General features: G+C 50.0%; 6 protein-coding genes across 8 annotated transcripts in view; 2 read left to right on the forward strand and 4 right to left on the reverse strand.

Annotated features, from left to right (window-relative positions):
• Positions 1-2,182: 2,182 nt before the first annotated feature.
• On the reverse strand, positions 2,183-10,945 carry PHF5A (PHD finger protein 5A). The gene is made up of 5 exons (XM_068561789.1): positions 10,928-10,945; positions 10,557-10,800; positions 10,104-10,127; positions 9,437-9,603; positions 2,183-2,931 (listed from the first exon to the last, which is right to left on the reverse strand). Exons 2-5 carry the CDS (start codon positions 10,606-10,608, stop codon positions 2,842-2,844), a joined length of 333 nt encoding a protein of 110 aa, XP_068417890.1. The 5' UTR covers positions 10,609-10,800; positions 10,928-10,945; the 3' UTR covers positions 2,183-2,841.
• Positions 10,470-63,635, forward strand: ACO2 (aconitase 2). Its single transcript, XM_068561786.1, has 19 exons — positions 10,470-10,506; positions 10,970-11,175; positions 38,869-39,005; positions 43,164-43,422; positions 46,730-46,822; positions 50,679-50,837; positions 51,062-51,212; positions 52,549-52,653; positions 54,469-54,560; positions 55,605-55,710; positions 57,617-57,774; positions 57,997-58,070; positions 58,599-58,710; positions 59,736-59,858; positions 60,098-60,253; positions 61,167-61,358; positions 61,820-61,952; positions 62,454-62,575; positions 63,088-63,635. Exons 1-19 carry the CDS (start codon positions 10,485-10,487, stop codon positions 63,223-63,225), a joined length of 2,538 nt encoding a protein of 845 aa, XP_068417887.1. The 5' UTR covers positions 10,470-10,484; the 3' UTR covers positions 63,226-63,635.
• Positions 63,636-64,779: 1,144 nt separating this feature from the next.
• Positions 64,780-77,752, reverse strand: POLR3H (RNA polymerase III subunit H). Its single transcript, XM_068561788.1, has 7 exons — positions 77,670-77,752; positions 77,291-77,421; positions 74,721-74,817; positions 68,471-68,557; positions 67,937-68,000; positions 66,313-66,514; positions 64,780-65,031 (listed from the first exon to the last, which is right to left on the reverse strand). The coding sequence occupies exons 2-7, from the start codon at positions 77,399-77,401 to the stop codon at positions 64,978-64,980; spliced, it is 615 nt and encodes a 204-aa protein (XP_068417889.1). The 5' UTR covers positions 77,402-77,421; positions 77,670-77,752; the 3' UTR covers positions 64,780-64,977.
• Positions 77,753-86,048: 8,296 nt separating this feature from the next.
• CSDC2 (cold shock domain containing C2) lies at positions 86,049-99,439 on the forward strand. Of its 2 annotated transcripts, XM_068559845.1 has the most exons (4): positions 86,049-86,374; positions 95,361-95,659; positions 96,706-96,828; positions 97,417-99,439. In XM_068559845.1, the coding sequence occupies exons 2-4, from the start codon at positions 95,484-95,486 to the stop codon at positions 97,577-97,579; spliced, it is 462 nt and encodes a 153-aa protein (XP_068415946.1). In that variant the 5' UTR covers positions 86,049-86,374; positions 95,361-95,483; the 3' UTR covers positions 97,580-99,439. The 2 variants fall into 2 exon arrangements, with proteins under 2 accessions (XP_068415946.1, XP_068415947.1); XM_068559846.1 differs by lacking the exon at positions 86,049-86,374 and having other exon boundaries at positions 95,290-95,659.
• PMM1 (phosphomannomutase 1) lies at positions 90,872-107,857 on the reverse strand. Of its 2 annotated transcripts, none has more exons than XM_068559843.1 (8): positions 107,694-107,857; positions 105,466-105,583; positions 104,261-104,337; positions 104,038-104,129; positions 103,743-103,842; positions 101,523-101,598; positions 100,591-100,706; positions 90,872-91,102 (listed from the first exon to the last, which is right to left on the reverse strand). In XM_068559843.1, the coding sequence occupies exons 1-8, from the start codon at positions 107,778-107,780 to the stop codon at positions 91,001-91,003; spliced, it is 768 nt and encodes a 255-aa protein (XP_068415944.1). In that variant the 5' UTR covers positions 107,781-107,857; the 3' UTR covers positions 90,872-91,000. The 2 variants fall into 2 exon arrangements, with proteins under 2 accessions (XP_068415944.1, XP_068415943.1); XM_068559842.1 differs by lacking the exon at positions 90,872-91,102 and adding an exon at positions 99,673-100,207 and having other exon boundaries at positions 107,694-107,853.
• An 8,723-nt stretch (positions 107,858-116,580) lies between these two features.
• The window catches only part of DESI1 (desumoylating isopeptidase 1), a 23,508-nt gene continuing 809 nt past the window's right edge, over positions 116,581-139,279 (reverse strand). The window contains exons 2-6 of the mRNA XM_068561414.1: positions 126,375-126,396; positions 125,176-125,245; positions 121,709-121,818; positions 120,917-121,039; positions 116,581-119,153 (exon numbers count right to left, since the gene is read on the reverse strand). Coding sequence (XP_068417515.1) covers positions 119,060-119,153; positions 120,917-121,039; positions 121,709-121,818; positions 125,176-125,245; positions 126,375-126,396 — 419 coding nt within the window. The 3' untranslated portion in view covers positions 116,581-119,059. The remainder of the gene's footprint in view (positions 119,154-120,916; positions 121,040-121,708; positions 121,819-125,175; positions 125,246-126,374; positions 126,397-139,279) is intronic.

Genomic DNA, 139,279 nt, shown 5'->3' on the forward strand with positions numbered 1-139,279 from the left:
CTTATTTCAACAATGGAGAAAAGCAATAATTGTTAAGCCCATTCTGATTTTTTGTGGCCATACAGTTGGCTGAGATCATTATTCTAATTCTTTTCACAGAACTATATACTATTAGAGGTTAAAATTCAGCTTGTAAGCAATGTTTTCCCAATAGAGAATTTAGTATTATCATTATTCTAATTTTTAAAACTGAAAAGGACTTACTCTAAAGTCCAAGGTAGACGATAACTAAGGATTTGAACTTGAACGCTGTTTATCTAAGGCGTTTTTAACTTATTCATTGTATCATTCTCTTGGCCTCAGAGAGCAAACAAATGGAGAATGGGATTATAAAATTAGGTGACAGAGGAACAGAGTTCAGCAGAATTCACCGGACTGAGGTTGAACTTGTCCTGTTGCTTATCAGTGTGGAAATCCTACCGCACATTAAATTTTAAGCTCCCTTGCAAGAACTTTTGGAGGCATACACACTAAGACTCACAGAGCACAGTTAAGGTGGTGTTTTGCTGAAAGTAAGGAGTAGCTTTTCAAACATCTGGAGATGCAAGATGTTATGTGTACCAAGGTGGTTAATGAATGTTTTTTTTGGCGGGGGGACCATACCACGTGGCATGTGGGATCTTAGTTCTCCCACCAGGGATTGAACCTGTGCCCCCTGCATTGGAAGCACAGAGTCTGAACCACTGCCAGGGAAGTCCCAATAAACAAATTTTAGAAATTGATTTGTTTAGCAAAACAAAACATTTTGACTTATATTACACATTAAAACTAAAGTTACTATAGAATCAAATGATTCTAGTTATAATCTGAAAATTATCTGGTTTCTGCAACTCATTTGATACACCATAACCCTCACCTGATGCTTTAGAACAGCTCAGAGCTCCCCAAACACATCACCCCATTCAAACTGTTTCCCCCACACAAATATCTTTATCTGCAGACCCTACCCCCTTTGCCTGTAGGTTCCAACATGGCCTTCAAAGCCCAGTTTATTATCTGGTTTCTATGACTTCAGTTATTCATTCAATACTGAGCACCTGCTACCTGCTGGGCAGAACAGACTTGCTTCCTGCCATCATGGAACACAGCCTAGTAGATGACAGTCAGTATTACCAAATGCTATAAACAAAATGCTTATGGTGCTATGTGGGAGTATAACAAGAGGAACTTAGATTGGGGGTTGGATGAGGCATCTTTTAGGAAATACTTAGCTAAGGTCTGAAGGATGAGTAGGAGTTAGCTGAGCAGAAGGGAAGCACAGCTTTAGAGGTGAAAAACAGGTAAAAAGCACTGCAGCAGGAAGGAAAACGGCAGTTTGAGGAACTGAAAGGAGCCCTCATGGCAGCCCTATGGCTGTGGCCTTCCCCTAGCCTTCCCGAGGTACCCCATGCGAGGCCCAGAACCCTTCCTTTGTGCATCCCCTGTGTTACACTGAGCTATTTCTGGCAAGCTCAATTATTAAATTCCTTAAAGGCAGAGGTTATCTTAATTCTATTTTGGACACTCAATACATTACAAATAACCAAGTTTTATTGATCCAAGATAAAACACTGATAGGAAGTCAGAAAGCTCTCATCTCAACTTGGATCTGCCACTGAGTTGCAGTGTAACATTGGGCCAGGCCCCTGGCCCAATTCTGCAGGACTCACAACCTTTTTCAAATTCATGGTGTCAAAGACCTACTTGACTGGAAGTCTCCAATTATGAATGTGGCTCCTCAGGATAACTTGCTTATTGCCTCTAGCAGACAAAAAGTACAGGTAGTTGAGTTAGGGTAAAGGATGCGTCTGAATTTGAATTTACTTAAACAAACCTCCCGTATCCTTTTTTTTTTTTTCTGGTGGAGGGGTTGCACTGAGAGGCGTGTGGGATCTTAGTTCCCCGACCAGGGGCTGAACCCATGCCCCCTGCATTGGAAGTGCGTAGTCTCAACCACTGCACCACTGGGGAAATCCCTCCCCTCATATCCTTAATGTGAGTATATATGCTCTTTGTGAAACAAATCAACCAAGTTCAGCTCTCCTAACTCATTCGAGTACATTTTGTCTCATTCCCTTCACCATTACTGGAAGCCATCTCTTCAGTTCAAAATTCAAGTCGGACAGGAAGGGGAAACAGCAAAGTTTCTAAAAATAACTTTGGTTAATAATAATAGTAATAATAGTAATAAGAGAACAAGGTGCTTAATGAATCCCAATACCTTTATTCTGAATCACAAATTCCTGGGTGACTAAAATTCCTAGAGTTAAAATTAAATTGGGAAGGGGCTGACTACCAGAAAATAAACACCTACTTTATGAATACAACAGCAACAGAAAGGGTTTCCAATTTTTAGAAGAAAAATTACATGAAGCAGCACCACCTGGTGGGTGTTACAAGATGAAATGCCCACACTGACTGTTCTGAGAGCCCCCACCGCACTGCAGATGTTTCATCAAGGACAGCTGCCATCAGAGCTGCTGCAAGGCCATGCTTCTCACTGCAGCCAGCCTCACAGCCAGCTCCTCAAACAGAAGACTGAAATGATATATCATTCCTGTTTTAGAAGCTTTTGGTGTACAGAACTTCTTGATGTGGATTAACACAGACTTGCTTCTTGAATTTAAGGAATGCCATGAATCAATCTATTAATTTGTCTGTGGTACAGTCTGCCAGAGTGCTCTGCGAAGAATCTTTTTTTCCATTCCTACCATGGCTGGGTGAGAGGAGAGGAAAGGGTGGAAAGGTGCCAGTGTACTAATAGGCAATTCAGGTGATGCTGTGTGCTCCATTTCCTTTCTGTAGGCATTTCTCTTGGCAGCTGCAGCAGCTTGACGGGGGGAGGAAGAGGCAGCCCACCAATCACCTCTTCTTGAAGCCATATTTTTTGCGTTCATAAAAGAGATCTGTCTTAGAGCTCCCCAAATTGACAATCTTTGGGCAACCATCTCTCTGGAAAACAGAATAGATAAGTTGTTAAAAGTCTCTGAGCTTGAACTGAGAGGGATTTAAGATAAAAATAACTTTTGGATTAATGGTTTAGCCATTCATCTTACCAGTTCAATTGTCCTATTTGATCAATCAAGTATTTACTAAACACCTAGAATGTGCCCAGGGCCTGTCCACCGTTTATCCAGTGGCCTGCACTTATAATGCTGGATTCTTAGCCCACTTCTGTTACTAATATGATATAGTGGAGGTAGAATCTAAAACTCTCTAAGGTGTTCAAAGGATTTTCTCCAAGTGAGAGGTAAGAAATGGTAATAATCATCTACAGATCAAGCTTCCTAGCTCTCTTTCACTATCCCAAGAAAGGAGAAAATACCAAGGGAAAAAAATCTAAAGACTTGAGGAAATAGTACCTTACATTTTAAACATCATAAGAGAATACTGAGTTTGATGTGTCCGTATTAATTCACTTAACCGGACACATGGTCCTGGGGGAAGAGTGCTCCTGTGCCAGAGACAGCTGTTGACGGCTCATACTCTGATGTGTAGTGACACACTCCCCTGGCCGTTTTGTGAGCTTGAGTGGTTTCAGTGAAGCCCTTGGGAAGCTGTGTTTTGCAGGAATGATGACTCCATCAGTTGATGTGGGATGATGGGAGGAAAATTGGGGAATTGCTACTGGAATAAACCTTCTTAGATCTCAAGATTTTATTAAACACCCATGTCAAAGGTAGCTGTTTCCTGTGACACTGGGCTATAGAATGAATGAATGAATCAAGTCCTTAGGCATCTCATTTCTAATTCAGCTGATTTCTCTTTTTGGGGACTGATATCAACACTGTACAAGAATCTCTGAAACCACACAAAGCCAACACTAACATTTCATTATTTTCTAGAAAACACGTACCATGTATTACACTGAGAACTACCATCTGCGGAGTTTGGTGTGCTAAGCAAGCCAGGTTGTGGGCCCAGCCCCACCAATGGCTTGCTAGGTGAACTCAAGTAAGCCACATAATCTGTACTGAAAGTCCTGGTACAAATGTGGGAAGAGCTGCCTCTCCTGGCCTCAGGTAGCCTGCTATTAAACACAACAGTGCTTTAAGCCCTTTAGGGATGCTTTGAAATTTTATGGTATGATGATAGCCTGTTCAGGCTTACTCTGCCTCACTGACTTGTGTGACTGTGGGCAAACCTCTTCTGTCTGGATTTGTATCCAACTATAAAAGAAGATGACTGGATCAGGTCAATGTATATGAACTGTATTTATAGAGCCCTAGAGAGTCCTGAGAGGGGCCAGGTGACAGTAGGACTCATCCCCCAATCTGTGCAGCTGTGTTCTCACTCATATTAAGATTGTAGGGACTTCCCTGGTGGCGCAGTGGTTAAGAATCCACCTGCCAATGCAGGGGACATGGGTTCAAGCCCTGGTCCGGGAAGATCCCACATGCCTCAGTGCAACTAAGCCCGTGTGCCACAACTACTGAGCCCGCGCACCTAGAGCCTGTGCTCTGCAACGGGAAGCCACTGCGATGAGAAGCCTGCGCACTGCAGCGAAGAGTAGCCCCTGCTCGCCACAACTAGAGAAAAAAGGTTGTAGGCTCTGGAGATAGGTCACCTGAATTTTGAGAAGTTATTAACCTCCTTGTGTCTCTTTTTAGTTACATATTAAATTACTACAATGGTAGAACCGACCTTACAGAATTAAGAATCAATATACTTAGAACAATGCCTAGCATATAGCCAGCCCTAATAAATTATAAGAAATTGCCAAAAATAAATATCAGCAATTTCATGATGGTTCAACCTAACACACAGACACACACATACACACGTGGCTTCTGTGTAAGATACTTTTTGAAGATGGGACTCTACATGTTAAAAAGTTGAAAAAAAAATCGGAAAACCAACGCATTGGATTATTAGCTCTTTGGCTTTTATGGCATTTTCTCTCACTGACTTATAAGTTTCCTGCTTTCTTGCACTAAACTCCTGTTTTTTATTTTCTACACATCTCCCGTGGGCCTCGTGGTTGTTCCCAAATTCCACCAATGCTGTGAAGAGGTGAGGATGTGTGCACTGGAACTGGCTGGCTTTTGTGAATACACCTGTGAATGGAAAGCATGAAAAGGAAGATGGAAGGACTGTTAAGAAACCTCGAAGGGCAGTACAGAGAGTATTTGTGAGTTGAGCTAGGGAGTACATAAAAAACAACCTGCAAATGTCTGCCTGATGGTAGTAGCTCTTTTAGCAATTGTATGCCTGAATACAGATTTCATCCTTTCTCAGTCCTCCCAGAGTATGACAGATTTTCCCATTCTGAGCACAGGGAGCTTTTATTTTAGGCAGCTATGGCTTGAATTGAATGTCCATGTTTAATGGCCACTTCATTTCTAAAATTTCACAAAAAAAGTAGACACTAGACTGCTAAGTGCTTGTTTTCATTATACTAAACATGTCCATTAAAACATCCTCAGGAGAAGCCTAAGACAGGCTCCTGTAGCAACCACCAAGGAGAACTCAATGCCTATGGATTTCCTTTCTGAGGAGGGCTGTATGTCAAGTCTGTTTCTATGTCACAAAAGCAAGCTACAAAAATTATCCTGGATCTGGGCCTGGTGAAAATCCAGGACTTTCAAGTAATACTTAAAAACCAACGCTAGGGACTTCCCTGGTGGCACAGTGGCTAAGAATCCACCTACCAATGCAGGGGACACAGGTTCAAGCCTTGGTCCAGGAAGATCCCACATGCCGCGGAGCAACTATGTGGGATCTTCCCAGAGCAGGGCTTGAACCCGTGTCCCCTGCTTTGGCAGGCGGATTCTTAACCACTGCGCCACCAGGGAAGCCCAAAGCTTCACTTTAGATAGAACAAAGTATTTCTTTAAAAAAAAAAAAGGGACTTCCCTGGTGACGAAGTGGTTGGAAGTCCGCCTGCCAACGCAGGAGACACTGGTTCAAGCCCTGGTCTGGGGGGATCCTGAATGCTGCGGAGCAGCTAAGCCCGAGAGCCACAATTACTGAAGCCCACGGGCCTAGAGCCCGTGCTCCGCAGCAACAGAAGCCACCACAATGAGAGGCCTGCGCACCGCAACGAAGAGTAGCAGCCAAAAATAAATAAATAAATTTATTTTTAAAAAAAGCAAAGAAACAAATTTGTTCTCTGGCAGCAATGCCCACAGATATTGTCCCCAAATCCTGAGTATTCTTGAAGCTTTGAAAAACTATGGAGAACACCCAGCTTAGTTTATTGGTCTAATTTCCTTATAAATTATGGAAGTTGCAGGAAGAGAACAATAACAGGGGTTGCTTTGGTTGCAGGAAGATTTCTGCATAGGAAAGTCTTAGGCACTTAATCTACACGATGACCTGTAAGGCTGAGAGGCTGGATCATATCACTGGACTGTTTTGTGTTCCTTGGAAACTATTGCTGAGTAAATGTGAGCTAGATACCATCTCAAATATCCTCAGAACATTCCTGTACACGTGAAGTAGAGGAAGTGGTGACATCTAGAATAATTCTCAGGGGCAGAATGAGGCACAAGGATCCAGAGAGATCAGGTCACATTCCGCATGCAGAGGAATCAGACAGCAATTAACATTTATTAAGCACTCTCTGGTTGCCAAGCATATGCCAGATAAGAACTCTAGCTGCAAAAAAACAAAACAAAACCAAACCTCTAGCTACAACCATGGAAAAGTTCAAGAAAATGTTGTCCTTAATGGACTCTTTAGCTAGTTTTAGCTAGTTTAAGAATTGTTTGTACTTTCTCTTCACTGATATTGTCTCGCCGTGGTATACAGGCTATAAATAATTACCAAACACCTACTATATACCAGACACTCTGTAGGGGGAACCCTATGGATGATTTACAGAGGTAGCAACAAAAATGTGGACCATACTTACAGTACACGCCAGGGACTGTACCAAGAACTAGGAAAAGGGGAGACAAATACACAAACCAAGGTCCTTTCTATAAAGGGAGTGTCACCTAGCTGGTGGATCAGATCAAGCAGGGTATGATCTGACGGTTAAAGGTAAATGCCAATCAGAGTTTAGGACAAGAGGATGTTCAAATCACCAACTGAAATTATGTTTCTGGTACTTTATCTGTGACCTTTCTCATCTCCCTAAATAACAGAAGAATTAATGATGTTAAGAAAGTTTTATCTGGTCTGATATATCCCACTTATTAGAGGTAGACAGGATCCAAATGCAAAGATTGCTGAGGTGGCGGAACTGTTTCTCCTCAACACGGGCAGATCCCATTAAAAAGACTTATGAAAGGGGACCTCCCTGGTGGCGCAGTGGTTAAGAATCCACCTGCCAATGCAGGGGACACAGGTTCGAGCCCTGGTCCGGGAAGATCCTACATGCCGCGGAGCAACTAAGCCTGTGTGCCACAACCACTGAGCCTGCGCTCTAGAGCCCGCGAGCCACAACTACTGAGCCCACGTGCTGCAACTACTGAAGCCCGCGCGCCTAGAGCCCGTGCTCTGCAACAAGAGAAGCCACTGCAACGAGAAGCCCGCGCACTGCAATTAAGAGTAGCCCCTGCTTGCTGCAACTAGAGAAAGCCTGCACACAGCAACGAAGACCCAACAAAACCAAAAATAAATAAATAAATAATAAATTGGGTTAAAGAAAAAAAAAAAAGGACTTATGAAAGGACACTGCTAGGTTTAGTCAGACAGCTTGGACTTGCCACTTATTAGCTGGGTGAGGGGCTGTAAATGGAGATAATAATAATCCCTATTTAACAAAGCTATTGTGAAGAAAAAGAGAGATTGTGTGTGTGTGTGTGTGTGTATATATAAATACCTACTCTTTGCATAAGGAAATATTAAGAATTATTAATCTGGGAATTCCCTGGTGGTCCAGTGGTTAGGACTGTGTGCTTCCATTGTAGGGGGCCTGCGTTTCATCTCTGGTCTGGGAACTAAGATTCCACAGCCAGGCAATGCAGACCAAAAAAAAAAAAAAAATTATTTTTTTATTTTTAAAGATTTTATTTATTTACCTATCTATTTATTTATTTGGTTGCATTGGGTCTTAGTTGCCGCACGCAGGATCTTTGTTGCCATCTGCTGGATCTTCATTGGGGCGTGCAGCATCTTTTAGTTGCAGGCTCTTTTATTTTTTTATTTTTATTTTTTTTAGAACTTTTTTTTTTAAAAGGAATTCCTTTATTTTTATTATTTATTTATTTATTTATTTATTTATTTTTGGCTGTGTTGGGTCTTCGTTGCTGTGCAAGGGCTTTCTCTAGTTGCGGCAAGCGGGGGCCACTCTTCATCGCGGTGCACGGGCCTCTCACTATCGCGGCCTCTCTTGTTGCGGAGCACAAGCTCCAGACACGCAGGCTCAGTAGTTGTGGCTCACGGGCCCAGCTGCTCCGCAGCACGTGGGATCCTCCCAGACCAGGGCCCGAACCCGTGTCCCCTGCATTGACAGGCAGACTCCCAACCACTGCGCCACCAGGGAAGCCCTGCAGGCTCTTTTAATTGCAGCATGCAAACTCTTAGTTGCAGCATGTGGGATCTAGTGCCCTGAGCAGGGATCAAACCCGGGTCCCCTGCATTAGGAGTGCAGATTCTTAGCCACTGGACCACCAGGGAAGTCCCAAGAATTATTTATCTTTTGCCTTACGCCTTATCCTAGATTAGGTAACCAGATACCTTATACTAGCCTATTGGCAGTGGACCACACTTCCTTTTATTGTGTCATAAGAAGAATAAAAGCTGAATCATGGGTTTCCCACCCCTCTCCCCAAGAAGCCTACTTTTGGTATAGACCTACAGCCCTCTACCCTGGCATCTGGCTCAAGAAGTTGAATAACTACCCACTGCCACCACACAATGTCAAGGGGCAAAAATGTCATAAGAAGAATTGCAATCAATTCTGCAAAATCAAACCAAAAGCATTCTCTAGCCACTTAGAACTGAAATCAACTCGAATTGTCCCAAGTTCAGAAGTCACTACATCCACCCAAATAGTCCTTAATGATAGTTAAGAGAATTACTGAGTGGCTATTACATACCATGCACTGTGCTAGGACTTAAAAATGCAGGATATTGGGAATTCCCTGGTGGCCTAGTGGTTAGGATTCTGGGCTTTCACCGCCGTGGCCTGGGTTCAATCCCTGGTTGGGGAACTAAGATCCCACAAGCCATGGGGGGGGGCGTGGCCAAAAAGAAAAAAAAAAGGATATTATTTCTGAATAAAAATAATGAGAGAAAAAAAAATAATGAGAGAGAGAGAGACATCAAAGGAAGAGAGGGCTTTCCAAATTGCTAGTGTTGACAAACATTTGCTTCTCTTGCATTTTTGTCCTTGATGCAAAATAAGTGCGTTTTGTTGGACTACATCCAGTATGGCTCACAGACCTTGAAGAAATTATAACCTAGATGACTAGATGAACATAGTAATCTACAGACCAAAGGAGTGGATGGCAAAGTGTTACTAAATAAAAGGAAGGATCAGATGAAAAGCTTAGTATATACTCACATCTTTCTCCTGGATGGTGCACTCCTTACAATAATAGGCATCCGAAACCCCGGGGCCTCCACAGATCACACAGCGTCCCTGGTAAGAGCCGTAGTTACATTCATCACATATGCGCACCAGGGTGCAGGGACGCACATAGGAGTCACAGATCACACACTTGCCATCACCTGTGAGGAAAAGAGAATGGAGTTATGCCCACTTGCAAGTACTTCAAGTCCTTTGCCCTCCTCCTGCTAATGGGGAAATACACTGGTCTTCTGATGGTGACTTTAGGGCCTGCTTCTTTGGCATCACAAAACTGGGCTTACCTAGTGTCCAGCTCAATCTCCACAACACACAGGAAAAGTCAATCAACTAATGGGTAAAGAGCTTAGAATAGCACCTGGCAGATAAGTCTATATGATTAACTGGCAGAACGCTGTGTGTGTTGGGGACGGGGTCATGCTACTTCTGGTCCACAGCTAGAGATTTTTCTCAAATTAGTGTCTAAAATGTGCAAGTTGGAGTGGGGTGGTGGCCTTTAGTTGCAGCCTGGCATTGTGTTAACGTGCTTCCAGTCACATCTACTCAAAGCCCTCTTAGTGGCACCGCTGGAAATGCCCGTTGGCTGGCTCCACAGAAACTGAGTGGGACGGGTGGGCTGTCTGGGGAGACGTGTTCCACTCACATTTTTCACACAGTCTTCCAATGGCTGCAAGATGAAAGACGGTAAAGAGTACAATTAGGATTAAGGTTTTGACAAAAAGGGGACAAACATCCTCGAGCTTGAGGTGGGGACAGGAGCAGGGACTGCAGTGAGCCCTGAGGGAGTCTTTCCATCCTATCCTCATAAACTTCAATCCGAACCAAATCCACACCCTCCCGAAGCCCCTCCCAGGTCCTGGGCAAACTGAGAATTTCTCCGGACCCCATCCCGGCAGCCCGCCTCCGGCTCCTAGCACGCACGCCCCGCCCTCTTTTCATCAGAGACCACAAACCCACGCGCTCCTACACTACCGACCGTGAGGCGGGAAAAGTGGCGCCCCCGAGGCAAGACCCTAAGGAAGTGATGGGAACCCCGAACTCCTCAGGTTCTAATACCATCCCCACCGAGACAGTCAGGGGCAGGAGGCCGTCTCACCAACACCAGCCTGCTTGCGGCAAAAGATCAAGTCTGGGTGATGTTTAGCCATAGCTCCCTCTATGCCACCGGAAACTTAGGGAACTTCCGGCCGACCTTTAACCTCCATTGTTCCTGCCTCCTGATCGCCGTGATTGGTTCTCTAGGCTTCCATCAGCGTTTACAATCTTTGCACCAAGGCCCGGTCGTTCTCGCGCGATCACATTTCAAAGACAAGTTTCCGTCGTAACTGGGGAGTCAGGTCCTGGCAGGTGCATGAAAGTCATCAAAAAAAAAAAAAAAACCTTTAGAATCTGAATGGAAGATACAAATTGCAAAGTGCAAAGATGAAGCTTGCACTTCGATAAGACATCTTCGTTCCCGGTATTTACTTCCGCAAGTGTTTTTATGCAGCTTTGTCCTCTCCCCTCTAGGTTCCTCACACGGGAGCTCCGCCCAAGGCGCTCACACGACTCGGCGCCTCTGCGGAGGCCCAGCCTTCACGGTGTTGCGTTTCTCTTCAGGCCGCGCCCCCTACCCGAAGGCTTTAAGTGCGCCGTGTGCACGTCACTTTCAAGCGACCTCATCTTTGTCAGTGCACAAAATGGCGCCTTACAGCCTACTGGTGACCCGGCTGCAGGTGAGAGCGAACTGAGGACCCTCTGGGTTCACGGGGGCGGGGTGCCTCCTCCTGTGCTTGCGGCTGTGGGCGAGGCAAGGCGAGGCGGGCCCGACCTCCGGCCGGCTTTTCGTGTACCTGTCCCTGCCGCGGGCCCGGCGCCCGAGGTCAAGGCGTCCCCGGCTCAGTCAGCTCTCCCAGCCTTGTCTCCGCCCCGCTGCAAGCGTGGGTCTCAGAAGCGGCGGCCAGGTGAAGAGTGGAGGCACCTATTTTGAGGGCTGCACTTTCTCCCATGTAGGATTTTTTTCTTTTTCTTTTTCTTTTGCCGTTCCTCAAGGTGAGGACAAGGTGACTGGGGGCCGCGGTGGTTGTGGAGCCCGCTAGGTCCAGAGCCCGAAGGCCTCGCTTCTCACCTCTCAGCAGCAGACCTTTGCTAGCCAGGTGCATCCGTGGTTGCCAAACCTTAAGTTTGGAGGAAAAAAACTATTACCTATTCCATCTTGTGGGGATCCTGCGGAACATATAGCCAGGAGTTCGAGGGGGCCTTCCGTGCCCAGACGTAGTAATTAGTAACGATAACAGTAGTCTCTCACCTTTGCACAAGATTGCAAGACTTAATTCCTCATCATATCATTTGGTTCATATAATCATTTGGTGAGATGACTCTTCTCATTTGATAGATGATGAAACTGCTAGAAAGTAGGTGAAAGTTTCTGCTCTCTCTGAGTGTTACCGAAGTGCTGTGGCCTGAGCATCTGCCCTACTACCCCTCTGTTCTCTGTTCTTGTTCATGTCAGCCTGCCCTCAGAACTTTCTGAGCCCGAGTGTGGTCCTGGAGCTGACATTTGTATTTGTGAGAGTACCCAGAATGGAGTATTTTGAGCTCATAATTGGTTGCTTTTCAATTACTAGATGGGAGGGTAAAAGAGATTCAACAATTTGACCTTGACTGTCCTGTTATGAACCATCTAGAAAATTGACCGACTGCCAGATGTTTTTTCACTCCTAACTTGACAATCCTAGGAAGGTGTTATACTCAGATTCAATGTCAAGCATGTATTTCATTAATAAAAATAAAGTGAGCAAGCATTTATAGATATTTTCTGATAACCTTTTACATTTAACTTTGTGATTCTACCTTGGATCAAGTAGCACAACTCTGATTACAGAATTGAAAAAGAAGTTTTGTACTGTACTCTCAAGAAGTATTGTGTTACCAGAAGTTTGTTTTTTTAAGTCACATTGCTTAAATTTAAACCATATGGTTTAAAGCGAAATCATCATTTATTTTATGATCTGTAAATTCTGGGCAAAAAAAGGGATTTGCTAATTATCTCTTTAGATCTTTTGATTCTCCAGGTTAACAAAGTGGAAATAGTGTTTCTTTCTGATCCTCCTGACCCATGATGTAGTGAAGTTAGGCAAGATTATTTGATAAGATAAATTATTACAGATTTATTGAACTTGGACGAGAGGACTGATATCACAAAGGATCTTGGAATGCATGAGTGTTAGACCTGTGTAGGAAGAGATCTGGACTATAGTTCATATTCTACCCAGTGCAAGTGACCTTGAACTTGAGAACTGAATCCCAGTTTCCTCATCTGTCAGTTGGGGATTATGTTCATTGACAAACATTTATTGAGTTTTTGGTGGTCGGCTTCCATTCATATTGTTATGATGGTTGTTATAAAGTGATGAGAAAGTAGAATATATTTGTTTATGATTATCATGTTGTCCAACTTCCTCTTTTACAGATAGACAATCCAAGACCTTGAGAACCTGGGTCTCCTTGTTTGTTCATTTAGCTAAGATGAATGAACAGCATTATACCACACTGTCTCCTAATAGCCAGGCTGTCTTAAGTAACGGCCAGCTACCACTGTGCTCTGAAAACCTTGTAAATTTACCTCTTTTGTGTTTAGCTACATTTGAGAAGTGATGGTATTACTTTAGTTGTCGTGTCTACAGAACCCTGTCTGTGCATTCAAGTTATTACTACCTTATTCACCACATATTTACTGAGTACCCACTGCTTCCTCTGGATACAGTGAAGGAAAAAAAGCAGACAATTTTTGTTCTCGTGAAACTTCAGTATATTCTAATGTATTCTACTGTAGAGGACCTTGGCGATCTTTCTCAGCTAAAGTATTTTGGGCAGAAGACCAATGGTCTTGGTTGGACCTTGGCTGGACCAAAGGTGAAGGTAGATAGAATGATGGCAATTACTACTACCACTAAGAGTAGCTAACATTTACCTTAGTGTGCCGGTAGTCTCACATGATCCTGTGAGATACGGCAGATTTATTAGCCCTGTCTTACAGATGAAGAAACAGGATTAGAGCAGAAACATAGTGTAATGGCTAAGAGCATGGATTCTGGCATCACACTGTCTTATTTGAATGCTGACTCTAATACTCACTCGCTGTGACTTTGGGCAAGTTACTTCACCTCTCTATGCCTGTTTCTTCACCTGTAAGATACGGATAATAGTATATCTGACTTATCTAATAATCATAGTTGCAAAGTATTTAGAACCCTGCTGGCATCTAGTAAGTGCTATATAATTGTTTGTTAATTAAATTAAAGTAGACTTGTCTAGGGCCTTATCACTAGTTGTTAGCAGATGTGATTTGAATCTGCTCCTTTCTGACTCCCAAGGCTGAGGTCCCAGCACCTGCACTGCTTCCCTTTGGCATCAAGACTCAGCCTGTCAACCAGGGTACCATTAATGGTCCATAACCAGAAAACAGTGCTCTTTAAAGTGTTCTATTGTTTGATAGTACCTGCTACCAGGTAGGAAGATAGAAACAGAGTGAAGAAAATGGAGGTGAAATTTTTGAAAAGCCACATTTACTCTCTGGTTTTTTAAATTAACTTTTGTGTAAATGACCACGGATAGTAAATAAAAGTGGTTGGGCACTTCCAGATACATTTTAGATTTTGGTTTTGCCTTGAGGTACTGGGATGCTGAGTTCTCATCCTGTGACCTTAGGGAAGTCACGTAACTCCTTGCATGTAAATCTGAAACAGCAGTTAACTACAAAGAAGTCTGACGCATTTGCAGAAGTTATAAGTTCCTGTATAAAGTGCCATGTTTAAAAAAAAAATCTTGCTTTGAATTGGGAAACAGGTCATCCCTATTCACTGTGGTACCTTCTCAGGTGTCCTATAGTCAGCTGTTGATTTGAACTGAATGAATGAATGATTGAATGGATGAGTAAACAAACTTCCAATCTTAAATTTGGGCAGAGGAAGAGGGGAGCACACCATTGCCTTTTTAAAAAAAATTAATTAATTTATTTATTTTTGGCTGCGTTGGGTCTTCACTGCTGCGCGCAGGCTTTCTCTAGTTGCCGTGAGTGGGGGCTGCTCTTCGTTGTGGCGTGCGGGCTTCTCATTGCGGTGGCTTCTCTTGTTGTGGAGCACGGGCTCTAGGCGCACGGACTTCAGTAGTTGTGGCACGTGGGCTTAGTAATTGTGGCACACGGGTTCTAGAGCACAGGCTCAGTAGTTGTGGCGCATGGGCTTCGTTGGTCTGCGGCATGTGGGATCTTCCCGGACCAGGGATCGAACCCGTGTCCCTGCATTGGCAGGCGGATTCTTAACCACTGCGCCACCAGAGAAGTCCCACCATTGCCTTTTGAACCAACCGTTCCTAAAATGTTTATTGAAAGCTTGCTATGTGCCTAGCACTGTTCTACACACTGAGAGTGTAATAATGAACAGGAGTAGTGGAGCTTGTATTGTAGTTCTGGGGAGACAGAATAAACAAGTAGACAAGAAAATTGTAGCTATGAAGTGGGACAAGGAAGATAAAACAAGATAGTGTGGTAGAGAGAATAGGGGTGAGGGTGTGGCATGGCTTTAACTGGAGTGGTTGGGGAAGGCCTCTCAGAAGAGGTGACATTAAATGATAAGAAGGCGGCCCTTCAGCATTTTGGGAGGGGAGACTTGAAGTAGAAGGAGCAGGATGTGCAAAGCACCTGAGATAGGTCTGAGGGTAAGAAGTAAGGCAAGTGTGGCTGAGGTGATGAGAGGAAGGTCTGAGCAAGAGGTAGGAGCCAGGGTCATGTCGGCTCTGGTAAGGAAATAGGGTTTTACTCCAAGTGTAATGAAAATCCACTGGACGGTTTTAAACTGTGAAGTGACAGGATCTGATTTATGATTGAGAAGAATCATTCAGGCTGCTGCGTGGATGATGGACCACAGAGGGGCGAAAGAGGAGGCAGGGAGACCAATGGGGCCTGTTGGAATCATCCAAGGAGTGGTGCAGGTGTCTGGGACTAGGGTTTCTAGGGTTCTGGTAGTGAAGATATTTTGGAGGCAGGTGGGTTGGATGTGGAGTGTGAGGGACAGGGAACAGTTAAGGATGACTTTTAGGTTTGGGACCTGAGTGACCGAAGGATGGGTGAACTTGAATTCAGTAGTCATGTGTTCGCATAGTACTTGCAAAACTTAGTCAGGAGCCGAAGCTCCTTTATAAATTCAACAAGTATCTGTATTTCACAGGTGAGGAAGCTGGATGGGGTCAAGTGTCTTGCCGCAGGGTCCCTCACTTGAGTATGAGCTTCATGTCTGAAGTGAGCCCTGTTCATCTTGGGCATTATTCTGCTACCTGGTGTCTCCAAGAGGGTCATCTGGGAAGTATTTAGAATGAGGATTGGGGCTTGAGCCGTCTGTCTTCATTGGCTCAGTGTTCTTTGACACACCTTGTTTTCCCAGCAGGTGGTTTGGAAGGCAGTGGTAGGCTCTGGGCTTCTCAGCATAAAGGAGGGGAGGGACTGCAGGGGGGCTGCTTTGTGGGGTGGGGAGGACTTGGATGAAGTTTGTCAAAAAGTACAATCTTCTGGTTATAAGATAGTTAAGTACTAGGGATGTAGTGTACAACATGATAAATATAATTAACACTGCTTTATGTTATATATGAAAATTGTTAAGAGAGTAAATCCTAAGGGTTCTCATCACAAGGGAAAAAATATTTTTCTATTTATTTGATTTTGTATCTATATGAGATGATGGATGTTCACTAAACTTATTGTGGTAATTATTTCATGATGTAGGTGAAATCATTATGCTGTACACTTTAAAACTTACACAGCTATGTCAATTATATCTCAGTAAAACCGGAAGAAAAAAATTTTTTAATAAAAATAAACCAAAAAAAAAAAATAGGCAACACATAGAATATCAGGAACTTTGGGAGACTTCCTCTACCACATACTTACCATGTGGCTTCGAGCAAGGTCTCTACCCTCTGTGGCTCTCAGGTTACACTTCTGCAAAATGGGACAATTCATAGCTACCCTCCAATTAAGAAGGGTCCTGAAGGCCTAATAATATTTGGAAAGTTCTTTTTTTTTAATATTTATTTTATATTTTTATTTTGGCTGCCCCGGGTCTTAGTTGTGGCACGTGGGATCTTTAGTTGCGGCATGTGGGCTTCTTAGTTGCGGCATTTGGACTTCTTAGTTGCGCATGCATTCGGGATCTAGTTCCCCCACCAGGGATCGAACTCGGGCCCCCTGCATTGGGAGCGTGGAGTCTTACCCACTGGACCACCAGGGAAGTCCCTGGAAAGTTCTTTGAACTCTAATACACTATAAAAATTTGTGAATAGTTTCTAATGTTATTTTAGGAATAGGCCTTTTCTAATACTGAGACAAAGGACAGACTTTTTCCTTGGATTGTTCCAGAATGAACCTGTAGAAGCCCTTCTTTATTTAGGGGATCCTAAAAGGCATGGAGAATGATTTTCTTGGATTCATTCTGCAAAGCTTGGGCCAAAGGAAAGGGCACCAGCTTTGCTGTGTGGCCCTGGGCAAAATAGTTACGTTCCAGAGCCTCAGTATCCTCACCTGTAAAATGGACACAGTAGCTTCTGCCTCTGAGTATTAAATGGGACTGTGTATATAAAGTACTTGGGGGAAATCTGACACAGGGTATGGGCACTTGGTGAAAATATGGGCACTGTGTCTTCAGTCCTGGAGGTGGTCTACAGCCTCCCTTGCCACAGCATTTATCCTCAAGACTGGTTCTTGGGATTTCCCTGGCGGTCCAGTGGTTAAGACTCGGCGCTTTCACTGCTGTGGGCCCAGGTTCGATCCCTGGTCAGGGAACTAAGATCCCGCAGGCCGTGAAGTGCAGCCAAAAAATAAATAAATAAAAATAAATAAAAAATAAAAAAGACTGACTCTGGGGAAATTGCTTGCTCCTCCCGTGCTGTCCATGGATATCGGGTATGTAGTAGTTGTGCAGGAAAATCTTTTGGGTACTGTCTAAGAGAGCTGGGAGAAGAGGCACAAATGAATCCACTGGCTTCCTGTTTTCTAATTCTCTAAGTTGAAGGGCAGCATTGAGAAGATGCGCTCTAGAATTACATTTGCAGTATCACCATCATTAAATATGAAGCTCCTTGGGGAATTTAGGCCCAGTTAGGAGGATTTCTGCCTTCACCCTGCAGAGGGCAAGGCAGTTTCTGGGTGGGAGCTTCAATCCTGTGTGTGGCCAGTTGTGGGGGTCTGCAGAGAGGCCTCGGGGATTCCTGTAACTGCCACACTTCAGTGCTGCGTAGCTGGGCTCCTTCACCTTCGGCTGGACGTGTGTGTTGTTACTGTTTTGTTGTTGCTGCTCACGGCTTAGCAACTATAATACACTGGGCTGACGCCAGAAAAGGGGGGGGCGTGCTGGGTGGAGCTAAATTCAGGCCAGACCATCCAGGAACTTGCATGTGTGGTGGCATGTTTAGTCTGCCCCGCGGCACCGTTGGCATTAGAGATACCGATAATGAGCTGTCAGCCCCGCTGTGCCAGTCACTGAACTAGGTCTTGGACAAACACTGCTTCACTTGACCTTCACAACAACCCTAAGATGTGGGTGTCATTAGCCTGTTTTCACCATGATGAAATAGACCCCCATTGGTTAAACGGCTTGCCCGAGGTCACAACCAGCATGCAGCGGAGCCAGATTTTGAATGCAGGTTTGTTTGACTGCAGAACTCAGGCTTTTTACCACTCAAGCTGTTTCCCCAGAGAACTCCCCTGGGCATAGAGAGTAGAAACTAGATCTCTGCAGAGTAGGCTGGATAGAGGGGACACAGTTCGGTTGGCTCCGTGCCCTGTTTGCATATGGATCTATTTGAGGCCGTGATTGCCTCCTGCCCCAAATACCAGCAGAGCTTGAGAGGGAGAGGCCAGAGCTGTGGGTCAGCCTCACAGGCTGCCTATTGAGCTTACAGAGGATGCCCTTTGTAAGTATTCAAAGGGCTGCTGCCCCTGGGGGCCAGAGCAGGGTTTGGGATTTGTATGCGGTTCACGGTGTGCCTAGAGTCTCTGCTCCAGACAGCAGCAAAGGAGAATTAGGCAGATGAGTGAATCTATCAACTCATTTCTTAAAGGAACCCCCTACTGCCTTGGAGCCCATTTAGAGGCTGTGTCTTGGAGAGACATGGTTCCCTGCCCCCTTTCCAAGCCTTTGAAAAGGACTGTTCATGGCTCCGTGAACAGGCGCTAATGGCTCAGCACAGCCTCTGCCAGAGGCACTCACAACTTGAATTTGAAAGCAAGATGAAGAGACTAGTGTTCAAATCATGGTTCTTCCTTCAGTGTCCTAGGCTCTTGAGTATATAGTGGTGATCAGATTAGACAAGTTTTCTGCCTTCATAGAGCTTACATTTTAGTGCAATTATTTACCTTCTTATCTGTTTGAGTCTCCATTTTCTCATTAAAACAGAAGACAGAATGACCTATAACAATCCCACTTGGCACAGTTGTTGAGAAGATGACATAAGATAACCTTTGTGGGGCTTCCCTGGTGGCGCAGTGGTTGAGAATCTGCCTGCTAATGCAGGGGACACGGGTTCGAGCCCTGGTCTGGGAATATCCCACATGCCGCGGAGCAACTAGGCCCGTGAGCCACAACTACTGAGCCTGCGCGTCTGGAGCCTGTGCTCCGCAACAAGAGAGGCCGCGATAGTGAGAGGCCCGCGCACCGCGAGGAAGAGTGGCCCCCGCTTGCCGCAACTAGAGAAAGCCCTCGCACAGAAACAAAGACCCAACACAGCCAAAAACAATAAATAAATAAATTAAAAAAAGAAAAAACCTTTGTGATCTTGCTTGGCACAGTTTTGTTTGTTTCTTTTCATATTATTTCTTACCAGACTCCCTGGTGGGTCCACTTTGGTTGTATTCCCTCCTTCAGAGTTTGTTCTGTGTCAGTAAATGCAGGATCAGGAGAGCCTCCCTTACTCCTTGGGAGCCCTAGAGATTTGTATGCCATCCAGCAAGGGAGGGGGCACTATCGAACCAAGAAGCCGGATTCCACCAGAGGCGTTGAACAGTTGGGACTGAAGCCCCGTGGAGCACTGAGCCCACCTGGCTGCTGGGCCTGCGGAGGTTGGGAGACACTGTCTGTAGCATAGTGAGAAGGGCATGGGCTCAGCAGGTTCCCAGCTGTGTGACCTTGGGCAGGCCACTTCCTGTCTCTGAGCCTCTCCATCTTCAGGGCAGTTAGGGAGGCTGAGCTCTGTCCAGCAGGGTTTATAAGAGTGGCTGGCATGGAGCAGTGTGTTAGCTACTGTGATTTACTCCAAAACAGATCTGAGGGCACCTGGCTGCTGGTCACGCTGATGGGAGACTCCCACCCAAGTAGAGGGAGTTTTGTAGCGAGGAAGTACTATAGGAATGCTTAGAATGGAGAAGACACGATTATGGTTTTCGGTGATTTGAAGGGCTGAAGTGTGGAGGAGTGGTTAAGCTCATTTGATCTGGTTCCAGAGGACGCGGCTAGGAAGCGTGTCAGTGACTGGGCTGGGTACTTTCACGTAGGTACTCTGCTTTAATCCTCACTACAGCCTGTGAAGGTGTTATTCCCACTCACAGATGAAAAAAGCTGTGTTCAGAGGGCTTAAACAAAAACACACAAGTTTACACAGCTTGTTGCGGGTAGAGCTGGGATTTGAGCCCACGTTTCCATTGCTAGAATCTGTGCCTGATTTAATGGAGGTGTGTTTCAGTTCAGAAGCATTTGTTGTTGTTGTAAAGTATTAGAATTGTCTAGTAGTGGAACAGACTTTCTGGAAGAAAATGAGCTTCCTGGATTAATCATGTTGAATCAGGGGCTTGTAGGGCTTAGTGGAAGTATCTGTTCTAGATAAGGGCCTGGTATTTACTCATGAGAATTTCACAAGCCCCGAGACTTGGGCTCCAAGCATGGGGGAAAATTTTCCCATTTTCTAGTTGTTGTGACATCTGTGTGTATGGCCTATGGATGATCTCTGGAATGTCTCTGGGCCCTGGGGCCAGGTTGAACCAAACGTTGAGTATGTTTTACTTTGGGACTTAGGAAATAAAAACAAAACCCCAATAAGTTATTTTTTTAAAAATACCCCCAAGTCATCATTCTTCTTTAAATAATACTGATGTGGACTACTCATACTCCAACCACGGTGGTCAGATATTATAAGACTCAGTAATATCTATTTTTAAGGTAAAATTAATTTCTTACTTTTTTTCTTATTTGTAAAGGTACCCCTTGTAGGAAACTTGGAAAATATAGAAGTATAAAGAATACCATAAAAATTACCTATAATTATTTGTAATACCCAGAGATAACCCACCCCCACCCAGAGATAACTACCATTAACACTGTAGTATATTTCCATCTAGTATTTTTTAAATGTTACAATCCAAATTAAAAATATGTTTAATAATACATGTATTTATAATTTATATTTCTTTAAATTTTTTTCTGATTCTAAAAGTTCAAATTAAATACATATTAAAAGTAAAAAATTGTCCATAATTTCACCCTCCAGGGATAGCTACTGTTAACAGTTTGGCATCTATTCCATTTTGATTTTATCTGATTTCTTTAATTCATTTGTATCCAAATCAATACTTAGAATTGCCAGAGTTCACTTGGCGCTTGGAAGGCTCAGTGTTTAGGCTTAGAGCCAGGCTGTCTTTAAATGCTGGTGTATCTGTGAGACCTTGGGTGAGTTACTATGCTTCTCCTGCCCTCAATTTCCTCATCTGTTAAATGGAGCTCATATACAGTGGGGCTGTTCATCCATGTAAAGTGCTTATAACTTGGCACTCAATAGAAAGTATTAAGTATCACTATTACTACTACTACTAGTAATTATTATTATTATCATTGTCTTTGCTTAGAAACCTCAGCCCTACCACCTGTTCAGTTTGGGTTCAGTAGGTATCCTGGTGCCAGGGACTATGGGGAGGTGTAGATTCAGCACAGACTGGTGTTTAGTGCCTCTCTTGGAGTCACTGTTAAATACCACAGGGTACCTGGCATCAGGCCAGGGGGTCTGGTGGAGGCGTCTTAGGGTAAGTACTCCTGGATGGGCTCTGGGGAGTTGTAAAATTGTGTTGTTTTATGTGTTGTCTAAATTTTCGCCATGAAACCTGTCCTACTTCTTTAAATGGGAGGAAAAACCCTGGTAAAGGCTATTTAAAAAACAAAAAACAACCTGCTTTGTAGCATTTTACATAATAATTGCTATTATTTGGGAGCTCATTCACATAATTTCAGACCTCACATAATACTGTGGGTATTTATTCCCTTTTTCCAAGTGAAGAAACTGGGTTCATATATAAAATAGATAACTAATAAGGACCTACTGTATAGCACAGGGAAGTCTACTCAATACTCTCTAATGGCCTATGTGGGAAGAGAATCTAAAAAGAGTGGAGGTATGTATATGTATAACTGAGTCACTTTGCTGTACACCTGAAACTAACACAACATTGTAAATCAACTGTACTCCAATAAAAAAAAAAAAAAAAAAAAAAGAAACTGGGTTCAAAGGTGAAACCTGCTTGACACCACACAACTAATAAATGGTAGAGCTGGGCCTTTGAGCTATATCTAAGTTCTTTTCACTGTGTAAATAAACCACAGGTCATAATTCAGCCTCCTGAATCAAACCTGCTGGGTTTCTGGCCTGACCTTCCACCATTTCCTGCTTTGTCTATTACCTCGCACCATTTTGAGTGACTTGTAGCTCCTGCACACTTCGCTTGATGATTCTGTATCTTTTTATGTACTATCTGTCCTCTGAGTGCCTTGCAAACCCTTATTTATCCTCCACAGCCCTGGTCAGTGAAGTCTTCCCTGGGCATCCCAAGCAGAGCTAATTGTTCTCTCTCCTGTACTCCTGCCCCTTGTGTGTGTTTCTTTCCTCAAGCAGGTCACAGTGGGTTACATTTACTGCTGATTGTGGCCAGACTAAGGTATATAAGCGTAGGGACTGTCTTATTCTTCTTGGTATCTGTGTCCTATTGCTTGGCACAGAATAGGTGTTCAAGTGTTAAAATACAAATGTGCTTATAGGAAATAGGTTACATGATAAGCCACCCTCAGCCTATTCCATTGAATACTTTTACCCCTCTTGAATGCATTATCTACATGGCAGCCACAGTGACTTTTTTTTTTTTAATGCAGATATAATCCTGCTTCAGTGGCTTCCCATTGCTTTTATTTTTTAAAATTTTATTTATTTATTTATTTATTTTTGGCTGCATTGGGTCTTCGTTGCTGCACGCGGGCTTTCTCTAGTTGCGGCGAGCGGGGCTACTCTTCGTTGCGGTGTGCGGGCTTCTCATTGTGGTGGCTTCTCTTGTTGTGGAGCATGGGCTCTAGGCGCGTGGGCTTCAGTAGTTGTGGCACGTGGGCTCAGTAGTTGTGGCTCGTGGGCTCTAGAGCGCAGGCTCAGTAGTTGTGGCGCACGGGCTTAGTTGCTCCGTAGCATGTGGATCATGCCGGACCAGGGATTGAACCCATGTCCCTTGCACTGGCAGGAGGATTCTTAACCACTGTGCCACCAGTGAAGTCCTTCCCACTGCTTTTAGAATCAAGTTAAACATTTAACATGTCCTACTGTAAAGCTCATACTTATACGAAAAGATCAAAGCCTGACCAATTGATTGGTAAAGGTACAATGAACCACTTTCATATTCTGACAGTTCATTACTTATATACAGACTGAGAAGAGTAAGCCGAAGTTGCTAGCTCCTTGGGTCCTAGCTGCACACACCGAAAAGGGCGGCATCAAAACAAAAGGAGCTGATGACTGCACTGAAAGTTGTGGCAGCCCTGATGCCACTAAGTGGGTTTATATCCTGCAGCTCTAGTCTGAAGAGTCCAGGGCAGAAAGCTCCATACCTCATCAGATCCAGGGAGGCGAGGAGAAACTGTCTCATGACTGCCTCCCAGGGAGATAAGGAGCAAGTGGTAGATGGCCTCACAACTCCTTTAGAGGCCTACCGTCTGGTGTTCTGAGGTATTGTGCCAAGACTCAGATAAACTGTAGTTCAAGGTTGCTACAGTGCTTTTCTCATACACCTGCAAGGTCCATCACGATACCTGGCTCCATTTTACCTCTTAGCCTTATTTTCTGCTGTTTCCACTGCCCTTTGCTCACTTTGCTGTAGCCAAGCTGGCTTTCTCTTTCTTCTTTCAACTACAGGTGCTTCCCTGCCACAGGGCCTTTGCACATGCTGTTTTCTCCGCCTGCCAGGTTCCCTGGATTCCTTTTCCTAAACTGCACTTTCTTTGCCTGGCTAACTCCTAGTCAGGTTTCAGTTCTCAGATTAAATATCACTTTCTTGGAAAAGCCCTTCCCCTAGTCTAGATTAGGTTCTCCAGCTTTATACTGTTATAGCGTTATAGCTGCTTAACCTTTCTTTCATAGCACTTCTTATACCGTTGCTTCCATAGTCTCTTCAGTGATTACTTGATATCTGTCTTCTTCACCAGATTGTAAGTTCAGCAATGGGAGGAACTGTGTCCGTCTTGCTTATCTCACTAATTCAGGCACCACAGCACAAAGTCTGGGGCTGGATAAATATTTGTTTAATGAATCAGTACTACTTCAGTTTTTTTTTTTAAAAAGAGTAACTTTATTTATTTTTAATATTTATTTATTTATTTGGTTGCATGGGGTCTTAGTTGCAGCAGGCAGGCTCCTTAGTTGCGGCTCCAGGGCTCCTTAGTTGTGGCTCGCCAGCTCCTTAGTTGTGCCACACAGGCTCCTTAGTTGTGCATGTGAACTCTTAGCTGCAGCATGCCTGTGGGATCTACTTCCCTGACCAGGGATCGAATGAGGGCTGCCTACATTGGGAGCGTGGGGTTTTATCCACTGCGCCACCAGGAAAGTCCCTGCTTCAGTTTTAATTAGGGAAGTAGTGTGGTGGAAAAAGTGTTGACTTGAGAATTAAGTGACTTGAGTTCTGCTCCAAACTGCTGTTAACTAGGTATGTGACCTGGGGCACTCTTCATCTGTCACGTGAATAAAAGATATCTGGTGATCTGGGGTCACTTTGGGTTTTGATAATCTGTGATTCCAGATGAACCATTTAATTAGCCAAGTTCTAGAGGGATGGGACTTAGGATGAGACTCCAACTGCCTACTTGACATCTCCACTTGGGTGTCAGACAGAAAAACTCCCGATCTCACCCCCAAGCCTGCTCTTCCTGTTGCCTTCCCCATTTCTGTTTATAGCAACTCCATTCTTCCAGTTACTCAGGCCCAAAACCTCAGTGGTATCCTTGACTTTCCTCTCATGCCTCTTGGCCAGTTTGTTAGCAAATCCTATTGTTAGTAGTTTCAGAGTATATCCAGACTCCAACCCCTTCTCACCACCTCCACCATTACGACTCTGGTCCAAATCACCACCATCTTTGACTGGGGTATTGTGTTGGCCTCCTATCTGGCTTCCTGCTTCCTTCTATTCTATGTCCAGCAGCCAGAATGATCCTTGTAAATAAGTCGGACCATGTAATTCTTATTCAGAATTCTCTGTTAGCTTCTCTTCTCACTCAGAGTAAAGTCCAGAATCTTTACTGTATTCTACAAGGTCCTATGCAATCTTTTCTATTTTTAAAGATTTGTTTATTATTTATTTGTTTTATTTATTTTTGCCTGCGTCAGATCTTAGTTGTGGCATGTGGGTCTTCGCTGAGGCATGCAGGATCTTTCGTTGTGGCGCGTGGGCTTCTCTCTAGTTGTGGCGTGCAGGTTTTCTCTTCTCTCATTGTGGCATGTAAACTGGGCGGGTGGGCTCTGTAGTTTGCGGCACGCAGGCTCTGTAGTTGAGGTGCACGAGCTCAGTAGTTGTGGTGCGTGGGCTTAGTTGCCCCGCGGCATGTGGGATCTTAGTTCCCTGAGCAGGGATCGAACCCATGTCCTCTGCATTGCAAGGTGGATTCTTTGCCACTGGACCACCAGGGAAGTCCCTAGGTCCTGTGCAATCTTGGTCTTATCTCTTACTGTACTCCTCCTTGTTTATTCTGCTCTGACCATACTGGCTTCCTTGCTGTTCTTTCCGCCCCCCCCCCCATGTATTTTTTACTTTTAAAAATTTACCATTTTAAGAATTTTAAGTGTACAGTTCAGTAGCATCAAGTACATTCACATTGTTGCACAACTATCACCACCAGCCATCTCCAGAACTTTTTCATCTTCCCAAACTGAGACTGTACCCATTAGACACTAACTCCCCATTTCCCCCTCCCCGCAACCCCTGGCACCCGCTATTCTGCTTTCTGTCTCTATGAACTTATTAATTACTCCAGGTACCTCGTATAATCACACAGTATTTGTCCTTTTGTGACTGGCTTATTTCACTTAGCATAATGTCTTCAAGGTTTATCTGTGTTGTAGCATGTGTCAGATTATTTTTTAGGCTTTTACAAATCCTTTGTTAAGTCTAACTAATATTCCATTGTATGTACCACATTCTGTTTCTCCATCATCCATCAATGGACACTTGGGTGGGTTGCTTCCACTTTTTGGCTATTGCAAATAATGCTGCTATCAACGTGGGTATCCAGATATCTCTCTTTGTTGTTCTTTGAACACAACAGGCACTACCTCACTTTGGAGGATCCTTACACTTTCTGTCTAGAATACTCTTCCTTCAGATACCTGTAGGTTGACCTTTTGTCAGGTCGTTGTTCAATGTCACCTCCTCACTGAAGCCCTTCCCAACTATCCTACTTTAAATTGCACCTCCCCCTACTTCCCTGGCTCCCGCTTCATTCTCTCATGACACTTACCGACATCTGACTGAGGTTTTACTTGTTTCTCTGTCGCTACTTGTCTGTCCCCTCCCCGCCCTTAACCTCCCGGAATGTCAGTCCCAAGAGGGCAGGGAGTATTGGACCATTTTGTTCATTGCTGTATCCTCAGTGCCTCGAACAGTGTCTGGCACCCGTAGTCACTCAGTAACTAGTTGATAGATGGACAGACGAATGAGTAAACAAATGGGTAAGGTTTGGTGGTAGGAGGAAGGGGAGACAGAATGACAGTGAAGATAGATGTTTTTCACCAGTCAGCCCTGCTTATCATTTCTCATATTTCTGGCTGCTACTGAGATTGTAAAGGTAATATTAAAACCTAGCTTTTCCTTCATCCTTGTATCTTACTTCTCCAGTGACTGCTGCTGTCCCCCAAAGACAGTCTTGTTCTGGGAAAGTTGCATGATAGAGGGCACCAAAGTGTACACACAGAATTGAGAGGATCAGTGTGAGGTTGCAGGTTTTAAATTTTTTGAAGTAAGGACACCAGAACAACAACAACCAAAACCAAAACCAAAAAACCACTAAATCATTCTCTATTATCACCATTATTTCTTAAAAGGGCCTTTTTAACATCAAAAGTATAGGAATAGGAAGGAAAGACTCAGAACAAAGAACATTTTTTTTTTTTTTTCCTTTTAAATTTTATTTATTTATTTTTGGCTGTGTTGGGTCTTCGTTTCTGTGCGTAGGCTTCCTCTAGTTGCGGCAAGCGAGGGCCACTCTTCATCGCGGTGCGCGGGCCTCTCACTGTCGCGGCCTCTTGTTGCGGGGCACAGGCTCCAGACGCGCAGGCTCAGTAGTTGTGGCGCACGGGCCCAGTTGCTCCGCGGCATGTGGGATCTTCCCAGACCAGGGCTCGAACCCGTGTCCCCTGCATTGGCAGGCAGATTCTCAACCACTGCGCCACCAGGGAAGCCCAAGAACATGTTTTAAATGTAATAAATTTGACTTTTTAAAAAAACTTGCTACATTGTCTTTATTTTCCCCATTTTCCTCGTGGATAGTTGTGTGCAGGCAGGCATCAAGTGGGTGGGCTGAGGTTTGGGGGCCTCTGGTACAGTAGGTGGAATGCTGCAGAGAGCCTGGTGATGCTCTGCAAACGCCTCCGGTGACTGTCATTCGTTGTCGCTGTTTGCCTTTGATGTTTGTAAGTAATTTTTTTCAAATTGAGTTATAATTGACATACAACATTGTATTAGTGTCAGGTACACAGCATAATGATTATATATTTGTATGTATTGCAAAGTGATCACCACAATAAGACTAGTTAACGTCCATCACCATACGTTTTATGTAACTAATATTTTTAATTGGAAGTTCTCTAAGATAGTGTTTTCAGACTGCCTATGTTGACCTGTTATTGGATCATGAAATTAATGGGGTGCAAGTGGCCTTCAAAAAAAGATAATATAGAATGCTAAATGAAAAAAGCCAGACACAGAAGGCCACCTGTTGTATGATTGCATTTACATGAAACATCTAGAATAGACAAATCCATAGAAACAGAACGCAGATCAGTGATTGCCAGCAGCTGGGACAGGGAGGGTGAAAAGAAAAAGGAGCAGCTGCTCAGCGTGTCCGGGGCTTTCTTTGGGTGATGGAGAGGTTCTGGAACTAGATAGTGGTGATGGTTGCACAGCATTGTGAATGTACTGAATTGTACATTTAATAGTTACAATGGTAGATTTTACCTATGTGTATTTTACCACAATGAAAATAATAGTAGAGAATAAAAAGTATCAGTGTACATTGCACATGTCCGGTATTGTTTAGTGAAACTTCATGTGAATTACACACACTCTCAGTACCTGCTGCTGGGTCACAACATAAAATGTGTTTTGTGCCTGTGTGTTTTCAGTCAAAATGTGAAAGTCCTCTCTCAAAGGCTCCTTTTAGCTCAGAACATCCTGTGGCCAGTATATGGATGTTGCTAGGATACAATGGACTTTGAATGACTTCCTCCTTCCCTGATGACTCTCCTCAAACGCTATGTGATTTTGAGCGGATCACTCATTCTCTCTGGTTTTTGCATCTGTAGCCAATGTTTTTGATTTGAACCCAAACATGATCTTGTTTGAGCCCTGAGGAGGCCTTAGCCTCTTTTTCACTCGACCACTCATATTTCCCTGCCTTTACTGACCCCTGTACCTAATGCATACAATAGCCACTCTAACACACTACCACATCTTCTGTTTTCATGTTTGTCTTATCCCACCATACTGTGGTCTTGAGGGCAGGGAGAGTGTGGTGGTGGTCTAGAGTCTAGTGTGGTACAGCTAAGCTTTCCCCAGGTGCGCTGTAGCAAATAACATACAGGTGTGCAGAGATAATGACCCTCCCCCACCCCCATCCCCCAGCAACTAAGGCTGCTAGTTGCCTTCCAGCAGCAACCTGGTTTGTTTACCAAAAAGAATTATTTTGTTCGTGGGCCTTGACTTGAAAAACTTTGGGAGCCATGTGGAAACAATTTCTGGCATTATTTGTTAAATGACAGGGATTATTCTCCGTATCTTGTAAGTATTTTAAAATAGAGTAAACAGTTTGACCATGCAGGGAGCTAATAATAAATGGGTAGCGTTCTGAATCTGGTGTGCTTTCTGTGACACCACGCTGGGTTGCATTTGATGTGTGCATATATGCATACCTTTACATCCACATCTGTGTGTAAATGAAGGCGAAGGCGGTGGCTACTCCAGAAAGACCTGAGCTCTGGGGGTTTTCTTCCTTGGTACAGATTAATTTGTTCTGACATTGCTATGCTTTCCCCTAGGCCTTTCGGAATAAGTGGGTTTATCTGATGCCTGCTTACTGGGGAGGAATATTTATAGAATCTCTGAGCTGGAAGGAACTTTGGAGAACATCTGGTCTGGTGGTTCCCAGATATGGCTGTATCAGAGTAACCTGTAATCTTTATTGATGCTTAAGGCTCCACCTCAGGTGATTCTGATTGAGAGGTCTGGGAGCCCTTAGGGCCTAGAAGCTGTTTCAGTGAAACCTCCCAGGTGATTTTGATGCAGCCAGAAGGATCCGCTTCTCCCATTTTATAGAAATGGAGGGAATTCCCTGGTGATCCAGTGGCTAAGACTCCTCGCTGCCAATGTAGGGGGCCCAGGTTCGATCCCTGGTCAGGGAACTAGATCCCACATGCTGCGACTAAGAGTTTGCATGCCACAACTAAAGATCCCGCATGCTGCAACTAAAGATTCTGCACGTGGCAACGAAGATCCCACGAGCTGCAACTAAGACCTGGCACAGCCAAATAAATAAATAAATATTTTTTTAAAAAAAGAAAGAAATGAAAAAGAAGGCACAGAAAGGCTAGATTATTTGTACAAGGGTGCATTGTGACTGAACTCGGAGGCCAGATCTCTGGACTCCCAACCCCTGAATGTTCCTTCTTGGCCCCCACCACTTCCTGTCACAGGGGACTCTCACTGTCCACCATACTGCACCCAGGGAAATGACCCATGGCTGCGGGCACTCTGAGCTTGATACCTTCACCCGAATGTTGGATTTCAAAATTGGGGTTCAAGGAGAAACCTATAGTGATACTAGGGAACTTTGGTTCTCTCTACACCAGCTAAAAACAGCTTGCTGTCAGTCTCTTTCCATCCACACAGTATCACCTTAATACAGATTTGGGGAATTATAGGAGAAAATAATTTTCTGTCTTAACCCAAACCATATTTTATAATGTTCATTTCCTTTACATATTTAGAGTTATTTCTTGAAGATAGAGTCTCAGATATGGAATTACTGAGTTAAAAGTATGGATGTTCCTGTGGATGTCTCATTGACAAGCTGCTTTATGAAAAGATTGAATTATTTTGCTTCTAGTCCACAGCAAGCAGTCTGCAAGGATATTTATCTTTGGTTCCGAGCATTTAATTTTTAATTAAAAACTAATGTTGGTTACATTCTTTCTAATTATAAGAAGTATTATAATGATTCATTTGTAGAAAATTTGGAAAATTTAGAAAAAATCAAGAAGGAAATTTAAGCCATTATGTCTAGCGCATGGATTTAACCATACTTGATGCCTTACTTAAGAGATTTTTTGTCATTAATTTTTACACATAAGGAAAAGTAGAAAATAGTACAAAGAACACCCATATACCTACCATCTAGAGTCAACAGTTACCAACATTTTGCCTTATTTGCTTCATCTATATATATATATTTTTAAATTTTTATTGGAGTATAGTTGCTTTACAATATTGTGTTAGTTTCTACTGTAGAGCAAAGTGAATCAGCTTATACGTTTATATATATATATCTCTTTTTTGGATTTCCTTCCCATTTAGGTCCCCACAGAGCATTGAGTACAGTTCCCTGTGCTATACAATAGGTTCTTATTAGTTATCTATTTTATACATAGTATCGATAGTGTATGTGTGTCAATCCCAGTCTCACAATTCATCCCACCCCCCCATCTATATATTTTTTATTATTTTTTTTTCTGGACCATTTCAGAAGAAATTAAAGGCATTGTGACACCTCATTCCTAAAAGCTTCAACATTCATCTCTTAAAAATAAGTCAATTAGCTATATAACTACAGTATCATTTTCTTAACTTCCCCACTTCTCCCAAAAATGTCTTTGATAGCTATCTCTTTTCAAATCAAGACCTAATAAAAAATTTACATGCTGCATTGATTCTACTTTTTTAGTCTCTTAATCTAGAACAGCACCTCCCCACTCCCACCCCGTCACACACACACCGTTTTCCCCCATGACATTGACTTGGAAGGGACTAGGCCAGATTCTCATAGACTGTTCGCATTCTGGATGTAATTGATTATTCTTTTATTCCTTGCATTTCCCTTAAACTGGAAGTAAGGTCCCAAAGCTTTCTTAGATTCAGGTTAAACATTTTTTGAAAAGAATTCTTCATAGGTGACGCTGTCCCATCGGGAGGCACGAATGTAAGGTAGTCTTGCTGTTGGTGATGCTGTTTGATCTCTGGGTTGAGATGGTGGTAACCAGATTCCTCTAGTGCGAAGGTACATTTTTTCCTTTTACTTAGTCGTGATAAATTCCTGTAAATTAACTTGCTGAAACAAAGGGTTTGCACATTTTTAAAAACCAGAACACTTGATTATTGTCTAAGTGCTCCTGACTGATCCTGCTATGTACGCTACACTACAGTCAGCATGCTTTTCTGCACCAATTTGTCTTGTTCATTCTTTTTTTTTTCCCCTGATTACAAAAGAAACTCACATCTATCATGCAGCATTTAAAAGTTACAGAAATACTTAGCCTAGAACATAAAAGTGCCCATAATTCTAATCTCTAGAGATAATTACTGTGAACAGTTTAGGCATATCATTTCAATTTTTTTCTAAACATATTTACATTTGTTAATTACTGTTATTATACAGAAATGGGCCCATACCATGGCACTATTTTGCTATTTCTTATTTTCATTGAATGTGTCATGAAATTTTTTTCCTGCCAGTAAAGGTAGATCTACTTCTTTTTAAATTTTTTTTATTATTATTTTAGTTTTAAAATATTCTTTTTTAAAAAAAATATTTATGTATTTATTTGGTTGCACCGGGTCTTAGTTGTGGCAGGTGGGCTCCTTCGTTGCGGCATGCGAACTCTTAGTTGCGGCATGCATGTGGGATCTAGTTCCCTGACCAGGGATCGAACCAGGGCCCCCTGCATTGGGAGCTCAGAGTCTTATCCACTGCGCCACAAGGGAAGTCCCCTCTACTTCTTTTTTTAAATCATGGTAAAGTACATATAACATAAAGTTTGACATTTTAACCATTTTTAACTGTTCACTTCAGTGACGTTAACTACATTCACAATGTTGTTAGACCACCACCATCATCTTATTCTTGAATATTTAAACAGCTGTAGAATGGCATTCCTTCGTGGATGAACCAGAATTTATTCAATCAGTGCCCTATTTTTGGACAATTGTGTTCTTTTAAAAACAGTGATGGGGACTTTCCTGGTGGCACAGTAGTTAAGAATCCACCTGCCAGTGCGGGGACACGGGTTCGAACCCTGGTCTGGGAAGATCCCACATGCCGCGGAAATAAGCCCGTGCGCCGCAACTGCTGAGCCTGCCCTGTAGAGCCCGCGAGCCACAACTACTGAAGCCCGCGTGCCTAGAGCCCGTGCTCCGTAACAAGAGAAGCCACCGCAATGAGAAGCCCGTGCACCGCAACAAAGAGCAGCCCCGCTCGCCGCAACTAGAGAAAGCCCGCATGTGGCAACGAAGACCATCAATCCAAATGTGAAGCTAGGTAAAGAAAAGTTGTCTAAATAAATAAATAAATAAAAACAGTGATGTAGAGAGCATCTTTGCCAGTCTCTACGCTCATTTAAGTGAGTATTTTTATAAGATAGCTTCCTGGAAGAGGGAAAGCTAGTCAAAAGGTACAAACGTTTTACATTTTAATAGGTATTGCCTAATTGTCTTTCAAAAATGTTCAACCTGTTTACAGTCTAACCACAAGCATCTGAGCCTGGCAAATTATTGATTTGTCCTGTTAACTATTTGCTCTCACAAGGTTAACCAAACTTGCTCTGTATTTAACCTTGCTCAATAAGGAAGAACTGGTTGGTAAAGTAAAAGCAACATTCATTGGTTTAATTAACTGGTATTTATGTAGCACCTCCTGTGTATCAGACCTGGTGTTCAGGCATGGGGAATTTTATTATGAATGAACAGACACAATCCCTCCCTTAGTGGATCTTACAGACTAGTGGAGACAGATACCATCTCGCAAATGAACGTCAGGAAGTAGTAAATGGGCATAGATGATAGGAGGCTCTGCCTGGGCTGAGAGTTCAAGAAGTTTCCCTAAGAAAGTGAAATTAATTTGGAACTTGAAGGATCAATGGGAATTACCTACACAAAGGATAGATTGAGAAGGGGGTGGGCAGAGAACATTCTAAGCAGAAGAAACAGCATGTGCAAAGGCCCAGTGGCAGATCCCTTTAGACTTTGTACTGGCTACGGAAGTTCAGCATGTTTGGTGCCCTGGAGGAAAGCAAGTTTCTGAATTATTCAGAGACCAAATAAATGAAGTCTCACTTCCAGGATCCCATAAGCAGAAGGGGTTTCAGAGGGATGGGAGGTTTTCCAAGGCAAATTCTAACAAATTGCAAGTAGTCTGAAGGAGAGACAGAAGAGATGCCCCTACAGACCTCAGCTTAGATTTTTAGAATGTCTTAGCCAAAGTTGGAAGGAGGGCAAGTAACTAAGGAGAAACACTGTGGCAGCTGGAATACATCAGAAAGGGGTCAAGAATGTCAAAGGCCCAGATGAGCTAAGGCTTCTGAAAAATGCTGATCAGCCATAAGCTGTGTTTGCAGTAAGCAAAATAAGAGGCATACTCCTTCTGCCAGAATCCAGAAAAGGAGCACAACCTCATCACATCTAATTATGTGTCTGTCTCCTCCACGAAAATAATACAATATAACATACATTGAGGGCTTCCCTGGAGGCGCAGTGGTTAAGAATCCACCTGCCGATGCAGGGGACATGGGTTCGATCCCTGGCCCGGGAAGATCCCACATGCTGCGGAGCAACTAAGCCTGTGCGCCAGAACTACTGAAGCCCATGCACCTAGAGCCCGTGCTCCGCAACAAGAGAAGCCACGACAATGGGAAACCTGCACACCACAATGAAGAGTAGCCCCCGCTCGCCTCAACTAGAGAAAGCCTGTGCACAGCAGCGAAGACCCAACACAGCCAAAAGTAAAAACAAATAATTAAAAAAAAAAACATATGTTGAGCTCATATGAACCCGCTCTGTGCCAAGCACTTAAAGTAGACTATTTCATTTACTATTAACACTGACATTTATCTCCATTTTCTCTGTGGGGAAGCTAAGGCTTGGCGAGGCTAAATAACTTCTCTAGGGCCACAGCGGGTTAGTGATGCTGCTGGGTTGGGCAGTCTGACTACAGGTCTTCAATCTGAACCATCACACCATGCTACCTTCCAATGGGAAAGGATAGGCTATGTGGGGTTAGGGGGTAGCAGAATCCAGGGGAATTGGCTCATCCTAGAAAGAGACAGGTCTGCACTTGCATCCTGGATTCCCTGTTTGTCACATGTAAGACTTCTGACTTAACCTCTCTGATCTTCAGTTTCCAAATCTGTAAGATGGGAATAACAATTACCTTGTACCGCTATAGAATTCAAAATTAGCCACAGAAAATGCTTGGCATGGAGCAGGTACTTAATAAGTAAGGCTGTTTTTATTTTTATTCTAAGACTACCCATAGCCTAGTCTTCATTTTATATGTGAGATATATGTGGTCCTGAATGAATGATACATGGTATCCTTGCCCTTGAAGTCAGTCTTTGGGGTAAGCATATTAGTATGATCAGCCTCTTCAGAGTTATACATGACATTTCATACACTTTAAACCTCTCACAGTTCGGCTCTGAAGCAGGGAACAAGGCTGAGATTTCACCCTTTACAGGTGTGAAAAACTCAGGCCTGGAGGAACAAAGTGAATTACTTAAGGTCTCACAGCCAGGCTAACATCTTCTTACTTTTTTGTTGCGATTAGTAGATTAGTGAAACAGGGAGTGTGAGTGTTGATTTCTGTAGGGCAACTGACGGATCAGTCAGGCTGTCCCTAGTTGCGAAACAGAAGCGATGGCTTAGTGACGTTTCAGTCAGGTGGTTATTGTTGTGGGTTGAAGACCCAGACCTGGGGATTGTCACTAAATAGATCACTGTTGGCTTGACCAAACGTCCACCCTGGGGCCTGTAATGGGTCACATTTGTACTGAGACTTGGATGAGCAGCGTGAGAGTTGTGCTTACTGCGTGTGTGGCTGACACGCACTGGGAAGGCCAGCCTGTCAGGACCTGGGGCGACTGACCCGGACTCCTGTAGACCACAGAGGGCTGGAGGTAGACAGAAACTGGTGCTGAAATTAAACCAAGATTAAGGTAGAGCTCTGCACAGAAAACCAAGTCCGTAGTACAGTGTGGCTTGAGCGGTCAGTGAGGAAGGTGGCTATTGAGGTGTTAGGAGGAAGGGAGTGATGCGTGTGTCAGCAGTGAGGTGGACGGCCACAAGCTTAGCAAAGGAGGTGACTGTCCCTTTGCCCTCAGCACAGGGCATGGTTGGGCTATTGCAGAATTTAGAAACACGCCACGTAAAGGAAAAGTTGAAAATCTCAGGGCTACCCTTGGCCTAGAGAAGAGGGGGTTTAGAGAGGACGGTAAGTCCTGTCTTCAGATAGTGGAGGGACCCCCGCCCTCAGCTGAGTTGTTGACCTGGGTAAGGTTTAGGGTTATGTTGTTGTTTTGGGCCATATCTCGTGGCTTGCGGGACCTTAGTTCCCCGACCAGGGATTGAACCCAGGCCCATGCAGTGAAGGTGCTGAGTCCTAACCACTGGACCGCCAGGGAAGTCTCAGGATGGTGTATTTTTAACAGACTCAGGAGAGTCTGTTGCACCTCAGGTCTGGGAAGCAATATCCTGAGGAAGATGGTTGCGTTTATTTCATATCGTCCAGAGGGCAGACCCCACCCCCGCCACCTGAAAAAGCAGACTGTGCAAGGAAACAGAGGGAGGGAGAATATTTTGAAATTTTTCAGAAATGGATTGGTGGTCGTGTGGGATGATGAACTCCTGGCATGGGAAGGGGTCCAAATAGCTTTTTAGAAAAATTGACTTGATGAACATTCAGGTTGTTCAGGCTTCCTAAAAACTCTTTCCATCCTTATTAATGTATAAACCTGAGCCGTCCCATGTGGCAACTTAACTTTAATTAAAATTGAGTAACATTAAAAATTCCACTCCTCAGTCACCTCGGCACACTTCAGGTGCCCTGCAGCCACGCGTGGTGGGTGGCTACTGTATTGAACAGTGAGGATCTAGGACGTGTCCGTCATGGCAGGAAGTCCTCTTGGGCAGCGCTAGCTGTTGTGCACAGACGTTTGCACGTAGTTGGTAAGCAGAGCAGTATCATGGTTAAGGACTGAGCATGTAGCTGATTGACTTGTTATTAACACTACGGAGTTTATCTCCATTTTAGGGGCAAAGCTTCGGGTGAGGGCCTGGGGCAGTAGCAGAAAGTGGGCCAGTCAGGCTGGGTTGGGTCCTGACTGCTGCTCTGTGGCCTTGGTCACTCCGTGAGGGCCTCAGTTGCCTCACTTGGAAAACAGGCTAATCGTAGGCGCCGCTTCGCTGGGTGGCTGTGAGGATTAGATACTTAGCACGGTGCTCATCTCACACTAGGCACTAATAAATATTCTTTTTTTATCCCAAAGTTGTATTCTGTATGAACGTATTATTTTGTCCTTATTTTTCCAATCAGCGTTATTACTTAAATCTATTTTTAAGTATTGATATATACTATGTGTCCATAGATTGCTTAATCTATGTGTCCATAGATTGCTTAATTGTCCCCTTACTGTTAGGAATTTGCTACTTTACCTTTTCTCTACACTATACTTATGATTACAGTTATTTGTTTTGCTTACTGGGCCAGACACTAGGTATTGTTTTACTCGTTTTTATTTCTAAGGAAACTGAAGTTAAGGGCAGTTAATTTACAAAAAGAGAGTGATAGATCTGTGTATAAACTTTGGAAAGATTTCAAAGATAGGTTGATAAATGAAAAAAGCAAGTTGCAGAACAACTTGTATAGCTTCTCATTTGTGTGAAAAACACAGAGGAGGCTGAATGTATGCTTATAAATGCACAGAGGTAATAACAGAAACCGTGCCAAGTACTTTCTGTTATCTCCTAGCCCTCACAATAGCACTGTGTGGAAATGAGTACTTAGGGTAAATTGTCCTAGATGGCTCAGGTAGTAAATGGCGTGCCAGGTTGAAGTCCAGGTCCCCCCGACTGCTGCTGTGCACTGGGCCCCCCCACTGTCATGGCAGCGGCAGGCAGCAGCGGCCATACCTGCAGCTGCAGGGTCCCACATTCCTCCTCTGCCCAGGCTGTTGAAAGTTCTTTGGGACTTCCCTGGTGGTCCAGTGGTTAAGACTCCACGCTTCCACTGCAGGGGGCACGGGTTTGGTCCCTGGTCGGGGAACTAAGATCCCACATGCTGCGAGGCCAAAAAAAAAAAAGCAAAGTCCTTTGATTGGTGAGTTCTTCACCCCTACCCAGTAGGGCAGAGAGTGAGGGTCCCCTGGTGGATTTTGAGCTGGAGGGCAGGTGGATCTGCAGTCTGCATTGGGAGGCCACTCCTGCTGTGGCGGGTCGGGGGGTGGCGGATGGGGTGCTGTTTCCTGATGGGGTCTGCCCTCCTCGCTGGCCACCTGAACAGCGAGTGACAGCTGTGCATTTGTATTGGTTCAGATGCTGAGGTCGGCAGGGTTTGGATTTAAATGTCCTGGTGACATGTAGAAGGGAGCCTGGGGCAGTGGCTTGAGCTTTGCCTCTTTCCTTGCCCAAGGGTATGACCTCCTCGACGGGGAACACCACTGTTCTTTCCCTCTGTCGCTTCTTTGGGTTCATCTGTTCCTCCTTGGTCAAAATGGACCCTGTGAAGTTTGTCATCCACAGTTTAAAATGAACTAATACAGACCCCTTCATAACAGTTGCTTATCTGTTGCTGCATAACAAGTCGTTGCTCCCAAACTTAGAGGATTAAAACAACAATACACATTTCTCGCTCACAGTTCCTGTGGGCCCGGAATTTGGGAGCGTCTTGGCTGGTGGTTCTGGCTCAGAGTCGCTCAAGAGCTTGCAGTCCAGGTTGTCGGCCAGGGCCCTGGTGATCTGAGGGCTTAGGCTGCGGCTGGAGCACTGGCTTGCAAGATGGCGTGCGTACACGCCTAGCAAGGTGGTGCTGGTTTTTGGCAAGAGGCCTCAGTTCCTCTCTAGATGGGCCTCTCTCAGGACTGCTGAAATGTTTTAACAGCGGTGGTGACTGTCTTCCGCCAGAGCCATCAAAGAAAGAGAGAGCCAGGCAGAAGCGATCCTTTTTGTGACCTAGCCTCAGAGGTCCCCTAGTATCACTGTGCCACATTCTACCCAGTCAGTCGGTGAGTCTGCTGCACATTCCAGGGGAGCAGGATTAGGCACCACCTTTTCAAGGGATGAGGAAACATCCAAAGCTCATGCATAGGTTTTCCTCACTAATTTTTCCATCTATTCAACCATTAGTTATTAAATCTCTAATATGTGCCAGGTAGTCCAGATACAGATGAATAAGACAAACAAAACTTGATCCCAAGCCTCAAGGAACTTATAGGGCAGGCAGGATAGCAGCTACCATTTGGGTGGTGCTTTAGAGCTTAATGAGAACGTCCACATATTTTCTCCTTCAACCTTCCCAGTAACTATATGATCGCTACAGCTGGTTGTATCCCCATTGCCCAACTTTTCTGGCCCTCAGATGATGGAGGATTTTCTTAAGTGGACAGAATTTGACTTTGATCCAGAAATTCTGACTATAAATCCCTTGCACTTTCTGCTACCACAGGCTGTGTTCCTTGTGGCTACTGTCTCATCCCTGTGCCTCAGGTGAGGAAAGTGAGGCTGCAGTCACTGAATAGCTCTTGACACTTGAATTCTTTGCTTTTTTCACCATTCTGCGCTGTCTCTCAGGGGTGGACCGCCCTAAATACTCCACTGACAGTCGCTGCTGTCCTTCTTCTTGCAGAAAGCCCTGGGTGTGCGGCAGTACCATGTGGCGTCGGTCCTGTGCCAGCGGGCCGAGGTGGCCATGAGCCACTTTGAGCCCAGTGAGTACATCCGCTATGACCTGCTCGAGAAGAACATTAACGTCGTCCGCAAACGGTAAGGCTGCAGGGCGAGCTGCGGAGACTGCGAGAGGGTGTCGGTGCTTCTGGTGCCGCCTGCCCCTTTCGGGCAGCGCAGGAGGTGCTTGGTGAAGGATGGCTGGTCGTGGTGGTGGCAGGATCGAGGCGTTTAGAGTACAGCGGTCCCTGCTGAGGAAGGGTGTTCCAGATCAGTGGTGGACCTTCTGTCCTCTCTGCCAAGGAAAAGTCTGTTAGCAAGAAGCCTGGAGATGTGGGCCCTAGGGAGGGTCTCAGGCACTCTTCGGTGCTGTGGCCAGAACCTTCCACCCACCCTTTCCAGGACAGACCACTAGCCCTGGGCCATTTCTCTGGGATCTGCCGGGCCCAGTGACTTCAGAAATACATATATTTCCTCTTCAGTGCATAAGCCCAGGGGAGAGCTCAGCCTTGAGACTCAGAAGGAAGCTCAGGTGGGATCTTGAGCATATCTTTTTTCTGGACCTCTCTTTGCTCACTTGGTAAAATGGCAGCTGTCTTTGCACTGCTGTTCTGTGTGCCAGGTTCTGGGCTAGATGCTGGCACAGGAGGGATGACTAAGATACCACAAGAGGATGAGGAGTGGGGGCTGGTAGCGCCAACCAGCCCTGCTCCTGAAACTTGAATGACTGCAGACAGAGCTGCGCGCTTGCCTATCTGGTGACATGGCCCTGGGAGTACGAGAGAACCAGCATGAGTACACAGTGTCCCCATCCCCATTAACAGCTGACGAAGGGGTCAGGTGGACAAAGCCACACTGTGAGTGAGTGATGGGACCTGGTCTCCAGGCTCTCGTCCAGTGCTCTGGCCACTGTCCCACACTTGCTCTCTGTTGCCACTTTGCTTCCTCTTTACTGGTATCCTCACTTCAGTTTTACAGGTAAGGGACTATCTTAGTCTTTATCTCCAGTAGCTCGCAACATGGCATCACCTAATTATAGGAAAGACCTCTTAATGTACGTCACGGGTGTTCGTCTGATTCAGGTGGTGTGGGCCTTGCTACTCAAAACGTGGCCCGTGTGTCAGCAGCAGCGGCATCAACAAGCAGCACTGGGAGCTCGTTAGCAACGCAGAACCTCAGGCCTCACCCCAGACCCGCTGAGTCAGAATCTGCAGTTTTAACAGGAGCCCCAGGTGACTGGAGCGCACATCCAAATGTGAGAAGCGCTGGCCGGTTTCCCAGCCGGTTCTAATGTGTAGTCAGGGTTGAAACCACTGTCCTCATCCCTGTGTGACCTTATACAAATACTTTTTCCCCAGAAAACACTATTTATTCTTAGAGCTCTCAGATCACAGCTCAGTGGAAAAATAATAGATTTTGCTTTAGTCTGCAAAACACTTCCCCCCCTCCTCTTTGTCATGCTTAGAAGGAGAGTTAACAGAGAAGCTTGCTTTGAGATAACTTGACAAAAAAGTGTTCACCATTTTGTCTTTGCTTTAAAAAAATTAATCAAAAAACTGCCCTTTGGTTTTAATTTTTATCAGCAAAATTAACCCTCCCCCTAAAATTTTTCCTTTGCCTTCTTATTCCAACTCTGCGCTAACCAGAAAAGTCCAATCGATAACTTTTAGCATTTTCCAGATTAGTACAGGCAAGAGATGTTCCATTTTCATTGTTGCCATAGAAGAGTGGTTCTCGCTGGAGGTGGGGTGAGGGGTCGATTTTGTCCCCTAGGGGAATTTAGCAATGTCTAGAGACATTGTAGGTTGTCATAACGTGGGGTGGGGTGGGGTTTACTGTTACCTAGTGGGTAGAGGCCAAGAAAACTGTCACACATCCTACAGTGCAGAAGACAGCCTCCACGCTAAAGAATCATCTGGCCCAAACTGTCAGTCATGCCATAGTTGAGAAACCCTTCCATAGAGAAAGAAGGCAGAAGTGAGGCTGTTCTAAAAAGATGCTAGTGGATTAAAGTAGATGTAAGAGTGTTTTAGAGGGCCAGGGGATTTGCAGGGGGACGATTCCTCCACCCTGTGACGGAGGGGCCTGATTCTGTTCCTGGGAACTGGGTCTCTGTCATCCAGTGAAGTGGGGGGACAGACGGACATAGAGGACCCGTTTTGCCATCCTCAGTTAATCAGTCCTCAAGGAAATGTGATGATGAACTTGTCCTTAGGCTTTTGTCATTGTCAGGCTTTTTTATACAACTTCAGGCATTTGCTGTCAAGGTCTTTGGTTTTAAAGCTCACGTGCTACTTTTCACCTCCCCTGGACGCAGAAGCAGGGGCTGTGCAGTGAGTCACTGCCTGTACACCAGCCTTGGAGATGCTGCCACAAAAAGGGAGCAGGCTGTACTTCAGGCCAGTGCTGTTTTTATTCAAGGTTCTCATGACGGCAGAACCGAGAGATGTTTAGAACTGCCAGTTGCTCTGCTGTTGCCCACAGAGCCAGCACCCTGGGAAACTCTTGCTCTCAAAGGGTTAGGTAAACTTGGGAGTGAGGGGCTAGAACCCAGACTAGCAGAAGGACATTTCTCTGCTTTCCCAGCAGAGTCGTATTGGTAATAGCAGTAGCAATAATGATAGTAATTGAACACTTAACTACAGGCCGGGCCCTGTTCTGAGTTTCCAGATGTTATTGAGAGACAGTATAAAGCCACAGTGGCTCCTTGCATTCTAGCTCTTCCACTCACTGCCTAGCTCGTGACCAGGGAGGGTCAAGTTACTTCACCTCACTGTGCTTCAGTTTGCTCATCTGTGTTGTGAGGATAAAGTGAGTTATATACATCAGAGTGCTCTGGGCTAAAAGTAAGCGCTAAGATAAAACTATAATGACAGAAAGCAGATCAGTGGTTGCTTGGGGATGGGGGCAGGAGGGAGGGATTATAAAAGGGGACAAGGAGACTTTTGGGTGATGGATGTGTTCATTATCTTGACTGTGCTGATGATTTCACAGGTGTATTCATATGTCAAAACTTACCAGTTGTGTACTTTCAATATGTGCAGTTAATTACACACCAATTATAGCTCAATAAAGCTGTTTAAAAACAAGTATGTGCTATGTAAGTGCTATCTGTTCTCTCTTTCCAATACGAGCCCTGGACTTTAGAGACGGACTGGGAGCTCCCTGGGAGGGGCAGTGGCTTATCTGGTTACATGGTGGGTTTAGTACTAGGGTCAGGTCTAAACCCAGAGCCTCTGACTCCTCGTCCCATATATTTTTTTGTGTGGCTCGTTGGGTGTGAGTGGAACTGTGCCCCTCCCGAGGAGGCTTCAGGTTTGGCCTAAGCTTTGAGAACGGCGGAAGGCAGAGTGTGAGGTCCAGGCACATGGGGTGGCAGCTGTGCTGCAGCGGCGGGCGGCAGCAGGGAGCCTCAAGGTGCGGGGGGAGAGTTGGCCCGCGCCCAGCTCGGTCTGCGCGGGGCAGGCTGTGCCGAGGAGGCAGCTGAGTCCTGGCGGGGGGCGCACCTCCCCGGGGGCTCTGACGAGGAAACAGGGTCTAGGAAGAGGGGCTCGTGAGAGGCCAGAGGCAGCTTCTGTTCTTGAGAGCTGACAGCCACACCTGTCTTCGCGGGGTGAGAGCGAGTGGAACCAGCAGGAAAGGCTTTAGCGTAATAGGGTGACAAGGGCCTCGGCTTTAGCGTAATAGGGTGACAAGGCCTCCAGCACCTGAGGCGGAGGGTTGTGGGTGGAGTGTGAGGCAGGTTGGGTGAGGGGTGCTGGTGCGGAGTCTCTGTGTCTCAGTGGGGCTGAGTGCACGGGGGAGATGGCTGTGGACAGAGAGAAGTAGAGCATCCAAGGTGAGACTCTGGCTGTGAACTTGAGCTTCGAACATCACTCTGCTGGGTCTCTGTTACCTCTTGGTCGTTTTACTAAATGACAAGGATACAGTAAGGATTAAAAGATGAGACATACATGGAATAGGTGCCCGTCAGATAATAGCAATTAATATGCTGGAAAAGCAAATATACTTCAGGGAAAAAAAAAAACCCTGCCGCCTCTTGTGATGTTGTCATTCATCAAGTGGTTTTGGACCTAGTGAGTGCCAGGCGCTGTGCCGTGTGCTGGAGCTACCACAGTGAGCAGCACCGATTCGTCTCCACCCTCGTGGGGTGCAGGGTCCCCTCTCCCTGCCCGCCGTGTGTGCGGAGAGGGAATGGCTGTGGCGGACAGGGGATCGTGCAGCTGGTCCCAGGCCATCCCTCCCTTCTCCCGCCAGGTTGAACCGGCCTCTGACCCTCTCAGAGAAGATCGTGTATGGACACCTGGATGACCCAGCCCACCAGGAGATCGAGCGAGGCAAGACCTACCTGCGGCTGCGGCCTGACCGTGTGGCCATGCAGGATGCCACGGCCCAGATGGCCATGTTGCAATTCATCAGCAGTGGACTGCCCAAGGTGGCTGTGCCGTCCACCATCCACTGTGACCATCTGATCGAGGCCCAGCTCGGGGGTGAGAAAGACCTGCGTCGGGCCAAGGTGAGCTGAAGGTGGCGTGGGAGGGGCGTGGAGGGGGCCAGTGGGTGTGACATGGGATGAGAGACAAAACCCTTCAACTAGGGCGTTACCCCCAAATTCTAATGGACTCTTTGGTTTAGTCTTTTTTTTTTTTTAATTTATTTTTGCTCTCTTCTACTTTGAAAAATACCATTTGCCCTTTGTGAAGCTGTTAGAAAATACTGAGAAAACCTAAAGAAAACAAAAATCATCCTTAATCTTACCATACTAAAGGTATTCTTTTCAGGTCCTTTTTCTGTAATAAAATAGAAGACTTTGTAAGAAAAATGATTCAGATGTGGGGTTCTGATACCTATCGCCACTTGCTCTGGAGAAGGGACTTTGAAGTTCCCTTGCTGCCACCATCACATGTGATCACTCGTGCTCTCGCCTGGCCCCTGGGGACCTTGTCAGGGAGGTAGGCGAGTAGTGTCGCTGTTGGTAAATTTGAGGCGGCCAAGGCACGTGCATCAAGTCCCACAACTGCATGGGGGCGAGGTTAGGACCAGACCCTTATCCCATCTCCCACTCAGGGCCGTCTCTTACTGATCGACCCCCTTTGTGGGCTTTCTTCTGTGAGTTTCACTTAACAAGGTAGAAGGGGCTGGATGCCACACTGAAGAGTTTTCCCCTTGGATTCCTCTCACTCTTATGAAACCAAATTTGTGCTCCTTCCTCCAGGCTCTGCTGTGGTGCCTTTGTGTGTGGCTACTCTTGGCAGTAGCAGGTCTCTCCCAGCTCTGGGCCTCCACCCTCTCCACCCCCCTCTCTGCCCCTCGCAATGGAAGTGGGCACTGCTCTTGGGGGGCCATTGGCAGGAGCTGAATGCTGGCAGGGCTGCAGCCCGGCTGGGCACAGAGCAGAGCACGCAATTGAAAGTGCTTCGGCTCCCAGGGTCAGCACGGCTCAGAGAGCCTCTCAGACCCATGGGAAACGCTCAGGGCAGCTTTCCCATTCAAGCCCCTTCTTCCTACCTTGGCCTGCTCGTTTGTGTCCTGGTGGCACAGCGGCTCCACTCAGCTGAAAGAGCCCAGCCTTCTGGCTCGTGGTTTCCATGTTAGCAGCAGCGGTGGTGGTAACTGGTAACATTACAGGGGACCCTTCAGTGCTGGGAACTGGGTCCTCTTTAGCCCTAGGGGCGAATGACTGCCCACAGCAGGGCCACCATCTTCAGGGTCTGGCCCTTCCCTTACTTTATAGTTTTAAAATCTGCCTTCTGGAGATGAGATTCACAGAATCATAGGATTTCAGGACTCATTCCCTCATTTATTTAACAAATGTTCATTGAACATTAATTATGTGCCAGGCACTGTGCTAGGTGCTGGGACTCAGTGTGAACATGACAGACAGGGGCTCTGCCTTCTGCCCTCATGGATCTTAGAGTCCAGTAGGGAGACAGAAGCTAAACAATCACACAAATTGGTAACTGCCAATTTGGGGGAGTGTGGAACTCTGAAAGTATAAGAAAGATGTCTGATTTAGACTTTGGCGGGGAAAGGACAGCCTCTTTTGAGGATGTAACATGTAAGCTGAGACGTGAACGGATAAGCAAGAACGTTCTAGACAGAACAGACGACCTAAAGACCTTGAGGAGGAAGAAACCTGGTACTTTTGTGGAGTTGGAAGGGGGCCTGTGGGCCTGGAGCTCTGAGGTGGGTGGGGGCAGGTGCAGGCAGGGCCTTGAGGACTGTGGGCGCCCTCCTAGGAGTCGCTGAGGGGTTTACGCAGGAGAGGGATATGGTCAGATTTACATGTATTTGTAAAGGGTCCCTCTGGTTGGAGTTCAGAGAGGCAGAGTGACCTGTCCAGGGTCACACAGACCACCGGAGAAGTATCTAGGCTGAGTTCCGGTCGAGACTCTGCCACACCACTCTGGCCGCCCCGCTGCCTCTTCTCCCACACGCAGACACACGAGCAAATGCAGCCACACAACCAGCTGCCTCCTGCCCTTGGTACCGATTTTACAAGTGACTGATTTATAAACGAAAAACCCAATATATTAATTATTAATCAGAAAGAGACTGCTGTGGGGACCTAAGTTCTTTGTCTGCCATTCTTTCACTTGGGGGAACTACACGGGCCCTCAGAAGGATGCATGGTTGGTCTGGAGTTTAAATGAAGGGGGCTGCACGGTATTGAGAGTGTTTCATGGAGGGTCCAGCGGAGCCCACAGTGAGTCCCTCCTCTGCCTTGGAGCGTGGCTCTCCCACACCCAGAGGCTAGCAGGTCTCTATTCCTACTTCCTCCTTTGCAGCTCTGTGCTGTCCGCTATGGTCCCATCCCTTTAGTCCCTGGGGTCTCACCTATCCAGGGACGTGCCATGTCTTCCAGATAAAGTCTGGCCTCACATCCATGTGGTGGGAAGCCTTCCCTTCCCCCCGAGGAAGTTGTCTCTGAATTACAGGTATAGTGGGTACCATCCTGTTTTTTGTTTTGTTTGTTCAGAACATGGTCCATTTGACGGTCTTTCATTTGGGGCCCATCAAACATATTACTAAGTGTTGAGCGCCTACCACATGCCAGACAGTGGCCTAGGTGTTCTGAGACGTAGTCTCTGTAAGGGAGGTAGCCTTACTTCTATTACAACGTAGCGCTCAGCTCTGTGGTTGGACAGGCCTGGGTTCAAACACCGGCTCCTCTGTTTAACCCTGGGATCTCCAGCAAGTTATTTCACCTCTGAGTTTCTGTTTTTGCATCTGTAAAATGGGCTTGGTGACAATACTTCCCCTGGGTTGTGAGGATGTTTAGCGTGGTGCCATTTCCGTAGTGGGCATTCAGTAAATGTCAGCCAGGATTACAGATGAGGCATCCGAGGCTCCAGTGGAGAAACAACACCCAACATGAGGCGTGGTGGGACCGGGCTGTCCACTCTGTCCCACTGCTTCCCTTTGACAGTTCCTCTCCCCGATACCATGTCGCAGTTAGTCCTGTAGTCCCATGCTTCCCCCTCACTGCTGGCCTTGGCTGAGGACTTGAGTGCCAGAGGGACCCTTCTACAAATAAGGAAACTGAGACCCAGGGCAGGGAAGGGATTTGTTTTGGACCCACTCCCTGGCCAGGTGTCACAGAACTGGGCTTTGTCTCTGTTCCCTGGTCTCTCTCCTGGGCCTGCCAGCTGAGACTACGGGCCAGCATCCAAGCCCTTTTGGAATTATTTGTAGACGGCCTCCAGGAGAGGGCCTGTCTTCACAGTGCCAGCTTTTCAGAGTCAGAGGGGAGGGGAGGGGGAGGGGGGAAGGCATGAGCAAACTGTGTTACTAATGCCCTGGTTATTGATTTGTCTCAATAGGACATAAACCAGGAAGTGTATAATTTCCTGGCAACTGCAGGTGCCAAGTACGGCGTGGGCTTCTGGAGGCCTGGCTCTGGAATCATTCACCAGGTAAAGCAGGGCCTGGCCTGCGTTTGTGGGTGGGCAGGGGAGCGGGCTGCCCTTAGGGAACCAGGGAGCTGGTTCCCACAGGCCTGTGGGAGCCCGGGGCTCAGGCAGGCAATTGGATGACGTTTTCATCAGCCCTTAGACTCCTCTGCTTTCATTTTAAATTTAATTTTCTTTTTTCAGAATTAATTAATTAATTATTTTTTGGCCGAGTTGGGTCTTCATTGATGCGCACAGGCTTTCTCTAGTTGTGGTGAGCGGGGCTACTCTTCATTGCAGTGCGTGGGCTTCTCATTGCGGTGGCTTCTCTTGTTGCGGAGCACAGGCTCTAGGCATGCGGGCTTCAATAGTTGTGGCATGCGGGCTCAGTAGTTGTGGCTCGCAGGCTCTAGAGCGCAGGCTCAGTAGCTGTGGCACACAGGCTTAGTTGGTCCGCGGCATGTGGGATCTTCCCAGACCAGGGCTCGAACCCATGTCCCCTGCATTGGCAGGCGGATTCTTAACCACTGCGCCAACAGGGAAGTCCCTAAAATTAATTTTCACTGTGTCAAGTTATACATTCTCACTCTCCGTGTGAGAAATTAAAATAGTCCCTTCTGACCAGCCTTTTAAGGTTGACATGTTTTGTGCTACACCTTCTTCTAAGCATTACGGTATTGTATTATTTTTTGTTTTGCTTTTTTCCCACAAGCGTTATACCTTGTTGCGTGGATAGCTAACACTTGATGAGCACATTCCGTGTGCCAGGCACTCTGCAGATAGTAACTTACTCGGTGCTCGCCATGACCCTATGAGATTGGTGGTTTTATTGTCCACACCTTACAGATGAGGAAACTGAGGCACAGAGAAGTTAATCTCCTTGCCCAGGGGCACCCAGTTGGCCGATTGTGGAGCCAGGCTTTGCATCCAGGCAGCCTGGCCCTGGAGCCAGTGCTCCACACGGCTGTGCTGCTTTACGGTCTCCCATCACACCGGGAGCTCTTCCCCTCTCAGCGCACAGGGTGCTCCTCGGAGTCTTTTGGCCCGTTGCTGGTGTCCTGGAGGATGGAGGGACCAAAGGTCACATGGCCACATCAGTCAGGAGTTCTCCTTGGGTCTCCCCAAGGATGGATTTTCTCTTGATAGGCAGTTCTGTCTATCGTGTGTGTGTGTGTGTGTGTGTGTGTGTGTGTGTGTGTGTGTGTGTTTCTGGGGAGATAGGTGATTAGCTTTCATCAAAGGTGTCTTTTCAGGGCTTCTGACTGGTTTGTGGGGTGTGTGCTGGTTTGTGTCCATTTGCCATCCATCCTGTATGTGCAACCTGACTCTTTGTACCTTCTCAAGGTGACCTTTCTCCCCACCTCCATCCCAGGGCTCACTTCCAGGCCTTCCTTCAAGATGAGCTGAGTCAGGCTGTAATCCGACCCTGCATTGATTCCCAGCACTGCCCCACTCTGAAACCAGAGCCACAGATCACTGCTCTGCCCTTTCAAACCATTGCCCTTGCCAGGAAGGGGCTCCCCGGGTATGGCATGTCACATTGGTCTGCAGGGGCCAGAAAGCCTCTCTCAGCAGCAGGGCGAGGGAGTCAGGTGGACCCAACCTTGGCCTTTTGTCGTCAAGGGGACCCCAATCCAAGTGTCCTCCATTCCACCTTAGTACAAATGCCGAGGCCATTTTGGCAGCTTCTGGGCCAAAGTTTGGGGTCGTGAGTGATGGCAGCTTACACCTGCCACTGGCCACCAGCTAAGTGTACAGCCTGATATATCTCTTTAAAAAGAAAGTTCCCAGGAATCATGTGATCTCTGTGCAGCTTTTCTTTCCTCTCCCCCTTGACAGTAGGCAGCTTTAATCTGCCATGTCCAGATTAAACCTTAATCCCTTTCCCTCTGCCTTGAGTCCCCTGGCAGACCCTTCCTCCTCCACAGTTCTGCTTTCTGGTCACCTCTGTGAAGTCCTGGCCCTCCGGTGCCCAGCATTGGGGATCTTGTGATCCTGTGTGGGACCCTTCACATTATGGCCACAGTGTGTGCTGAGTGTGCCCTGTGGGGACAGGGTCTATGGCTTATTTATTCCTCTCTAGCTCTGGGCCTGGTGCCAGGTCAGTATAGAATAGGTCCTCAGTGTACATGTGTCATGCAGATAGATGGCTGAATTTCTAGTTTTATGTTCTAGATGTTAGTCCAGCCTAAAAATACACTTCTCCACCACACCCCCATCTGCCTAACCGTATGCAGCCGACCACTGAGGTCACTGTCACAACCAGCTTCTTTGTGATGCGTTCTGCAGTCCTCGGGTCTGCACTGACCACTCCCTTCTGGACGTGGACCACACTGACAGTCTATGTGGTGTGACCACACTGAATTCTGTGTGTCTGCTCTTCATGGATCAGACTTTTACAACCTTGAGGAGCTTTAGAGATTAACTAGTTTTAAATCTTTGTATGTGGCTGAGGAAAGGAGGGCTGGAGAAATGAAGCAGTTAAACGGCGTTCTCTCCAACAGTTGTTTTTTGTTAGGGATTTCTTTTGTGTTGGCCTCTTCTCCCAGCCAGCTGCCTCGTTTCTGGAGAAGGAACCAAGTCTTCTAACTTTCTGTGTTCCCAAGAGGCGAGACCCCTCGACCCTTGCTGAGTGTGCTGAGCAGATGCCTAGCCTGAGGCGGAGGCCCTGGGGTTTCTGTAATATTCTGGGGAGACTACCCACCATTCCGTCAGTCCTCACAGTTCATAGAGCTTTTCGCATCTCTGATCTCATTTATCCTCCCCAATATCCCTGTGTGTGTGTTGGGCCATAACTGCTTCTGACAGTGAGCAACAGAACCTCAGGTGAAGGATCTTGCTGCAAAATAATACATAAAAATAATGCCTCTCTCCGGCATTATTACAGCTTGACGGACATGTTCCTATCGGGTGCTCACAGTGACCCCGTGAGGGGGGCACTGTTATCAGCTACTCTTTACAGATGGGAAACTGAGGCTTAGAGGGGTGAAGTGACTACTGGGAGGTGGTGGGGCCAGACCGCAGACCCAGGCGTGGCCCTTTGGCCGCAGTTTCCCCAAGCAGCCCCGCTGCAGCCTCAGCGTGTCCAGCACCTCAGCTGTCAGGATGGTGGGCGGGGCTGCACTGGGGTAGCTGCCCCCGTAGCTCCTTTAAATATCCTGGGGGGAAACGCTCACCGCCAGCTCCTAGCTCCCAGCTAGGAGGAGTGCCTCGACGAAGGCAACACTGAACTCGGAGAGATAATGCGGCAGGTCATCCTCTTCCTTAAGCAAGTCACTGCTGCTCTCAGAGCCACCTCCAGGCCGCTGAGGCTAGGGAAGCGTTGTCTATACTTCTTTTTAGTTCAGTGGTGGAAAAACGCCTGGCCTGCGCTCCCGTAGGATGCCCGGTACTTCCTCGCGGGTGCTGGAGCCAGGCCATGAGATTGTCCGCCCTGTTGAGAAGCCAGATAAGCACGCTCCACGTGTCCACCACGTGAGGCAGGGGTGTTGTAGGGGAGCGCCTTTCAGGGCTCAGCACTTGTCCTCAGGCCTGTCACACGACACACTCTTGTACCCAGTTCATCTGGTTCTCGCCGCAATCCTGGGGTCAAGGTGGTGTGGCCGTTCTTAACAAATGAGGAAACTGAGGTGCAGAGAGGCACTGACAAGCCCAAGTCATACAGTCAGGAACTGTCAGAGCAGTTTGTGAGCCCAGGCCGCCGGTCTCCCAGGTCTCTGGCTCGTCCAGGCCACACTGGAGAGGCCCCATCCTGGAGGGGTGCCTGGGAATGGCCCAGTGGCCCAGTGTCGGTAGGGGGCAGTTTTGCAGACCCCTTTGGAGCCCTACCTCCATTCTCGCCTGAGGGCTTTTAAGCTTAAGATCTTGGATTCTTTTTCAGATCATTCTGGAAAACTATGCATACCCTGGGGTTCTTCTGATTGGCACTGATTCCCACACCCCCAATGGTGGTGGCCTGGGGGGCATCTGCATTGGAGTTGGGGGCGCTGATGCAGTGGACGTCATGGCTGGGATCCCCTGGGAGCTGAAGTGCCCCAAGGTGAGGGGTAGGGAAGGGCTCATCTCGGGGGGACAGCAGAGGGGTGGTTGGTGGGGGTGAATGGGAGATGTGGGACCCGAAAGGGATGAGAGAATAGGTCAGGCTCAGATCTCTTTGGGAAGGAGGCAGGGATAAATAAGCTGAATTCCAGCAGGTAGATTCCTGGTTGGAACATGGCACATGATACACAGGCCTGTAACTGCTTTCTTGCCCCACCTATTCAGGTGATTGGTGTGAAGCTGACAGGCTCGCTCTCCGGTTGGACCTCACCCAAAGATGTGATCCTAAAGGTGGCGGGTATCCTTACAGTAAAAGGTGGCACGGGTGCAATTGTGGAGTACCACGGGCCTGGTGTAGACTCCGTCTCCTGCACTGGTGAGGAAGGCGGCCACGTGACATGGCTCTCAGCCTGTGCTGGGCCCAGTGGGGCCTGTAGTTGAGCCGTAGAAGCAGTGAATGGCCTTCCCCTGGGGATCTGTCCAGTGAATTTGGGGACTTGGGATGGACACTTGGAGGTCGAGGGGAGACCTCATTGTCTAGTCCAGGTCCCTCATTAAACGGGAGACTGGGGCCCCTCAAGGACGGCAGGTAACTTCCCTGTGGCCACACAGAGTTAGGGGCTGAGCCAACTTGGCTGTGGCCCTGGGCTGCCTTGGGTGATCCAGAAGAACCTACAGAGGGTGGAGGTGGTGGTGGGAAGGGGAATCAGAGCCAGGGCTTCTGTCTCAAAGCAGCCGCATTCTCACATCTTCCCTTGGCTGGAGTTGGAACCTCACTCTCTTCCTTTGGATTAGAGACCGTCACCTGCTAGTCTCCAAGACCAGGTGGGAGCCAGCCCCTTCCTACTCATCACTCCTGGTGATCTGGCCCCAGTGGCTGGGCCCTCGGAAATCCAGGTAGACTTGGATGAACCTTAGAGATGGTTCAATCCAGACTTCCCTAGGGGCCTGCCTCAGCTCCACAGCAACCCCACAGAGCTACCGTTCAGCTGGCCCTTGTGTCCCTCCTGTGATGCGGGGCTCACTCTTCTAAGTAGCCCTTACTGCTGTTGGACAGCTCAGTGAGGAAGTTGGCAACAAGCCCAGACCCATGTCCCAGCAACCCCATGAGGCTGGAGTCCTGATAGCAGTCAGGGCATCTGTAGCCTCTCCAGTTCTGTGGGCGGTCTGTGGTCCAGGCAGTGGACGTCATTCCAGTCTTATTGCTGGAAAACCGCGGACCCAGAAACATTTCCACCGTGTTGTAGCTGAAAGAGTGCAGGCCTGCACACCGGGCAGTCAGACCGAGACCTGCAGGCCACGCCGCATTTGCTCTGTGGCATGACCTTGGGCCTCTCTGAGCCAGTTCACTCACCTGCAAATGGACACAACAACAACTGGGTGGTCTGGCCAGGTCAGCGTTCATTCCATGGGGGCTGTCTAGTCTGCTGAGCGGGACAGCCAGGCCTAGAGCTGGAGCTTGGCTTGTATGAGCTGAATCCTGTGTCCCCTTCACTCTACCCAGCCGCCACCCTGAGAGCCAGGACACTGAGCTCTGGCCCCGTGGCCTCTCTTCACTGGGCCTCATTTTAACCCTGGGCCACAGGGGCAGTGAGAGCGAGGGAAGAAATGATGCCAGCTCCCCAGTGTGAAGATGTGTGTGCACCTCTAGCAGGTGTGGGGGACCCTCGCCTAGCTGCACAGCCAGCCCCGCGGGCTCTGTTTCTCTACAGGCATGGCGACAATCTGCAACATGGGTGCAGAAATTGGGGCCACCACTTCGGTGTTTCCTTACAACCACAGGATGAAGAAGTACCTGAGCAAGACAGGCCGGGCAGGTGAGCCAGCGGGCATCCTAAGTCCTAAGCCTGGTGTCTCCGGACTGGCTTCAGAGGCTCTGAGAAGCCCCTGACGGTCTGTGAGAGGTTATGTGTGTTACTGTTCCTGAGTGGGGTGTCTGTAGCTCTCATCAGCTTCTCAGTAGGTCTGGCATCTAAGTGTGAGATATCCCTGCCTCAGGATTGGAATTTAGTTTCCCCTGAAAGGGAGTCTGAATTCCGGTTCTTCTTGGCCTGGTCCTTGGTGCCCTCTGTGGGAGGCTCTGGAAATGACATGGATCTGCTTCTGCTTGTAATTCCTGCCCTAGCAGGGGGAGGAGGAAAAACGTCTGGAACAAGAACCACTTTGTAGGCCTCCCTCAGCAACTTCCCTGAGGTTCTAGCTTGGCTTCTTTGAAACCCAGAGTTGGAAATGGGTCCTGGGGGAGGAATTGTTGGAGCCTCTGAAGGGAGGTGAGCAAGGGTGATTGGTGGAGCCAGAGGCCAGGGGCCTGGGGGGGAGTTTGTCACTTTGTTCCCAAGCTCTCCGCGCACAGAGTCCTACCTGAAAGGCCCTTCCCTCGCTTTTATTATCAAGTAACTTCTCCTTCTTAAAAAACTCAGTGCTTCTCATCTCCAGGAAGCCTTCCCTGCCTCTGAGCCTCAGTCACTACATCTCCCCTGTATCCCCGTGTTCCTGCGTGCCTCTGTTGTATTATGTTGTGACTTCCGGCTCACTGATAGCTCCTTCGCTAGACGTGAGCTCCTCAAGGGCAGGAACTGTGTCCTGTGCTGTTTGTTTTATTCCTTTGTTTGCCCAGTCAGTGTCCAGGGCCCGGTGTTTGACAGGTGCCTGGTAACTGTGGTTCGTACGGATGGATGGATGGATGTTTGACAGGTGCCTGGTAACTGTGGTTCATACGGATGGATGGATGGATGGATGTTTGACAGGTGCCTGGTAACTGTGGTTCATACGGATGGATGGATGGATGGATGGATGGATGGATGGATGGATGGATGGATGGATGTTTGACAGGTGCCTGGTAACTGTGGTTCATACGGATGGATGGATGGATGGATGGATGTTTGACAGGTGCCTGGTAACTGTGGTTCATACGGATGGATGGATGGATGGATGTTTGACGGGTGCCTGGTAACTGTGGTTCATACGGATGGATGGATGGATGTTTTACAGGTGCCTGGTAACTGTGGTTCATACGGATGGATGGATGGATGGATGGATGGATGTTTGACACAGGTGCCTCGTAACTGTGGTTCAGATGGATGGATGGATGGATGTTTGACACAGGTGCCTGGTAACTGTGGTTCATACGGATGGATGGATGGATGGATGGATGTTTGACAGGTGCCTGGTAACTGTGGTTCATACGGATGGATGGATGGATGGATGTTTGACGGGTGCCTGGTAACTGTGGTTCATACGGATGGATGGATGGATGTTTTACAGGTGCCTGGTAACTGTGGTTCATACGGATGGATGGATGGATGGATGGATGGATGGATGTTTGACACAGGTGCCTCGTAACTGTGGTTCAGATGGATGGATGGATGGATGTTTGACACAGGTGCCTGGTGACTGTGGTTCATACGGATGGATGGATGGATGGATGGATGGATGTTTGACACAGGTGCCTCGTAACTGTGGTTCAGATGGATGGATGGATGGATGTTTGACACAGGTGCCTGGTGACTGTGGTTCAGATGGATGGATGGATGCATGGATGGATGGATAGATGGGCAGGTGGATGGATGGATGGATGGAGTCTCATGGCCAATTTCTGTTTTACATGCTTCAGTCTCCCTCGTTGATTTCAGACATTGCCAACCTTGCTGATGAATTCAAGGATCACTTGGTACCTGACCCTGGCTGCCATTATGACCAACTGATTGAAATTAACCTCAGCGAGGTGAGGAAGGGAGTTGGTTCCAGGAGTTTCTGAGGGTGGGGGGTTCAGGCCCCATCTGGGGACTTCTGGTGGGCCCTGGGGAGAGCCAGAGCAGGTCCCTGGCTGCACACCCAGCAGGGCTCTTGGACTTTTGGTTCCCCAGTGTCCCTGCAAACTGCTGACTGAATCAGTGGGGTGGGAGGGGCAGCAGGAAGGCTGTATGGCCAAGGGGAGAGTGGAGGTGGCTATGGCTGGTGATTCAGAAACGTTCAGTTGGCCCCCACCTCAGCTTTAGGAGAAGCCAGGATTTTGCCCTAGAGTTGTGAGAGTTCAGAGGGCAAAGCCCAAGATTCCCAAGCCTGAGCCTGGCACCCTGAGACCTGCAGGCCAGGGTGGTGTTTGGAAGGCCAGAGAAAGGGCGGTCTAGAGGAGGAGAAGCAGCAGAGCACAGCGGCCGAGGGTTTAGGCCCTGAAGCCAACCTGCATGAGTTCACATCTTGACTCTGCCGCTTAAGCCTGTGACCTTGGGCAAGTTACTCAAGCACTGTGGGCCTCACTTCATGGTGTGTGAAACCCGAGGCAGTCATGGGAACTGAATGAGCTAATCCGTGTAATAACAGTTGCTGACATTTATTGAGTGCTTACTATGTGCCAGGCACTTCGTTAAGTGCTTCACGTTGATTGATAAGTATCGTCACATGTAAAGCATCTGGCCTTAAGATTCCAGAAGCACCGTAGTATGGGAGGTAATGGGCTTAGGAAGCTGGCAACCTTGATTCATCCCATGCCTCTGCTATCGCCGAGCTATGTGACCTTGGGCAAGGCAGGCGCTCTGCCGTCTGCAGGCTGGAGATGACGAGCCTTGCGGGCTTGGAGAGATCTCAGGAGCTGGGGCACATACAGTGCCTGTTGCTCGGGCGTTTCCTGGGTTGAGGTTTGAGCCGTGAGAACAGTAGTTGGCCTCCCAGGCCCACCGTGACTTGGTGAGCGGGAGCGAGGCCGCCTCTGAAGAAAGGCTGTCCACGCGCCAAGCTGGGTTCCCTCCCCGTGCCTTTTCTTCCTCAGCTGAAGCCGCACATCAATGGGCCCTTCACCCCCGACCTGGCTCACCCTGTGGCAGAAGTGGGCAGTGTGGCAGAGAAGGAGGGGTGGCCCCTGGACATCCGAGTAGGTGAGCCACCCCCGCCCCCCGCCTCAGGGCCAGCGGTCCACCCAGGGCTGTGGGCTGTTGCCTGTGCTTACCGCGGGGCCCTTCCTGAATGGACCAGGCACTTTCTGAAGTAGTTGTTTTTTTTCTTATGGCTTTTTAAAGAAATTACTTTTTCTTAGTATAAAAGAAATAGAGGGATTTCCTGGTGGTCCAGTGGTTAAGACTTCACCTTCCAGTGCAGAGGGTGCGGGTTCGATCCCTGGTTGGGGAGCTAAGATCCCACATGTCTCGCGGCCAAAAAAAACAAAACATAAAACAGAAGCAATATTGTAACAAATTCAGTAAAGACTTCAAAAATGGTCCACATGAAGAAAATCTTCATAGAGTCTGTCATACAGAGTGAAGTAAGTCAGAAAGAGAAAAACAAATACCGTATGCTAACACATATATATGGAACCTAAAAAAAAAAAAAAATTGAAAAAAAGAAAATCTTCAAAAAAAAAAAAGAAATATATATCAGTGTAGAGAATATTGACAAATAAGAATTTTAAAACACCCCTAATCTCCACCCTCAGCCAGAACCAGCTCTAGAAGCTCTTTGACAGGAATACTGTATTTCTGTGTACATGCATATACTGATGTGTGTAATTTTCTGTTTTACAAACACTTCCTCTTACCAACCATGACGACTGATTTTACTTTACATGCTTTACATATACGGACACACTGGCATGGTATCACTGTTGTCACAGTTTAGTGTGGCTGTGAAGCACGTGAACCCAGGTGGCCTGGGTATGAATCTGACTCTGCCACTTCACAGCTGTGTGACTGTGAGCAAGTCACTTCACCTCCTGTGCCTCGGTTCCCCAGGTGTAAAACGAGGGTGATACTGTACTTACCCGTTAAAATTGCTGGGAAGTGGGATGAGTTAATGTGTGGCAAGAGCTTTCGATGGTGCCTGGCATGAAGTGCTGTACAGTGTGTTCAGCCTTATGAGTTGAAGTAAATAAAAACAAGTCTTTGGTAGCTTAAAATTAGAAAATAAATTGCTGAGCTGGTGAGAGAGACTGTCTCTGTCTGTAGACAGTGTGATGTCATCCAGTCTTTACTGACTTTTTGAGTAACTGTGATAGACTTTCTTTTTTCTAATTTATTTAATTAATTTACTTATTTGGATGTGTTGGGTCTTTGTTGCTGCGTGCGGGCTTTCTCTAGTTGCGGCGAGCAGGGGCTACTCTTCGTTGCGGTGCGTGGGCTTCTCATTGCAGTGGCTTCTCTTATTGCGGAGCACGGGCTCTAGGCACGCAGGCCTTAGTAGTTGTGGCACGCGGGCTTAGTAGTTGTGGCTCGCGGGCTCTAGAGCGCAGGCTCAGTAGTTGTGGCGCACGGGCTTAGTTGCTTCGCGGCATATGGAATCTTCCCGGACCAGGGTTCGAACCCGTGTCCCCTGCATTGGCAGGCGGATTCTTAACCACTGTGCTACTAGGGAAGCCCACTATGATAGACTTTTTAAAAAGAATTCTTTTTCCCCTGATTATAAACCAACTAGAAAGCCAGAGAATACTACAAAGTGTAAGAGAAGAAAATTGGCCTATAGGCCTTCCCCCAGCAGCAGTCATGTAAGTGTTTCAGTGCGGGCCTGCTGACGTGCATACACGTGCAGACTGTATTACTGTAAGAGTGGATCGTACTGCTTCCACGCGTGTTCAGTGTCGTGTTCACTGGCCACATCTTCTTCCCTTAAATGGCTGGGTCAAGAGGAGCTTATCCTTTACTCTTAGACAGCTAGGTAGTTTGCTTCCAACATGTCTCTGTTGGAAGCAGAGTTGGTGAACTCTTGACCAGACCTGGATAGTTTGCGGTCAGGTGGAGAGCTCTGGTCACTCTCTCCTCCTGACTCCCGGCCTCACCACCCATGATGCACCAGGTCTGATCGGCAGCTGTACCAACTCCAGCTACGAGGACATGGGGCGCTCAGCTGCTGTGGCCAAGCAGGCGCTGGCTCATGGACTCAAGTGCAAGTCCCAGTTCACCATCACTCCAGGCTCTGAGCAGATCCGCGCCACCATTGAGCGGGATGGCTACGTGAGTGCCCACGCATCCCGCCCCTGGCTCCCCCACCCCACTGCTGAGTAATGTGGCTTCAGGGCAGAACAAACCGCAGCCTTGCAGGCAGGGGCTGGTACAGGTCCCAGGGTCTGCCCCAGGGTTCCCATCAGCTCTTCATCCCTCAGGCTGCTGAACTACCCTTTCCCATCAGCTGCCAGCCTGCCCCTGACAACTCCCTGTCCTCTGTCCCTGCTGCAGGCACAGATCCTGAGGGACGTGGGTGGCATCGTCCTGGCCAATGCCTGTGGCCCCTGCATTGGCCAGTGGGACAGGTGAGAAGCACGATTTTGATAGGATGGCCCTTTATGTCCTGGGGTACAGAGCCCCAGATGTTGAGGGGAGATGTCACTGAAGTGAAAACTCTTAGCCCAAGGCCTCTAGCTTTGGGGCTGTTGCACATTAGAAGACTTTTCCAGGAAGGACTGGAAAGTTGGGCTGGAAGTAAAGAGGAAGAGCCCCCAGCAGCACTGAGTGGCCACCTGGACGGGGCCTGGGGTGGCAGGAAGAAGCCAGGGGGGCCTCATCGTCATGCACACAGTGGTGACCTCTGATGCAGCCTCTTGAAAGGAAGCAGTGCCCGGGTCAGGAAACTCTGGCCTTGGTCTGGCCTCTGTCTTACGTGTGGTCTCAAGCAAACCTCAGTGATGCCTGAGGTTCCCTCTTGCTCTGTGTGTGTGAGTTCTGGGAGGAGGTGACCCTTTCAGGGTCTTTCCAGTTCCCCCTCCTCTGCCATGAGCTAGGCAGGATGGGCCAGGTGACAAGGCCAGACATCCCTAACTTTGTCCCCTCTGACCTGGCAGAAAGGACATCAAGAAGGGGGAGAAGAACACCATCGTCACCTCCTACAACAGGAACTTCACAGGCCGCAATGATGCGAACCCCGAGACCCATGCCTTCGTCACATCCCCTGAGGTGAGACTCTGCCAGGCCCGGCCCTAACCTGGGATGGCCTCTCGGGGCCCTGCTGCTGGCCGGTCAGGGGAGTAGGGGCACTGGGGAAGGCCGTCTGACCCCGCAGGGCTGCTGAGGGAGGCTTGGGATCGCAGGGCAAGGGACTGTCAGGGCAGAAACCAAGAGCCACAAACGTTGCCGGCCCCAGGCATCAAGCTCCCTTGCTGCCCCCTGCCTGGCTCCGCTCAGTCCCAGGAGTCTGAGGTCTCATGTAGCACAGTCGCGATCGCGAGCAGGAGCTTTAGAATCACCACCGGGGACAGAAGGCAGCCCTACCTCCACCCAGCCACATGGGCTTGACCTGTCACTCCCCTGCTCTGTGCCCCAGGGTCCTGTGGGCGGCCCCGGAGCCGCGCAGGAGGTGCTCGCACTGTCCCTGAGCCAGGAGGGAGGCCGCGCTGTCACGATGAACGGCCACTGAGCCGCGTGCTCCGGGCACTTAGTGGTTGTCCGCACTTGGCCAGTCTTTCGTAACTTGGTTTTTTTTTTTTTTTTTTTTTTTTTTTTTAAATGTGGGATCTTCCCGGACCAGGGCTCGAACCCGTGTCCCCTGCACTAGCAGGTGGATTCTTAACCACTGCGCCACCAGGGAAGCCCCGTAACTTGGTTTTTTAAATGAGTGTTCCAGAAATACTTTTGTGAAGAAATGGCCCTTTCCATGTTTTCAGTGCCCATTAAGGAACATTTTCATTGCAGCCGTATTTCCGGCCTCTCTGGGTCCAGCGCTGACCCTGGCCGAGGGGGCTCTGAGGTCAGGCCCCAGTGTGGGTGGTAGAGGCCAGATTACCCTTGGGTTCATGAGTCCCCTGCGGGCCCAACGGCCCTGGTCCCAGGGAGATTCCTGCAGCTTCTGCTTCTGAGGGGAAGAGTGGTCTGTGGAGAATCTGGAAATTTCCTGGGCTCCATCTCAGTTTTGGTCTCTGCTGAGGTGGAGGAACAGGAGTGGAATTTGGTGCTAACTGACAAACTGGCCGCCTCCATTTCAGATTGTCACAGCCCTGGCCATTGCTGGCACCCTCAAGTTCAACCCAGATACTGACTTCTTGACGGGCAAGGATGGCAAGAAGTTCAAGCTGGAGGCTCCAGACGCAGATGAGCTTCCCCGAGCGGTGAGCAGGCACCTCCACTGCCACCTGTCCTGCACGCCCGCCTCGGCCTGGGCCTCAGGGCCGCTGTGCGGCTGAGACACTTCCTGCCCAGGAGGGACGCTCACTGTTTGTGAGAGTGAAGCGGCCGTGTTCACTGGGAGAGAGCGGCTTGGCGCTCGGGGGAGCTTGCCTTCCGTGAGAGCCTTTCCGAACCGGGGGCTGAGGGGTTGGCACCTAACGTGCCCTGTCCCCTGCTGCAGGATTTCGATCCTGGACAGGACACCTACCAGCACCCCCCTAAGGACAGCAGCGGGCAGCGGGTGGACGTGAGTCCCACCAGCCAGCGTCTGCAGCTCCTGGAGCCTTTTGACAAGTGGGACGGCAAAGACCTGGAGGACCTGCAAATCCTCATCAAGGTCAGCGGCGTGGGGACAGGGAGGGCACCCTCCCTTGATTGGTAGGAAGGGCCGTGAAACCACGCATTCTCCCATGGACCCTGGTGGAGGACACGGTCAAGATTAGGGTGGGGGCAGGAAGGGAGGTTTGGCTGCAGAGGAGTGAGGGCATCTGTGGCCCCTCTTCCACTGCCCCGTGCCGGGCAGAACTGGGTCTGGCCAGCTGCTGTCTGAGGCCCTCAGCAATCCTGCTCCAGCTGGTGAGGGCCACCTCCAGTGGGTGTGGGTAGTGAATGCAGCACAGGGAGGGCAAGATGGGCACATGTGACCCTGCACAGCCAGGTCTCCACACGTCTGGCTTGACCAGACAAGCTCCGGAAGATGTCATTTCCTCTGTTCCCACAGTTGAGCATCGGGGGGTATGGCCTGTGTTTGGGAGCTGAGCAGACAAGCTCTTGTGGTACAGCCAGAGGCCTCAGACCCATGTCACACGTGCATTATGCTGTTAACTATGGGGTCTCCAGGCAGTGTCACAGCCAATATCAGGCCCATGTGGTAGATGAAACTGATCAGTCACTAGCCAGAACCCAGACACATCCCTAGGCTCCTCTCTGTGTCTGGCATGAGATCTGTAGCTGGTCTTCCAGCCTGGGCATCTCCTACCTGGGGGCCTAGGTCTAAAGGGCGAGTGAGCAGACATACGTGTCCTCCGTGTCCAGCCTCCTTCACCCCCTCTGAGGGGTGGGCGACAGCCTTGCCTGAGCCCTCTTGGCCAGAGTGGTGACGCCAAAACTGTAGACCCTGTGTCACAGCCTGACATCCTTCTCGTGTCCCCATCCCCGGGTCCCGCTGCCTGCCTCTAGAGGGCCTCTCCCTTCATCCGCCACTCAGAGGCCCTGCCACGACCTCTGTTCTCTCTGCTCACCCACCCCAGGTCAAAGGGAAGTGTACCACTGACCACATCTCGGCTGCCGGCCCCTGGCTCAAGTTCCGTGGGCACCTGGACAACATCTCCAATAATCTGCTCATCGGTGCCGTCAACATCGAAAATGGCAAGGCCAACTCCGTGCGCAATGCCGTCACCCAGGAGTTTGGTCCCGTCCCTGACACCGCCCGCTACTACAAGGTGGGTTGGTTGCGGGTAGGGATGGGGGTCCTCTGGCACCTGGTGGCTGCGTGGGGCGGATGGGTGGTTCAGGGACAGGGGGAGTCCATACCAGTAGCTCTGTAGTCGAATAGTGTCCCAGTGCCACGGAGGCAGTCCCATGTCTGTCACCCCCACTGCCCTGGGCTCTCCCCAACACTGTGCCCCCCACTCACGCCTGCCTCCAGGCTGAGCACTGATGGGGGGGGGGTCACACCTTCCCAGGCCCACCGTGGACAGCCAGGGCCCGTGTCTCATCACATGTCTTCCCAGGGCCTGGTTTGGGCTGGATTCACCTCTAACTTCACCTGTCCTTGGGGAGCAGGTGAGGAGGGGACTCTCTAGCTCCTTGACCTGTGAGCCTTAGGAAGCCCGATGACTGTGCAGGAGGTGGGCCAGTGCCCTCCTCTCCCTCATAAACTCGCTCCTCACTTTCCTGACAGGCACATGGCATCCGGTGGGTGGTGATCGGAGATGAGAACTACGGCGAGGGCTCGAGCCGGGAGCACGCGGCACTGGAGCCTCGCCACCTCGGGGGCCGGGCCATCATCACCAAGAGCTTCGCCAGGATCCACGGTGAGCTGGAGCCCCATCCCAGCCCCATCCACCTCCCCTCGCTGGCAGCCCAAGGTCACCCAACCTGCCAGTGGCCCAGTGGGGCCTGGAGCCACGTGCCTCGTTCCTAGGGCATGTCGGCAGCTCATTTTTCCACCATCACCAGCCTCCAGCCTCTGCCCCTTCAGATTTGTGTGGATTCTAACACCCACAGCTTCCCACCTCCAGCATGTACTGGTCTTGCTTCCAAACCTGTAGCAGTTGAAATCCAGGGCACGTGGTCAAAGGATTGTCTCTGATTGTCAGAGGCCTCAGGAAACACAGGCACCAAAGCACACTTGCATAGGGCCCCACGTCACTGGGAGTGCGGCCAACTTGGTCCTCGTAGTCGATGCCCCAGGTTTGTCCCCATGTGGCAGGACTAGGGGTGTCTCTCCCAGAGCCTTAACTAGACTTGGTTGGTGAGGTTCCTCACAAAAGGAACCTGCCGCGTATGGACTGAGTGTGCCCTCTGCCTTCTAGAAACCAACCTGAAGAAGCAGGGTCTGCTGCCCCTCACCTTCGCTGACCCAGCCGACTACAACAAGATTCACCCTGTGGACAAGCTGACCATCCAGGGCCTGAAGGACTTTGCCCCTGGCAAGGTAGGGGACCAGGGAAGGAGGTGGACCAGCCAGCGCGTTTCCCCCAGGGCCCTCCTAAGAGGGGAGGGGAATGGAGGGGGCAGCCACCTTGGTTCCCCTCCTTCTACACCTGGCCCCACCTGCACCTCCTCCCATGAACCTCTGTTCCAGCTTCTTAGAAGGGCCCCTAAATTATCCAGGTGACCCCCCCCTAGAGAGGGAAGGAAATGCCTTCCCAGAGATGAGGGTAGAGCCAGCTCAGGCCCTCCTACTGTCCACTCACTAGCCCAGGCTTGGCACTCAGAGGTCAACAGCCCACGCCCGGCAGGACCCTCTTGGCCCCGGGAGTTAAGCCATCTAGGTCTTACCATGGCCACCAAGGCCCAGACCTGGCGTAGGATTTAGTTCACCTTGCTGGCCCCAAGGCCCCAGAGCAGTGACCCACTCTCCTGACCCTCTACCAGAACCGAGGGCCGTGTTCCCAAGAGCCAGTCCACCCACACCTGCCTCCCTCCTCCTCCTCCTCCTCACAGCCCCTGAAATGCATCATCAAGCACCCCAATGGGACCCAGGAGACCATCCTCCTGAACCACACCTTCAACGAGACCCAGATCGAGTGGTTCCGCGCCGGCAGTGCTCTGAACAGAATGAAGGAGCTGCAGCAGAAGTAAGGCCCTGCTCTGCCACCAGCGCCCGCCCATCCTGCTCCTCGGACCCAGCTCCGGTGTCATGAGTGCAGTTTCGCGTCACCGGAACCGGATCTGATCCGATCCAGCTGTGGCTTCGCTCACCACCGAGATGGTGCAGCCAGGCCTCCTGCCCTCTCTTCCCTCCGCCCATGGAGTGACCCACAGGTGGGGGTGGGGAGGTTCTTAAAACAACGAACGTATCAACCCCCCACCTTCCTGTTTTTAGTTTGATTCACGTCTTGAGCAGCTTTGTGCAACTGTATTTATTTTTAATGACAGACTCCCATCTAAAGTTTTTCTCCTGCATGATCATTTCACTGGTGGCTGAAGGGTTTTGAAAGATCCTTTTGCTCTTCTAAGGAAAATAAGAATCCGGATTGAGTGAGTGTTCCTTTGTGAGTGGTGGTGTCTGTGCTGTTACCAACTCCAGCCTGTGGGGCGGGGGGGGGGGTCCTTCACAGCCAGAGTCAGTGGGCGCTGACAGCCACGCCACAGCCGGACCCGTCACTAGACTTCCCACTTTCCTTCCCGCCCCGCTTCTGCCTGCAGCCTCCCCTCCCCACGCCCACACATTCCCCAATGTAGTTTCCCCGATGGGCCGGGGCGGGGTGAGGTTGGCCCAAGATGCAGCCCCCACTTCCCCTGGGCATCAAGTTGCCTTTCAAATGCCCAGAGAGTGTCTGTTTTACAGACAGACCACCATGTCCAAGGTCACAGCTAGTCCATATGTGTACTGCTCCCTATTTTTTAGTACAGGGCGGCCGCAGGCACTGCTCTGCAACTGCTCCTCTCCCTGGAGCACCGTCCACTGGCACTACCCATACCTCCACGGCCCTGTGTCCACGTGAGCAGAAAGGCCAGGGCAGGAGGCAGGCTCCACGGAGATTCCTTCATCAGGACAAGACTTGCCTGACAGAAACATGGCGTCGGGTGGGTGCTACAAAACGATGTCCTGGTCCCGGCAAAAATTCCTGGCAGAAATGAGTGAAGGGACAGAAGGACTCTGGCAAAGCCATTCTGCTGAGTAAATGATGATGGGGTGCTTGCCCTGGTGCCAGGATCTCGCATCACAAGCAGACAGACCCACAGGGTGTTTGTTCCTGGCGTGGCCAAGGTTGGAAAGTGACCGCTGGCCTGAGGCTTCCTGCTGTGCTGCTGGTGGGGGAATAGCAACAGCAGGTCACCAGCTCTCACCCCTTTGGGCCAGCAAGATCCACAGCATCCACTTTGCTGACGGAGCTGGTCAGCTGAGTCCAGGCCGCCCCACCTTCCACATGTTGGTGGGAAGAAGATGGTTTTTCCCTTAAAGGTCAGACTCTGATCAGCAACTGGCAGCTGCCCCAGGCCAGCCTCTTGCTCTCTGTGTTACTTTATGGAGCCACCAAGCTCAGCTGGCCCAGAGCATAGCCTGAGGCAGCCTGGATCTCTCAGACCCCAAGTCCTGCCATTGGGTCATCTCCAGAAGTGATCTGGGGTGAGGAACTGTCCCAGCTGTGGCAACTCGGTAACCTTAGAACACTGAGACAAGGGTGGCTCTCGCAACCGATGCGGCCATCATTTATTAAATATCTTTGTTGTCACTGACAGGCCAAGTCCATGTGGACGGTGGGACTTAGCGGGGTAGGTCTGGGAGGAGGAGGGGAGGGGACAACCTGGCAGGGCACCGGCTGCTCCTCGGCGTCTGCAGAACCACCTTCCCGAGGGCTGGGCAGGGTCCAGCGTCCAGCCCCAGTGCTAGCTGCTGGTCCACCAGGAGAGAAGGCCCAGTCCCGGCTCACTGATGGAGCCCTGCCAGGGGTAGAGAGAGAACAGGCATGTTTCATCTACCTTTGGAGCTGGAGCCAACCTGGACAGGAGGCAAAGGGGGCCCTTCCTTTTAGGCGCCCAGCACAGGCCAAAGGGAGGGTGGGGCACACCCCAGCCAGGAGGCTCTGGGGACATCCAGGAGCTGCACCGGCACTCCCAGCTGGTCCAGACTCCCCTCTCCTGCCCCAGCCTCTCCTGAGGCGTGTAAGGAAAGTGCTGGTTTACCGAGGGTACAGCCCCTCACCCCTCGCCCCCAGGCCTGGCCCACACAGGCACCAGCAGACCAGTCCTGGGCCTGGCTTCGGAGCCACTCGTGGTCTAGTTCTGCCAGAAAGGCCTGGTAACCTTGAGCCCCAGCCTCCAAACACACGCAGAGGGGAAGCCTTGGGCCGCCCACAATCCTGACAAAGACGCAGCTGCCCTAAAAGTGAACAACCTGGGGCCCACGTTATACCAGAAAACCCTACCAGCAGGCCCCTGAAATCCCACTTTTGTCATGTGTCGCTCACTGTCTGGCTTCATGAGGGTAAAAGACAAAAGGGACCCAAGTCAGATCTGGCAGGTTGCAGCTTCCCTGTCACCTCAGGCCGTGTGGGTTTGTAGTGGGAGCAGCCCTGGGGGTCACCACCCCTCCCTTGGTTTCTTCCTCTCTCAGCCCCTTGACCCACAGCCTTGTTGTCCTGCTGGTGTCATCCCTCTTGTGGGCAGGGGTCTGACTCCCCTGCCCTCCCCAACAGCCATGGCAGCTTTACGACCTCGCTGCAAGAATTACTGCTGCCCTGGGCTTCCCTGGAGGCGCAGTGGTTAAGAATCCGCCTGCCAATGCAGGGAACACGGGTTCGAGCCCTGATCCGGGAAGATCCCACATGCCGCGGAGCAACTAAGCCCGGGCACCACAACTACTGAGCCTGCGCTCTAGAGCCCACAAGCCACAACTACTGAGCCCGCGTGCCACAACTACTGAAGCCCGCGTGCCTAGAGCCCATGCTCTGCAACAGGAGAAGCCACCGCACCACAACCAAGAGTAGCCCCCGCTCGCTGCAACTAGAGAAAGCCCGCGCACAGCAACAAAGACCCGACGCAGCCAATAAATAAACAAATAAATTTATAAGGAAAAAAAAAGAATTACCGCTGCCCTGGCCTGCAGAAATGGGGCTCCCCAGGGAGAAGGGACCGCCCAAGACCCCACAACAGGGACCTGCACCCTGACCTGCTGGGTCCTCCCGCCCCACGGTTCCCCGCAGTCTCATCAGGACAGCTCACCACAAGCGTGTACGGAGCCTCCTTCTTTGGCAGCTCCTCGCTGGAAGAGGCGGCATCGGCCGAGCTGGGCCCGGTGGGGGATGTGTCCACAAAGCTCTCGTCCACCACCCGGAAGCGGATCTCCTCGCCGGTGTCCATGTACAGGTCGTGCGCTCCTTCCTCGGTCTCGTACTCCCACACCCACACCTGCTCCGCCTCGTCGCTGGGCGGGGCGCAGGGTCAAGGCAAAAACCAGGCCACAGGGGAGTCCCGAGAGTTGGGGGGTCCTCCCACGGCACGCCCCAGGAAAATCCAATCCCAGGCTGAGATGCTTTGGGAAGTCACAGGAAAAGCAGGCCCAGCGCCGTGTGCGAGAGGCAAGGTCGGGCCGGCCCAGTGAGTGGCTGGATCTCCTGGGCACCAGGACCCAGGATGGGAACACGGACCCCGGGCAGGCACCATGGGACATCAGAGCAGGAAGGAGGCTCCAGAGCACAGCGCGAGCTCCGCCTCAACATGGAATGACCACAGCCCCTCGGTGCCTGGGGTCTGACTCTGCCCGTGTGTCCTCTCAAGAGGCCGACTGCCAAGTGCAAACCTCAGCTCCACCACCCACCAGGGGCCAGGCCCAAGCTCTCAGTGCCTCAGGGTCCCCATCTGTAAAACACATTACAGTAAGGCCTGCGCCCCAGGGCTGCGGTGGGGAGGCAATAAAACAGCACACGTGGAAAGTGCTTTCCACAGGACCCTCGGGTCGGCCCGAGTGCTCGCTGAAGCTGGCCAGTGTTCTCCGCATAGTGCAGTTCCACATCCCTCTCTGTGCCTCAGGACACTCTTGACAGCAGGCAGCCCAAGGACTTGCCCAGTTTCCAAGAGGACACGACAGGATGGGAGGTCACCAGGCTGAGGGACAGGCCAGCCTGGGCCAGGTTTTCTGACAAGTTCCAGAGCCACACACAGACCCTGCCCCCTGCCCTGCACACGCGCGCACACGCGCACACACACACACACACACGCACCCTGGCTCCCTACTGCCGGCTCTGCTGGATGGCCCCCCTCCAATCAGCAGAGCCCACACCGAAGAGACATGCTGCCCTCTAGTGGCAGCCCCACAGATGGGTCCTGCCCCTCTGCGCCAGGTCCCATGCTGGGCATTGCGAGTACAGTCGGGACAAGATGGGGTCCCTCCTGGTGAGCGGTCTCGGTGAGCACCCACAGAAACAGCAACCCCAGTGCAGCAGGCAAGGGCCGGGACAGGGACAATGGGGGAGCCAGCAAAGGGAATCTTCAACCAGCCTAGGGCCCACAGAGCCAAGCCCTCAAATGTTAGCTGAGGGGGGAGGTGGGCCAGTCAGGCGGGCCTCTAGAGGGAGGTGACCTTTGAGATGACTCCTGGAGGGACAACCTAAGCGAAGTCAGCTGGAACCAGGCCTGACAGTCCAGATGGAGGCGCAGGTGTGCCGACGCCACGGTCAGTGTGAGAAGCACAGGCAGGTCAGTGCTTCTAGAGCAAAATGCAAGCTGGAGGGGTGGGCAGAGGCCAGCAGCATCAGGTCACAGGACCCAAGGACACCTCAAAGAGTGAGGACCTTCCTTTGGAGAGGCCCGAGCTCCTCCATGACCCACTCTAACCTTGGGAGGATACAACTTGGCCGGCTGCTGCAGCGACTCTGGAGGAATGAGAATATCATCGAAGAACCCTAGAGAGACTGGAAGACACGCAGGTGACAGCATGAGACGGGGCTCAGAATGGACAAGCAAGCCCTTACCCTGTGCTGCCCATGGAACCCTGGGCCCCGTCCCCACCCCGGAGCCCCACGCCTCTGCCACAGCCTGAGCAGCCACCCAAACCCGAGGTGGACACTGCACAACAGGGACCGGTGGATGCCAAGGGCCCCGAGTCACCTCTGCCAGCTCCAGTGCCTGCCCTGAGGTCCTGACTCACGGCCTCCCAGTGAGGGCCCCCAGCTGGCCGAGGTCCTCACAGTTACAGCATGGGGGGCTGAGTATCCCCCTGGCGCACAAGCTGCTCGGACAGCTCAGGAAGGTTCTCTTTCCCTATGTGACCCCTCCCCTGACCACGCGGCCCAGCACAGAAGCTAAAGGGAGGAGGGCTAGCCCCGCCATCTGCCCCCAGCATGCTCCCGGGTCTCATGTGAGGACTCAGGGCCAACATTACCGTGCACTCCCTCCGGGCTGCAGCCTTTGATCTTTCCAATCAGAATCTCGTCCAGGAACGGATGGAACACCACATAGCGAAAGTGAACTGGAAATGAAGAAAGCACGTCGGTGATGAGCAGGCCATGAGGAAGGGCTGCTCCAACTGGGGTGGCCCGTGCTTTCCAGTGTCCACACTCACTCACTGGCATGCTGACCCCGTGGCGGCACCAGGAAGCCACACAGCAGCCCACGCCAGGCGTCCATGGGCCTAGACCTGTTAGCTAAGCCGGAGGGACCCTCGGCCCTGTCCCCGGCGAGGCCACAACTTGGCCCCCGTAAGAGGCCGGCAGCACTGGCCCTGGAACTGAGGCTCAGTTCCCAAATCCATCAGTCACACCTGAGCTCAGATTCTGGGCCAGCAATGACTCCAAAGTCAATTCCAGCCTTCCTCCAGGCTCTCTCCTTTACTTATTTATTTATTTTTACAATTACCGGGCTGCTGTTCTTTTTTTTCTTTTTTTAAAAAATTTATTTATTTTTATTTTTGGCTGCGTTGGGTTCTCGTTGCTGCTCGCGGGCTTTCTCCAGTTGCAGTGAGCGGGGGCTACTCTTCATTGCGGTGTGCAGGCTTCTCATTGTGGTGGCTTCTCTTGTTGTGGAGCACGGGCTCTAGGCATGCGGGCTTCAACAGTTGTGGCTCGTTGGCTCAGTAGTTGTGGCTTGTGGGCTCTAGAGCACAGGCTCAGTAGTTGTGGCGCATGGGCTTAGTTGCTCCGCGGCATGTGGGATCTTCCCGGACCAGGGCTCGAACCCATGTCCCCTGCGTTGGCAGGCGGATTCATAACCACTGTGCCACCAGGGAAGCCCAGGCTCTCTCCTTTAAATTCTAACAAGGGCAGAAGCAACTGGCAAAGAGAACCAGGTTTGGAAACAAGTTCCCCCATCTCTCGCTGATTGGCAAAGTTTGCCCCAGGCATAGCTCTGACCTGGAACAGGATGCTAAAAATGCTCTGGAATTTGGGGTGGGGGAGGAGCCAATAAACCAGCAAAAATGCCTCTGTGGGTTCTCAGGTCCTGTCCTACGTGGTCCCTACTCACCTGACCCCAAGAAAAGTATCAGGTAAGGTCTGTGCCCACATCACAGACTCTGACTCCACAGCCTGGCAGAAGCCGTCACTCCATCACTGCTGCCCCTTGCTGAGCGCCCCAAAGGGGGTGTCCACCGAGCCCCAAAGGTGGTGTCTAGGGCCTGAATTCCGCCAGGGCTAGTAAATAACCATAAGGCTGCCCCTTGGCAGTCGCCCAGTGCCCATCACAATCCACCTGTGTCAGATGTCATGCTTCCCCGGTGTGAGCATGAGCAAGTGGCTCAGAGAGGCTGAGTTACCTGCTCACAGTCACACAGCTGTTCTGCCAAGGGGAGACCCCAAGTCTTTCTGAACCATGAGACAGGACCACTGGGTTGCATCTGCCTTCCTCAGAAAGGTTTAATCCCCAAAAAGGCTTCTGCTACCAGTGCCCTCAGCTGCCTGGTCTGGCAGCCTCACCCCAAGGACAGCAGGGTCCACCTGGCCCCCAGCTCCCCACCAGGCTGCTTCCCCATGGCTCCACCAGGCAGGAAAGCGTGGGAAAAGGAGAGGAGGCAGCTGGTGCCCCCTCCCTCCCTGGGAGGAGACAAACACAAGCCGTCTGAGCCTTCTCAAGATGGGAGAGCCGCATGGTGACCTCGGAGAGAGCAGATGAGGACAGATGTCACTTACGCACAGTATGGAAAAATCCTGTCCCCTGTATGACCCAACGTCAGTTCATTTTAATAAATCCCCATGGAGCCTCTGCCAGGTCTGTGCCAGGCCCGATTTGGGCACTGGGCTTGCAGGGGCAGGACGACACATGATCCTGTGCCCAGGGAGCTCAAGGCTGAAACAATTACATCCAGAAGCAAATGGTGAGCCACCCAGGTGTCCGACAACAGATGAATGTATAAATAAAATGTGATATATACATACAATGGAAGATTATTCAGCCTCAAAAAGGAATAAAGTACTGACACATGCAACAACATGGAAGAACCTTGAGGATATTATGCTACATGAAATAAGCCAATCACAAAAGGCCACGTATTTTATGATTCTATTCATATGAAACGTCCAGAATAGGCAAATCCAGAGACAGAAAGTAGATTAATGGTTGTCAGGGGCTGGCGGAGCGGGGAGTAACTGCTAATGAGTATGGTGTTTCTTCTGGGGGTGATGAAAATGTTCTGGAATTAGACAGTGGTGATAGTCACACAGCCTGGTGAATATACTAAAAGCCACTGTACTGTATGCTTTAAAAGGGTGAATTTCATAGTATGTGAATTATATCTCAATTAAAAAACAAAAAGGAAGGAACTTCCCTGGCAGTCCAGTGGTTAAGATTCCGTGCTTCCACTGCAGGGGGCACACGTTTGATCTCTGGCCGGGGAACTAAGATCCCACATGCCACATGGCCAAAAAAATTAATAAGTAAAATAAAATAGGGCTTCCCTGGTGGCGCAGCGGTTGAGAATCTGCCTGCCAATGCAGGGGACACGGGTTCGAGCCCTGGTCTGGGAAGATTACACATGCTGCGGAGCAACTAGGCCCGTGAGCCACAACTACTGAGCCTGTGCGTCTGGAGCTTGTGCTCCGCAACAAGAGAGGCCGCGACAGTGAGAGGCCCACGCGCCGCGATGAAGAGTGGCCCCCGCTTGCCGCAACTAGAGAAAGCCCTCGCACAGAAACGAAGACTCAACACAGCCAAAAATAAAAAAATATAAATAAATTAATTAAATTAAAAAAAAAATTATAAAAAAAAAAAAATAGGAGGCCACAGACCAGCTGGAGGGTCAGCTGGGATGGTGCTATGTTGCGGGCCACCTCCCAAGACCCCCATCTGAAGTTCTAGGGATGTTTAGCCTGCAGGTGGGAAGACTAGAAAGTCAAAAAGGATGGGTCTGAAGGACCAGTAAGAAGACGAAGACCCGTTCTTAGTTGTAGGCTCGAGGAAACCTTGTCCCAGGATAAGTAGGGCTGCCTCAGGATATGGTGAGTTTCAACAAAGGACAAATACCATGATTCCACTCACATGAGGTACGTGGAGTAGTCAAATTCATAGAGACAGAAAGTAGAATGGTGGTGGACAGGGGCTGGGGGGCGGGGGATGGGGAACTGTTGTTTAGTGGAGACAGAGATTCAGTTTCAGAAGACAACAAAGGGACTTCCCTGGTGGCACAGTGGTTAAGAATCTGCCTGCCAATGTAGGGCATACGGGTTCCATCCCTGGTCCGGGAAGATCCCAAATGCCGCGGAGCAACTAAGCCCGTGCACCACAGCTACTGAGCCTGCGCTCTAGAGCCCGCAAGCCACAACTACTGAGCCTGTGTGCTGCAGCTACTGAGCCTGTGCTTTAGAGCCCACGTGCCACAACTACTGAAGCCCACGCGCCTAGAGCCCATGATCCACAACAAGAGAAGCCACTGCAATGAAAAGCCCGCACATGGCAACGAAGAGTAGCCCCTGCTCACCGCAACTAGAGGAAGCCCGCACGCAGCAACGAAGACCCAACACAGCCAAAAATAAATAAATAAAAAATAAATAAATAAATAAAAATAAATAAATAAAATGAAATTTTAAAAAATAATAAGTTTAAAAAAAAAGAAGACAATAAAGTTCTGGAGATGGATGGTGGTGATGGCCACACAACAATGTAAATGCACTGAATGCCACCGAACTATACACTAAAAATGGTAAATTTTATGTTATATGTGTTTTATCACAACTTAAAAAACAAGGGAAAAGAGCAAAGCAAACGGTGGGCACAAAAACAGGCTGCTCCAGAGCCCAGAGCGGGGCCCCAGTTCAGCCAGAGGCGGGGGCAGGAGGCAGGTCCAGCCGGCCTGGCGGGCATGGAGAACACAGGGCTGGTGCCAAGGAAAGGTACCCTAAGTGACAAGGGATAAGGCTGGCCAGTCGGGGCCAGTGCTACCAGTCACAAAGGCTAACATGTCGTGAGCGCCTGCTATGTGCCAGGCACCGGACCAAAGGCCTCCCGTGGTTTTTCTCGTTTATTCCTCGCAAGGGCTGTGTGAGGCGGGTACTATTATCATTACACCATTTTTCCAGAAGTGAGTCTCAGAGAGACAGGTAAAGTAATCTGGCCTGGGTAGAAGGAGAAATAGAAAGAAGTAGAAGGCAACTGGCAAATGAATAATCCTCTAAGCGAAGGCAGAGGCCCGGTGCAGAGCCCCGCTCGGCACACCCTTGGCCACAGCCCTGGCGAGGCAGTGGTGGGAGGGGGGGCCTGGGCTCATGCTCAGCCTCGAAGCCTGGCCACCGATCCCCACCACAGACCAACAACTCGCCCTGCGCGATGCTCGACGGGCCCTGAGGGGCCTTGTAGCCGCGAGTGTTAACCCCATTTTACAGACGAGGAAAGTGTGGCTGAGGAAGGTAGTCACCGGCCTGAGGTCCCCACGCAGGGGGGCCAGAGTCAGGATTCAACTCCGGGTCTGTGTGACAGGCCTAACCCTGGGCTCTACTCCTGTACCTCGTTCCCAAGAACGCAGGGGACCCGGGGTGAAGCGGGGTGGATAAGAAAACCAGCAGTGAAGTCCTACACCAAGCAGCAGACACAACCTAATGAATGGACAGAATTTCCTCATATTTAACTTTTTTCTCTGAGTTTTTCTTGAAGTTCTGGCCCCCTGACCGCTTGTCTCCTGGACAGCAAGGCCCCTGTCCCACGACAGAGACTGGCCTCAGAGCCCTCGTGGCCCTGTGTCCACATCACCCGCTGGTCTTCCTAACGAAACCGTCCTGGTCCCCACACGCAGCTCTCCAGAGCTCAACGGCATCCGTGAGAACTAATTAAGTCTCTGGATTCCTGGACATACACACCAGGCAGCCTCACGGCACATTCTGGAACGCTCGGACATCTCTGTGCCGAGGCTGACCCCCCCAGTACGGGCTGGGGCAGGGCTCCTGAAACGCGGCCTCGTGTGAGAATCCCTGCAGGCCCCTCCCCAGAGATTCTGACTCAGAGGGTTTGGGGCAGGCGGGCGAGTGCCCAGCGGACTGCGAGAGGCATGCCTACACCCTGACTAGCCCCGAACCACCTCAGTGGCGCCCCTGCCCTCTGCTTCTGATCTGGTTTGTCCAGGCAGGGGAGAGAAGAACACCCCGCTTCCTCCCTGAGCCCTCTCCTCAAGGTGACCCGCCCTCTACTCCTCCCTCCCATCCAGGGTGCACATCCCTTGCCAATGTGACCGCAGCGCCTCCCATCCAGAGGAAGCCCTTCTCCATCCCTTGACTCTGGCCTCAGCCATGTGACCTGCTCTGGCCAATGGGATATAAGCAGAGGCCTGAAAAGCACCTGTGCTTTGGTGCCCAGTCTACCTACTGAAAGAGGACACCACACCGAGCAGAGATGTGAAACCCAGCCGAAGCCCCCCATCCAACCAGTCTGCCAACCACCAGACACACGAGACCACCCTATACCATCCAGCCCTGGCCAAGCCAGCCCAGAAGACCACCACCGAGCTGACCCACAGAATCGGAGAAACAATTCAAATCGATGAGCCGTCAAGCACTCGCTCTGTGCCAAGGTCCTGTCCTGAGAGCTTTGCACATATTAACTTAGTAATTCTCACAACAATAAAGTCTACTGTTAAAAAATAAAAAAATAAAGTCTGTTAACTGCATTTTACTGAAGAGGAAACAGAGGCACAGAGAAGTTACATGTTCCGCTCAGGACACACAGCAAATAAGTAGCAGAGTTGGTATTTAAACCTAGAGGCCACACTTTTAACCATTATGTCTTGGTGTCCCTCAAAGTCTCCCACCCCCAACCAGCCACCTCCCCAAGAGGGGCAGCTGTGCTCCCCTCCGCTCTCCCCACTTTTAAGCTAGCAATGCCTACTCCAATTGTCTTCCACTATCTGTCCACCCCCACTACCTGAGCAGCCTGAGAGCCAGGCAGAGCAGGGCTCATATAACACACAAGACCAAAGGGGACACAGACACAGAGCCACAATCTCAGAGCTGGAGAAGCCTTGAGAATCACCTTGTCTACCTCCCCTTCTTATAGACAGGAAACCGAGGCCCGGAAAGGGGAAGATTCTGCCCATGATCACCCAGTAAATTCCTGGCAGAGTCAGGACTAGGCCCCAGGTCTCCCAACACCCTGACCAGGACTCCCCCTACAGAAAACTGAGCCCCAAGAAACCCAATGCCCAGAAGGAGGGCACCCACCTTTGGTGTGTGATGCACCGTCCCCCGGGAACACATAGGCGTCCTCCAGCTTGGTGATGTCAAACAGACAGATGCAGAGTCCCACGTTGTACACGACCTGTGGGCATCCGTGTACACAGCCAGTGACCTCGAGGCCCAGCTCCCTGCGCAGTCTCTCCTGAGATCCACCCCCCCCCCACGCCCCCCCACCGGGCAGGTATGATTATCCCCTTTTTACAGCTGGAAATGCGTTGGGGCACTGCCTGAGGAAAGGAACTCGGGGAGGATGCTGAGCTCTGGAAAGAACAAGGTCTTTGGTGACATGACAGATGCAGGTTACAATGCCAGCTCCACCACTCCCTGTGTGACCTCCAAGGTCACTTCTCTGAGCCTCAGTTTCCCCATCTGCAAAAATGGACATACCAGGCTGTGGGGTTATTAAATCAAGAGAACAGCTGCGAAGCACCTAGCTCAGTAGCCGGCTCACCTGCTAGAAATAACAATCACCAATCAAGGATCACTATCATTACTAATAAGCATCAGTGGTGGGGAACCCCGGGTTAAACCTACACTTTCCAAGGCCCCAGTTCCATACTAGAGCTCACAGTTTAAAGTGTCAGACCACAGCTAATCGCTGTTCTGCTCACAAAGTCTCGGACACACAGATGTGGCCACAGGGACTGAGGCTGGCAGAGTGACACATGGGAGGCCCTGAAACTGGGCAGAGAACAGGCAGAGGACATCCCATGACCCATCCCCACTCCATGATGCTGCAAAGGACTAGCCGCTTGGTGTCTGTTTATCTGACACCAGCGTCATCACCTCCCAATTAGAGACCTTGCAGGACTGTTCAAGGATTAGCAAGAAGCTCAGAGAATTCAGCGTCCTGGCCAGACCTCAGGGCAATGAGGCAGAGTCGGCTGGCTTTGGAAGCACAAGGAGATGTGTACCCTTGGCTGGACCTTGGACCTCTTCTGTGTGGCCTCCTCTCGAATGACTCAACGATTCAAATACAGAAATACTTGTCTGGGAATTCCCTGGCAGTCCAGCTCTTTCACTGCTGAGGGCCCGGGTTCGATCCCTGGTCAGGGAACTAAAATCCTGCAACCCTCGCAGCGTGGCAAAAAAGAAAAAAGGAAATACTTGTCTGAACAGGTCAGAGAAGGACTTGCATCACAAAAGGACTACATTCCCTTCTTGTAATTTTCACACCTTTTCTCTTTGTCCTTTAGAGGCCCCTTCTCCCTTTACTTCACAAAGTAATCAGACACCATCCACTAAGGACTCCATGAGTTCTCTCCACCAACAACAACTCCCCAGGTCTGTACACTCCACCTTCTGTGATTTCAGCCTCTATGGAAGGGACCTGCCTCCTGCCTACAGCCAGCCAATCTTCCTCCGGCTCTCTCCTTCTCAGCCTACCACCTCCAGCTGTTCTACAGATGAAGACCATTATTCGATGAAGTCCTGCAGGCCCTGTATGACCTGGCTCCCACCACTTTCCAGCCTGACCTCTCCTCTCTCCGTCTGCCCAGGCCACACCAGCCCCTCCATGCCATGATAGGTGCAATATTCCCTCCTGCCACAGGGCCTTTGCACATGCTGTTTCTGCTTCCTGCACAGCTCTACTCTCTGCCCAGAACCTCCCCCGTCAAAAAAAACAAATCCCCTCTGTTAGTTCTTCCTCACCACCAGATCTCAGCTCAAGCACCACCTCCCTAGCAAACCCTCTTGTCTCCCTCATTGTAGGTGAAGTTCCTTCATTCCACCGGCTTGTGAACACCTGTTCTCATAACATTTACCTCAACTTCTCATCACACACTCAACTGTGGGAGTCTCTCATCCATATCAGCTTTCCCCACCACACTACAGAGCAGAAACTTGTCTGTTTTATTCATTTAATAAACAATTATGGAACATCTACTCTGTGCCAGACTCTGGCTAAATATGGGAGATACCGTGGGGAAGAAGGCAACAGTCACTTGCCCTCATGGAGAGGGAAAGAGAAAAACAGTAACCAAGTAAACAAATAAGAAAAGAGTGGTAAGTGCTAAGAAGGAAAGAGTGATATGGCACAGAATAACTGCAGAGGCAGGGCTGCTTCAGAAAAGGCCATGGGAAGGCCTCTGAGGACGCAGCACTAAGGCATGCTAGCCTGGCACATAAAAGGTGCACAAACATTTTTTTGCAAGAATGAATGGATAAACCTCCTTACAGCTAAACTACCATCCATCTTCACAGAAGCAATGCATGGTTGGACAGCAATTATTATTTCCATTTTACAAATGGAAACTGAGGCCCAGAGGGGGTAAAGGACTCGCCCTAGATTGCAAAGTAATTTGGAAGTGGGGACGCCAGCAATTCCCAGTTACAAGGCCTTTTTCAAACCCAGTTTTTCTTTTGATTCCTGCCAACATCCTAGTGGGTTAAGGATTACCCCCATCCCATGCACAGGCTTAGAAACCGAATTCTGAGACGTTAAGCTATTTGCCCAACTCCAAGGCTCGGCATGGCCAGGCCGGCAGCGGGCGGGTAGGCAGTGCTGGGCCCTCCCGTGCCAAGGCCTGCCCGCGACCCCGTGGACCCAGTACCTTGTTGGCCAACTTCTTGTTCAACTCCTCGGCAATGGAGTCGTTGAGCTTCCTCTCAAACTGCCACGGGGGGATCCGCACGGTGTCTACCATCTCCACCAGGACGAACATCCCGGCCTGCGAGGGGGGCTCTGGGAACGGGTGGGCCAGTCACGCACCGGGGCCTGGGGGGGTGGGGATCCCCGAGCCCGCTCCGTCCCGTCCCAATAGCTGCAACCCGCCCCCAGGCCAGCAATGGGGCTGCACCGTAGGGGTGCCCCGTGCGGGGCGTGCTCCGCTACTACAAAGAGAGGAAAATGAGGCTCAGCCGCAGGGTCTTGGGGTCGAGCGGGAGGGGTGCGCGGCCAGCCACACACAGCCCTCGCCAAGCGCCACGCACCGCAAACCCACACGCAGCCGGCGCCGGTAAGACTTTGGGCGAGATTCCGAATCCGGTAGCTTCCGGAGGACCAACCAATAAGAATCCTCGGCCCGCCCCCCCGACGCGGGGCGGAGTTGCCTACCGGCTCATGCGCGGGGCGGGGCGGCGCGGGGCGGGGCGGGGCGGGGGAGGGGCCTGGGTGGGGTGGGGTGGGGCCTTCCCTGCCGCAGGCGCAGCTGTCAACCCTCGGACAACGCTCTCAGGTTGCTAGGCGACCTCGGTGCAATCCAGTCATCTCTCGCCCAGCCGGTAAGTACTCTCCTTGCTGGCCTCGGGCCGTCCTGTGCGCTGCAGCCAGAGTGATCAAACGCAAACACAATATGCTTAGACCCTGCAGTACTCTGGAAACGGAGAGAATTGACTGGTGGGACCTTTCTCGGATGATAGAAATGTTCTGTATCTTCTTTTAGCGGCTGGTTACAGAGATGTATATAATTGTATATATTTGTATATAATTGTCAAAACCCATCCAGCTCAACACTTAAGATCTTTGCATTTAATTGTAGGCAGATTACAACTCAACTGAAAAGTGATAATATATTGGGACAAACAAAACAAAGCAAAAACCTCAGTGACGGGACTTCCCTGGTGGCGCAGTGGTTAAGAATCCACCTGCCAAAGCAGGGCACACGGGTTCGAGCCCTTGTCCACATGCCGCGGAGCAACTAAGCCCGCGTGCCACAACTACTGAGCCCGCGTGCCACAACTACTGAAGCCCGCGCGCCTAGAGCCCGTGCTCTGCAACAAGAGAAGCCACCGCAATGAGAAGCCCGTGCACCACAACGAAGAGTAGCCCCCGCTCTCCGCAACTAGAGAAAGCCCACACGCAGCAACGAAGACACAATGCAGCCAAAAATAAATAAATAAATAAATAATTTTTAAAAAAGTGTTTAGGAGATCATTATTTCTTCCTCTCAAATATCTCTCAAATTTTCCTTCTTCGTTCCATTCCCACAGCTACTGCCCTGAAGGCCTTTTCATTGCTGCCCTGGAGCTTAGCCACCACACATCCCAGCTCCTGCCCTCAAGTCCTTCCTGCAACTGACCCCCACATGGTCACAAAAGCCTTCCCTTCATGAATATCTTTTGTCCACGCATACATTCTGGACTAAACCCAGCCTTCCCCTCCAGCCTCACCTCCCTTCTGTCCTCCTGGCACCGGGAGTTTCCAGCCCGAAGGATGGAGCAAGCCCTTTTATATAGCCCAACCTTGAACACTTCTTTACCTGAAAAACTCCTACTCATCCATTGGAACCCAAATGCAATACCTTTCTCATTCATTCATCCAACACACTATGTTACAGCTGTTAGAGATCCAGTGGGGAAGAAGAACTGGTTCCCAGGCCCAGCTTCAACTCAGAGGGGTTGCAGGGAGGAGAGGGAGGGCAGGGCCAGAGGATTTGATGCTCTCTCAGGGATCCAAAAGTTTATAGGGGAGATGAAAACTGGTGAGACTGGAGACCTAGACAGGGTCCAGGTCACAAGGGCCTTATTATTATAATATCCATTAACTTTTAATCCTCATGACAGCTGTATAAGGTAGGAGCTATTACCATTGTTATCTAATTTATCTCATTATCATTTATCTCATCTCATTTTGCCTCACCTAAGGCAAAGAGGGGTTAAGTGGGTCGTTCAAGGTCACACAGTTAATAAGTAGCGGAGCTGGGATTCAGGCTCCAGAGCCCATGATCATCCTAACCACTGGGCTATGCCGCCACCACATTAGCCCAAGGGCAGCACCTTCTAGGTCAGAACGGGGAAATGACATAGTGACACATCAGCTGGAGGGACAGTGGATGGGAAGGGGCTGGTGTGGAGACAAGAATACCAGGTAGGAAATTACTGGGTGGCCCCTGAAAGAGAAGGCCCAAGCAAGCTGGTAGTCATGGAGAGCAAAGTTGGGCCGAGTCCAGAGGTCTTCAGGGGGTGCTCTCAGAGATAGGGTGGAGGACCTGTGGACGGAAGTGGGAGGAGCCAACGCCTAAGGCCTTTCACTGAGATGGGAAACTGGAGGAGGGCCAGGCTCAGGGGATGAGGCCAGAATTGCAGAGTTCCCAGGCTTTTTTTATGGTATTCAGCTCTCAGGATTGCAACAGTGATTTGTTGGCATGACTGCTTTCCTCATTAGTTAAAACAAGGACCAGGCTTCCTTATTAATTCTCTGCGTCCTTCCACAGAAGCTTTGAGGTAGCTTACAAAAACACACAAAGACTTAGTCTGCAAGCTCCTCGACAGCAGAGGACTTCTCTCTGTCCTGTCCCTCTGCATCCTCAGGGCCTAGCCCTGTGCCTGGCACAAGGTCAGCGCTTGTAAATATGTGCTATTTGAATGAACAAAACGATAGCAAAATAATTGCTAAGAGTGTAGGAGTGAAGGAGAAATAGGGTTGGAAACTAATCCAGTAGGAGGAGGAGAGAGCAGTGGTGGTTAAGGGCATGGAGTTCCCACGCCGCAGCACACTAGCTAGCAACCGTGGTGGAGCCGGTGAACCTCTCAGCGCCTCCTTGCCTCTCTGTAAAATGGAGGTAATGATAGAACCCATCTCAAATGATTGTCCATCAGTTGAAGACTGGATGAAAAAATATACACGGTGTACCACAGAGGGAAATAATGCAAAGCCATAAGAAAGGATGCGAATGCTCTCTGTCTTGAGATAGAATGATATTCAGAATATATTGTTAAAAAATGCAAGGCACAGAGTGGTCTATATGGGATGTTACTATTCATATACAAAGGAGAAAAATAACACTGTGTGTGTGTGCACGCGTGCACGAGTGCTCTGGGACTAATTACGCTGGCTGTCTCCAGGGCAAGGAACTGAATGCCTGAGGGGTGTGGGAGAGTGACAGGGGTAGGAAGGAGATTTTTTTTTTTCAAATGCCCTTCAGAATCTTTGATGTTTGGGATCACAGGAACATATTACCTATTCAAATTCAAAACTGAATAAAATTCAAATTTAAAAAAGCAAGTAAGATTTTTTTCACTTCTTAAAAAAAACCCCTCTCGGCCCCCTTTCCCTCCAGCTACGGCCCCATTTTCTGCTCCCTTTAACCAGCAAAACCCCTTGAAGGAGTCATCTGCATTTGCTGTTTCCAAATCCTCTCTTCTTGTCCTCTCTTCAACCTGCTCCCATCAGGTTTTTGGCCCTACCTCTCAACCCAAGCTGCTTTTTCAAGGTCAACAACGGCCTCCACTTTGGCAAATCCAGTGGTAATTCTCAGTCCTCAAGGGCAGCGTTTATCCCAGCTGATCACTCCCTCCTCCTTCACACACCCGGATCCTCTTCCCACCTCCCAGGTTCCTCTACCCACCTCTAAACTGGTGGGCTCCCCTGCGCAGTCTACAAACCTACCTGCTCACATGCCCATTTGGCAACTCAAGCTTAACCTGGGCCAAAATGGCGCTCCTGGTCATCTCTCCCCCGCAAACCTGCTCCTATCCGACTTCTCATCTTCAAAAAGGACTTTGTTCTTGGGCTTCCCTGGTGGCGCAGTGGTTAAGAATCCGCCTGCCAGGCTTCCCTGGTAGCGCAGTGGTTGAAAATCTGCCTGCCAATGCAGGGGACACGGGTTCGAGCCCTGGTCTGGGAAGATCCCACATGCCACGGAGCAACTAGGCCCGTGAGCCACAACTACTGAGCCTGCGCGTCTGGAACCTGTGCTCTGCAACAAGAGAGGCTGCGACAGTGAGAGGCATGCGCACCGCGATGAAGAGTGGCCCCCGCTCACTGCAACTAGAGAAAGCCCTCGCACAGAAACGAAGACTCAACACAGCCAAAATAAATAAATAAATTAATTAATTAATTTAAAAAAAAAAAAAAAAAAAAGAATCGCCTGCCAATGCAGGGGACACAGGTTCGAGCCCTGGTCCAGGAAGATCCCACATGCCGCGGAGCAACTAAGCCCGTGCACTACAACTACTGAGCCTGCGCTCTAGAGCCTGCGAGCCACAACTACTGAGCCCGCGAGCCACAACTACTGAGCCCACGTGCCACAACTACTGAAGCCCGCGCGCCTAGAGCCCGTGCTCTGCAACAAGAGAAGCCACTGCAATGAGAAGCATGCACACCGCAACGAAGAGTAGCCCCTGCTCGCTGCAACTAGAGAAAGCCTGCACGCAGCAACAAAGACCCAACTCAGCCAAAAATAAATAAATAAATTTATTTATTTATTTTAAAACAAATAAATAAATATGTTAAAAAAAAACGCCCTCCATGGAGGCAGAGTCATAGCTAAGGACCACCGGGAATGGTGATTCTAGAAGGGACCTAAACAAAGCATCCCAGGACATTGCTCTCTGTTCTGGTTTGAGCCAGAAGCAAAGTATAGAAAGTCAATAGATATTTGTTAGGGCTGCTGTGCATGAGGCTCTGCTCTGGGGGCTTGTGGTCCAGCGAGGGGGACCAACAGGAAACGGGGAAACAGATACAGATCACCTCAGGCACTGCTGCTGAGAAAGGTCATATGCATAATGTGATAGCAAGTGAGTGAGAACTGCTCCTCTGGCCAAGGCGGTCTGGGACAGCCTGGCTCAGAAGGTGAGAGCGGAGGTGAGCGCTAAGGGTTGAGAAGGCTGGGGGCCCAAGGTCCAGGAGCGCACATCTGTGGACAGATGGCTGATAGAGGCCTGGCTTACGGCCCATCCCAGACCTAGGTCAGCTGGGGGCCAGCCTGGCTGCTCCAGCCCCAGGTCCTCAGGCAAGGGTGCAGGGGAGGCCGGCTGTGGGCCAGAGACCCCCTCACCCCATCACAGAGAGCTTCTCCTAGTGACTTGAGAGGATCCTAGCAGCTACAGCAGAAGGAGACCCTCACCCACCAACCTAAGGGTAGGCTCCAGGTTAGGGGCAAGACCAGGAGAGCCTCCCATACCTCTATCCTCCTGCCTGCCCTGACCATTACCCTGGATGAGGCTGCGAGGCTGCCAGCGACACTGTCTCATTTCAGATGAGGAGCGGGCCTCTTGCCAGGTCCCCCAAACCCTACACAATGTGGCCTCTGCTCCAGCCACATTGCTGACCTTAAGTTCCTTGAACATGCAGAGTCCTTTCCTGCCTCTGGGAGTTCTCCCTTGCTGTTCTCTCTTTGGGAAACACTCTTCCCTGCTTTTGACAAGGCTGGCTCCTTCTCATGCCTTGGGCTCAGCTTACGGGGCCCCTTCTCAGCCCTCTGTCTCAACAGGTAGACTTGGCCCTATTAGTCTCCTTCGTCTCACCCTGCTTGTTTGTTGTCTTCATAGTTTGTGATTATACATTTATTTGCTTGTGCACCTTGTGCAAAGTCTCTTCCTAGATGAAACAGGAGCTTTGTAAATTCAAGGCATATACCTGTCTCGTTCATTGCAGTCTTCCAGCCTGGACCATCTGGCACATAGTAAGTAGTCAGTAAATATTTGTCGAATGAATGAGTGAATGAACAAATGATGTGGTCAGAACTGCAGGAAAAGATCTTCTCTGGCAGAAGGGCAGTAGTTGAATTAGAGAAGATGACTGGGGCATAGCCAGAGAGGAGGGAAGGACCACTCTGATTTACTGGGTAAAATCGTTAGTAGAGGCTGGAGATGAGTCTCACAGTGGAGGAGAAGGGCATCCAGGGAACTGAAGACATCGCAAAGGCACTGTGGTGTAGCAGAAAGAACAAGAATGTAATGAAGTCAGAATTCCTGTGTTTTAATTCCAGCTCTATCACCAGCTGTGTGGTGCTGGGTAAGTTTCTTAACCTCTTTGTGCCTAAGTTTCAGCATCTGTCAAGCGGCACCAACACCTTAGGAGTGTATGTACCTTAAAGGGTTATGTGGATTCAAGGCCACATAAGCCCAGAACTGGCCCCCACTTGTGGGCTGACAGTCAACACCAAAATGGGGATTATAATTCAATTGGAATCAATAAGACTAAGAGGCTGCTCTGCCTTGACCCACCTCTACAGTCTCTACAAGGCAAGGGAGGCTTTCGAGGAGATGAGCTTTTGAATTCTTGGTTTCCACAGAAATAGCCTCCAAGGCGGAGCCCCTGGTTTTCAGCAGATGATTTCTTTGTAACTCAGCTGCTGGTGGGTAGGTGGGTGGTGCCACGGGCTGCTCTTTTCCTGAATGAACAGCTGTGCCCTCTCGTCTTTGTCGAGAATAATCATAACACTACTTCAAACCTCAGCCCAGCCTCCTTCATTCATGGCTCCCCGGCTGCCTGGCAGCCGCAGCACATGTTCGCCAGCTGGCGGGGCGGGGAGGGCCTCAGAGACCGGAGGCTGGATGTGAAGGGACAGGTCAGGCCCTTGGCCCTTGCCTTGGCCTTGTCCGCAGCAGACCAAGCCGCAGCCTCCTCAGAACTGGCCTTTGAGGCCCTGCCTCCCAGCCTGCAGGCTCATACCCTACCTCTCCCTTCCCTCACCCCTTCCAGCCACACCAGCCTCCTTCCCAGTCCTCTGTCACGCCAAAGCTCACTCCCACCTGAGGGCCTTCTAACACACCGTCCCCTCTTCCCACAATTCTCTCTAGATGGTGGCAAGGCCAGATACTTCTTGTCACTTGGGGCTCAGCTTAAGCGTCATCTCCTCAGAGGGGTCCTCCCTGGCCACTCCCTTCCGCTGGCTCGTAATCCACCGCCCAGCCACCAACAGCCCAAGGCTGAAACTCTACCAACTCAGGAGCCGCGGGAGAAGAGCCTGCCAGGCATTCCAGCCCAAGGCCTGACTCTGGTTCTGATTGGCCCGGCCTGGGCCAGGCGTCCTGTGGACCAAGACACGGGAGAGAGGAGTCCCCAGGTGAAAGCAGGGAGGCATTTCCCCCCAGAAGGGATAGCGGGTGGTGGGCAGGGAAAATCACAGGTGTCCACCCTGGCCCCAGCCCTTCTCCAGAAGAACAAGTGGGTGAGTGTGAAAATCATGGGTCCAGAGCCTGGGGCCCAGGCCCCTGGCCCATCTCTCTGTCACTTCTGAGCCAGGTGACACAATCTGTCCAGCCTGTTTCCTCACCCAGGTAAACCTCCCAGAGTTGTTATAAGAAACAGGTGGGATGACGCCTGGGCGGGCACTTTGGAAACTATTATTATCTTTGGAAGAGATGGAGGCAGAGAGGAAGAGGAGGAGTTAAAGGGGGGATGGGGTCCTCTGCGCAGGGGCCTCAGGTAACAACAGCTGACGTGTATCACCATCTCTCTTGCAGAATCAGAAATCTGATTGTTCTGGGACGTACTGGAAGGGCAAGGATAAGTGGTCACATTTGTTCAAATACCCCTCTAACCAGATAAGGAATGCAGGCAAGTCACTCATCCTACCCGAGCCACTCTTTCCTCACCAGCAAAATCCAGATGATGATAATACATTGCTGGATTGTCCTGAGCTTTAAATGAGGGCAAAGCAGGTTGCCTGACAGGTGGGGTGCCCTCAATGCCTCTTACTAGCTATTTTTATTAGGTATTTATATCTTTCTTAATTGTCTCCTTTAAAACTCCCCACTCCTTTTTTTTTTAATAAGGCTTCTTTTGAAAATGCCATGCTGTGTCAGCAGTACTAAAGATATGTGAGGGACAGACTTCCTTCTTTCCAAGCCGAGGCTGAGGAGAAGGGACGGGAAGAGGGAAGAGGAACCAGTTTGTAGGGGCCTCTTGCAGCCAGGCCGGAGCTTGTACAGGGGCTGCACTGGGGCCTCCTGCCGCCAGGCCAGGGCTTGTACAGGGGCTGCACTGGGGCCTCCAACAGCCCCCTCAGAAAGGGCCTCCTTCCTTACTTTACACAGTGTGTGGAGGACCAGAGTCACAAGAGACTTGCCCAAGGTCACCCAGCTTGGAAGCACTGGGGCTGAGACTCACATCCAGGGCATCTGGAGAGCTTCCCAGGCTGTGGTGCTTGTGTGTGTGTGTGTGTGTGTGTGTGTGTGTGTGTGTATGTGTGAAGCAAACGTTCACTCTTCAATTCAGTTCAATTCACTAGAAATAGCTCAAGGGCCTGCTGTGGGCCAGATGGAGGAAGAGATGGGTTCCTGCGACCTACCCACGTGGGTTCACTCACGAGGATCTCAGAGCCAAGTGAGGGACAGACCAGTGGAGGGCAGGAGACGCGAGAGGGTACAGAGGGGAGAGGGAGGTCTGAGAGTCCCTGGGACCCTGCTGTGGCCTCCATTCTCCCAGACTCACCCCCCACCCCGCGCCCCCCCCACCCCACACGCACACTCACTCACCACCCCACTTGCTCCCTCACTGCCAGGAATGCAGGCTGTCCCCGGCTCTTCCTCCTCTGCATTCCTCAGCAATGGCTCCCACCTGGCAGGGCAAATTATACCCTGGCCTGGCAATAAAAGCCACTTTCCAGAAAAAGAAGCTTTAGGGCCCTGAGAGACGCAGCTAACTCTCTCGCACTGCCTGCGTCTGACTCAGGAGGTGGCGCCGGGGCCAGAGGAGACGGGGCCCTGTGTCCCTTTAAGCAGGGAGTACAAATTCCCATCCCGGTCCCTCCCTCCTGCTCTTCCTGACGTCAGGAGGAAGGCGTGTGTGAGTGAGTGAGGGGCCCAAGGTGCCGCATGCTCTCTCTCACACACACACACACACACACACACACACACAGCACATCTTTCAGACCCATCCCCTGCTCATCAGCTCCAAGCGCGCGAGAGAGGCTGAGTCTGAAGCCGGCTGCAGGAGGCAGTGCCAGGACCTCAGCTGCCAGGGAGAGGTAAGGGGCTAGACTGTGCGGGCACACCGAGGGCACACTGGAAGCTGGCTCTGGCAGGGGCGAAGGAGGGAGGCGCGACTTGGGGGCTCTGGGAAGGTGGGCACCTCCCCTGGGGCTGGTTCAGCCCCGTTCAGTTTACAGAAGAGGGGCAGGCGGCTGAGCACATGAGCCCACCGGGCCATCCCGCCGCCTGCCCTCCCTCTCCCTGGCCCCCAGGGGAAGCTGAGGCTGTGTGGCTCCCTGTGAGAGGGTGTGTGTGTGTGTGTGTGTGTCTGGGACTTGTGTCTGGCTCAAGAAGCAGAGAGCAGCAGACACCTGCCAAGCCGCAGCCTCCTGTCTGGGAACCAGGGGGAGAGAAATGACTGGAGAAATCATTGTGCTCCTACCAGACACTGAAAAGAGAGTGCAGCAGGGAGCAAAACAGGTCTTTCCCCTTGGAATCTGGGGCTGGGGGTCGGGAGGGACCGTCTGGGGCAGGCAGACAGTTGGACCTGGAGCAGCTGTCTCATCCTGACTCTATTTCTTCCCCGATGTGATGGGGGATAATTGTGTTAATTGGCTTGGAGAGGTGGCTCCATGTTATTATCTTCCCCTTTGCCTCAGAGCCAACCCCACCAGGAACTCTTGCCTCTCCTAAGGCCACTCCTCTCCCTTGCCCACTGGTCTGGCTCTAACCTCCACCCTTGCCAGGACGCAGCCCCTGGAGGGCAGGGGTGATAAGCCAGGGGCTGCTGGGTCCCCTGCCGTGGGATTCAGGGACTCAGGCAGCCTTGGTTAGTGCCAAGTCCCTCAGTGGCTTGACCCTGGCACAAGGAGTCCAGGCGGAGATAAGGGGTGATGCTGGCACCCAGAAGGGAGACAGCAGGTTCCTGCCAATCTGCCAGCCTGCAGACTCTTCCCAGGCAGAGGGGAGGGAGACGCGGAGCGAGAACAATAATAAATACAGAGTGTGAACTGCTGCATCCGCTGGGGCTGGGGGAGGGGAAGAGGAAGTGTGCCCGGGTGGAGGGTGGGCAACCTCTCTGAGAGCCTGGCATTGTGCCCGCCTGGATGTGCTCCAGTGGAGACCTCTCCCTGGGAAGGGGCTGTCTCCAGCCCCCTGGGGGATGGGGAGCCAGTTCCCCAAAACTGACTCCATCCCGGAGGCCTCTGGGTCCTCCAAATTCTGGATATTTCCTCCTCCCAGCCTCCTACCCCACCTCCCCCCACCATTTCTTTTCAGTCTTTTCCAAAAACATCTATTTCCCCGTATCTGCCCCGCCCCTCTGGCTCTGTCTGACCCTCCTCCAAAAAAAAAAACAAAGACAGGTGTAAGCAGGAACCGGCCCACAGGGGCCTGGGAGAGGTCAGGGGACAATCTTGGCCACAGAGGTTTCTCCCAGGCCTGGAGAGAGATGGATGGGCAATGTTCACAGAAGTCCACTGGCCATGGAGGGGGCCTCCCTAGGGGGGACTGGGGGGTCCCACACAGCTGGCTGGTGGGGAGGGGACACCTGCAGGCTGGTCTAGAGTGGCACCAGCAGAGGGAGCTCAGGGCTTAGCTGAGCTGGTCACATCCACTGGTAACAACCAGCAAAACCACGACCCAGAGCCTGGTGGGAAGAGGGCTTGGGGCAATTCAGACCTTTGTCCATGCAGAGCATTAAGATGGGAGGCAAAAAGCAATGGGAGTGGGGAGCTCTTCCCCTGCCCCAAAGCCAGTGAAATGATGGTCACCAGGATGAGTGGCACGGCACGCTGGAAAGCTCATGGGCTTTGGGGTTATATTGATTTGAATGCAAGCTCGGCCAGTCTAAATGTGACTTTGACCAGTCCATACCTCTTCCTAGGGGGACTCAGGATGGGAAAGCAACTTGCCCCGGGTCACACAGCCCGGCGGAGCTGGGATGTGAGCATGGATCTCGTGGTGCCCATCCTGGCATCCCTACCCCCACTAATGCCCAGGAAGCCCAAAGGGCTTAATCATAGCAGCCCCCCAGGGCAGCTTGGGGACATGACAAGGAGGAGAGTTAAAGGGTCTCAATTAAGCTCAAGTATTGGCCGGGGCAGCGGCCCCCCCCCTCAATACACACACACACACACACACACACACGCAAACACGCTGTGGGAGAGGGAAAGAACCAGGTTTAATTAGGTCACCTCCAGCTGCTAGAGCAGCTTTGGCACTGATGTATTTTAAGGAGTGTCTGGGAGGCTGGGAGAGGGGGAGGGGCCGGGGAAGTGCCAGCTTCCCTCTGGTGGTTCTGAGGCTGTTTCCTCACCCTCCTCTGGCCCATCACAGACAAGACCTCAAAGTTCAGAAAGCCCTTCCACCATCACCCTGTGTTCCCTGTCCTTCCCCTTTCTAAGCCACCATACCCATTCCTCCCCCTCTCTGTTCCTCCACAATGGGGCCTTGGGCTGGGATCTTTTTATTGAGGGAGTTGCTTTTAAGCTTGCTGTAGTTGACAAGTGACTCACCCAAGGTCATGGTCTGAGTCAGCACAAAGCCAGAAATAGAACCCCAAGCCCTGCTCTTCCTTCTCCAGGGGAGGCAGGAGCTTTCAGGGACCTGCTGCTCCTCCCTCCCCACCTCCCACCCGAGGCCTTTCTGCGCCGCCCCCCAAAACATCTCCAGGGTGCGGAAGTGCTGGCCCACAGGCTGCGTGACCCCAGCAAGACTCTTCACCTCTCTGGGCCTCAGTTTACTCCTCTGAAGAACAGGGTTAATAACAGGAATTATCATGTAGGTTTGTTGTGAGGAACAAATGAGGAAACAGGGCAAAGGGTTTGGCATACCACTTGGCACACGGTTAATAATCAATCGATGGTGGCTGTGATCTTTTTCTTTTTTAAACTCACTACTTGAAATTTGTTTTGTTTTTTTTTTTTAAATAAATTTATAAATTTATTATTTATTTATTTTTGGCTGTGTTGGGTCTTCATGGTTGTGCGTGGGCTTTCTCTAGTTGAGGCTAGCAGGGGCTACTCTTTGTTGCAGCGCACAGGCTTCTCATTGCGGTGGCTTCTCTTGTTGCGGAGCACAGGCTCTAGGCGCGCGGGCTTCAGTAGTTGCAGCACGCGGGCTCAGTAGCTGTGGCTCGTGGGCTCCAGAGCATAGACTCAGTAGTTGTGGAGCACGGGCTTAGTTGTGGAGCACGGGCTCAGTTGCTCCGCGGCATGTGGGATCTTCCCGGACCAGGGATCAAATCCATGTCCCCTGCATTGGCAGGCGGATTCTTAACCACTGCGCCACCAGGGAAGTCCCCGTGGCTGTGATCTTGTCGTATCAGTACTAACCACCCTATGTTCTACTTGTGTATCTGCTACCCCCAGTGGACTGGGGCCCTCTAAGGGCAGGGCTGGCTCCTCTCCTGTTTGTTGTCCCAGAGCCTGGCAATCATATTCAGTGACGTGTGTGCTTCTGACAACCTCAGAGGAGAGTTGGAGTGACCCTCATGAGTCATCTGGACCAATGATGATTCATGTAGCTGAGGAGAAAATTGAGGCCCAGAGAAGGGCAGGTGCTTGCCCCAGGTCACACAGCCCTGGGTGGCTGAGCCAGCTTGCTTTCCCTGATCTGCCCAGAAGGAGAGGGATTCGCTTGGTCAACAGAGGACTCTGAGGGCCATCTCCTGCCCCGTTCTTTGTGGGGGAGCTGATAATTGGAGGAGCCCCAACACCAGGTTGATGGCCACCTGCTGTCAGGGCTGAGTCACCATTCACAGCCCCGTGAAGCTGTATCACTACCTTGCCTAGGGTTATCTCTGAACAGCCCTGATGTTTTGTTTTCAGCTCCCCTGGCCCTTTTGTCTGTGGAACTGCTGGGGTTTGATCTTCTTGCAGGGAAATGAAGAGGATCTTGGCTGGCAGGGTCAGAACCAAAACACTCACAGGTGGACCACTGACACAGCTCCTCAGCTCCCCTCATAACCTGGACAGGGTGCTACGATTTGCCCTATTGGACAGATGGGGAAACTGAGGCTCAGAGAAGGAGGGTCACTCAGCTAGAACACTGTAGAGCCAGGATTCAATCCTGGGCCCTCTGTGTCCTGAGCTGTCCTCTTGCCCTCCAACTGCTAGTTCTGAAAGGCATTATTCCAGGCCAGAGATGCCCCCAGATGGGCACACCGAATTCCTCGGGAGCTAGGATTTAGCTCTGTTTGAGTTGAAACACATGTTCTACAGACACATCTATTTCTCTGCTTTCGGAGTTTATTTCCCCTTTCTCAGGGAAAGTTCTTTTGGGAAAACTTCAGCCTTGTCTTGGCTGAACCAGGAACAGAATTTATCCTCGCAGGAAAGCACCATTTGCTTTCAGACAAATCTGGCCTCTGTCACTTACCTGCTGTGTGACTTTGGGCAAGTCACTTAACCTCTCTGATCTTCAGCTTCCTCGTATGTAAAATGGAAACAATTGTAATTTCAACCTTTGAGGGCAACTGGGAAATTTAAAAATGGAAAATAATTTCTGTAAAGACTTTTTAAAAAAAAATTATTTTATTTATTTATTTTTGGATCTGTTGGGTCTTCGTTGCTGTGTGCGGGCTTCTCATTGCAGTGGCTTCTCTTGTTGCAGAGCACAGGCTCTAGGCGCACGGGCTCAGTAGTTGCAGCATGCAGTCTCAGTAGTTGTAGTCCACAGGCTTAGCTGCTCCGCAGCATGTGGGATCTTCCTGGACCAGGGCTCAAACCCGTGTCCCCTGCATTGGCAGGCTGATTCTTAACCACTGCGCCACCAGGGAAGTCCTGTAAAGACTTTTTGTAAACACTGTGTATAGCATTCAGACAATAAAAGCCCTGTCTTCACTTGCCCCCTTCTGTGGCAATATTCTGGAGAAAGGGTTTGAACTGGAGGCTTGCTCTGCACCCCCTTGTTCCGTTCTCCCTAGTCTCCCAGGCTGCCCTGCACTGTGCAGTTCCTTCAAGTCCAGGGCTCTGGCAGGGACCAGAGAGCGTAAGACTCTGTCCAAGGTCACACAGCAAGTCAGTAGCAATGCAGGGGCTGAACCCAGGACTCTTGACTTCCCACTCCAAGGTTCCAGAGTCAGATTCCCCTGGTTCAAGTCCTGGCTCAGACATTAATTGCTGTGTGGCCTTGAGTGAGTGACAGCCTCTCTGAGCCTCAGTTTCCTCATCTGCAAAATGGGGTCATAATAGCACCAGCCTTAAAGGACTATTGCAGGAACTAAATGAAAGGAGAAGCTATGAGGGGCAGCGCAGGGACCTAGTGTGTGGGTGAGTCCTTGGGGAAACAGGGAAGATGGGCATAAAGGGTGGCTTTGGCTGGCGGGTCTCTCCTTCCGCCCACTCCCTCTCCCCTCCATGCCCAACTTAGCCACTCTGTCCGGAAGGAGCAACCTCTCACCCAGCACCCACCCAGCGCTTCCCCCATTCCATCCCATGTCATCCTCACTGAAGCTCTCGGAGGAGGGATTCTTGTAATCCCCATTTTCCAGAAGAGGAAGGAGAGAGGGGAGATCGCAGAGCAGCGCTCTTGGCACTTGTGGGGGCTACTTCGTCTGCCCCTCCAGCCCCAACTCCTGCCCGAAGGTCAACTCCCCGCCTTCTCCCTGGGAGCCCCTCTGGGTAGGTGGGGTTGTGGGCTGGGAGCTAGAGGGGATGAATGTCTGTTGCTGCTGTTATTCCATCCCCTTCTCCTCCCCCTCTGCTGCCTGGCCCATTTGGGGGAAGGGAAGGAGGGGGGCTGCCCTCAACCCTAACCCTGGAAAATCAGTGCCTCTTTCCCCTTCCCCACTGCCCGCTTTGCATGAGACCTGGGAGCCACGCTCACTCAGTCTTGGGTCTGGAGGCCTGGCTGGCCAGAGCAGGGCCCAGCTCAGCTGCATCTCCCTGGTAACCACCGTGGGCTGCCTCTGCCCCTCCCCCACCTCCTTCCCTCCCCTCCACCCGCCATGACCTCCCAGCACAGGCTGTCACCGCCAAGCACAATACCAGGCCTGGGAAAACTGTGCAGTGGGCAGGCCACACCGCCCTGCTTCCTGGAGAAAGGGAGGCCGAGCTTCTCTCCCTGCCACCGGCCACCCTCACCCAGTTAGGGAAGCAGGCACCCAGGGCTGTTACGCAGGGCCTGTCATCTCCTGCTTTCCTGGCTGTGTCATCTTGGGTAGCTTTGTTGCCTGTCTTCCTTTTTGGTAACAGCTTTATTGGATATCATTCCCACACCATATAATTCATCCGCTTAAGATGGACAAGTCAACGGCTTTTAGTATATTTACAGAGTTGTGCAACATCACTGTAGTCAATTTTAGGACATTTTCATCACCCCCAAAAGAAACCCTGTACCCATTAGCAGTCACTACTCATTCTCCTTCCCCCTCCCCAAAACCTGGAACCACTAATCTACTTCCTGTCTCTATGGGTCTGCCTATTCTGGACGTTTCACACGCATGGAATCACGAAATACATGGTCTTTCGTGACTGGCTTCTTCCACTTAGCATCATGATTTCAAGGTTCACGGTTTCAAGGCTCAGCTGTAATGTAACATGTATCGGTACTTCATTTCTTCTTATGGCTGAATGATACTCTACTTTATGGTTAACCACATTTTGTTTATCCATTTATCTGTTGTTGGACCCTTGGGTGGTTTCCACTTTGAGGCTTTTATGAATAATGCTGCCATGGACATTCATGTGCAAGCTTTTCTGTGACTGCTTCAGTTTTCTTCTTTCTAAAATGGGGACATGGGAATTCCCTGGCAGTCCAGTGGTTAGGACTCCATGCTTTCACTGCCGAGGGCCCGGGTTCGATCCCTGGTTGGGGAACTAAGATCCCACAAGCCATGGGGCGGCACAGCCAATAAATATATAAATAAATAAATAAAATAAAATAGGGATAAAAATGCTAAACCTGGCCCATCTCTGCCTCCTCAAGTGGGCTCAGAGAGAAAAACTGCACGTCAGCATGAGGGGCTGTGAGGGGCCATTCTCACCCCACCCCCGGCAGTTCTCCTGGCTGGAGGGGATATGTGGGGGGCTTGCTGGGGAGGAGGGAGGCTGCATCTCCACCCCCAGGGATGGCAGAGCCAGCTCGTCACCTTGACCCAGAAAAGTCCCACTTGCTATGTGACCTTGAACAGTGGCCAGGAGACCTGCTCCAATGAGGGGGGGTTGAATGGGGTGACCCCTCGGCTCTTCTAGTCCATGCAGGGTTCTGGAGTCCTAAACTCTTCCCTGGGGGGCGGGGCAGGGTGGAGATGGAGGCCAGAAAGAGACTTAGTTCAGGGATTCACCTCTGGCCCCAAGGCCTTTGGGTGAAGTGGGGGGGGGAGTGAAGGAATGGGGGTGAGGAGGTGGAGAACTCGTCACCCTCACTCTTATATGACCATGGACAATGGGCACTTCTTTGTATCCCCCCCCCCCCTTAGCCAAGCCTCACCTTAGCCTGTGAGGCAGGGCTTATCAGCTCCATTATACAGATGAGGAAGCTGAGGCCAGTGGAAGTGCTACCCAAGTCCACGGCTAACACGCAGCGGAGCTGGAGCTCTCCTGGTCCAGGCGTCCTGCCTGGCCCCACCGTGGCAGGCCGCCTGCCCCAGGCTCAATCGACAGCTAGCGTCTCTTGGAGCTCAAGACTTTCCAACCCCTGGGGAGGGGGAGGGGGGGTGAGTGCATGGGTGGGGGAACTACATTCTCTTCCTCTACAGAGAAAAATATAGGATGAATTTTTTTAAGGTCATCCAGGCACTGAGCTGTTGACTGGGGAATTTCTATTGATTAGCACTGATAATAGCAATTTATTGGGTACCTACAAGATGCCAGATGCCGTCACACACACTAAATCATTGAATCTTCAGCAACCAGGGGAATTCCCTGGTGGTCCAGTGATTAGGACACGGCTTTTCACTACCATGGACCTGGGTTCAATCCCTGGTCCGGGAACTAAGATCCCACAAGCTGTGTGGTGTGACCAAAAAACAAAAACCTCAGCAGCCTTGCATGGTAAGCATTCTCAACCTCATTTTAGAGAGGGGGAACCTGGGGCTCAGGAAAAATCTCCAACATTCCTAAGAGCTCACCATGCCCTGGTCCTGTTCTAAGCATGTAGAAAGTCATTTAATCCTCACAGCAACCTCTCTGCGAAATAAGAACCAACATTATCCCCATTTTACAGAGCAGGAAACCAAGTCAAAGTTATGAGTGTTGACCAAGGCTGCACAGCTGGTAGGTAGAGGAGCCAGGATTCAAACCCAGACCTTTTGGGTCCACATTCGCCCACATTCCCACCTGCCATGTTGGAACTGTTGAGTGGCTTGCTTGAGGTCACCAAGTTACAGGTGACAAAGCTGAGATTCAGATCCAGGTCTGTGGATTTGAAACTGCTAGCAGTTGTGCCACACTGTGTCCCGGATCAATGGCCACTTTACCCATCCCACCTCTTAGGGCCCCAAGTTAAAGAATTGAACTTCAAGCTGGAAGGATTTTTGATAAGTCTCGGTCAGCTTGGATCACCATTAACAAAATACCCCAGACTGGGGGCTTAAACAAGACATTTACTTCTTACAGCTCTGGAGACTAAAAGTCCGAGATCAGTGTGCCAGCATGGTCTGGCTCTGTCTGGGGAGAGCTCTCGTCCTAACTTGTAGACCACCCCCTTCTGGCTGTGTCCTCACAAGGCAGGGAGAAAGGAGGCAAGCTCTGGGTGGGGGGATGTCTGTTCTTCTAAGGACACTAATCCCATCATGGGGCCCCACCCTCCTGACCTCATCTAAACCTAGTTACCTCCCAAATGCCCCATCTCCATCTCCCTATCACATTGGAGGGGTTAGGATTTCAACATGTGAATTTTAGGGGAACACAATTCAGCCCACAGCAAGGTTCTATGACCATTTTGTCTTTCTGGGGAGGATATTGAGTCAGGCAGGTGCTGTGAGTGGCCTGAACTCACTCTGTCAGGAGTAGCAGGCAGGCCCAGCCCTCCAGACTTGTGTCCAGAAGCTGCACACCCTGGACCACACTCACCTGTACCTCTTTCTCCCCCTTCCAGACGGAGCCTGTGGCTGGTGAGGCCGCCGAGCAGGGCCAGGCCGGGCCCTGCCCGCAAGGACGCCCAAGCCCTTCACCGGCCCCTGCTCCTGGGAGCCCACCAGGCTCTCCCCCTGGCTCCGCCATGACTTCGGAGCCCACACCACCCCCGGTTGTGCCCCCGCTCCACTCCCCCAAGTCCCCTGTCTGGCCCACCTTCCCGTTCCACCGGGAGGGCAGCAGGGTCTGGGAGCGAGGCTGTGTCTCATCTCGGGACCTGCCCAGTCCTCTGCCCACCAAACGGACCAGGACGTATTCAGCGTGAGTACCTGCCCCTCGCCCAGGCTCTGGTGGTCCTTCCCCAGGACAGCGCTCCAGTCGGGGCTGCCCAGCTCCCATCCTCCTCCATCCCGTTGTCCTCACCCGAGGACAGGGCAGCTGTGTAAGGACCTTCCAGTAACTGCTAGCATTCATTCATTCCACAAAGCTGTATTGAGCTCCCGACCAGGGGATCCAGTGATGAATAAGGCAAAGTCTCAGCCTGCAAGGTGCTTACAATCCAGAGGGAATTTGTCCACCATTCACTACACCTGGTCGGGTTGGGCGTGAGGACCCAATGTTGGGCATCAGGGAAGATGTCCTAGCTGGGTTTGGAAGATGTATCAGGTGAAGAAGGAAGCTGGGTGCTCCCGGTGGATGAAACAGCCTGGGCAAAAGCAGAGGCATGGGGTGGACCTTTGGAGAGAGGCGGGCAGGCTGGACAGAGACCAGTCCCGGGTCTTCGGGGTAGGTCACGGGGTGGAGTCAAATTGGGGAAGGGTTTTGTGGGAGCCATAGGGAGGCTGACATGGTTTGGTCAAAGGAGGGGTTTTTGATGGCAAGTGCTGATTGTCCCATGTCCAACCCAAGACCAGGAACAGAGCAGATGCTTAATAAATGATGAATGAATGGATGAATGACAAATAAGTGAACAGGATGGATACTGCTGCTTCAGGAGGTAGTGAGCTCCTCGTTCTGGGAGTTATTCAAGCCTAGGCTGTACATTCTTCACTTCGAAATCTTACAACAGGAATCCATGTAACCTCAGGAGGGGAGGGTCTTGTACAGAGAGAGGGGCACTGGCTGGGAGTCAGGAGACCCACTTGCTGTGCACCCTGAGAGAGCCAGTTCCCCTCTCTGGGCCTCAGTCTCCTTATTGTCCAATGGGATGATGAGAGGACTGAACTAGTCTCTATGGGTGGTTTCTGGCCTGGGGAGGGTTCTCCACAGCGCTGAGGCAGGCCCCGCAGACGGGGCCCGGGAGAGCTGTGGGGGTCCAGGGAGGGGGTCCCCAGCCCACAGTTCCAATACCCCTACCATATCTTCAGGACAGCTCGTGCCTCGGCTGGCCCCGTGTTCAAGGGCGTCTGTAAGCAGTTCTCACGCTCACAGGGCCACGGCTTCATCACCCCGGAGAACGGGTCAGAGGACATCTTCGTGCATGTGTCTGAGTGAGTCCCTCCCCGTTCCCCGTTGTTGGCTGGGACCCTGCTGCAGTTTCCTAGCAGTGCCTCCAGAATGCTCCCTAGGCCTCTCCCCTCACTGGCTGAAGTCTGTGTTCCTGGCACCTTTCTCCTCTCATAGGGCCTCCAGGGGCATGGGTGGAGGAGGGCTGGGGCCAGATGGAGAGGGGGCACTCAGACCCCAGAAGCCCTGGGAACCACTGCCTGAGTCCTGGGATCCTGTTCCCGCATCACAGGGGCTGAGAGGGCTGGGTCTTTCAGCCTGGAGGGAAGCTAGGAGGTGGGAGGTGGTCTAGGCCTGGCCCCCAGCCCTAATGCCAGGCGTGACCTGTGGAGTCATTGAGCCCTAAGCCTTGGGAACCTCCCTGAGCCCTTTTGCATCTCACTTTGTAGCGTGGCGAGGGGCTGTTTATGATTCCCATTTTACAGATTAGAGAACCGAGGCTCTGAGAAGGGAGGCTGGCTCAGACTCCCTGGCCTAACTAGGCCCAGGGCTAGGCTGCCCTCAGGCCAGACCACAGGGGGCATCCAGGGAGGGGGCCTGCTCCTGGGCTGACACCCCCTCCCCCCCACCAGCATCGAGGGGGAGTACGTGCCAGTGGAAGGCGACGAGGTGACCTACAAGATGTGCCCTATCCCGCCCAAGAACCAGAAGTTCCAAGCCGTGGAGGTGGTGCTCACCCAGCTGGCTCCACACATTCCCCACGAGACGTGGTCCGGCCAGGTCGTGGGCTCCTAGGCTGGCTGGCCCCGTGCTAGCCGCCAGGCGGGGCGGGGGGGAGCCACACAGGGTAGATGGGCAGCAGCCAGCTCCACGCCCCACGGCACTGGCTAAGCCAGTCCCCCGGGGGGCCTCGGTGTGCACTGGTCTGTCTGTCTGTGCTTGTGGACGTGAGTGCTTGTGGACGTGAGTGCGTGCCTCCATCCACCCCGTGACTGTTGTGTGAGTTGGACCGGGTGGGAGGCCACCAGACCTGCCTTCCCTGCTTTTCACTCTCTCTCCTTCCTCCCCTCCCTGCCACATACGCACAGGACCCTCTTGCCCTCTTAACACCCATCTGCGTGTCCACTGAGCCTCTGAGGGCCTGCGTCAGGCCTGGGCTGGGAGTCAGGGCAGCAGTGGGCCCTGTCCCCCGTACCAGCTGGCTCCCCTTGCCTCTGCTCCAGGCCTGGCCCCGGGGGCCAGACTCTGCTTGTGCTACTCACACACACACACACCCTCCCCCGGGGCTGGGGTCTCCCACTGTGACCTGGATCCCTCCCCTCAGAAGCCAGGCCACTGAGTGCTTTGGGGGAGCCTCCAGGCCTCTTGCCGGGGAAGAGGGTGAAACCTGGGGGCAGAAAGGCCACCCCCTCGCACCCCCCATGGCCAAGGCCCAGCCTTCCCTCCTTCCTGCTCTCTCTCAGCACACTTGAGGCAGGAAAGAGGGGCCTGGGGGCAGAAGGCAGTTTTGGGGGCTCCTGTTTTGCTGGCCAGCCCCTCCTCCTCAGCCTGGCAGTGGCTCTGGGAACCCCAAACTGAGGCTGTGTCCACTTCCCTGGGCCTCGCTGAGCCTTGCTGCCTCCCCTCCCCGCTGGGGAGGCAAAGGTCTGCAGAGGGGTGGGGGCACGGCTCCCCCGGCTTGGATGGAGCCATCCCCTTTGCCCTGACTCACAAACCCCACTGATGCTCTGCCCGTGCCCAGCCATCATGGCCGCTGAGGACCCAGCGATGGACGAACACACATCCCCTCAGGCGCGCCAGCCACAAGAATAGCTCTCAGCCTGGGAGACCACCAGCCCTGCAGCCCCCCTTGCTGGACCCTCTTCTCCCAAAGCCATGAGATAGTGGCTCCCACTGGCCACCAACAGGCCAGTGGCTAAGGTGTGGTCCCTGTCTTGTCCATCCCTTAAGATGTGTGGTATCCCTCTTCCTTTTGGGCCAGGATGTGTTTGTGTGCATTCACTCCTGGGCAAGAGGTTGGCCTGGCCTGGGAGGTCAGGAAGGAGGGGCTCTACCTCCATCCCACCCCCACTTCCCACCACACTCCCCTCCAGAGAGCACATCACCTGATGGGGGAAGAAATGGGGTTCAAGGGAGGACCTGCCAGGGAGTGATCCTTATGAAACCCAGTCTGAGTAAAACAGATGCCAAGGATGTGGGGGTCAGTGACTGTCTAGGAGGATCCTCAGCCCTGTAGGTGCCCCAAGGCCCCAGGGGAGACACCAGCTGAGGTATGTGTATCTCACCCCTGTCGCCAGCACAGAGGCTGGAAGACCAGAGCTGCTAAGATGCGGTGGCCAGCCCCCTAAAACTCAGAATGGCCCAGCCTGACCCCCACGTTGAGCTGGGGCTACTCTAGCAAGGCCTGAGGCCTTTCCCCTGAGGAACAAGGCTCCCTGGCTTCCTTGGCGTTAGGTTAACTCTTGGGAGCCCCCAAGACACCCTCGCCTCACACACACCGGGAGTAGCCCCCCGCTTTAGGCACCAACCAGGAAGCAGGCTGTGGTAACGTCAGCCCTGGGGCCGCCCCACAGTGTCCAGTCAGACCTCCTGAGACCCCCAGCCACCTGGACTCCCCCATCCTTCCTCACACTGGCAATAAACCCTCAACTGTGACTCAACCTGGCCCATAGCTGCCTGTCTGTCTGGGTCCCAGGGGAAGGGGCTGGGGGAGGACACCCCAAACAGCCCTTGTTTGGGGCTTCAATGGCCCACCCTCCTCGACTGCATCAGATTCCCTGTGTGGCCTGGGGCAAGTCCCTGCCATCTGTGCCTGTTTCCTCATCTGCAAAGGCGGGGCTGTAACAGCGTCTGTGACTGGGGCCAAACAGCCATTCAGACTCCACACCTTGTTCCACGAAGTTTAGTATACGTGAGATCAAGTTCTCACAAGTATGCACCTTCCCCACTGCTCTGCGCCCCATCTAGGGCAGGGAAGCAGCGCGGGCTCTGTCTCGTACCAACACTCGCACACGCTTCCCGCGCAGACAGAAACCTGTTCTGTCCAGAAGTACGAGCAGCAGCTGCAGCCAGGGCCATCGGGGTGGAGGACGGGAGCCAGGCCCGCCAAGAGCTGACCAGCTGGGGGTGGCTGTCCGAACAGACCCTGGGCCCACTGAGGTGGGCCTTCAGCAGGTAACGTGAGGCAGGTGTCCTGGGCCAGAGGAGGGGCCCTGGCGCCCCCCCAACACCAGGGCCAGGGGCTCTCTTAGGCCCGGGCAGAGCTCTCTGGAAGTCCCAAGGGGCAGGTGTGGGCCCTGGTCACACCTCATGGGCTGTCTCTGGGAAAAAGATCTCACGGCATCGCTGCACCGTGTCCTGCGGGGACACCACACTGTGGCCAACAGTCCGGGGGTCTGTGTAGATCTCAAAGTCGTTCCCACCCTGCACACAGAGGAAGGGCAGTGAAGGCATATGTACGCACGTGGTGCCTGGAGGAGGTGCCCAGGTTTGGGGCCCAACACCCACTCCGGCATGGGGTCCCCTCCCCACACCGGCTCCTACACAGCTGCCCCTCCTCCTGCTGCCTCAGAACCGCCAGGAGGCCCACCTCCTTCATCAGATCTGCCCTGACTTGCTGTGTGACAGGGGGCAAGTGTCCAGCCAGCTCTGGGCCCCAGCCTTCCAATCTGTGTAATGGGGCTGGTGAGCACCGGCTGTTCTCTGGGAGTTTCCCAGGAGGTCTGTTCTGTCACCCCGTGTCCTGGCCTCGATCTGGAGGTGACTTGGGGTGTGGGGGACCTGGGCTGAGCCTGAGCCACACTTACGGGGCTGGTCTCGTTCCCAAAGAAGTGGATGGTGTCGAAGCAGTCCTGGTCCAGGCTGTCCAGGCAGTAGCGCTTGTCCCAGCCCTCAGGGAAGACGTCAAAACTGATCATGCCTCCTGTGGGGATGGGAGTGAGGGTGGCAGACGAGGCTAGCAGAGGGGCGGCTCATGGCGACCTTGGGCAAGGCCCTTCGTTCATTCATTCATTCATTCAACAACCCCAGGGTGCCTACTGAGCACCAGGCACAGGGCATGGACAGAATCAGGATCCTCACGGGAGTTACGACCCAGGTGGGAGAAATGGGTGGTAAGTGACCAGACCACCTTTCAGATCATGTAAGTCAAGGAAGGGGGCAGGGCGCGGGGGAGGGAAGCTCCCCAGACGGTGTGGTCAGGGGAGAGCTCTCCAAGAAGGTGACATTGAGCTGGACCTGAGCCAGAGTGGCAGTTGCCAGGGAATGATACAATCCCCAAGGCAGGAAAGGGCGTGGAGTGTCCCAGTGACACAGAAAGCTGGGAAAGGGCAGCAGCACAGGCATGCGGGGCCCTGGGGTGCAGGGAGGGGGCCTGGGTTTCATGAGGAGTGAGAAGGAGCCTCTGAAGGGCTCTAAGCAGGGGTATGACAGGGTCTGTTTTTCCATAAGGATCCCTCTGGCCACTGTAGGGGGTGGACTGTAGGGGGAGGTGGTGGTGGGAGACGCTTTGGTTTTTGACCTGAGCAACTGGGTGGGAGGTGTGGGTTGCCTGGGTTTAGGTGGGGAAGCCTCGGGGGGCTGGAGTTCCTGCCTGTTTTGGCTCAGTTTGCCCTTGCTGTGCCCGGAGGGCTGGGAGGGGTTTCTAAAGATGCTGGGGGGTGCAGCCTGGCCTTGGGAGTGAGGCCCTGGGGTGGGCTCATGTACCAGACCTTTCAGGCCCTCCAAGGGGTTGACGTACCTCGGGAGAACCTCAGTCCTTTGCCGGCAAACTCTGTTTTCAGGGCTTCCACAAACTTCTCCCGGATCTTCTCCTTCTGCAGAAGGGGAGAGAGCAGACTGAGGTTCTGTGGGCTGCTGTGGGCCAGGCCCTGGGCTGAGCACACAATGCATGTGAGCTCACTGAGTCTTCCAGGTGGATATCATGGCTCCCCCCACCCCCACTTTACAGATGAGGAAACTGAGGCTCAGAGAGGAGCTATGCCTTGTTCAAGGTCACCCAGCCTCAGTGGCAGAGCCAGGGCCTGAATCCCAAAGGCCTGTAACTGAACTCAGTGCCAGATCCTGCCAGTGGGGTACGGGCGGGGTATCCTGAAGGAGGCCTTGGAGCAGAGGCTCGAGGAGGAAGGTTGAAGGGATGGGACAGTCTGAGTCCCAAGTCACAGTGTCCACCTCAGGGCAGGGCTCAGCCCTGTCAGCTTCGCCCAGTCCGTAGGGCTGAAGGAGAGTAAAGCATTTATATTAGATCTGCACTGGTGAAGGGTACACAGGAGATCAGAAGGTTCACGTCCCTCTCCAGTATCAGAAGAGGGCAAAACAAGACCCAAAAGACAAGAGAAGACCCTGGGGGTTGTGGGAAGAGTCAGCGTGTCCTGTCTCATTACAGCTCATGAGATGGGAACTGTGATTATCCCCACTTTACGGATGAGAAAACAGAGGCACATAGTAGTGAAGCCACTTTTCCAGGTAACTGGGCAAGTAGGAGGTGGAACTGGGTTTAGAAACCTGGGTGGCCTGAGAAAGGGCCACCTCTCAATATGTGCGTGGGAGGAGGTTCTCAGCCAGTGGTCCATCTTAACCACTCCACAAGAAAAGTCTCCATGCCTGCGGGCACTGCCTACCCGAAGCCTTGGGGCACAGGGTGGGAATGGGGATGAGCTAGGACATCATTGCAAGTCCCACCCAGCCTCAGGGAAACATCAGAGGGCAGCAGGCGGAGGCCCAAGTTCAAATCTTTGGGCGGCAACTAATTCCCTATGTGACCTTGGGTAAGCCACTTCCTCTCTCTGAGCCTGTTTCCTCATTCATAACATGGGTATAATATCATCTATTTCATTCATTCAGAAAGTATTTCTCAAGCAGTTGTGTCAGGCATGTACTGGGCCCGGTGGATCCAGCAGTGAACAGCCACAGAAACCCCAGCCCTTAGGGAGCTTACAGCTTCAGCTGGGGAGACAGAAAATAACCAAGATTTAAAAATAGGTGATACAGTGGATTAGAGGGTGGTGATGCCTGCTTGGGAGGAAATAAAACAGAGGAGAAGATCAGCAGGTACAAGGGGGTGCAATGTGTCGTGTAATGCTCGGGGAAGGTGACACTGAGAAGGTGACACCTGAGCGGATGTGAAGGAGGTGAGAAGGCACAGCCCTGAAGTAGGAAACTGTCTGCTATCTCTAGAATCAGCAAGGAGGACATGGCTGGAGCAGAGAGAGCAGGGGGAGAGCAGAAGGGCAGGTCAGTGGGAAGGACAGAGATGGGCCGGCGTGAAAAGGCTTGGTGGACTGGCTCCATCCCTGAAAGGGAGGGGGTACATGGTGGGGATGATGAGCAAAACGCAAGTCAAGGTTCAGCGGGGGTAGCACATCCAAAGGCGACAGGGACCTTGGTGTGTTCCAAGAACAGAGGCACAGGGAGAAGGCTGAAGAGGGAGCCCTGAGCCAGGCAGACCCCTCGGGGCTCAGGACACCGCCGGAGGCAGCTGGGACATTGTCCCGTTGGCAAGCTGACCCATGGAAGGACTGTAAGCGGGGAGTGGATGGGGGCAGATAGATGTGCTTCAGAAGCTTCTCAGTGGCACTGCTGGAGAACTGACTGGCAGGGCTTTATGGCAGGGGGTGGAGGCACACACAGAGGCGAAGGGATCTGAGACCAACTCTGGAGGCTGAAACCCTAGACGTTACTTCTGGACTTGATGGGGGTGGGCAGGTGGAAATGATGCCCTAGGTGTTGCTCAGGTAAGTAGGTGGCCGGTGGTGCTGGTCACCAAGGGAGGGAAGCCAGCAGTGCTGGAAAGACGCAGAGGTGCCTACAACCATGGCACATGGTAGGTATCCAAAAGGGTACTGGTTGAATCAGAACACCCACCCCCACCCCCCAATCCTTTTCAATGATGAGAAAATAAAGGCTCAGAGAGGCTGAGTGACTGAGGTCCTATAGCCTAAGGTTGCACAGTTGGTGGCACCTTGTCCAGTTCGGAGAACTCGATTCGCTCCTCCAGGGTGCAGCTCCGGCCAATGGGCGAGATGTTCAGCATGCCATTCCGGAACTCGATGAAGGTTCCACTGGTGGGGAGGGGGCGGGTGGGAGGGCGGAGAGCCAGAGAGAAGGAGAAGGGCCCTGAATTCAAATCCAGCCCCACCTGGACATCAGGGGGCACAAGAAGCCACCCACAGGCAAGTCAGGGCCCATCTGAGAGACCTGCCCCTTTCCTCACTCAGGCCCAGGAGGAGCAGGACACAGGCTGGGTGGGACCTCACCGCTTCTTGGGCAGTCTGAGCAGAGCCATGTAGCGGAGGCAGAAGTTGATCAAGTCCTGCAGGAGTTCCTCCCCCAGGTGGTTCTGGATGGTCTGGGCAAGGGACACAGGGCTCTGAGTGTGGTGGGCACAGCGCTGCTCCCCGCCGCCCAGGACAGAAGCCACCAAGGGACTGTTCCACTGTGGAAAAGGGTCCTAAGGCCCCAGGGAAGGGGGGCACTGACCTGCTTGGAGAGCAGTCGTCCATGCTTATACTGCACCGTCCCGTTCTCAGCAAACACATAATCAAACTTCTCAATGACTTCAGGGCCATGTAGAGGCCAGGGGGGAAAGAAAGAGAGTGAGACCAGGTACCCAGAGCCAAGCAGAGAGATGAAACCCACACCCCTTAGTCTGGCATTCAAAGCACACTTGTTCCATCCAGAACCTGCTTTTCCAGCCTCCTCGCCTTCTGCAGCTTGGTTTTTTCTGAACAAGCACACAAGCCAGTGTGCTTCGCTCTGGGCCTTTGCTCATGCAGCTCCTTCTGCCTGGGATGCCCTCCCCCTTCACTTCTTCTCCAAGATCCAGCTCCCTCCTCTGGAAGCCCTCCAGGACTTCCCGGCAGTGGACGTCATTTCTGCTTTGCGCTCTCACAGCCCCTCTGTATGGGGACTTCCCTTTCGTTTTACAACTTCCATCACTGTGCTATCAAGACTGGCTGCAAGGGGAGTTTTTGGCTCTAACTGCCACAAGAAGTGGCTGGAGCACAGGAGGAGGCTGCTGCAGGGTCAGGTGGGAGGTGACCACCTGCACTATGGTGGGGCCATGGAGATGGAGACATGGACACAGGGAGACATTTTGGACTTGCTGATGGAATAAACGAGGAGGAGGGGAAAAGGGAAAAGTCAAGGAAGTCTCTGGTTTGAGGAACTGGAGGCATTTGCCTCAACTGAGCTGAAACCGGGAACTCAGCTGAGAAAAGGGGCTCTGGGTCCACACAACTTCCTGGGTGACTTCAGAATCCTCCTCTGTTAAATGGGGTAATCATACCCACCTTAAAGCGCGGTTGTGAGGATTAAATGAAAAGAAGTTAACACAAGGTCATTTTCAACAAATGGTAGCCATTACTGATTAGGCCCATTTTAAAGATGAGGAAATCAAGACTCAGCAGGGAGAACTGAGAACATAAACTATGTAAGGTCAGGATTCTGTCTGCTTTGTTCCCTGCTGTTTCTCCAAAGCCCAGCACAGTGCCGGGCACATAGTAGGTGCTCATCAAATGTTTGTTGAATCACTGAAGGAAACACCTGGCTGTTCACTCTGCTTCCTTTGCCCCACAGAAGCAGAACTGGGTCTTTGAAGGCACATTGCTCCAGGGATCTCACGAACTCCCCCCTCCTTCCACCCCCACCCCGAATGTGGAACTGGCTCTGGTTGCTCCTCTTACCTTCGTCTCCCTCTCCCAGCTGCTCAGCAATCTTAGAGTAGTCAGAGCCGCCCACCACACCGATCTGCACCCTTCTTCGCAGCTTCTGCAGGAAGGCAGCCACCTCAGGGTCGATTTTCTGCAGGGGGGCAGGGAAGCACAGCATTCTGTCCGCACGTCTGGGACCTCCACTTAGACGTTACTCAGTGCTCAGAATCTTGGGAGCCCATGTTCCACCCAGATCTGAGGCAGGTCAAGGTTTAGAACCCAGATCTCCAAATTAGATGCACTTGGGTTCAAACTCTGGCTCAAGTCCCTCAATACCAGGATGACCTGAGCAAATGGCTCTGCCTTTCTTTGCCTTAGTTGTCCCATCTATAAAATGGGGATCATAATAACAACCATGTGGAGTAGCAACCATGTCACTGTTAAGGATTAAATGAGATAGTGCTTGGAAATGAATGAACAGTTAACTAGTGACTAATCACTTGAAAAGATTCCCCACCAAGGAAATGTAAACTCATGAGTTATAATCCATGTTTTCAAACATTCAGCTATTCAAAGCTGACAATATCTAGGGTGGACATAGGGGAAACAGGCACTCTCATATGTTGCTGGTGAGAGTGTAAATTGGTGCAGTCACTTTGGAGGGTAATTTGGCAAAATCTATTAAAACTTTAAATGCAAATACCCTGTCACACAGAATTGCCCAGGTGTATATGGATGTTCATTGGGATGGTTTATAACAGTGAAAAACTGCAAATAAGCTAGTCAGTCGGAGCATGGCACACACCTGCTCTGAAATTCTATACTGTGGTTACACAGAATAAAGCAGGGCTGTGCTTCCAACATGAGAGAGCCCCAAGACATGCTGTTAATTGTCAAAAGCAAGTTGCAGAAAGGCACACACAGTATGATGCCACTTACTAAAAACAAACGCACACAAAAAACCTTAGAACTTTGGGGATGGGGCTGGGCCTGGGATCCTGAGTAGTCAGAGGGGACTTTACCCTCCTCTGTTATGTTTCCATCCTTTACAAGAGAATGTCTTCGTAAATACGTGTACAATTAAAAATTAACTTTTTAAAAGTGCTAAGGACAGATCCAGGTGGGCGGACAGCATTGACACTCTGTTCTTGTTTATGCTATTAGGTTAGGGGAGCTAAGGGTCAGAGGGAGGTGTAGGGGCTGTTCCTAGACTCTGCTACCCTCCCTCCAATGTCTTCTTCCTCCCAGCCCTGAGGACCCTGGGAGCTGCTGGAAGGCCAGGTGGCCTGATTGCTTCCTGTGCCCCCAGGGCCCTCACATAGGGGAGGGGAGGCCAAGACCTGGGTTCCTATCAGCCTCTGCCCTGCAACCTAGACCTGCTGGCTCCCTGCTCTAGGAGATCCCTCAGTAGGTCCTAGTGGACCCAGACTGGAGGGCAAGAAAGAGGCCTGCTTATCCATGCACCCAGATGGTGAGGGTGGGTCTGGGGGTTCATCCTGAGTGAGATCCAGAGGGAGAAAGACAGTGTGTGGAGCAGAGGTTGGAGCATCAACAACCCAGTGAGATGTTTTTAGAAGGAAAACTGCACTCCCACCCATCCTGTACCACAATATCCCCATGGGACCAGACTAGCCACCGCCCCAATCTCCAGGTGGAAGGAGCCCCAAAACAGCCTAAATGGTACAGAAGCCCGCCATCCTTCCCTCGGAGAGGAGGCGGATGGGGATGGAAGGGGGGGAGAGGAGGGGAGGGGTTTGAGAAACTAAACGCAGGCCCAATCTTGCAAAGGTCAGGTGGGATGGCTCCGAGACCCCCTTGTCCCCCACCGATGGGGACCTAACGCTTGGGTGCGCTGAGTCTTGTATGGAACCCTAGGTTCAGACGCCAGCTTCGCGCTACCGGTGCGTCCTAGGGCTGAAATGGGGTGGGAGCCACGGCTGGGGAGGCGGGGGCGCCCCGGAGCCAGGCCTGGTGGGGTAGGGAGGGGACTAGGCCCCTGCTCGCAGCTTCCTCCCTCCAGAATCCGACCCACCCGCTCGCTCCCGGGCAGAACGTGGGCGCGGACGCTCGCGGGCTCTGACGTGGGGAACCGGGTTCCCATCACTCCCAGCAGAAGGCCCGGGGGTGTCAGGGGCTGGGTGTTGCCTCATCCCACACATGGTCCCGGGGGGCCTGGGGTCACGCCGCTGCAGGCCACACATTCGGCCTCCGGGTGTGCGCGTCACACTCCCGACGGGAGCTTCTGAACTTCGGGGCCCTACCTGGCGAGCCGGCGTGAGGGTGCCGTCCACGTCAAACAGGCAGAGGACGCGCTCCTTCCTGCGGGCGCCCTCAGCGGTGACCGCCATAGTTGCAACTCCCGGCGGCCAGCTGAGTCGAAGGATGCGGCCGCCGGAGCGGCTTTGGGAAGAGTCTAGACGGGGCGGGGCCTGGGAGGGGCGGGACCAGCAGGCCAGCCCGACCTCGCCAAACGAAGAAGGGGCGTGGTCAGGGCTTGATCTCGGAGGCAGGGGGTGGCACGGACGGGGCAGGGGCGGGGCCTGAGCTGACTCGGGAGGATAATTCTGAATGCACCAGACGGAGAAGGGGCGTGGCATAGGGAGGAGCAGAGCCCAGCAGGTACCGTCGGATTGTTCCAAACCAGACGGAGGCGGGGCGTGGGCCTGGGACCGGAAGTGAGGGATAGAACCCGGAAGAGAGGGGCGGGGCCAGAATTGGCCCTTGGCGGGATGAGTCCGATTGCTGCTGACCGAGAAGTGGTTGGACTGGGGCGGGGTCTCGAGCTCGCAGTGCCGAGTCCCTGGGGGGAGGGCGGGACTCAGCGTCCACAGCTGTCTCAGCGGCCATCAATCGCTCTAGGACTCACCGCCTCCCTGCTAATGCCTTTGACCTACAAATCTTGAGCTTTAAGAAATCTCCTAAAAAAAAAAAAAAAAAAAATCTCCTGATGGCCTTTTCTTAAGGCTCTGGACTTTGCCAAACGGCCTGCCCCGACCCTTACTCCTCCCGCTGTCATTCTGTCCACCACACAAAGCGCAGCTAACGGTTTACTTCCTTTAAGAAACCTTCCTGGGACTTCCCTGGCGGTGCAGTGATTAAGAATACTCTTGCCAAAAAAAAAAAAGAATCCACCTGCCAATGCAGAGGATATGGGTTAGAGCCCTGGTCCAGGAAGATCCCACAAGCTGCGGAGCAGCTAAGCCGGTGCGCCACAAATACTGAGCCCTTGCGCCACAACTACTGAAGCCCATGCGCCTAGAGCCCGTGCTCTGCAAGAAGAGAAGCCACCGCAATGAGAAGCCCGCGCACTGCAAGGAAGAGTAGCCCCCTCTCGCCCCAACTGGAGAAAGCCCGCGCACAGCAAGGAAGACCCAACGCAGGCAAAAATAAATAAATAAACAAATTCATAAAAAAAAGAAGCTTTCCTGGACACCTCTCTATTCACAACTGTTTAACCATCACGTTGACTTTGGAGTCAGTTCTAGGTGTCTTCCCAGCTTCACCAACCATGTGACTTTGGACAAGGCACTTCACCTCTCTGAGGCTTTGTGTCCCCATCTGTAAAATGGGAAGAACACCACCTACTTTGTAGGGTTGCTTTACACATGAAAAGAAATAATAAATATAAAAAAGCCCACAAAGCAGGCCCTCTCCAAAGAAGAATTTGTATAGATGTGATTGATTCTGTTACTAATTAAACGGCTATTTCATGTCAACAGCCTTAAAAATGTGCAGACCCTTTGAGGCAGCAATTCAACTACTTTTAAAAAAATTAATTCGTCTGCGTTGGGTCTTCGTTGCTGCGCGCGGGCTTTCTCTAGTTGTGGCAAGCAGGGGCTACTCTTCATTGCAGTGCGCGGGCTTCTCATTGCGGTGGCTTCTCTTGTTGTGGAGCATGGGCTCTAGGCGCGCGGGCTTCAGTAGTTGTGGCGCGCGGGCTTCAGTAGTTTTGGCTCACGGGCTCAGTAGTTGTGCCCCACGGGCTCTAGAACGCAGGCTCAGTAGTTGTGGTGCACGGGCTTAGTTGTACCGCGGCATGTGGGATCTTCCCGGACCAGGGCTCGAACCCGTGTGCCCTACATTGGCAGGCAGATTCTTAACCACTGTGCCACCAGGGAAGTCCTCATCTTTTAGAAAATAAGAAAAGGAAAAAAATTGGGGATTGGTTAAATTAATTATGATCGATCCATCAGTAAGATGAATTGCTGTGAAGCCTTGAAAATCTGTGTTGTAGAATATTTAACATGGAAAAAGCATAATCCCATTTTTCTAATGGAAAAGTAGCAGACTGTCTCTGGATGTTGGTATTATGGCAAATTTCAAAGTCCTTTCCCCCCTTGAAAATGCATTAGCCGCAGCTTCGTCTTCTCTAAGATTCTCTATTTCTTCCTCCAGAAGCCAGAGCCAAAGGCCCACCTCCACTCCCCTCTGTACTCCTGTGGGTTGCCCGCCAGCTTGCCAGCGTGCCTGGGTAGGCAGGCGTTTTTGCTACATCCACCATCTTTGCCCTGATGCCTGTGATCAACTCTGGCAGTTTTGGTCATACACACACTCCACGCATCTATGAGTGGCACTGATGTGCACAATACTTTTGATAGGCCTGTTTGTTTTTCTGTCTTGGTAGCTGCGGTACCCTGAGGAGATAACTGGAGGCAAAGTCAGGAGAACCACAGTGAGGCCCCTGATAACCATAGGGACTTGCACAGGTCACCTTCCTTGGCTGGGCCTCAGTTTCTTTATCTATACAAATGGGGATGTAATCTCCACCTGCAGACAGTGACTGTTGCCTGCCATTCCAGTAAACGAAGAATGTTGACTGCCATTTCAGTTCTAGAAAGATCAAGCCGTCAGCCACTGCAGACGCCCCCACGCCTCACACCATGGTGGGCCCTGAGGGGAATTCAGGGATGGAGGAAAACAGGAAGCATTCTGTACTTTGGAGACTGGCCCTAGATAATAAAGATGCGTATCTAGGGAATAATGTCAATGAGCCCAGACTCTTGCATCTTCCCATATACAGAAAAGCAGTAAAATAATTGAGATGTCTGTTTTTTTTGTGATTAGCAATAATCTTTTGATATTTTTTCCAGCAAACAACTCCTGTATGTCCTGGCTCCTCCCTTACCTCTTTGGAGCAGGTCCTCAGAGCTGTCTGAGAGGCTGTCTCCCCATCTATAGTCCTCAGTAAGTTCCCCAAATAAAACATAACTCGCAGCTTTTAGGTTGTGTGTTTTTCTTTAGTTGACATAGTAATAACTGATATTTATTGATCCCTTACTATGTGCCAGCCCCCATACTGGACACTTGATCACATACCTTCATTCACTCTGACAGCATCTCTAGGAGATGTTACTGTCTCCACTTGGTGCAGAAAAAGGGATGCACTGCACGTAGCACCTGCGTGAGGTACTTTCTGCAGGCACAAAATTTAAGAGGGCACCAAAAAGCTCAGTAACCAAAACAAATAGCATTTAAAAAAAAATTACTGAAGTATAGTTGATTTACAACAAATAGCATTTTAATGTAATTTTTTTTTTAAATCAAAATTAGATGATGAACAAAATATCAAGAAAAAAATTTTAAGGACAGGATGAATAACTGTGTCCAGCTGAGGAGCCATGCTGGAGAGGCAAAAGGAAAAATCTGTCTTTCTTTCCAGGCCCTGTGACAGAGTTTGGTTCAGTCATTAAACGACTGTTGTGCCAGACACTGTGCTCTGGGTCCCAGGAACACTGTAGGGAACAAAACAAGAACCCTGCCCTCAAGAAGCTTTTGTTTTCTGTAGGACGCACATAGCAAATGGAACCATCTCTATGGGAGGGAAGACTGAACTCTTTTTTCTGCACCTCTTGTTCCATCTAGATCTGGTTTCTATGACTCTGGGTGCTGGCAGGTCCCAAGACCCCTCCCAGGGTCCACCTAGTCTAGAGCCTGTTGGTGGGGCTGGAACTGCCTAGATTAATCTCCGATATCTCACAGTCAATACCTGTTCCTTTGCTTAAGAATTCCTAGGGAACTGGGTAAATGCAGATACCTGGGTCCCACCCCTGGTTCTGGGATCTGGAAGCTGTAGGGTGGGGCCCACAGGGCAGGGCAGGTTTTTTCCTCCTAGGGTTCGATCCACCTTTCCAAAGGCAAACAAAGATAAGCTCCCTGACAGTAGCATGCCAGTGCCTTAGATCTGTAGTGAACTAGTTTCCTTACAAGTACCTTTCACAGTCTTACCCTGGATTTTCACCACAACCCATTTCACAGATGAGGCCTCTGAAACTCAGAGGGGGACGAGTGAATTGCCCTGAGGCACAGACTCAGGAAGACCAGGTGGGGTAGCCCTTATGGCCATCAGAGTGTCCCTTTAAGAGGGAAGCTCATCCCTGGCAGCTGGTGCTCAGGGAGGCCCCAGGGAGAGGGAGGAGCAGGATTGGGGAACTGGGGCTGGGAGGTCTGGCCAGAAGGATGTTTCCAGAGCACCAAAGGAAGCCAGGCCTGAAAGCAGGGGTCCTGAGACCCCAGCCTGGCAGAATCCTGATCAGAAAGGAAGACTCTTGGCTCCTCTGGGCCAGACAGTGGCTGAGGTTTGGAGGTTAGTGACTTCTGTGTTTGCTTTGGGCAGTGTAGCTCTTCCCTTGCGCGTTTCACTTACTTTTGTTAAGAACCCTCTGAGGTGAGTACCCTTACACTGTATAGTCAGTTTCCAGAGGTAGGTACTGACACCAGAGATGTGAAGTGGTTCTCCCAGAGTCACAGCAGAGCCAGGATTCTCATTCAGTTCTGTTCCCCCAAAGCCCACACTTTTCCCTGACCCTGGCTGTTGGTAGAAGGCCAAGTGTCCACATATTGCTGAGTGAATGAATATAGGAGGTGTTGACCCGCTTTTTCCCTACCTGGAGTGTGGCCTTCTGAGGGTAAGCAGTCCCAGCCCCAGGGGCAGCCTCGGTATAGTGGGGGTAGAGTCAGACTGACAGTTCCTAGGGCTGCCCCTCCACAGCCAGGTGACCTTGGACAGGTGCCTCCCACTCTGAGCCTGTTTCACTTTTATAAATGGGGCCACCACTGCCAGCCTCTCTGAGCTGTCAGGAAGACGAGGGGTGCAGGGAAGGAGAAGTGCTTAAAGAGGCTCTGCAAAGAACAGGTCAGGGCTGGTTGCTGGTTTTAATTCCATCTCGGTTCAGGGGCAGTGGGAAGTTGGAGAGACTGTGGCTGTGAGCTGTCTTTTTCTCCACTTTTCAAAATGCCAGGAGTGCTTACATTGTTTTCACAATAAATAAGTCCATTGAACTTAAGCTGAAGGGCGCATGCTCAAAGGTGGTGTTTGTGGAGGGGTGGAGGCTGTTGCTGGGTTGTCATAGGCCCCCTTGGGGCTCCCTTAGCCAAAGACAGTGGGGACAGGGATGGCACTGCCCCACCTGGGGCTGGGGGGGCAGGGGCAGCAGCCCCCCAAAACCTGGTGTTAGTGACCTCTGCAGGTCAGAACTCAGCCCCAGGACTGTGAGAACTTGGGCAAGTCACTCCTCACCTTTCAAACTTCACTTGGGGGATGAGGCTGGTGGGGCGGGGTGCGGCAGTGGGGAGTCTCCCTGGAAGGGGCCTTCGAGGCTGTCTGATCCAGAAACTACCAGATGCAGAAACAGGCCCAGAGAAAGGATGGCTTTGATCAAGGTCTCTGAGGCAGAGGCTCCATCCAGGTTGGTCTGTGTCCAATTTCAGGGTTTTTATGATCTGCCCTCCGCTGAAATGTCAGCCCTACCAGGACTGAACTGGTGGATTGATTCACTCCGAGAAGCCTGCTCTGTGCCGGGCACTCAGGTAGTCAGAGCCAGGCCCCGCCCTTGGAGAGCCCCAGCTGGGGAGAGTGCGCTGGAAGGCATCTACAGGGTTGGGGGGGGAGAGGTCGACCCTGGGTTAGGGAGAGGTCAGGAAGGTTCTGTAGAGGAAACGCTGGTGCTGCTTTAGCGCTAAGGGGTTGCTCTGAGGACAGGTGAGGTAAACCAAGGCTGGAGGTGTAAACTGGTGATAGGCACCCACATATGTAGCAGGGGGTGCGGGTTGGAGAGGTCTGGGGACAAGTTTGAGGAGAGCCTTGATCCATGAGTACAAGGAGCTTGGCTGTTGCCCCGTGGACTCTAGGGGGCGTCACGGAGAAGTTGAGATGTGTGGGGAGCAGGGCACGCTCAGGTGACCTGGGATAACCAAGACATGCCGAGTTTGGCGGTGTGCTGGGCCGCCTGGGTCCACAGCGCCACCTGGTGTCCATCTCCCTCACTGCAGCTTGACTTCGCTGGGCTCTCTAGCTGGGGAAAAGGTAGGACAGAGATCTCTGCAGGGGACTCTGGGCTCCCAGGCAAACTTGTGGACCAGGACCAGTCCTGGAACCTCTGTCCCCTTCCAAAACAGCCAGGCTTTATGGTCAAGAGCTCACATTCAGGGATGTGCCAGACCCCTACTAGATTCTTTGCCTGCCCTCTCAGGCCAGGGTCCCCATGAGAGCATGAGGAGACATGGGTCTCATGGTCCAACCTGCCAGCCTGGGCAGGAATCCTCTTACACTATCACCCCACCCCAGAGCAGGGCCTACCGCCAAGCACACATCTGTGATGAGCATCTTACTCCTATCTGAAGCTCCCTCAGGCTTTGGGGAACTTTGCTGGAATAAATTCTCCTTAGGACTTCCTCTGTCCATCCTGTCAGCCCCCCACCCCCTCCTCCATGGTTCTCCTCCACCTTGCTGGGGCCGTACAGATCTTTACCACGTGTCAAGGGATCAAAGCCAGGTACAACACAGCATGTCTAGCATGTGTGCCTTTGAATCCACAGATACGTCTGCAAGGATGTTCACAAAATGTTAACATAACTTAGGATGATGGAATTTTAGGCGACTTTTTTCTCTCATCTTTGTACTTTTATCGGTTGCTTACATCTTCTAAATCTATATTATCTTTATACTCACATAACCCCGAAGTCTTCATTTTGGAAAAAACAAATTAAGAAATCTAAGCACATCCCAAATGAAGCTGGAATAGTGCAGTACAAGTGACTGGCTGACAGTGGCTCTGCAGTCCCGTAGCTCTTGCCTTTGCATGTTTCACAGGGGCTGTTCCATTTTTCCTGGCACTCTTAAGCTCCTGGGGGGCAGGGACCAAACCAATTTCCAGAGCTTCTTCACAGCTCTGTGCACAGAGCAGATGCACAATACACCTCACCTCTTCCCTGACAACTGCGCTACCCTCCTCTCTGGTTTTCTGCTGTCCCTCTTGCCACCCCATCTCCCCCCACCCCCAGTCTGTTCTCAACAGTGCAGATCAATCACATCATTCTTTGAGCTACAAGGCCCTGCACTGTTTGGCCCACCGGCCCCTCCAGCCTCAACACCTCCCACCAACCCCTCTGCTCATGCGCCAACTGCTCTGGCCCCCCGTTCAGTCCCTCCAACATTCTTTCACTTGCTGCTCCCTCTGCCTGGAATGCTCTTCCCTCAGATCTGGGCTTTGTCATTTAGGTCTCAGATCAAACATCACCTCGTCACACAAGGCTTCCCCAACCTCCTAAAACATCCCCCTGTCCCCCCCGACTCCCACCACACACTATGCTGCCACCTGGTTTTATTTCTTCCCTAGCACAACTGCCACCTGAGATTGCCGAACTTGTCTACCCTATGTCTCCCCAAGTCTCCCCAAGCTTCCCCAGAATTTTACCCCTGCCCAGGCAGGGGCCTTATCAGTCTTGCTCACCACCACTGTACCCCAGCAAAGAGCCCAGTGCCGCTTGACACACGGTAGGCTCCCAGGGAAGTTTGTGGGGTTGAATGAACGAACCCCAGAGTGACTTGTCATGAGCCACAAAGTCTAAGGGTAAAGTATCTGTTTTCTGCCATTCCCCCCACCCGATGCAGACAGTGCAAGTCTGCAGTACCTTGTCTTGTAAACCGTCCTCAGCACAGAGAATTGGCCGGGGCCTCGGCACAGAGCTGGCTGGCAGGAGTCCTCAGTCAGTGGCTGTTGAATGGATTCCGTCCTCGGCCTGACATTCATCGATCATTTAATCTGTGCCAGGCACTGGGCAAAATGCATTCCATCTACTCTCTTCAAAACCACCCTGTGAAGTAGGTACCAGTTCCCCCATTTTACAGATAAGGAGATAAACAGACTGGCCCATAAGTGGCAAAGTTAGGACTTCAGCCCAGGCTGTGTGATCTCAGACCAGGTGCACATTTTTGGCTGTGCCACGTGGCTTGCGGGATCTCAGTTCCCCGACCAGGGATTGAACCCGGACCACAGCAGTGAAAACACCAAATCCTAACCACTAGACAAACCACGGAACTCCCCCAGACCAGGTGTTCTTAAAGGACTCCTGCTTCTGAAAATGTCAGCTCTTGGGAAGCAAATATGTCAGCCAAAGCCACCTGCCCTCTGTGTCCTCTGGAAAGACAGAATCTCTTGTTTTATTTTTAAGCTAGCATGTTGGAAAGATACAGTGCTTCAATGATGAGGTCTCAGCTGGGTGGTGGTGAGAACACAGCCTGGATTCAAGAGCTCAGCCACTCGCCACATGGATAACTTAGTTTCTCTGCACCTGTTTCCCCATCTATAAAATGGGACCACTGCCCACTTCTCACGTCCACTGTGAGTGGAAGGTGCTCGCTCAAAGTGGCCTGACTGAACCTGCAGACACCAGCAGCCAAGCTGAAGAGCCTGGTAGTACCAGGGGGCACTCAGAGAGCTGTCCACCCACCCCAACACTCGTTCAGTGAGGTGATAGTAACAAGGTGGGGAGAGATCCCTGGGGCCACAGACCCAGCCTACAGCCAAACTGAAGCCGGAAGTGAACACTTCTTGGTGAGGCCAGACGTCCTCTGAGATCTCAGAAGTTGGGGCCAGCAGATCAGGCTTTTGAGTCTTACTCCACCCCCAGTCACGAGGTGACCCTGGGCAAGTCGGATTCTCTCTGGGCCCTTTCCCCATCTTTATAATCCAATGGTGAAAGTCAGACATTCTTCTCTGCTATTGACACTCCTTATCCACAAGGCGTACAACCAAGCAAAGGCGGCATAGCCAGACTCAGCAAACTTAGGCTCAGAGGGAGACAGAAGAAGCAGCGGCCTAGAGTTGCTCCATGTTGGACGCATACCCAGACCTTCAAGCGCTACCCAGATGCCGCAGGCAGAAATGAGTTTATTGCATTAGAAAAAATACCAAAGAAAAACAGCAAACACCTCCGTACTAGACACAATTATTAGTTTGACTTCAAGGGCGAAAAGGAATCTCAAAGGTACAAACTTTATTTCTGGGAGGGGGTGACAGTCTCATCCCTCCTCCTCCTTCCCTGTCCCTTTAAACCAACGGACCTCGATAGAGGTGTCCACCCGTGTGATACAATCACACACATCTTCCTTCTCGCTCTGCTTGCCTGCGCACGCCCGTGTGGAGCTAGCTGGTCACAGCGAGCAGGCTCCTGAGGCTCTGGGATAGACAGAGAACCGTGAGGATGGGGTTGGGGGGGTTCCTAGCCTGAGACCAGGTTTCCAGCTAGTGATGGTGGGACTAGGGTGGGGGAGGGAGGGCTTGCCTTCCTGCAGAGCTGAGAAGACGGCTTATTGATCCCTCCTTCTCCCCCCACAAACCCTAAGGCACAGGCATTGGCACAAGTGGCTGTTGCACGTGAAGGGTGGCTTTCAATGAACCAAGTGACTCAAAGCCTCTCAGGGGAGCCACTCAGGCTAACTTCGTGGTACAGCCCTGGGTCTGGAGGTGACTACTGGAAGGAGAGAAATCAGCGGAGCCTGGATGTGGGAGGAGAGAGAAGAGAAGGAGTTTGTGATGCCCATCATGCTCTGGCCAGGGCTGAGTGCCCTGGGCAGGGAGGTCTGGAGCAGGAGCCTGGAAGAGAGAGAGGGCTGGGCAAGGCAAGCTGAAAAAGGAGAGAAACCCAGCAGCTGAGAAGCAGAGCAATGGCCTTGATCCACATGCTGCCCTCCCAGGAGAAAGCCAGCCTGAAACCCATTCTCCATGGCCCACTTCTGCCAGTCGGTCAACATTAAATAACAGCCCCTGATAGTTTCTGCTCTAATGTATTATTACCATGCACACTGGCAAATCAGTGGGTCTTGAGAAGAATTAAAGTGCTCACTGGTTTGGCTTCCAATCTTAACAGTTCCAAAATGTCACTTGACATCACAGCTAGTCATCATGGACGTGCCCTGGTCAGGTCACAGGCAAACACTAAGGCAGAATAACATCTTGTCCTCTAGCTGAGACCCTGATGAGGCCAACTGCCACGGCTAATGGCAGAGATGGGAGGAGATGAGGCCAGAGGTGAGCAGCAGCTTTTTGGTGAGGAAAGGCACCTGCTGCAGGCCAGACGCCAGGAAAGAGAACATAATTCAAGTCTGAGAAGTGGCAGGAGCCATGGCATGAGGGGCCCGAGGATGCCAGGGCAGGGACTCAGGTACCACGCAGCTCTGAGTTCTTCTCCACATTCACTCTCCCAAGTTAAAGGAGGTTCACATGAAGAAAGAGAATATGAAAGCCTCTCCAGATTAGAAACTTTCAGATTATTCTTTGCCTATAAGCTCCTAGCAGCAGCTCTTTATGAAAATGCCCACTCATGCCCTCAACCTTGCTTCTTTAAAGTCAGAATGACACCAGAAATAACACGTGCCTTCAAAACACATTTAGGATAAGGTAAAAACCCCTATCAGAAATAACTCTAAATTTTCTTGCCACCTTGATTCTGCATCATTATTCTTTCTACACCAGGGATATTTTCCAAGAGCAGGGAATCATTCCCCCTTGGTCCCTAGCTGAACACTGCATATCAGTCTGGGTGGGGTGGGTACAGTGACTGCAAATAACCTACATTATTACTTGCAGACAAAAGGTCTCTGCTGCTCCAGACCTTCATTAACTATGACAGGTCAGCTATGCCTGTAGACAGCAAAGCAGGTTCTCCAAGATTGATGTCAGAGGGCTGGCAATCAGTCTAGGTGGAGGGAGGAATGGCTTTATCCTGTTTCCTCTGGCCTGACACTTGCTGTTACTCCCCCTCCATCTTGAGCCCGCCCCATGGCCTTGCTTGGGGGAGGAGAGGGAAGGTGAGAGAGATCATGGCTAAAGAGTTCACTTAGGTTAGGTTAGTCATCCTGAAACTGGCCCCATGTGCACCAAATCCTTTGGTTCATTTAATGGTGGAGAGTAACCGCTTCCAGGTCATGGATAATGTAAAACTCACCTGGGTCCCACAGGTGGTGGCAACCTGGGTAGAGCGTGGGCATTCTCTGGAAAGAGGTTCTGGGCTGGGGCTCCCCTAGACTGTGTCTCTTGCTTTCTGCTTAAACAAATCCCCTCTGTTTCTCCAGTGTGGAGGACGCTTAGGAAGCAGCGTCAAAAGTGAACTCACAGACAAGACAGCCTTAATAAATTAGTATAATACTATTAGAAGGGATGGCGTTTTGTTCTGTTTCTTAGCAGCATTGTCCTACACGCAGCCTGACGACCTCCTTCCCTGGGAAATTTAAAAAGCCGTTCCCTGGTTGTTAGCTCCGATGTAAAATTATAAAATAGAAATCTGGTAGGGTTTGTTTTGTTTAAAAAGGAAAAGCCCTGTTGAGGCAGGGCGGTCCCATGCAGTCCTGTTAGCTCTGGCCGTTGGGTCGGCCCACTGTGCTCCCTCCGGGAGGCTGGATCTGGATGGAGTCCAGGAGGGGCCTCAGGGCCTGTCCAAAGGGCCTGCAGAGAGAACAGATGCGGGAGCTGGAGCGGGCTCTTGGACGCAGACTGACACAGCCGGCCGGCGCCCAGCTCTGCCCACACGTGCAGCAGCACTGCCACGCCAGGAAAAAGTTCGCTATAGTCCATTTAATTTTCTCACCTACCTCAGACATCCTTTTCCATAGAGGGGATCTCTACATAGCTGCTCTGCAGTTTTACTCCTGGTGTCCCCTCCTTAGTAAATGCTACCATCGTACTACCTTTGCCTCTTGGTTAGCTGTGGTTTGAAAAGGTTGGTCACATACTGGGAACTAGAGCTTTCTGTACTTTCTGTACTTGTATTTTTAATTCTCATGGTACAAGAAGATAAAGTTTAAGTGAGGAAGCTGAGGTAAAAGAAAAAGGATATGAAAAAGAAAAAAGTCACAAGTGAGGATGGCACATAATTGGACTCCTCAGGGAACTGAGGTCTTCTAGGGAGTACAGGGAATACTCAGGAAAAATGACAGGTGCAGGAGGTCAGAAGGTGTTAATGCCACTGTATAAAGTGCTCCCAGTTCGCTCTCAGAGTAGCTTAGCTGGACAAAAGACCACAAACACTGTAGTCTTAGAGACTTTCCAAGATTACTGCAACCTTAAATCTGGTTGCCCACAACACATCTCAGTCACTGGCTTTCTTTTTCTTCGGTGATACTGCCATTTTTGAAAACCATCCCCAAATTCAAAGGAAATGAAATTTTCTAAAGCATAAACTGATGAAATGAAGAAATACTAACCCCAATTCCGACAAGTCCAGGAACCCCACCCATCAAATAATAACAGCAAGAACATTCCAGCTACTCGGGTTTGCTCAGGGCCCAATAACCTAGATCCTTCAGCAATGCTGTGGTGTTTAACACACCCACCAAGGAACAGGAAGGCAGGGCCAGGACTGGGACATGGGGCTCTCCTCACCAGCTTGACACAGACAGTAGCCTTCTTTCCTGTGTGAGTTTGTCCTGAGGGGCTCCTACCTGGGCGCGAAGAACAGCTCACCTTGCTGAGTCTGCTAAACCTGCCAGGATCCCTGCTGAACAGGTCCCCAGTTCAGGAGAAACTGGGTCAGAGTCAGCAAATGGACCTGGTCTTAGAGTGGGCAGAGGCTGCCTGAACGCAATCAACAGCAAAGGGAGGGAGGGGTGTGATGGCATTGGGGTGCCCGGATGATGGCCCACAAAGCTTGGACCACATCAGGGAGGGAGGGGCTACACAGTGTTTTTGAAGAAAACATCTACCGAGGGCTGACTGTGCGCTACGAGGTACGAGGGCGAGTGGGAGGTTGTCTTTGAAGGTGTCAAAGAACTCAAGGTGCAGGGGAAGAAGGACGAACAACAGTTTCAAAACAAGTCACCCTACTAATTCTCTGACCTACTCTCGGCTCGTCTCTGACTTAAAAGGCAGCGGGCACGTCTGGGGAGTGGCGTGCTTCATGTGCAATGGGAAAGACAGATGCCAGGAGTCTGTACAAACACTGGGGCCAGTGTCAACTGGGTTTCTAAGTTCTGCAGTTGCACTCAGGTCAGGGTAGAGTTGGTCCAACTCCAAGGAGGGTGAAGGTAACACAGGTGAGCATCCGAGAGTAGAAAGAATGGTGGCCTTCTATGTTAGAAGCTGCCATCATGACACCCCACCCAGCTTGGGAGGATTCTGCTGAGAACAGTGGGGGCAGATGTGGGCCAGAGGAGAGGCCCTGTCCGTGAATGGGGATTTCAAAGGCAGAGACAGAGACAGAGGCCACTTACGTGGAGAGAACTTCAGAGGGAAGGTCGGTGATGTAAGAAGGGATCTTCCGCCCGGTCAGGAACTGTGCCACTTCGTTGCTGAAGGTGTTACAGTTGTGTTCAAAGAGGTTGTAGGCTTCACCTCTGTACATCGTGAGAAAGGTTTGGGAAACAGATATGAAAGTCAGCAGCCATGTATGGGAAACCATTCAAACCAGGTAACAGAATGGTGAGCACAGCTGAATTTGGGGACGGTGATTTCCCCTCTCTTACACTCCAAAAGGAGTGCTTGATTTGCCACTCTGGGCATTTTAAGGGAAGGATGAAATAAAAACATTTGGCTCCTCCACAGTTTCAGGAGAATCTTTATATTCACAAAAGCAGAGCTACAGGGTTAGAGTTTAACACTTCAAATTGACTAAAGCTTCTTTAAGAGAAAATATGCTCAAGTTTGTATTTTATCCCAACCTCTCTACAAACCCCGTTTTTGCTTTTCAGGATAAAATACTGCTGTTGAGGGCAGCATGTGCTGAAATAGCAGCAGCTGACTTTAATCAGAAGGAATAAACAGCCCTTCCTTTCCTCAAAAGTTTCAGCAGTACATATGCTGGGATGGAACGGTGGCCTTGGAGGCAATGCTGAGCTCTTTTTGTGTCATGATTAACTGCTTTCCCTTCATATTTATTCAGCAAATGCCGGGTCAGACCTTGCGCTGAGTGATCTGGGGGAAATGACCTGGTGGCTGCCCTCTGGCGGCCAATCACCTAGTGGGGGAGACAGACACAACTAACCACCACCCCTGTCTCCACTCACCGGAACAGAGACTCCCCCAGGGAGGACAGGTACTCCAGGAAGATTTCTTCTGTGACTTCTGTGCTCCCCACATCAACCACAGAATCTGGGGGCCCAAGCAACGTCCCTCCCTAAAAAAGCCAACCCAAAGAAAGTCAGTAAATCACTCTCTCCACTGAATTTTTTCATGTGGCTTCCCATGGAAGACCACAAATGCTCTGTTCCAACAACTTTTAACTCTCAGAGCACCCAGGGCAGATGAAGAGTTATTATTATTTTTTAAATTTATTTACTTTTTAAATTTATTTTTGGCTGCATTGGGTCTTCGTTGCTGCACTCGGGCTTTCCTCTAGTTGCGGTGAGCCGGGGCTACTCTTCGTTGCGATGGGCGGGCTTCTCATTGTGGTGGCTTCTCTTGTTGCAGAGCACAGGCTCTAGGTGCGCGGGCTTCAGTAGTTGTGGCACGCAGGCTCAGTGGTTGTGGCTCGCGGGCTCTAGAGCGCAAGCGCAATAGTTACGGTGCATGGGCTTAGTAGCTCCACGGCATGTGGGATCTTCCTAGACCAGGGCTCGAGCCCGTGTCCCCTGCATTGGCAGGCGGATTCTTAACCACTGAGCCACAGGGAAGCCCAAGAGTTAGTTCCTATTTGTGTCAAGGTTATAATGGCTTAGAGCTCCCTGGAGACTTTCCATCGCCATGTGCTGGCAACATGGCTAAGAAGTCAGGTGTCCTGTTTCTGGCGGGGCCCTGGGAAGCTTAGTCTCCTGCAGGTCAGACTCCTGACACTGTCCATTCATTCAGTTGATAAAAGGATAGAAACCCGGAATCTGAAGTCTCCCTTTGGCCCCAACATGCCTACTCACGAGGGCAGAACAGGACGACTAGAAATGGCTCACACTTGACAGGCCATCTTTCCAGGCCTATATTCATAATGTATGCAGCCAGTTTTTTTTTGTGACACACTTGTTATCCCTTGTAACACTGGGAAAATGTGAAGAACTGTGAGGAAGCTGGCAGGCTGGCAAATATTTCTACAGTTCAGTTCCTTTTTTATCTGTGAGGCTAATTTAACGAGGTGATAGGGTTCCCCTGGCAAGGGAGTTAATGGTCCCTGAAAGGCCTACAGAAAAGTCTCAGCCATGGGTTAACAGACTGCCATAGCAGACTCAAGGAGAGACCAAGGTCCTGGGGGAAACCAGCCAAGGGGAAAGCAACAGGGTCACTGAAGAGGAGAGAGCTGGGAATGGGCTGAGGAGTAAGGGAGAGTACTCCAGAGCAGAGCTCCCTGAAAAGATCATAAATTCACACAATAGCAGCTATTGAGCACCTACTATGTGCCTGACGTTGTTCTAGGCACTGGGGAAAACATGGTGAGCAGGATAATTATTGTAGTCAGAGTTGCAAGAAACTAAAAGGTCATTATTCAACCCCCTATTATTCACTCACATGACAAATATGTATTGAGAACTTACTATGTGCCAGGCCTTAATGCTAGGCATTGGACAAAACAGATGAGATTCTTGCCCTCATGGAGCTTACAGTCTATCAGGGAAGGCAAACAAAAAAATCCCATAAACCATGTATAATTACAAGCTGCGATAGGGTCTTGTTGGAAAAAGTACTGCCGTTAGTACTTAAGACAGGGGACCTTCCTAGTCCGAAGGGTCAGAGAAGACTTGGCTGAGAAAGTGACATTGAGTTCATCTGGAGAATGGAGAGGCATAACCACATGAAGGATGAGGGAGGTAGACTGAAGTCAGAGGACAGGTTTAAACGTCCAAGGTGTGTTCAAGGAATGAGAAGAGGGGTGTGGGGAAGGGCACAACCTGCAAAGAGGCCACCCAGAGAGAGAGACCGAGACCAGATCAGATGGGGCCTTGTAGGCTACGCTGAGCTTTCTTGTTTTTATTCCAAGAGCAACGGGCAGAGTACTGACTTAAGCAGGGGAATGCCATGATCAGATTTTCATTCTGAAACAATCACTTTGCCACCTGTACGGAGAACTGACTGAGAAGGAAGAGTAGATGAATTTCTGTGGTCCAGGCTAGAAATGAGGGTGGCCTGGATTAAGGTGAAAGCTCTGGAAAAATGAGACGAGATGAAGAGAATTAGACTGGTTTAAGATACACTTACAAGGTAGAACAGACTTGGGCTTAACAAAGGACTTGTTATAGGAGGTGGGGGGGGGGCAGTGGGAGGAAGAGATAAAAAAAATGACTTCTCATTTATAAGTATCAAAATGCATGGTTTGGGGATTCCCTGGTGGCGCAGCAGTTGAGAATCTGCCTGCCAATGCAGGGGACACGGGTTCGAGCCCTGGTCTGGGAAGATCCCACATGCCGCGGAGCAACTAGGCCCGTGAGCCACAATTACTGAGCCTGCACGTCTGGAGCCTGTGCTCCACAACAAGAGAGGCCGCGATAGTGAGAGGCCTGCACGCCGCGATGAAGAGTGGCCCCCACTTGCCGCAATTAGAGAAAGCCCTCGCACAGAAACGAAGACCCAACACAGCCATAAATAAATAAATAAAATTCTTTAAAAAAAAAAAAAAAGTCCTTCTCCTCCGCCCGTTTCCAATTTAAAAAAAAAAAAAAAAAATGCATGGTTTGGACTTCCCTGGTGGCACAGTGGTTAAGAATCCGCCTGCCAATGCAGAGGACACGGGTTCGAGCCCCAGTCCAGGAAGATCCCACATGCCGCAGAGCAACTAAGCCCGTACGCCACAACTACGGAGCCTGCGCTCTAGAGCCCACATGCCACAACTACTGAAGCCCGCGTGTCTAGAGTCCATGCTCCGCAACAAGAGAAGCCACCACAATGAGAAGTCCACGCACCTCAACAAAGAGTAGCCCCTGCTCGCTGCAACTAGAGAAAGCCTGCACGCAGCAACGAAGACCCAACGCAGCCAAATAAATAAATTAAAAAAAAAAAGAATGGTTTTTTGGTCTTTGCTTGAGTACCTCCTGTGACGACCCTTAGACAGCTCCAACAGAAATTTTCTGGAAAAGGGCATGGGCTTGGAGTCAGAGAGACCTGAGTTTTAGTACTGGTGCAGTAACTGGCCATGTAACTTTGGGCAATTCACTTTACCTCTCAGAGCCCTCATAGTTCACATTGACTGAGCTTCACATTGACTGAGTTCATACCATGCACAAGGCACTGAGCTGGTGATGGTGATCGAAGAATGAGACAGTCTCAGCTTACAAGGAGCTTACACAGGGCTCCCCCTGGAGACTCAGGAACAGCCCATTTCACCACAACATGCTCAGTGTGACACAGAGAGACCACAAGTACCATGGGAGCAGAGAGGAGGGTAGCTAGCTACAAGATCTGGGAAGGGTATTCTTGAGCTGAGTCTTAAGGTCACCATGAGGAACTATGCCACAGGCCTGTATACACTGGGCTAGAAGCCAGAACTATAGAGGAGAACAAAGTTCCTGGTCTATGGGAACCCGAGACTGCAGACAGGGTGGGGGAAGACACTCACCGGTGGACAGCTGGAGATACCGCCACTGCCGAAGAAGAACTCATCCTTGTGTACAACTATGGAGGTATGCCTGCAACGCAGAGAAGGGGCAGAATAAGCCAGAAAGCTTAAAACTGGTCCAAGAAAAAGCAAACACCACACTGCAATGAGAGTGATTTCTGCCTAAGGATATGACTTATAAGGTCAACATCTTTATAAAACTAACCAAACAAAGGTAAGATAAATACCACAGGCCAGAGTTTCTCAACTTTGGCACTACTGACATTTGGGGCTGGCTAATCCTTTGTTGTGGGGACTGTCCTGTGCATTCTAGAATGTTCAGCAGATCCTGGCCTTCACCCACTAGATGGCACTAGCATTACCTGCCTCCGCTGTGACGACAAACATGTCTCCAGACATCGCCAAAGGTCTCCTGGGGGCAGAACTGTCCCTTGTTGAGAACCACCGCTGTAGATCGTGTAAGCAGAGAGGAGTCCTTACAGATTCACCCCAGTATTAACAAATCAATTACTGAAATAAATCTCTGCAGACCAAGGTGTGTTCCCAGACTTTTTAAACTAACAGGAGCAGTTAACCTGGACCATGCTGAGAGAAAGACCAGATGATAAGTGTGAAACTATTTCAGGTGAAGGTGCTCATATTACTTCTTGGTTTGAGTCAAACAAAGCAAAGGGTCATTCTGGTCAACCAATACGTCAGCAGGCTCTAGGATCCAGACAGAACGCTGACCTAAGGTTTTCTCAGAAATAGAACTGAGCCCAGCCACCACCTTGTGTCTGACAGGGATGGGTCTGAGAGACCAAAGTAGAATGTGTTCTAAGACAGACATGTGGGATACTCGTGACTTCCACAGTTAGAAAGCTTGGTCAGGGGTGTGCATGACATCATTCCGCCTTTCCTTAGGACAGGCTTTCTCAACCTCTGCACCACTGACATTTCTGGTTGGAAAATTCTTCACTGTGGAGGGGTGTCCTGTACATTGTAGGATGTTTATAGCAGTATCCCTAGCCTTCACCCATCCACCTCAAAAGTCTCGAGACACTGATAACTCCTGGCTGGGAACCACTGCTTTAGAACTTGAAGATTTGTGACTTGAGAGAGCTAGGTTTCAAACTGGAAGCCACAGATTGGAACCTGAAATGCATGGGTGCTATTTGGTTTCATAAACCAGCCAATGTAAGGAGTCCCACCCAACTTACCAGATGCCTTCCAGCTGTTTCCCTGTGGAGAAAAAAAGAAGAGATTTAACCACTTGGGACTAGACTAACTGGCCCCCCAGCCGGAGTAAATTCAGAACATCAGTCAAACCCAGAGTAACCCATTATAAACCTCCTGGGGGACTTTCTAGGAATGCAATTCTCCTCCAATAAGGTCCTTAGGTCGTGACATGGTATGTTGTGTTAAATAAGCTGAAAAAATAATCAGAATCCTTAAGCAGAATGCAAGATGGAACACTGGTATAGAGGTACCCAATTTTATGTCTGCTTTTCTTTCCCCTTTAGGGTCAACTCAACTCTGCCTTTTTAATTTCTTTGTCTCATCTACAGAGATAAAGCAAAACGATAGTATAGAGGACTTCCCTGGCGGTCCGGTGGTTAAGACGTCGCCTTCCAATGCAGGGGGTGTGGGTTCAATCCCTAGTTGGGGAGCTAAGATCCCACATGCCTCGTGGCCAAAAAACCAAAACATAAAAAAACAGAAGCAATATTGTAGCAAATTCAATAAAGACTTTAAAAATGGTCCACAGCAAAAAAAAAAAAAAAAGAAAAAAGAAAAAAAAATCTTAAAAATAGTATAGAAAAACTATTGTCCACTTCTTCATGGAGCATATGTGAGGTGAAATCCTTTAGAAAATGAGAGAGCAAACTGCAGATGCCATCCATTTGAAGAGTCAATGCACATGTATTCTACACCTCTACACGCCAGAAATGATGTGAGGTATGGAGATGCAAATATGAACAGATTACTGTCCTGCCTTCAAGGAGCCCAAAGTCAAATGGAAAGAGAGAGACACACGTAACTAACTAAGACACAATGTTGATAGGCTCCATAATAGTGGTAAACATAATAAAGAATTACCTTCACGAGCTGCAATTCAACCAGTGAACAAACGGGGGAGGGATGGACATTTGTGCCAGCGGGAATAGTATGTGCAAATGCATAGTTGTGAAAAAGACTAAGGTCTTGCAGGGTAGAGCAGAGGGTGCAGTGATGGTGGTAAGAGGACAAGTGGCAGGCAAGGGTGTGAGCAAAGTAGAGCAAACCTGGACTGAAGGCTGCCCTACACTGTGGGGCATTGAAGGTTTTTAGGCAGTAGAGTGCCCTAATCAGATCCATGTTTTTAAATGATAACTGTATCTTCTAAGAGATAACTATAGGAATAGAAGATGAATTGGAGGGCAGAGAGTAGAGAGAGCAGATGAGAGTGAGGAGGCCTTTGCAGTAGTCCACGGGAGACTCAACAGTGCTAAGGATGAAGAGGAAGGGCAGTGAAAGACATGAGAACACTATCAAACGTCACTCATTCACCCTTGGTAATAATTTCATGGTAACTGTTTATTGATTGCTGAATTGAATACTTTCAATGCTTCAGTGTTTGCCCTGTGACTTTCTAAAGGATGAAACTCTAGGCACTGTGTGGAAGGAGAGGTGATATGATTACACTTCTCCCTTTGCATAAGTTGCACTATTTTGCCCCTGTAAGAAAGCTTTTAAAATAAGATAACAGTAGCCTAATTTTCTTTTTTTTTGGAAGAGACAGAAGAAACCATGGGTCCTGCATGACAACCTACTGATGGCTCAGCATAGTGTCATCAGAGGCAGTTAAGGATATGGCATAGGTTCAGAGCTGAGCTTTTTCCCTTTGCTAGCGGTGGATATTGGGCAAGTTTACTCAACTTGAGCCACAGTTCCTTCAATACAAAGTTGTTGTAACCAGTAATGATAATCTGTATAAAGCATCACAGTGTGTGGTACACAGAAGTTTGATAAATGGAGATATTACATATGATAGCCTCCTTGGGGAAAAAGGTAAAGACTTTCAAAAGATAAAAGAAGGGGCTTCCCTGGTGGTGCAGTGGTTAAGAATCCGCCTGCCAGTGCAGGGGACATGGGTTCGAGCCCTGGTCCGGGAAGATCCCACATGCTGCGGAGCAACTAAGTCCGTGCACCACAACTACTGAGCCTGCGCTCTAGAGCCCGTGAGCCACAACTACTGAAGCCCACATGCCTAGAGCCTGTGCTCCACGACAAGAGAAGCCACCGCAATGAGAAGCCCGCGCACCGCAACGAAGAGTAACCCCCGCTCGCCGCAACAAGAGAAAGCCTGCGTGCAGCAACAAAGACCCAACGCAGCCATAAATAAATAAATAAAATCAACGTTAGGGACTTCCCTGGCAGGCGGATTCTTAACCACTGCGCCACCAGGGAAGCCCTAACATTGCATTTTAAATAGAGCTGATGTGCTCTTCTGGACTGCCACTTATAAAACAGCTTGCTGTCTAAATGGCAGCAATTTGTTGTTCATTTCCTTGGAGACATGCAATGATGCATGAAACTAGACATATAAGGGATATTGCTTTCTCTTGACTGTTCCTGCTCTCATTTACTTTGGGAAAAACACTATACTTGTATGAGAAGAAGTACAGTGTAGTGAACAAGAACACAGGTTCTAGTGTGGAACTGAATCCAGTCTGAGGCCAGGTCTGAATCCAATCAGTTCAGTCAGTGAACTAATGCTTATGAAGTGACTATTATACTTCAGGCAATATTCTTGTTTACATCAGTAAACAAAGGAGATGAAAAAAAACCTCCTTCATTGTATTTACAGGGTGGGGAGATAGGACAGTCAATAAATACTAATAATAAACATAATAAATCATAGTAGGTTAACAATAATGAGTGATAAAGAAAAATAAGAGCAGGGTAAGGGACACTGGGAGTTTCAGGGATGGCCAGGGTGGGCCTCTTTGAGAAAGTGTCATTTGAGCAAAGGCCTGAAGGAGGCAAGGGAGGGAGCCATGCAGAGGCAGGACATGCTGGGTGTATCTGAGGGACTTTAAGGAGGCCAGTGTGGCTAGACTGCGTGAGTGGCTAGACTGGGTGAGAAAAGTAGGAGACGAGCAGAGGTAATCGAGGACCAGATCATATAGATGAACTTGTAGAAGTTGAGAACTTTTCTAAGCCTGAGCTGTCCAGTATGGTAGTCACTGACCACGTGTGGCTATTAAAATTAAAAGAACAAATTCAGTTCCTCAGTTGACTACTGCATTTCAAGCACTCAGTAGCCACATGTGGCTAGCAGTTAGAGATGGGACAGTGCAGATCTAGAACATTTCCATCATTGCAGGAAGTTTTTCTGGATGGCATTGTTTAAACCTTAGTTTCCTGTTCTGTCAGGAAAAAAAAAAAAAGCATAGTAATAGTGTCTACCTCATAACATTTCCAAGGTTAAAAGAGATGACACACAAAATAGGCCCAGCACAGTGCCTGGCACATAATATATGCCCCCCACAAACTAACTCTTCTGCGACTTCCCTGGTGGTCCAATGGTTAAGAATCCGCCTTCCAATGCAGGGGACTTGGGTTCGACCCCTGTTCGGGGAACTAAAATCCCACATGCCACGGGGCAACTAAGCCTGCGGGCTCTAGAGCCCCCGTGCCGCAACTACTGAGCCTGCGTGCCATAACTAGAAGAAAGCCCATGTGCTGCAACAGAAGATCCCACGTGCCGCAACGAAGATCCTGCAACTAAGACCCGATGCAGCCAAATAAAAACAAACAAACAAAAACTAACTCTTCTTTTAGGCGTCATGATTTGAAAGTGTTAAGGCTCCTTTCATAGTACCTTGGTATAGAAACTACCTATTTACATGTCTTTTTCCCTCATCAGACTATAATTGTCTCAAGGACAAGGGCAGTTTCTTATGCATCTTTGCAATTCTAGCGCCTAGCAAAGAACCTGGAACAGAGATGCTACATGCACAGCTGTTGTGGCTGACACACAGTGCTAATGAGGCCAAAGTTCTTAACCCCAACCTTGGCTGCCCTGGCTTGTTACTCAAATGACTTTGCAACCCTGGCATATTGCACCCTGAGTCTGCTACTGCCTTCTCAGATGCCCATGTTCAATGACCCAGGTGTACAGGTGGCAGGTACAGATGCACCGGTTCAAACCCAGCCCTACTAAAATAATGGGTTTTTGGAGAGAGCCCTCAGAGACCATCCTGCCACTTATTTTACGCCTGAAAAACAATTCAAACGTTGTGGGATACAAACCCTACTTTATTCTGCTTGATATTCTCTGTATTGATCACTAAATTTTTCTGTAAGCTGGACATTATACTTCCTCCTTATTCAACTACATCAAGGTGTGCTTAAGATCTCATCCATCCATAGAATGGTGATAGAAACTATAGAAAAAAGATCCTCTTATTTATTCATTCTTTCATTTATTAATCCATCTACCAAACACTTGGAGCCAACAACATTTAAAATGGATTGAGTGGACTTACATCCTTTCTTAATTTAAAATGCTTCATAGTTATCCTTATTCTCACAACATCTTTACATGATAGAGTGGAATAAATATTTATTAACATCATTTCAAACAGGTAAATAAAGATGCATGGTTTGTCCAGTGTAAAGACAAGAAAAAAAAAGGATATAACCATGTACTTGTTGGAGCAGCTCAGGTAGAAACGTAAGGTTGGCTGCCCCGTGGCCTGCTCTCATGAGGACAAGAACGAGGGTCATGGCCTCCTCTGGGGGTGACAGGCATTGTAAAGTGGGACTGAATTGATTTAAAAAATTTTTTCAGCCAGACTGAGGTACAGTAGGTGAGTAGATGGTGGGGGTTTGAGATTGAATTGGGGCACAAGCCCATTTTGGGATGTGAATTAGGCTCAGTGGATATTAGCACACTATAGAAGCAGATTGTTTTCCCACTAGGATTTCCTCAGCAAGCTGAAGAGCGAGTGGGTCAGATGGCTGCATGTCTCTAAGCTTGCTGGCACGTCCGTTGCGTTGATTTTGAAGCCTATGAGGTGTGCACATGAAAACAAATGGAAGGGCTTCCCTGGTGGCACAGTGGTTAAGAATCTGCCTGCCAATGCAGGGGACACGGGTTTGAGCCCTGGTCTGGGAAGATCCCACATGCCGCGGAGCAACTAAGCCCGTGCGCCGCAACTACTGAGCCTGCACTCTAGAGCCCGTGAGCCACAACTATTGAGCCTCGTGCCACAACTACTGAAGCCCATGCACCTAGAGCCCGTGCTCTGCAACCAAAAGCCACCACAATAAGAAGCCCGTGCACTGCAACAAAGAGTAGCCCCCACTCGATGCAACTAGAGAAAGCCCGCGCGCAGCAATGAAGATCCAACACAGTCAAAAATAAAAACAAATAAAAAAATAAATTTATAAAAAAAAAAAAAGAATCCACCTGCCAATGTAGGGGACACAGGTTCGAGCCCTGGTCCGGGAAGATCCCACATGCTGCGAAGCAACTAAGCCCGTGTGCCACAACTACTGAGCCTGTGCTCTAGAGCCTGCAAGCCACAACTACTGAGCCTGCATGCTGCAACTACTGAAGCCCACGCGCCTAGAGCCCGTGCTCTGCAACAAGAGAAACCACTGCAATGTGAAGCCCGCGCACAGCAATGAAGAGTAGCCCCTGCTCGCCGCAACCAGAGAAAGCCCGCGTGCAGCAACAAAGACCCAACGCAGCCAAAAAGAAAAAAGAAAACAAAAAAGAAAACAAATGGAAGACATGGATATTAGCCCTGTTTTTCATCATGAACAACAACGAATGTAGAGTGAGGTCCACACTAGTCAGCCGTCCACTGATTCTAAGAGTAAAGTCAGTACATAAAAGCCAAGGAGAAAATACTCCAACTACCTCCTCATCAATTAAGGTAATGGAGCTTGTGCATATAGACATTCCTGCTGGTTATGGGTTGTGCTCAAGATCAGCACCTGCTATACTGGTGCTGGTGCTAAATAAATGTCTATTAATAAGCATAAAGTGGGTGATGTTGCTGGGACTCCAGGGGCAGGCAGTATTAGCTCATTAGTATAAATCAAAAGTAGCCCTAGCTCACCTCCTAGATTTCACCCCACAGTGACAAAGTGTTCTTTTTATTTATTTATTTATCTGGCTGTGTTGGGTCTCTGTTGCTGTGCGCAGGCTTTCTCTAGTTGCAGAGAGCGGGGGCTACTCGTCGTTGCGGCACGAGGGCTTCTCACTGCGGTGGCTTCTCTTGTTGCGGAGCACGGGCTCTAGGCATGCAGGCTTCAGTAGTTGTGGCATGTGGGCTTCAGCAGTTGTGGCTCGCAGGCTCTAGAGTGCAGGCTCAGTAGTTGTGGCGCATGGGCCACAACTCTGCGGCATGTGGGATCTTCCCGGACCAGGGCTCGAACCTGTCCCCTGCACTGGCAGGTGAATTCTTAACCACTGCGCCACCAGGGAAGTCCCTGACAAAGTGTTCTTAATTGGTAGTGTTTTAATCTGACTTGCCAGATAACCAGCAATGTGAAGGGGTTAACTCAAAAAGTCAGCTTATTCTTCTCTGGAACTACTAGGTAAATGTCGAATCTATGTGGGAAAAGGTAAAAGGATACATTTCTATAACATAAGTGGACCTCTGTGCATATAGGCTAAAAAAAATGCCTATTGGCAGTTGCCCCTCCTTTAGGTAGAGAGGTTATCACAAAATCAAATACAAAACATTGCTAAAAACTAAGAGGGTATTTTAATCCTCAAAAAAGGGTAGATTTAAAACTACTTAATACTCTAGCACTAGGATTTCTTGGAGCCAGTACAGGATTCTTTCTCAGAACAAAAGTAACTAATTTGTGAAAATTGATTTGTATATTCTTTGCCTCTGAGTCCTTGTGGGATTTTTTTTTTGAATTCAAACAAAGTCACAAAAATTATAATCATCCTCATCAGTTCACTCAGTCCCATGTAATTAATTTTTTTTTTCATCTATACAAATCAATTTTCACTGCAAAGTAAAGGAGCTGTTACAGTGGAGGATTACTGGACTGAATGTCAATATTACGACATAGTATGAGTGTATTTCATGTTTGGTAATTGCAATCATTGTTGCTTTTGTTGTGGTCATCCATTTACAATGCTTGGTATCAGTCTATTTATCTCTTGTAAAAATAAAATACAGTGTGTGTGTGTGAAAAAAAAAAAGAATAAAAAAAAAGACTTAAAGAGAAAAACAAATACAGTATGCTAACACATATATATGGAATCTAAGGAAAAAAAAAAAAAAGGTCATGAAGAACCTAGTGGCAAGACGGGAATAAAGACACAGACCTACTAGAGAATGGACTTGAGGATATGGGGAGGGGGAGGGGTGAGATGTGACAGGGTGAGAGAGTGTCATGGACATATATACACTACCAAATGTAAAATAGATAGCTAGTTCGAAGCAGCCGCATAGCACAGGGAGATCAGCTCGGTGCTTTGTGACCACCTAGAGGGGTGGGATAGGGAGGGTGTAGGGAGGGTGGGAGGGAGGGAGATGCAAGAGGGAAGAGATATGCGAACATATGTATATGTATAACTGATTCACTTTGTGATAAAGCAGAAACTAACACACCATTGTAAAGCAATTATACTCCAATAAAGATGTTTAAAAAAAAAAAAGACTTAAAAGAAGAAAAAAAAATAACTAATTTGTGAGTTCTTTATTTCAGTACTCGGAAGGTTCCCTCTTAATCACTGCTTGTTGTTATTAGTCAGGCCTTGTAGCAATGCTTTGAGGTAGGTCTGCAACATCTTGTCACTTACTCAGTTTGCATTTACTGAATGCCAGTAACTGTGCTAAACTCGGGATACACTCAAGAGTTCTTGCCCCCATTGGAGCTTAGAGTCTAGTTGGGGCTGGGGGAGTGGACACAGATGAGAAGACATGCAATTTAAAAATAGAATGATAAATCCTATTAAAGGAGATTACAGGATGTTATCAGCACATTATAGAGACACATGACCAAGATTTGGGAGGTGGGGGACAGGGAAAGTTTCCTGTAGGAAGTAACATTTCAGTTGAAACCTCAAGGATAAGCAGAAGTTATTCAGGCTAAGAGATGGGGAGAGAAAATATTCCTGGCAGAGGGCACAGCCTTTGAAAAGTCTAGAGGTAAAAAAGAACTGAACGGGTTCAGTCCTGTTACTGTGTGAAACAGTCCTTCTCCACTGGGGTTCTGCAAGAGAATTAAGCCATTATGCCCTGAGGAATCTATTGGGAGAATGAGAAAATAGCCACTCAGATAATTTTTCCTAGTGCTTAATTCTCTTGTGGAACCCAGCTGAGAAAGGCTCATGTAGAGTGTGTTCAGTATGTGGAGACAGGTGAGGGTGGAGAGAAAAGCAGGAGAAGGATCACGAAGGGCTTGGTGTTTTTTCATTTTGCCAGAAAGAAACTGCATGATTACTAAACTAATTCACTGGACGGATGTAAAACAGTACACACAATGAACAAAAAAAATCTAAAACAAAGCACAATAGATGGCATTAAAACGTTAAAAAAATCCTCAGATTCAAATAAATTCTACTTAATCTTTAAGCTTGAGTTCAAGTCTCAGTCATTCCTATAATCAATATTTACTGACCACTAGCTCTGAAAGGCCACTGGGGACACACAGGGGAGTCAGAGTTCCTGCCCTCCAGGAGCTCAAGGTTCTTGCTTAAGTCTTTCTGACACATCCAGCCCACCATGGCCTGTCCCATCTTTCAAGGCCTAAAATAATTGTTTCACCACTCACCCCTTTTTGGCATCTAATCATAATTTCTCTCTTTTTTTTAATTCACTTTTTATTTTTTTAAAATTTACTTTATTTATTTGGCTGCGTTGGGTCTTCGCTGCTGCACGTGGGGTTTCTCTAGCTGCGGCGAGCAGGGGCTACTCTTTGTTGCAGTGCACGGGCTTCTCATTGCGGTGGCTTCTGTTGTTGCAGAGCATGGGCTCTAGAGCACAGGCTCAGTAGTTGTGGCACAGGGGCTCAGTTACTCTGTGGCAATGTGGGATCTTCCCAGACCAGGGCTTGAACCCATGTCCCCTGCATTGGCAGGTGGATTCTTAATCACTGCATCACTAGGGAAGTACTAATCATAATCTCTTTTGTGCTGTTATCTAATGTTGCATACGCACAACATTACTTTTAACTAATTAAACTCCTCGAGGACGGAGTCCATGTCTTTTATTTCATTACTATTTGTACTACAGAATTAAGCAAGGAACTGAGCAGTGTAAAATCTCAAATATTCATTTCATTGCATTCTGCCAAGAAATGCATACACACACACACACACACACACACACACACACACACACACACATTCCATATGCCTAAGTCTTTAAACCTGACAACAATTTTGAGATAGGCTTGTAAAGAAAAATAAATGTGATCTTGGAACACGTACATGCACACAAACTTCAGATCGGAAAACAATCAACAAATAGAAAGTATCCCTTACCACGATTAAACAAATAAACAAACCTCCACCATAATCTTTATGTACTTTAGCACAGAAAGAGGCCAAGAAATTTAAAGAGCAGCCAAAATTATTAAAAGGACAAACTGAAGGACAATTATAATAGCTAATTATCTTAGGCAAATAGTAACTATGAAAAAAAAAGCACCATCAGGCTGTCTGCTCGATTAGAGCGATAAGGGTAATTCCAGGACTGTCTTCATTATGAGCGAAAGACTGTGGAGCAGGAATACCTTCATGGGAAGCAATTCTAGAAGACTGAAAACTGGACAGGGTAAAACTGTGGAGTCTACATTGTTTCAGGGGAGAACGGAATTACATTGGGCTTTATCTAGTGTAATCAGGACTGTAATGATGACATGCATCATGGTCTTACAGTGAGGAGGTCTTACAATGAGGAGCTGTCATAATAAGAGGCTACTATAACTAGCTAAAGAGCCAGGCCACTCCACCCATGAAGTTCCCCCTTTAAAAAAAAAAAAAAAAGAATAAGATGGCACTGCTGATGAGGTCACACTAGTTCAGGACAATGAAGGCTAGGAGGGATGATCATAAAACTATGATTATGAATGGCACATACACATTGAATCCAGCTATTTTCCTCATCCAAATTTGAAACACTTGGCCAGAGATGCCTTTATAAACTTGAACTAGGTACCTACTTTACATCAATTATAAAGGAACACATTACACAGGAAAGGTGGTATAGCAAAATACCTGAGAACATGAGCTCTGGAAGTCAGACTGCCTGTATTCATAACCCAGCTCTGCCACTTACCAGCTGTGTGACCTGGGGGGCAAATTTCTTAATGTCCTATATCTTGGGTTCCTCAAATGAAAAATGGAGATAATAACAGGACCTATCTCACAAATTTGTGGTGAAGAATATAACACATGAACATACTCAGGAAAAAAAGGGTCTGGCACATGGTAAGCACTCAGTAAATCTAGCTATTAATATGCTTCTAGAATTCATTGCAAAAATCAGGAAGCAAATTGATTTTTTAAAGGCTCAAATATATTTAGGAATGGGAAATTAATAGATGGCTCCTAACAGAACTGGGACATACCCAACTTTAAGGTTAGTGATGTCTGGATAGGATGAACCTGTAAGGCAATGCCCATTTTCCATAAGTTTTTAACTCTAGAAAGTAATGATTACCAGCTTTGATAACCCTTTATTCATTAGTTTTGAAAAAGGCATAAAAGCAATATGAGAAAATGGGATAGAGAAGAGAGAATCAGATTTGCAGGCAAGGTGACGTTCTCAGAAATACCACTGGAATCAGATGTGGCAAACTGATGACGTTGGCTGAGGTCTTCTAGGATTTCACATCTATTAAAAAAGGTTTGGGGGGCGGGAGGGAGTCCCAGTACTCCACCTTCAGTTATGGCACCTTCCTCTTCACCCACTAAACTCCACAAAGGCCAGGCCACTTCTAGACCAGGCCAGGCTCTTTTTTGCCTGAGGGCCTTGGCAGGTTAGTCCCCCTTCTGTTTGGAACATTATAACTCCCTCACCACCCACCTTGTGACTACTTCTTCCTCATCCTTTAATTCCCAACTTAAAAGTCACTACTTCTGATCCCCTTATTTAAAGTAGGTCTCTCTTCTTATTTTCTGTCTCAGCACCTAGTTGGCTTCCTGCACAACCTAGTACTTATCACGATTTGTAATTACTTCATTTGCTTATTTATTTTTAATGTCTTCCCCACTAAATAGCTCCATGATGACAGAGAACATCTTTATTTATCACATCATTCTCAGTTAAGCTTAACACTGGGACTAGCACGTAGTAGACACTCAATGTCTGCTGAATGAATCATGAACCAATGACCCTAAGGCCCCCTTTAGCTAAAATCAATAACTAGTATATAATAGAACAAAAAAATATCCAGTGTAAAGGTGGAGGCTTTTATTTATGGGTCTAGGAAATACCTAAGTAACTCCTCACTATGACCAAGCTAACTAAATGGCTCCATTCCAAGAAGTTTAGTCAGAACTTGACTGGTGTAATGTACTAGTGACTAGCACCTTCCTCAAACAGTGACTCTGTTAGTTTGCTTTCAGATTTGCCTTATTCACTTTAACAACTGGAGATCTAGGCCCAAGCTTCTAATAATGGATTGGCTACATAAGAATTACCTGAGGAGCTTATTAACAATACAGATTTCTGGATCAAAACTCCAAAAGATTCTTATTAAGTACTTGTGTAATAAGACTCCAGAATCCATATGTATAAAACTTTGCAGAAATTCCCTGGAGGTCCAGTGGTTAGGACTCCACGCTTTCAGTGCCAAGGGTGAGGGTTCAATCCCTAGTTGGGGAACTAAGATCCCGCAAGCTGCGCGGCGTGGCCAAAAAAACTTTGCTTATTTTGAATAGAAAATATATGTATGTCCCCAGCGTCAAGTTCCTCTTTTCTTTTCTTTTTCTTTCACTGTGCAGCATGTAGTTTCCCCGACCAGGGATCGAACCTGTGCCCCCTGCAGTGGAAGCATGGAGTCCTAACCACTGGACCGCCAGGGAATTCCCTAAGTTCCTCTTTTCATAAGCTACCACTGTTAGCAATTTTCTTATGTATCTTCCAGATAATTATTTGCCTAAACAACCATGTATCCTTTGCTTTAAACACACAACTGCATATTTAAAGAACTGTTCCAACTTCATTTTTTCTATTCCCATTTAACAGTATATGTTGGGGGCTTCCCTTCCCTGGTGGCACACTGGCTAAGAATCTGCCTGCCAATGCAGGGGACACGGGTTCGAGCCCTGTCCGGGAAGATCCCACATGCCGTGCTCCGCAATAAGAGAAGCCACCACAATGAGAAGCCCGCGCACCGCAACGAAGAGTAGCCCCTGCTCACCGCAACTAGAGAAAAAGTCCGTGCACAGCAACAAAGACCCAACACAGCCAAAAATAAAATAAATAAAATAAATTTTAAAAAAATAAACAAAAAACGATATATGTTGGAAATGAAGGTATCTGTATTTTTAACAAGCACCCTAGGTGATTCTGAAGCCAAATATAGGAATCACTCATTGCCCCAGGGTTAAGAGATTAAGTTCAACCCTCTAAGACACATTAGAAACTCAAGGACACTGAAACTCAAAAGCAGCCTTGCTTACTTGATCTCTGCCCTCTTGTCTCACAGACATGACATGAACTAAAACATTCTCTAATGTCTCCATAGAAGCCAGGAAATACTAGCCATTCAAATGGATGTTGCCAAAGCTGTTCAATTTTCAATTCCCAGAATCCTTTCCTGCCCAACATCATCTGAAATCACAAACCTGACAATTCCTGTTACACAAGACATTTTGGTATTTGGGTTATAAAGAGGTTTGATCTATGCTGAGCTAGGGCTGATTTTCTCTCCTGGCAGTTAAGTAGTTTAATGGAGCACAACCGAAATACTTCCCTTACTAATCCTTACTGACACAACAGCATCCAATCCTCCCCCAGAATTGCTTTCTTACCACCTGGGCAAAAGCAATTAACTTAGAAGCTGTTGAGAAGAGCGCACTGTCAGGCGGAACTTGGTGAATTCTTGAGTTCGGGCTCCAGTAGACCTGACTTTACTTCTACCTGGGGGC

This window comes from Eschrichtius robustus, chromosome 13 (assembly GCF_028021215.1).
Source record: "Eschrichtius robustus isolate mEscRob2 chromosome 13, mEscRob2.pri, whole genome shotgun sequence".
Taxonomy (NCBI): Eukaryota; Metazoa; Chordata; class Mammalia; order Artiodactyla; family Eschrichtiidae; genus Eschrichtius; species Eschrichtius robustus.

What these genes read in the sequence shown, in the direction of transcription:
- ACO2 (XM_068561786.1), top strand. Translation starts at nt 10,485, where the DNA reads ATGGGAACCCCGAACTCCTCAG. An exon ending in GAGCAAGACAGGCCGGGCAG is followed by an intron (nt 52,654 to 54,468) that starts GTGAGCCAGCGG and finishes CGTTGATTTCAG; the next exon opens with ACATTGCCAACCTTGCTGAT. An exon ending in GCCCCTGGACATCCGAGTAG is followed by an intron (nt 55,711 to 57,616) that starts GTGAGCCACCCC and finishes ATGATGCACCAG; the next exon opens with GTCTGATCGGCAGCTGTACC.
- PHF5A (XM_068561789.1), bottom strand. Translation starts at nt 10,608, where the DNA reads ATGGCTAAACATCACCCAGACTTGATCTTTTGCCGCAAGCAGGCTGGT. An exon ending in CCGCAAGCAGGCTGGTGTTG is followed by an intron (nt 10,128 to 10,556) that starts GTGAGACGGCCT and finishes TTCATCTTGCAG; the next exon opens with CCATTGGAAGACTGTGTGAA. An exon ending in TGGAAGACTGTGTGAAAAAT is followed by an intron (nt 9,604 to 10,103) that starts GTGAGTGGAACA and finishes TTTTCCTCACAG; the next exon opens with GTGATGGCAAGTGTGTGATC.
- POLR3H (XM_068561788.1), bottom strand. Translation starts at nt 77,401, where the DNA reads ATGTTCGTCCTGGTGGAGATGGTAGACACCGTGCGGATCCCCCCGTGG. An exon ending in ACAAGAAGTTGGCCAACAAG is followed by an intron (nt 74,818 to 77,290) that starts GTACTGGGTCCA and finishes GGATGCCCACAG; the next exon opens with GTCGTGTACAACGTGGGACT. An exon ending in AGGCTCCGTACACGCTTGTG is followed by an intron (nt 65,032 to 66,312) that starts GTGAGCTGTCCT and finishes TACCCCTGGCAG; the next exon opens with GGCTCCATCAGTGAGCCGGG.
- CSDC2 (XM_068559845.1), top strand. Translation starts at nt 95,484, where the DNA reads ATGACTTCGGAGCCCACACCACCCCCGGTTGTGCCCCCGCTCCACTCC. An exon ending in CGGACCAGGACGTATTCAGC is followed by an intron (nt 95,660 to 96,705) that starts GTGAGTACCTGC and finishes CCATATCTTCAG; the next exon opens with GACAGCTCGTGCCTCGGCTG. An exon ending in ATCTTCGTGCATGTGTCTGA is followed by an intron (nt 96,829 to 97,416) that starts GTGAGTCCCTCC and finishes CCCCCCCACCAG; the next exon opens with CATCGAGGGGGAGTACGTGC.
- PMM1 (XM_068559842.1), bottom strand. Translation starts at nt 107,780, where the DNA reads ATGGCGGTCACCGCTGAGGGCGCCCGCAGGAAGGAGCGCGTCCTCTGC. An exon ending in CCCTCACGCCGGCTCGCCAG is followed by an intron (nt 105,584 to 107,693) that starts GTAGGGCCCCGA and finishes GCCCCCCTGCAG; the next exon opens with AAAATCGACCCTGAGGTGGC. An exon ending in AGGACTGAGGTTCTCCCGAG is followed by an intron (nt 100,707 to 101,522) that starts GTACGTCAACCC and finishes CCATCCCCACAG; the next exon opens with GAGGCATGATCAGTTTTGAC.